Source organism: Phyllobates terribilis, unplaced genomic scaffold, assembly GCF_046119375.1.
Source record: "Phyllobates terribilis strain yellow unplaced genomic scaffold, ASM4611937v1 Scaffold_2__4_contigs__length_985480577, whole genome shotgun sequence".
NCBI lineage: Eukaryota > Metazoa > Chordata > Amphibia > Anura > Dendrobatidae > Phyllobates > Phyllobates terribilis.
Genome location: NW_027362762.1, coordinates 24,751,458 through 24,895,636, shown reverse-complemented (window position 1 = coordinate 24,895,636; position 144,179 = coordinate 24,751,458). Strand labels below are relative to the sequence as shown.

The 144,179-nt window shown below is 48.8% G+C and overlaps 1 protein-coding gene across 1 annotated transcript; it reads left to right on the top strand.

Moving 5' to 3' along the window:
* Positions 1–52,911: 52,911 nt before the first annotated feature.
* On the top strand, positions 52,912–113,658 carry TPP1 (tripeptidyl peptidase 1). The gene is made up of 13 exons (XM_073661204.1): positions 52,912–53,034; positions 55,439–55,519; positions 87,586–87,725; positions 101,575–101,725; positions 102,066–102,187; positions 103,239–103,417; positions 106,443–106,641; positions 106,740–106,928; positions 109,147–109,219; positions 109,298–109,418; positions 109,498–109,656; positions 110,628–110,756; positions 112,664–113,658. The coding sequence occupies exons 1-13, from the start codon at positions 53,024–53,026 to the stop codon at positions 112,796–112,798; spliced, it is 1,689 nt and encodes a 562-aa protein (XP_073517305.1). The 5' UTR covers positions 52,912–53,023; the 3' UTR covers positions 112,799–113,658.
* Positions 113,659–144,179: the final 30,521 nt, after the last annotated feature.

Below are 144,179 nucleotides of genomic sequence, written 5' to 3'. Positions count from 1 at the left end.
TATCCATCATTTATAGGAGTGTATCCATCATTTATAGGACTGTATCCATCATTTATAGGGTTGTATCCATCACTTATAGGGAGGATCCATCATTTATAGGGAGGATCCATCATTTATAGGGGTGTATCCATCATTTATAGGGGTGTATCCATCATTTATAGGGAGTGTATACATCATTTATAGGGGTGTATCCATCATTTATAGGGGGTGTATCCATCATTTATAGGGGTGTATCCATCATTTATAGGGGTGTATCCATCATTTATAGGGGTGTATTCATCATTTATAGGGAGTGTATCCATCATTTATAGGGGTGTATCCATCATTTATAGAGGGATCCATCATTTATAGGGGGTGTATCCATCATTTATTGGAGGTGTATCCATCATTTATAGGGAGGATCCATCATTTATAGGGGGTGTATTCATCATTTATAGAGGGATCCATCATTTATAGGAGGTGTATCCATCATTTATAGGAGGTGTATCAATCATTTATAGGGAGGATCCATCATTTATAGGAGGTGTATCAATCATTTATAGGGAGGATCCATCATTTATAGGGGGTGTATCCATCATTTAAAGGGGATCCATCATTTATAGGGGTGTATCCATCATTTATAGGGGGTGTATCCATCATTTATAGGGATATATCCATCATTTATAGGGGGTGTATCCATCATTTATAGGGGTGTATCCATCATTTATAGGGAGTGTATCCATCATTTATACGGGGTGTATCCAACATTTATCGGGGGATCCATTATTTATAGGAGGTGTATCCATCATTTATAGGGGGATCCATCATTTATAGGGGGTGTATCCATCATTAATAGGGGTGTATCCATCATTTATAGGAAGTGTATCCATCATTTATAGGGATGTATCCATCATTTATAGGGGGTGGATCCATCATTTATAGGGGTGGATCCATTATTTATAGGGAGTATATCCATCATTTATAGGGGTGTATCCGTCATTTATATGGAGTGTATCCATCATTTATAGGGGGTGTATCCATCATTTATAGGAGTGTATCCATCATTTAGAAGAGGTGTATCCATCATTTATAGGGGTGTATCCATCATTTATAAGGGGGATCGATCATTTATAGGAGCTGTATCCATCATTTATAGGGGGTGTATCCATCATTTATAGGGAGTGTATCCATCATTTATAGGGAGTGTATCCATCATTTATAGGGAGTGTATCCATCATTTATAACGGTGTATCCATAATTTATAGGGAGTGTATCCATCATTTATAGGGAGTGTATCCATCATTTATAGGGGGTGTATCCATCATTTATAGGGAGTGTATTCATCATTTATAGGGAGTGTATCCATCATTTATAGGGAGTGTATCCATCATTTATAACGGTGTATCCATCATTTATATGGAGTGTATCCATTATTTATAGGGGGTGTATCCATCATTTATAGGAGGTGTATCCATCATTTATAGGGGTGTATCCATCATTTATAGGGGTGCATCCATCATTTACAGGGAGTGTATCCATCATTTATAGGAAGTGTATACATCATTTATAGGGGGGTATCCATCATTTCTAAGGGGATCCATCATTTATAGGGGGATCCATCATTTATAGGGGGTATATCCATCATTTATAGGAGGTGTATCCATCATTTATACGGGGTGTATCCATCATTTACAGGGGGGTGTATCCATCATTTATAGGAGTGTATCCATCATTTATAGGAATGTATTCATCATTTATAGGGGTGTATCCATCATTTATAGGGGTGTATTCATCATTTAGAGGGAGTGTATCCATCATTTATAGGGATGTATCCATCATTTATAGGGAGGATCCATCATTTATAGGGAGGATCCATCATTTATAGGGGGATCCATCATTTATAGAGGGTGTATCCATCATTTATAGGGGTGTATCCATCATTTATAAGGGGATTCATCATTCATAGGGGGACCATCATTTATAGGGAGGATCCATCATTTATAGGAGTGTATCCATCATTTATAGGAATGTATCCATTGTTATGCACACGCCCGGGCTGAGCGGCGTGTGCGTGTGATTGTAGTGATTCCACTGGACCATGAACCGGAGAGTGCCTGGAGGGGCGTGACTAAGTATCTGGCCGATCCGACCAAGATGGCACGACGGCATACGACGCCAGTGCACCAGGGAGAAACCGGGCAGAGGAACCAGGTGCTACTCCAGGTCAAACTCCGGACACGGGGGTTGACCCACACAGGGATTACTGGATCAGGCTGGTACAGACTGGTGGATATAAGCAAACACGGCAGGTATGCAGATGGGTGGATACAGGCGAGTATGCAGGCAGGGAGGTACTGGCCGAAAGGACGGGCTGGAGCACAGAAAGGTTAAGACCCAGTACAGACTGGGTCACAGAACCGCAGATGCGGTAGACAACCACAGCAGAGAGGGAACGCCCGAAGCGGTGGGCAAGAACAGAGCAGGACGGGACTGCCGGAGCAGCGGGCAGAAGCAGGGCAGGACAGGACTGCCGGAGCAGCGGGCAGAAGCAGGGCAGGACAGGACTGCCGGAGCAGCGGGCAGAAGCAGGGCAGGACAGGACTGCCGGAGCAGCGGGCAGAAGCAGGGCAGGACAGGACTGCCGGAGCAGCGGGCAGAAGCAGGGCAGGACAGGACTGCCGGAGCAGCGGGCAGAAGCAGGGCAGGACAGGACTGCCGGAGCAGCGGGCAGAAGCAGGGCAGGACAGGACTGCCGAGCAGTGGGCCAAGGAGTCAGAGCAGGCTAGAAGCGCCGGAGCGGTGAGCAAGGCAGAGCAGGGGGGACAGGGCTCTGTTCACACGGAACAGACAGGAAGAGAAAGGCAGAGCCAGATACCAACAGGGTACTTGCAGTGAAGTAGCGAGTGGACCACAAACTCACAAACGGGAGTACAGAGACAACAAGCAGGAGTTAGGTACGAGTTCAGACTCTGCAGAAAAAGGAAGGGAACGGACATCGGACATAGAGGCAAAACAGGTAAAGGATAGGAGAGAGTTCAGACTGGAACTGAGTGTACGGAGGAGACCGACACTGCAGAGGGATACAGGAGCGGGTCTGGGAATACGGCCCCCAGAGAGGCGGGACGAACAGGCAAGGAGCGTGTTCAGACAGGACAGACAAGATACAGGAGCGGGTCTAGGTAATCGGCCCCTAGAAGGCGGGAGGAACAGGCTAGGAGCGTGTTCAGGCAGGACAGACAAGATACAGGAGCGGGTCTAGGTAATCGGCACCTAGAAGGCGGGAGGAACAGGCTAGGAGGGTGTTCAGACAGCCCTGGAAATACAGCCTCCAGGAAAGGCAGACAAGAGAACACAGAACGGGACCTGGCACCTTCAGAGTGCAAGCGCACACTGAAAGAAACACTATGCTCAGGCAGGAATAGATGGGAGCAGCTGAGCTATATACCAGGTGACAGACAGCAATAGGCTGAGGACGCACAAGGGGTGTGACCCACAGCAGGTACAAAAAGCAGGAAGTGATCGGGCGCCGCCCTTAAGCAGCAGAAACAGACACAAACAGACAACATGGAGGGAAGCCAGAGAGACATTCTGGACAGGAGATCAAGTGCGCGCTCTTGCACAGTGGGAGATGGACCACTATGCAAGGACGCCGCCAGGTATGTTACATCCATTATTTATAGGGGTGTATCCATTATTTATAGGGAGGATCCATCATTTATAGGGAGGATCCATCATTTATAGGCGTGTATCCATCATTTATAGGGGTGTATCCATCATTTATAAGGGGATCCATCATTTATAGGGGGACCATCATTTATAGGGAGTGTATCCATCATTTATAAGAGTGTATCCATTATTTATAGGACTGTATCCATTTATAGGTTGGATCCATCATTTATAGTGGTGTATCCATCATTTATAGGGGTGTATTCATTTATAGGGAGTGTATCCATCATTTATAGGGGTGTATCCATCATTTATAGGGGGTGTATCCATCATTTATAGGGGGTGTATCCATCATTTATAGGGTGTATTCATCATTTATAGGGAGTGTATCCATCATTTATAGGGGTTTATCCATCATTTATAGGAGGTGTATTCATCATTTATAGGGGTGTATCCATCATTTATAGGGGGTGTATCCATCATTTATAGGGGTGTATCCATCATTTATAGGAAGTGTATACATCATTTATAGGAGTGTAGCCATCATTTATAAGGGGATCCATCATTTATAGGGGGAGCCATCATTTATAGGGGTGTATCCATCATTTATAGGGGGTGTATCCATCATTTATAGGGATGTATCCATCATTTTTAGGGGGTGTATCCATCATTTATAGGGGTGTATCCATCATTTATAGGGAGTGTATCCATCATTTATAGGGGTGTATCCATCATTTATATGGAGTGTATCCATCATTTATAGGAGGGATCGATCATTTTTAGGGGGTGTATCCATCATTTATAGGAGTGTATCCATCATTTATAGGAGGTGTATCCATCATTTATAGGAGGGATCGATCATTTATAGGGGGTGTATCCATCATTTATAGGAGTGTATCCATCATTTATAGGAGGTGTATCCATCATTTATAGGGGTGTTGTCACGCTGTCTCTGTATACTGGAGGTAGGGGGCCTAAGCTGACCCTAAGCTGGGGCCCTGACTAATCCCTCAACCTGGAGGTACTGTTAAAGGTACAGAGGTCCAGGCCGCCAGCGTAACCCCTACCTCCTGAGGATCCCTGCACCTAAGTAATCTAGTCCTGAGAAGGACCCCGATCACAACAAAAGAGGACAAGTAATAATATGCCCACACACAGTACTTAGACGAACGAGACAGTACAAGGGAAAAACCAAAACCACCTTGCATACAAAAACTACACAACTACAACAGAGGGAACACCAACGGGAAAGGAGATAAATGATAAAGCGAGGAAGGGAAAAAACACTCCAAATACACTTATCTCAGAAACTCCAAATACCACGATCCGCTCTGTAAGTCTGTATGAAATGCTTTCACCGACACTTCCCAAACAGACCAGCAGGTATTTGAAGGAGACTCACTACAGCAGCATTGATTGCAGCTGGGCGAGGCTGGACCTCGTCTAGCACAGAGAGAGAGAGAATTAACTCCCTCACTGCCGAAAACACAAAGCACCAAAAAGTCAGCTGTGAGAAGTCAGGCTGTGTAATCGTGACGATCTTCGTGGCAACACACCCGTGACAGTACCCCCCCTTCTACGAGGGGCCTCCGGACCCTCAGGGCCAGGTTTATCCGGGTGAGTCGTGTGGAAGGCCCGAACTAATCGGTCTGCGTTAATATCCGACGCAGGAACCCACTTCCTCTCCTCAGGACCATACCCTTTCCAATGAACCAGGTACTGAAGGGACCGGCGATTAAAACGTGAATCGATGACCCTTGATACCTGGAACTCCAAGTTACCATTGACCACCACTGGAGGAGGAGGTAAAGGTGACGGTACCACCGGCGCCACATACCTCTTAAGCAACGATCTGTGGAACACGTTGTGAATTTTAAACGTAGGGGGGAGGTCAAGACGGAATGCCACCGGATTAATAATAGAACTGATTCTGTACGGCCCGATGAACCTGGGACCCAGTTTCCAGGAGGGAACCTTAAGTTTAATATTCCTGGTAGACAACCATACCCGATCGTTCACACTTAGGTCCGGACCAGACACTCTCCTCCTATCAGCCATACGTTTGTATCGGTTCCCCATAGTATTCAGATTCTTCAGCACCCCTCTCCATACTGAAGCGAGTGATGAGGAAAATCGTTCCTCCTCAGGAACCCCCGAAGAGCCCCCCTACTGAAAGTACAAAACTGGGGGTGAAAACCATATGCCCCAAAAAACGGGGACTTACCAGTGGACTCGCTCCGCCTATTATTAAGAGCAAACTCTGCCAGAGGTAAGAAAGAAGCCCAGTCCTCCTGGTTCTCTGACACAAAACACCGGAGATATGTCTCCAAGCTCTGGTTCATACGTTCCGTCTGACCATTGGTCTGAGGGTGAAAAGCCGATGAGAATGACAAATGCATCCCCCGCCGTGCACAAAACGCCTTCCAGAACTTGGACACAAACTGAGACCCCCGATCAGACACCACATCGGAGGGTACCCCGTGAAGCCTCACAATCTCCCCAATGAACACCTGCGCAAGAGTTTTAGCATTAGGGAGAGCCGGAAGAGCGATAAAATGTGCCATCTTGCTGAACCTGTCCACTACAACGAGTATGACCGTTTTACCCGTAGACGGAGGGAGGTCCGTAATAAAGTCCATAGACAGATGAGTCCAAGGACGCTCCGGGATCTTCAAAGGTAAGAGGGCCCCAGACGGACGGGTATGTGAGGTCTTAGAGCGCGCACAAACCCCACAGGACGCGACAAAAGTTACCACCTCCTTATGTAAGTTAGGCCACCAAAACCGACGCGAGAGGAGATCCACAGTTGCTTTACTCCCCGGGTGTCCTGCCAAAACTGAGTTATGGTGTGCCTCGATCACCTTTTGTCGCAACTGATCTGGAACAAACAGTCTCCCCGGAGGTCCAACAGGGGCGTCCCCCTGAGCCTCCAATACCTCCTCCTCCAGCTCAGAGCATACTGCCGAAACCACCACCCCCTCCTGAAGGATAGGAATCGGGTCGTCCGTATTCCCGGCCCCAGGGAAACTGCGAGATAAGGCATCCGCCTTTACATTTTTTGACCCAGGACGATATGTAACGACAAAATTAAACCTGGTAAAAAACAATGACCACCTAGCTTGTCTGGGATTCAGACGTTTCGCGGACTCCAGATATAGCAGGTTCTTGTGACGGTGACCGGATGGACTGCCCCCTCCAAAAAATGGCGCCACTCCTCAAAAGCTAACTTAATGGCCAAGAGTTCCCTATTGCCGACATCGTAATTCCTCTCAGCGGACGACAATTTTTTAGAGAAAAAGGCGCACGGATGCCACTTACCAGGGGACGAACCTTGTGACAATACTGCTCCCACCTCTTCCTCGGAAGCGTCTACCTCTACAATGAATGGCTGTGACGCATCAGGTTGAATGAGTATGGGTGCCGAGGCAAAACATTTTTTCAAGCAGGAGAATGCTTGACAAGCCTTGTCAGACCACCTAGAAAAATCCGTCCCCTTTTTAGTCATGTCTGTGAGAGGCTTAACCATGGACGAGAAATTACGAATGAACTTCCGGTAATAATTAGCAAACCCCAGGAATCGTTGTAGTGCCTTAAGATTCTCTGGCCGATCCCACTCAAGAACTGCCCGCACTTTCCCAGGGTCCATACGAAAACCGGACGCTGAAACCAGGAAGCCTAAAAACTGGAGTTCCTGTACGGCGAACACACACTTTTCCCATTTGGCATACAGTTTATTATCCCGCAAGATCTGTAACACCTGCCTAACGTGCTCCTGATGAGATACCAGATCCGGCGAGTAAATTAAGATATCATCCAGATATATGACAACAAACTGTCCCACCAGGCGGCGAAAAATGTCATTAACAAAGTGTTGGAACACCGCCGGGGCATTAGTCAGACCGAATGGCATGACAAGGTTCTCATAATGCCCCTCCGGAGTGTTAAACGCCGTCTTCCACTCATCCCCCTCCTTCATCCTAATCAGATTGTACGCCCCCCTGAGATCCAACTTAGAGAACCATTTGGCGCCCACGATCTGATTAAAGAGATCGGGAATAAGTGGGAGTGGATACGGATCTCGGACCGTAATCCGATTAAGTTCACGGAAATCCAGGCAAGGGCGTAGGCCTCCATCTTTCTTCTTAACAAAGAAGAACCCCGCAGCCACCGGTGAAGATGAAGGTCTAATATGCCCCTTAGCCAGACTTTCAGAAATATAATCCTTCATGGCCTGCCTCTCAGGACCAGAAAGGTTATACAACCTAGCTTTAGGTAACTTGGCCTCAGGGAGCAGTTTTACAGAACAGTCATACTCGCGATGAGGAGGTAGTTCCTGACACCCTTTCTCCGAGAATACATCCTCAAAGTCCGCCAGAAATGGAGGTAAGACCCAAGGAGTAACCGCACCGATGACCGTGTTCATGCAGTTTTTATTACAGAATTTACTCCATTGGCTTATCTCTCTGGTTTGCCAATTAATAACCGGGTTATGCTTAGTTAACCAAGGAAGGCCCAACACTATAGGAGTGGGAAGACCCTCCAACACGTAGCAAGACAACAGTTCTTTATGTATCGCCCCCACTTGAAGTTTTACGTCATGCACAGCTTGCAAAAAACTTCCCTGACCGAGAGGCCTGGCATCGATCGAGAATATGGGGATGGGTTTAGCCAACTCACTCAATCGCATACCTTGAACCCGGGCAAACCGAGCATCAACCAGATTAGCCCCGGCCCCACTATCCAGAAGAACAGATATCCTCTCAGTTCTCGTACCCACCACCACCTCCGCCGGTACGAGAAACTGAGACGAACCTAGGGACGAAATACCTACTCCCAGATTGCCGTCCACCACACAACCTGGGATCAACAGTTTTCCGACGACTCTTCACTCTGCAAGGGACGGGATGGACACCCCCCAATAAAATGTCCCTTTCTCCCGCAGAAGAAACACCTTCCTGTCTTATGGCGCACCACTGGTCCCCTCCCCCGAAATGATGTCCCTCCTAATTGCATAGGCTCCTCTGGACTGACCAGGGGAACAACCATATGAGGGGACCTTGTAGGAGGTGGAGTCATCACAGGGGGTAGAGTTATCCCGCACCTCTCCCGAAGCCGTCTGTCAACGCGAATAGCAAGGGCCATAGCGGCTTCCAGTGACGCGGGAGAGTCATACTGTGCCAACACATCCTGTAATTTGTCGGATAAACCTTGACAAAACTGGCTCCTAAGAGCCGGGTCATTCCACTGGGTGTCCGTGGCCCACCTACGGAACTCCGAACAGAATTCCTCCGCCGGACGATCTCCCTGCTGGATCCTACGTAACTTAGACTCAGCAAGGGAGATCCGATCTGGGTCATCATATACGAGTCCCAGAGCAGCGAAAAACCTATCCACTGACTGGAGAGCCGGGGAGCCCGGGGGAAGAGAGAACGCCCAAGATTGTGGGTCCCCTTGTAGGAGCGAGATGACAATTCCCACCCTTTGTTCTTCACTCCCCGATGACCGAGGCCGCAGCCGAAAGTACAACTTGCATGCCTCCCGGAAAACAAAAAACTTGTCCCGCCCCCCAGTCAACCTGTCAGGGAGAGCTACTTTAGGTACTGGTCCGGCTTGCTCCAGAGGATGCAAAACCTTGGACCTAACGTCCGCCAGCTCCATGGACAAACTCTGAAACTGCCGAGCTAGACCGGCTACTGGATCCATGGTAGCTGGAGAAAAACTAAGTGGGTCGGTGAAAATGTCACGCTGTCTCTGTATACTGGAGGTAGGGGGCCTAAGCTGACCCTAAGCTGGGGCCCTGACTAATCCCTCAACCTGGAGGTACTGTTAAAGGTACAGAGGTCCAGGCCGCCAGCGTAACCCCTACCTCCTGAGGATCCCTGCACCTAAGTAATCTAGTCCTGAGAAGGACCCCGATCACAACAAAAGAGGACAAGTAATAATATGCCCACACACAGTACTTAGACGAACGAGACAGTACAAGGGAAAAACCAAAACCACCTTGCATACAAAAACTACACAACTACAACAGAGGGAACACCAACGGGAAAGGAGATAAATGATAAAGCGAGGAAGGGAAAAAACACTCCAAATACACTTATCTCAGAAACTCCAAATACCACGATCCGCTCTGTAAGTCTGTATGAAATGCTTTCACCGACACTTCCCAAACAGACCAGCAGGTATTTGAAGGAGACTCACTACAGCAGCATTGATTGCAGCTGGGCGAGGCTGGACCTCGTCTAGCACAGAGAGAGAGAGAATTAACTCCCTCACTGCCGAAAACACAAAGCACCAAAAAGTCAGCTGTGAGAAGTCAGGCTGTGTAATCGTGACGATCTTCGTGGCGACACACCCGTGACAGGTGTATCCATCATTTATATGGAGTGTATCCATCATTTTTAGGGGGTGTATCCATCATTTATAGGAGGGATCGATCATTTATAGGAGGTGTATCCATCATTTATAGGGATGTATCCATCATTTATAGGGAGTGTATCCATTATTTATAGGGAGTGTATCCATCATTTATAGGGAGTGTATCCATCATTTATAGGGAGTGTATCCATCATTTATAGGAGGTGTATCCATCATTTATAGGGGTGTATCCATCATTTATATGGAGTGTATCCATCATTTTTAGGGGGTGTATCCATCATTTATAGGAGTGTATCCATCATTTATAGGAGGTGTATCCATCATTTATAGGGGTGTATCCATCATTTATAGGAGGGATCGATCATTTATAGGAGGTGTATCCATCATTTATAGGGATGTATCCATCATTTATAGGGAGTGTATCCATTATTTATAGGGAGTGTATCCATCATTTATAGGGAGTGTATCCATCATTTATAGGGAGTGTATCCATCATTTATAGGGGGTGTATCCATCATTTATAGGGATGTATCCATCATTTATAGGGGTGTATCCATCATTTATATGGAGTGTATCCATCATTTATAGGGGGTGTATCCATGATTTATAGGAGGTGTATCCATCATTTATAGGGATGTATCCATCATTTATAGGGATGGATCCATCATTTATAGGGGGTGAATCCATCATTTATAGGGGTGTATCCATCATTTATAGGGAGTGTATCCATCATTTATAGGGGTGTATCCGTCATTTATATGGAGTGTATCCATCATTTATAGGGGGTGTATCCATCCTTTATAGGAGTGTATCCATCATTTAGAAGAGGTGTATCCATCATTTATAGGGGTGTATCCATCATTTATAAGGGGGATCGATCGATTATAGGAGGTGTATCTATCATTTATAGGGATGTATCAATCATTTATAGGGAGTGTATCCATCATTTATAACGGTGTATCCATCATTTATATGGAGTGTATCCATCATTTCTAGGGGGTGTATCCATCATTTATACGAGGTGTATCCATCATTTATAGGGGTGTATCCATCATTTATAGGGGTGCATCCATCATTTATAGGGGTGTATCCATCATTTATAGGAAGTGTATACATCATTTATAGGGGGTGTATCCATTATTTCTAAGGGGATCCATCATTTATAGGGGGATCCATCATTTATAGGGGGTATATCCATCATTTATAGGAGGTGTATCCATCATTTACAGGGGGGTGTATCCATCATTTACAGCGGGGTGTATCCATCATTTATAGGAGTGTATCCATCATTTATAGGAATGTATTCATCATTTATAGGGGTCTATCCTTCATTTATAGGGAGGATCCATCATTTATAGGGAGGATCCATCATTTATAGGGGGATCCATCAATTATAGTGGGTGTATCCATCATTTATAGGGGTGTATCCATCATTTATAAGGGGATTCTCCATTCATAGGGGGACCATCATTTATAGGTTGGATCCATCATTTATAGTGGTGTATCCATCATTTATAGGGGTGTATTCATCATTTATAGGGAGTGTATCCATCATTTATAGGGGTGTATCCATCATTTATAGGGAGTGTATTCATCATTTATAGGGAGTGTATCCATCATTTATAGGGAGTGTATTCGTCATTTATAGGGAGTGTATCCATCATTTATAGGGGTGTATCCATCATTTATAGGGGGTGTATCCATCATTTATAGGGGTGTATTCATCATTTATAGGGAGTGTATCCATCATTTATAGGGTGTATCCATCATTTATAGGGGGTGTATCCATCATTTATAGGAGGTGTATTTATCATTTATAGGGGGTGTATCCATCATTTATAGGGGGTGTATCCATCATTTATAGGGGTGTATCCATCATTTATAGGAAGTGTATACATCATTTACAGGAGTGTAGCCATCATTTATAAGGGGATCCATCATTTATAGGGGAATCCATTATTTATAGGGGTGTATCCATCATTTATAGGGGGTGTATCCATCATTTATAGGGATGTATCCATCATTTTTAGGGGGTGTATCCATCATTTATAGGGGTGTATCCATCATTTAAAGGGAGTGTATCCATCATTTATAGGGGGTGAATCCATCATTTATAGGAGTGTATCCATCATTTATAGGAGTGTATCCATCATTTATAGGAGGTGTATCCATCATTTATAGGGGTGTATCCATCATTTATAGGGGGGATCGATCATTTATAGGAGGTGTATCCATCATTCATAGGGAGTGTATCCATTATTTATAGGGAGTGTATCCATCATTTATAGGGAGTGTATCCATCATTTATAGTGGTGTATCCATCATTTATAGGGGTGCATCCATCATTTATAGGGAGTGTATCCATCATTTATAGGAAGTGTATACATCATTTATAGGGGGTGTATCCATCATTTCTAAGGGGATCTGTGTCACCCTGGCCTGGATGCCACAAAATGTATTAAAGCTGTGTCTGAGAGCAACGGGGAGGTTCTCTAGTCAGGGGAACATTAGCATGCAATGCCTCCTGTCTCAGGCCAGTAGGGGGAGCTGACTGCCCCTATAAAAGCTGGTACTGGGGGCAGGGTTAGAGAGAACTTGAAGGCCTGTCTCAGGACTGAGACTTGTCCCAGAACAGAGCAGGGACAGACAGTCGTATTGCACCTAAGAGGAAGTGTGGCAGGAGGAGAGCCACAAGCCAGAGACAAGAGGCGAAGAGAGCCTGTCTTGGCAGATAAAAGACTTACTTTACCAGACTTTGGTGTCTGAGGCTGGAAGGATTCCACATCCCCCAGCAGAGAACCAGTCCGCAAGAGACTGTATATTCCTTGGCCTAAGAAGCCTGGAGGCCCTGCCACAACAGAAGGGACCAGTAAAGCCGTACAAGGCTGGGAGCAGAAAGGAACCCACGTCGCAGGCCATACAGGCGAGAATACACGGAAAGCTCGGAAACGTGGGCTGTTATCCTATCAGGAGGAGATAGCCAGAAGGAGCGCAGAAAGCACGGTAGGCCTACACCCTCACCCTGACCAGGGCCAATTTCCCCGTTGCTCTCAGACATCCAGGTCCCCTCCTAGCTGGGACTGTTTGTGGGTCAATTTACCTGTTCTAGTAAAGACCCTGGACTGCAACCTGTTGTCTGTGTGCTCCTTGCTCCTCCAGCACTATCAGCACTGGGACTCTCACTACCATCACTCCCACCATCCATTATACTGCCCTGGGGCCGCACTCTTCCCGTGGGGAGTCACACTACCCTAGCTGCACACCTCACCAGCCCCAGCGGTCTGCATGCAGCGGCGGTTCCTAATAACCGCAATCCACGGGTGGCGTAGTCGGACATTATCAGCAGAACATAGCAGACTACCATTGGCCTGACCACCCTGAGCCACGGAACCGGGTCGCCACTACTACCCCCATCGTCTCCCTATTGCCCGGATCCGAGTGCCCCACGGCCCAGGGGGCGAGTCAGTTTTGGCACAGTCGGCAGGATTGCAACTAACCCGCCACAAACGGGTATTGCGTGCCTGAAAGAGACTTTGCACTTACCTGAAAAGAGGTTTCCCGCCATCCGGAGCCGTTTCCCGCCATTTCCAGCCGTCTCCCGCCATCTTCCATCGGTTCCCGCCATCTTCAGCCGTTTTCCCACCATCGGACGCCATCTTCAGGACGCCGCGCGGGAAGAAGAGGGGCGTGGACGTCCAAACCGCGCGAGATCCGAAGCTCCGCCCCACGCACCGACGCTGCGCAAGGTCCTGGAAGGGAGAGAGAGCGACGCTGACGTCATCAGGACGCGACGCAAGGTCCTCGTCCAGAGCAGCACCAGCGGAGCCGCGGCCTACAGAAGAGGATCGTCGGAAGGTAGGCCACACTTAACTAGGGGGGAGGAAGATGTCGGACACAGAGGCCCCCACTACCACCAATGCAGCTGCAGCACCGGTGATGCCCTTTTCCCTGCCCTACATCCCTGGAGCGGCCTGGCTGCCCAAATACTCAGGGGAGCCCCATGCCCTAACTGACTTCAAGGAAAGGCTATACAGTTTGTTCCACGTTTACCCCCTGACAGAGGAACAGAAGGTCAGCATACTAACAGGGCAGTTAACTGGCGCAGCCCAGAGGGAGGTAAAATCATGGCCCACTGAGGAGAAAAGGACTGTGAAGGGTATTCTGGCCCGGCTGCAGGGTACCTTTGATACACGTGCCTCCGCTGAGATTAAAATGAGGTTCTATGGATGTAAGCAGCGGGCACAGGACAGCATCAGAGACTATGCCCTAAATCTGCAGGAAGCCTTGAGGGCTATTCAACAAACTGACCCTGGCAGTGTGCAGAAACGGATAAACTGCTAACAGAACAATTCATAGAAGGTCTGCTGTCTAGCGCCCACAGGGCGAAACTGCGCCTTATGTTCTTTCAGAACCCTGATCTGACCTTTGCCCAATTTAAGGACAGGGCCATAAGGGTGCTCCGTGAATCTGCAACCAGTGGCGCTATAAACCCCAGGCGCCCTGCTCTCACCTACCACCAGGAGGCGGCACCCTCCTCTATGGACCCCGTGGGGGCTGATGCACAGGCCCCGAACCAAGCCCCGTCGAAAGATCTGCACCACCAAGTCCAGGAGCTGACCAGGAGCGTTGCGGCGTTGACCAGGACCGTCTAGGCGTTGCAAGTGGACCCGTCAAGACCCATCGAGCTGGCTTCAAGTCCGGAGGATGTCCCGTGGCGTCGACAGAGGAGGATCCCGTCGTTCCGAGGGAGGCCCACAGACCGCTACGCAGAGGATGGACAGCCCATTTGCCGTCGATGCAACCAGCCCAGACACATTTCCAGGTACTGTAATTTAAACGGGTCCAACCTGGGGCAGAGGGCCAACCCCCAGGCATAAGATCACCAGGCCCTTACAATTGGCGTAATAAGTACGTTGGGGGGCGCCCGGTTTTACCCGTGGTGCTGGACGGTATCCCCATGAGCGACTTGCTGGATACCGGGTCACAAGTAACCACTATCCCTTATGTACTTTTTAAGCAGTATTGGACTGATGCTGATATCACACGGTATCCAGACAGTAACTTGAGCATCATCGCCAGTAATGGCTTACCCGTGCCGCAGATGGGGTTCAAGGAGATGACCATTAAAATTGGTAAAGTTGAACTACCGGCACAGGGAGTGATTATTGTGGACATTGACCGTCGTGAAAGTCACCCTAAAATAACTGTGGGTACTAACGTAATTGAAAATTGTCTTTCAGAGGTAATTGTAATTCTGCAACAGGTGGCAGTGAATGCTAGTTCCAGCCAACAGAGAGTCCTCAACAAGGAGATAAAAGCCCTGATGAGACGGCAGCAGGTAGAACTGTCTGGTGGTGAGATCGGTAGCGTAAGACTGAGTGACCCCATTCCCCATTTCCATGCCTCTCAAAAGTGAAATGATGATCTGGTGTCGGACTGCAATCGGGTTGAGAGGTAGAGACTACCAAGCCATGGTAGAACCCGTGTACTCGGACAGCAGGCCCACCATTTTGACAGCCCGGGGGGTGGTTGATGTCCGTCATGGGAGGGTGCCCGTCCGCATCCTCAACATTGGGGAGAGGGAAGTACACTTACCCAGGTACGCTACACTCGCCAAACTGTTTGTTGTCGAACACAAAGCTATCAGGGCCGTGGAACCCTTGCCTCCATCTCCTCAGGCGGAGGGTAATGGCTCCCAGAAACAAAAGGAGGACTGGTGCCAGAAACTCCATGTGGGTGCTGACTCCACTCCCCTGCACCAAAAACAAGGAGTCTACCGGGTGGTACAGGAGTACGAGAGAGTCTTTAGTAAGCACCCGCTAGACTTCGGCAGAGTAAAGGGGATAGAACACCACATCCCCACAGGGAGCCACCCACCAATAAAAGAGAGTCACAGACCTGTACCCCCTGCACATTATCAGAACGCAAAGGGCATGCTAAGAAAAATGAAAGAAGCTGGGGTCATTAGAGATAGCTGTAGCCCCTGGGCAGCCCCCTTGGTTTTGGTGAAAAAGAAAGACGGCACCATGAGAATGTGCGTGGACTATAGACAAATCAACCGTATCACCCACAAAGACGCATATCCGCTGCCTAGAATAGAGGAGTCTTTAGCCGCACTAAAATCAGCTAACTTCTTTTCTACTTTGGACCTTACTAGCGGGTACTGGCAGGTTCCCGTGGCAGAGGCTGACAAGGAGAAGACCGTCTTCACCACCCCGATGGAACTGAGTGAGTTCAACTGTATGCCTTTCGGACTCTGCAACGCACCAGGGACCTTCCAGCGGCTGATGGAATGCTGTCTAGGGCACCGAAACTTCGAGACGGTCCTCCTTTACCTGGACGACGTGATCGTCTATTCGAAAACCTACGAGGACCATCTAAAGCACCTGGCCGAGGTGTTCGAAGCCCTGGCAGGCTACGGCCTGAAGGTGTCACCTGCTGAAACCAAAGGTCCAGTACCTAGGGCACGTGGTAAGCGCGGGAGGAGTGGCCGCCGACCCTGACAAGGTCACGGCAATCAAGAGCTGGCCAAGCCCCTCGAACATCAAAGAGGTGAGACAGTTTCTCGGGTTGGTAGGCTACTACCGAAGGTTCATCCCCGGGTTCACTAAGATGGCAGCTCCTATGCAGGACCTCCTGATCGGACAGTCTAAGTCCAGGAGCCAAATCCGCCCTTCAAGTGGGATAAACCGGAAGAGGAGTCCTTCCGCCAGCTAAAGATGGCCCTCACAGGGGACGAGATCCTGGCCTACCCTGATTATGGCCAGCCTTTCATTCTCCAAACAGATGCCAGCAATGTGGGACTGGGAGCCGTACTGTCCCAAAACCAACAGGGCAGAGAAAGGGTGATCGCGTACGCCAGTCGGAAGCTGAGACCCACCGAGAGGAACCCGGAGAATTACAGCTCCTTCAAGCTAGAATTCTTGGCGGTGGTGTGGGCCGTGACGGAACGCTTCAAGCATTACCTGACCTCCGCAAAGTTCACCGTGTACACGGACAACAACCCGTTGACACACCTGGACAATGCAAGACTGGGTGCCCTAGAACAGCGGTGGATGGCCCGTCTCTCCAACTATGACTTTCTGATCAAGTACCGGGCTGGCAAAACCAATGCCAACGCTGACGCCCTATCGAGGATGCCTCACTTACCTGAGGGTGACGAAGACCCAGAAGAGTTGGAGGAGGTAGAACTCCCCGCGTTTCACCGGTATGGAGCCGCTCCATACTCCCACCGCGTGAAGGAGGAGGATCTAACAACCGTGATGATAAATCCCCTACCTCACCACAGCTGGGCCGAGACCCAAGATAGTGACCCTGCCATACGCCTGGTGAAAGATCTGCTGACCCAGGAAGATGCCCGCATAGATCTGGATGCTCCAGAGGAAGCCAAGCAGCTATGGAAAGAGAAGAGCAAGCTGTTCCTCTACGAAGGCAAGTTGTGCAGAAGGATTGTCAACCACCGGACGCACGAGCTGACCTGGCAAGTCGTGGTCCCAAGGCGGGATGCAGCTATGGTCCTGGGGGCCTACCATGACAGAGCGGGGCACTTCGGGTGGAAGAAACTGGAGTTCCTGCTAAGAGGAAGGTTCTTTTGGGTCGGCATGAGAGGAGCTGTAGAAAAATGGTGCAGAGACTGTGGCCCTTGTCACCTAAGGAGGAAGGACCGTGTCAGCCAGAAGACACCCTTGAGGCCCATCGTCACCACGCAGCCTCTTGAGCTGGTAGCTCTGGACCACGTCAAATTGTCTCCAAGCCGGTCTGGATACATCTATGCCCTGACAATCGTGGACCACTATTCCCGTTTTCTAGTGGTAGTCCCGGTAAAAGACTTGACAAACTTGACAACCCAAACAGCGGCCAGAGCCTTCCAGCAATATTTCTGCCGTCCACACGGGTATCCGGAACAGGTCCTGACAGACCAGGGTCCAGCGTTTGAGGCTGAAATCTTCCAGGAGTTCTGCAACCTCTATGGCTGTAAGAAGATTCGTACAACGCCTTACCACCCCCAAACCAACGGGATGTGTGAGAAAATGAACAATATAGTCATTGATCTCCTGAAGACGTTGCCCCTGGAGGAACGCAGCCTGTGGCCAGAAAAACTGCCGGACCTGATAGACCTATACAACAATATCCTGGTGAATGCTACAAACTGCACCCCGGCTTACCTGATGCGAGCTAGACCAGGTAAGCTGCCGGTAGACCTGGAGATGGGAGTCCTAACACCTGAGGACACCTCCCCGGATGCGGACTGGGATACGGAAGGGCAACTGCAGTACAAGAAGGTACAGGAGAGTGTGGAGAAGAGCCTGGCCCAGGTGAGAGAGAGGCAAGAAAGACTCTTCAACCAACACGCCCCTGCTGGTCCCCTAGAACCTGGTGAGCAGGTCCTGAAGCGGAAGAGAAGGCTACATAAGTTGGACGACCAGTGGGAAAGGGAACCCTACACCGTACTGCAGTCTGACCATGACAACCCAAAGGTGTGCGTAATCACCAAGGACGGAGGAGAAACCACTAGTGTCGTCTCCAGAGACCACCTCAAAAGATGCCCCGAGCAACTCCGTAGTGCAGAAGAAGATCAGAGTGACCTTGAACCCGCAGAGGACAAGGAAGAAATGATCAGCACCGTTCTCGGAGAGTTCCCTCAGTCCTGGACTCGCATAAATGATGCCATAGTGGTACCTGTCCTGCATTTCCTGCAACCGGCACAGCAAAAACCAACACCAGAGCCGGAAGGTGAAGAGGAGCAAGCGGTTCCAGAGGCAGAAGAGCCTGTACCAGCAGCCCAGGAGAGTCAACCCTCTGCTGACAGTGAGCCTGCCATGCCTGCGGTAAGCCAAAGGACCCGCAGGCAGCTGCCTGCCCTACCTGTACACCCAGCTGGTAGCTGTACCCCTAACGCTAGTGGGGAAAGCCAGGTTGGTCCACCACCAGACAGTGGGCTACGTAGGTCAACCAGGAGCACAAAGGGGTAGATACCCGCTCGCTGGAAAATATAGCGTGTACTAAAATTGTAAATAACCCTGTTGCCAAATGTTGAATTGTTTGCAAAGTTACATGCATGTTTGGTAACTCTGTGTTTCAGTTTCTTGCAGCTACTGTAAGGACTCACAGGTTATGGACTTTTTATAACCGGGACCTTTTATGGACTGCGTTCGGAGCCTAACCCAGGAATGAACTAAGACTGTAAAGGACTTGGGGTAGGACAGACCCCCACCTGGTTAAAGCTCCCCGTTGTATTGGTGATATGGACACCCGGTCACAGACCACACTGTGACCTTAAGAACTCAATCTGTGCGTCGTCTGTCTTTTAATGTTTTATGGTTATGCATATTGTCTTTGTTTATTGTTTAGTCCCGGAGTACTAAATTTCACTAGGGGGGAATGTGTCACCCTGGCCTGGATGCCACAAAATGTATTAAAGCTGTGTCTGAGAGCAAGGGGGAGGTTCTCTAGTCAGGGGAACATTAGCATGCAATGCCTCCTGTCTCAGGCCAGTAGGGGGAGCTGGCTGCCCCTATAAAAGCTGGAACTGGGGGCAGGGTTAGGAAGAACTTGAAGGCCTGTCTCAGGACTGAGACTTGTCCCAGAGCAGAGCAGGGACAGACAGTTGTATTGCACCTAAGAGGAAGTGTGGCAGGAGGAGAGCCACAAGCCAGAGACAAGAGGCGAAGAGAGCCTGTCTTGGCAGAGAAAAGACTTACTTTACCAGACTTTGGTGTCTGAGGCTGGGAGGATTCTACATCCTCCAACAGATAACCAGTCCGCAAGAGACTGTATATTCCTTGGCCTAAGAAGCCAGGAGGCCCTGCCACAACAGAAGGGACCAGCAAAGCCGTACAAGGCTGGGAGCAGAAAGGAACCCACGTCGCAGGCCATACAGGCGAGAATACACAGAAAGCTCGGAAACATGGGCTGTTACCCTATAACGAGGAGATAGCCAGAAGGAGCACAGAAAGCACGGTAGGCCTACACCCTCATCCTGACCAGGGCCAATTTCCCCGTTGCTCTCAGACATCCAGGTCCCCTCCTAGCTGGGACTGTTTGTGGGTCAATTTACCTGTTCAAGTAAAGACCCTGGACTGCAACCTGTTGTCTGTGTGCTCCTTGCTCCTCCAGCACTATCAGCACTGGGACTCTCACTACCATCACTCCCACCATCCATTATGCTGCCCTGGGGCCGCACTCTTCCCGTGGGGAGTCACACTACCCTAGCTGCACACCTCATTAGCCCCAGCGGTCTGCATGCAGCGGCGGTTCTTAATAACCGCAATCCACGGGTGGCGTAGTCGGACATTATCAGCAGAACATAGCAGACTACCATTGGCCTGACCACCCTGAGCCACGGAACCGGGACGCCACTACTACCCCCATCGTCTCCCTATTGCCCGGATCCGAGTGCCCCACGGCCCAGGGGGCGAGTCAGATCCATCATTTATAGGGTGATCCATCATTTATAGGGGGTATATCCATCATTTGTAGGAGGTGTATCCATCATTTATACGGGGTGTATCCATCATTTACAGGGGGGGGGTGTATCCATCATTTATAGGAATGTATTCATCATTTATAGGGGTGTATCCATCATTTATAGGGAGGATTCATCATTTATAGGGAGGATCCATCATTTATAGGGGGATCCATCATTTATAGTGGGAGTATCCATCATTTATAGGGGTGTATCCATCATTTATAAGGGGATCCATCATTCATAGTGGGACCATCATTTATAAGGAGTGTATCCATCATTTATATGGGTGTATCCATCATTTATAGGGAGGATCCATCATTTATAGGAGTGTATCCATCATTTATAGGACTGTATCCATTATTTATAGGGGTGTATCCATCATTTATAGGGAGGATCCATCATTTATAGGCGTGTATCCATCATTTATAGGGGTGTATCCATCATTTAGAGGGGTGTATTCATCATTTATAAGGGGATCCATCATTTATAGGGAGTGTATCCATCATTTATAGGGAGTGTATCCATCATTTATAGGGAGTGTATCCATCATTTATAGGGAGTGTATCCATCATTTATAGGAGTGCATCCATCATTTATAGGACAGTATCCATTATTTATAGGGGTGTATCGATCATTTATAGGTTGGATCCATCATTTATAGGGAGTGTATTCATCATTTATAGGGAGTGTATCCATCATTTATATGGGTGTATCCATCATTTATAGGGAGGATCCATCATTTATAGGAGTGTATCCATCATTTATAGGACTGTATCCATTATTTATAGGGGTGTATCCATCATTTATAGGGAGGATCCATCATTTATAGGCGTGTATCCATCATTTATAGGGGTGTATCCATCATTTAGAGGGGTGTATTCATCATTTATAAGGGGATCCATCATTTATAGGGAGTGTATCCATCATTTATAGGGAGTGTATCCATCATTTATAGGGAGTGTATCCATCATTTATAGGGAGTGTATCCATCATTTATAGGAGTGCATCCATCATTTATAGGACAGTATCCATTATTTATAGGGGTGTATCGATCATTTATAGGTTGGATCCATCATTTATAGGGAGTGTATTCATCATTTATAGGGAGTGTATCCATCATTTATAGGGGTGGATCCATCATTAATAGGGAGTGTATCCATCATTTATAGGGGTGTATCCATCATTTATAGGAGGTGTATCCATCATTTATAGTGGTGTATCCATCATTTGTAGGGGTGTATTCATCATTTATAGGGAGTGTATCCATCATTTATAGTGGTGTATCCATCATTTATAGGGGTGTATTCATCATTTATAGGGAGTGTATCCATCATTTATAGGGAGTGTATCCATCATTTATAGGAGTGCATCCATCATTTATAGGACAGTATCCATTATTTATAGGGGTGTATCGATCATTTATAGGTTGGATCCATCATTTATAGGGAGTGTATTCATCATTTATAGGGAGTGTATCCATCATTTATAGGGGTGGATCCATCATTAATAGGGAGTGTATCCATCATTTATAGGGGTGTATCCATCATTTATAGGAGGTGTATCCATCATTTATAGTGGTGTATCCATCATTTGTAGGGGTGTATTCATCATTTATAGGGAGTGTATCCATCATTTATAGTGGTGTATCCATCATTTATAGGGGTGTATTCATCATTTATAGGGAGTGTATCCATCATTTATAGGGCTGTATCCATCATTAATAGGGAGTGTATCCATCATTTATAGGGGTGTATCCATCATTTATAGGAGGTGTATCCATCATTTATAGTGGTGTATCCATCATTTGTAGGGGTGTATTCATCATTTATAGGGAGTGTATCCATCATTTATAGGGGTCTATCCATCATTTATAGGAGGTGTATCCATCATTTATAGGGGTGTATTCATCATTTATAGGAAGTGTATCCATCATTTATAGGGGTGTATCCATGATTTATAGGGGGATCCATCATTTATAGGGGGTGTATCCATCATTTATAGGAGGTGTATCAATCATTTATAGGGAGGATCCATCATTTATAGGGGGTGTATCCATCATTTATAGGAGTGTATCCATCGTTTATAGGAAGTGTATACATCATTTATAGGAGTGTAGCCATCATTTATAAGGGGATCCATCATTTATAGGGGGATCCAACATTTATAGGGGTGTATCCATCATTTATATGGAGTGTATCCATCATTTATAGGGGGTGTATCCATCATTTATACGGGGGATACATCATTTATAGGAGGTGTATCCATCATTTACAGGAGGTGTATCCATCATTTATAGGGGTGTATCCACCATTTATAGGGGGGATCCATCATTTCTAGGAGGTGTATCCATCATTTATAGTGATGTATCCATCATTTATAGGGAGTGTATCCATCAATTATAGGAGGAGTATCCAACATTTATAGGGAGTGTATCCATCATTTATAGGGGTGTATCCATCATTTATAGGGGTGTATCCATCATTTAAAGGGGGTGTATCCATCATTTATAGGAGGTGTATCCATCATTTATAGGGGGGATCCATCACTTATAGGAGGTGTATCCATCATTTATAGGTATGTATCCATCATTTATAGGAAGTGTATCCATCATTTATAGGTGGTGTATCCATCATTTATAGGGGGATCCATCATTTATAGGGAATGTATCCATCATTTATAGGTAGTATCTATCATTTATTGGGGTGTATCCATCATTTATAGAGAGTGTATCCATCATTTATAGGGGTGTATTCATCATTTATAGGGAGATCCATCATTTATTGGATGTGTATCCATCATTTATAGGGGGATCCATCATTTATAGGAGGTGTATCCATCATTTATAGGAGGTGTATCCATCATTTATAGGTGTATACATCATTGATAGGGAGTGTATCCATCATTTATAGGGGGGATCCATCACTTATAGGAGGTGTATGCATCATTTATAGGGATGTATCCATCATTTATAGGAAGTGTATCCATCATTTATAGGGGGTGTGTCCATCATTTATAGGTAGTATCTATCATTTATTGGGGTGTATCCATCATTTATAGAGAGTGTATCCATCATTTATAGGGGTGTATCCATCATTTATAGGGAGATCCATCATTTATAGGATGTGTATCCATCATTTATAGGGGGATCCATCATTTATAGGGGGTGTATCCATCATTTATAGGGGTGTATCCATCATTTATAGGAAGTGTATACATCATTTATAGGAGTGTAGCCATCATTTATAAGGGGATCCATCATTTATAGGGGTGTATCCATCATTTATAGGGGGTGTATCCATCATTTATAGCGATGTATACATCATTTATAGGGGTGTATCCATCAATTCATATGGAGTGTATACATCATTTATAGGAGAGTAGCTATCATTTATAAGGGGATCCATCATTTATAGGGGGATCCATCATTTATAGGGGTGTATCTATCATTTATAGCGGTGTATCCATCATTTATAGGGAGAGTATCCATCATTTATAGGGGTGTATCCATCATTTATATGGAGTGTATCCATCATTTATAGTGGGTGTATCCATCATTTATAGGAGTGTATCCATATTTTATAGGAGGTGTATCCATAATTTATAGGGGTGTATCCATCATTTATAGGGGGGATCCATCATTTATAGGAGGTGTATCCATCATTTATAGGGATGTATCCATCATTTATAGGGGTGTATCCATCATTTATAGGGGGGATCCATCATTTATAGGAGGTGTATCCATCATTTATAGGGATGTATCCATCATTTATAGGGGGTGTATCCATCATTTATAGGGAGTATACATCATTTATAGGGAGTGTATCCATCATTTATAGGGGTGTATCCATCATTTATATGGAGTGTATCCATAATTTATAGGGGGTGTATCCATCATTTATAGGAGGTGTATCCATCATTTATAGGGAGTGTATCCATCATTTTTAGGGGGGATCCATCATTTATAGGAGGTGTATCCATCATTTATAGGGATGCATCCATCATTTATAGGGAGTGTATCCATCATTTATAGGGGGTGTATCCATCATTTATAGGAGGTGTATCCATCATTTATAGGGGTGTTTCCATCATTTATAGGGGTGTATCCATCATTTATACGGAGTGTATCCATCATTTATAGGGAGGATCCATCATTTATTGAGCTGTATCCATCATTTATAGGGGGATCCATCATTTACAGGGGGTGTATCCATCATTTATAGGGCTGTATCCATCATTTATAGGGCTGTATCCATCATTTATAGGGGGTGTATCCATCATTTATAGGGCTGTATCCATCATTTATAGGGCTGTATCCATCATTTATAGGGGTGTATCCATAATTTATAGGGAGTGTATCCATCATTTATAGCGGTGTATCCATCATTTATAGGGAGTGTATCCATCATTTATAGGGGTGTATCCATCATTTATAGGGGTGTGTATCCATCATTTATAGGGAGTGTATCCATCATTTATAGGGGGGATCAATCATTTATAGGGGTGTATCCATCATTTATAGGGATGTATCCATCATTTATAGGGAGTGTATCCATCATATATAGGGGGTGTATCCATCATTTATAGGGGTGTATCCATCATTTATAGGGAGTGTATCCATCATTTATAGGGGGATCCATCATTTATAGGGGGTGTATCCATCATTTATAGGGAGTATCCATCATTTATTGGGGTGTATCCATCATTTATAGTGAGTGTATCGATCATTTATAGGGGTGTATCCATCATTTATAGGGGGTGTATCCATCATTTATAGGGTGATCCATCATTTTCAGGGGGTGTATCCATCATTTATAGGGGGATCCATCATTTATAGGGGGTGTATCCATCATTTATATGGAGGATCCATCATTTATAGGGCTGTAGACATCATTTATAGGGATGTATCCAACATTTATAGGGAGTGTATCCATCATTTATAGGGGGATCCATCATTTATAGGGGGTGTATCCATCATTTATAGGGGGATCCATCATTTATAGGGGGTGTATCCATCATTTATAGGAGGGATCCATCATTTATAGGGGGTGTATCCATCATTTATAGGAGTGTATCCATCATTTATAGGAAGTGTATCCATCATTTATAGGGGTGTATCCATGATTTATAGGGGGATCCATCATTTATAGGGGGTGTATCCATCATTTATAGGAGGTGTATCAATCATTTATAGGGAGGATCCATCATTTATAGGGGGTGTATCCATCATTTATAGGGGTGTATCCATCATTTATAGGAAGTGTATACAACATTTATAGGAGTGTAGCCATCATTTATAAGGGGATCCATCATTTATAGGGGGATCCATCATTTATAGGGGTGTATCCATCATTTATATGGAGTGTATCCATCATTTATAGGGGGTGTATCCATAATTTATACGGGGGATCCATCATTTATAGGAGGTGTATCCATCATTTACAGGAGGTGTATTCATCATTTATAGGGGTGTATCCATCATTTACAGGAGGTGTATCCATCATTTATAGGGGTGTATCCACCATTTATAGGGGGGATCCATCATTTCTAGGAGGTGTATCCATCATTTATAGTGATGTATCCATCATTTATAGGGAGTGTATCCATCAATTATAGGAGGTGTATCCAACATTTATAGGGAGTGTATCCATCATTTATAGGGGTGTATCCATCATTTATAGGGGTGTATCCATCATTTAAAGGTGGTGTATCCATCATTTATAGGAGGTGTATCCATCATTTATAGGGGGTGTATCCATCATTTATAGGTGTATACATCATTGATAGGGAGTGTATCCATCATTTATAGGGGGGATCCATCACTTATAGGAGGTGTATCCATCATTTATAGGGATGTATCCATCATTTATAGGAAGTGTATCCATCATTTATAGAGGTGTATCCATCATTTATAGGGGGTGTATCCATCATTTATAGGGGGATCCATCATTTATAGGTAGTGTATCCATCATTTATAGGAAGAATCCATCATTTATTGGGGTGTATCCATCATTTATAGGGAGTGTATCCATCATTTATAGGGGTGTATCCATCATTTATAGGGGATGTATTCATCATTTATAGGGGGATCCATCATTAATAGGAGGTGTATCTGACGCGCCCCTGGACCTGTGTCGCGCTGCGTTGCGCACGCGGGAGCTTACCCGGAGTCGGATCTGTTTAGGGTTGTAGTCTCGTGGCGGTGACCCGGTCCGTGCCCAGGGAGTCAAACTGGACGGCAGTCTGTTAGCGGTAGAAAATGGTTGATGACTACGCCACCCGTTGAATGCAGCCAGGGGGCTGCTGCTGCAGGGCAGACCGCTGAGGCCGGTGGAAGGATGGTGCAGCGTGATAGTATAACCCCCAACGGGAGGGGTATGGCCTCAGGGCAGCCGACGTGGATGATGGGGGTAGCAGGAACCACTCAGAGACGGTATGGTAGCGTTCAGGGTCTTTACTGGTAACAACGATAGACCCTCCCGGAGTACTTGCTAGCGAACGGGGCCTGGTCAGTCCTTGAGCAGATGGGATCTCCCCTGGCCAGGCGTAGTTGTAGGCCTCCCAAGCTGACTGTACTCTTCTGGCTACCTTGCTAGAAGCTGATGTAAGTAGCCCACGTCCCTGAGTGTACCGTGTGGTGCTCACCCATATGGCCGGTGACTCGGGGCCTTCTAATGGCTTCCGCTCCACGATGGCGGTGCTGGTCCCACGCGTGTGACCGGGCCTTCGGGCTTCTGGGCCAGGGGACCTGAAATCCCCTGCCTGACAGATTCTGCTGCTGGGTAGAAGTTAGTCCCCACAGCCTCGGACTCCGGGTCCGGTAAAGAATCTTCTTAGTCAGGGCGAGCTCTTTAGCTGCCAGCCCCTGACTCCTTGTGACTCTGCTGCTTCCTATGCTGCTCTTGTCTCTACTCTTCCTGGACTCACTCACCCTGCCTCAGCCCCGGGTTTATACAGGGGAAGTTCTTCCCCTCCCAAGGCTGGGCAGGAGGTGTGGCATGCACAGGATCCCTGACCAAAGGACCTCCCACCTGCTCTCAGACGTAATATCTCTATCACTGTGACAACCAGACCCCTGGGGTGTCACACTCCCCCCTAGTAAAATTTAGTACTCCGGGACTAAACACTTTTTAGAAAAATATAACAAGGTATATCAAAGAACAATAAAATACAATAAGGAAACACAATAAGATGGTCACGGATGTCCGCAACCGGGTGCAGTCTTTGAAGAAAAGCAAAGGTGTCCATTTCACCAACACAGGGAGACGTAACCAGGTAGGGGTCTGTCCTACCCCGAGTCCTTAACAGTCTCTAGTCCATCCTGGGTTACGCTCCAACTATATACAAAGGATTCCCGGTAAATCCACCAAGGTTTCCTAAAAATAACTAGAAACACAAAATTATACACAAGCAACAATAAACAGGTAAACATTGTAAAACAACTTAAACATTTAGATCCTCCAACGTGCGGGTAACTGGCCTCTAGTGGCCCTAGTGGACCTACGGAGCTGACTGTCTGGCCCTGAACTACAGGGTGTAGGAGCTGTCAAGGGTAAACTGGGCAGCTGTCTACCGGCTCTTTGTCTCACTAGGGGTACGGCAGGCTCACTATAAGCAGAGGGTGGATTCTCCTGTTCCGCTTGGGTGGAGTCTTCTGCCTCCTGGACCGGCTGCTCTTCCAGCTCTACCCGTTGCTCCGTAGGTTCTTGGGATGATGGTTGGAGGAAGGTGAGTACGGGTACCACAACTGCACCATTGACTTGAGTCCAAGACCGAGGGAAGTCCCCGAGCACGGTACTAACCATATCTTCCCTTTCTTCCACGGGTCGATGGTCTTCCTGTTCCTCCTCAGGGTTCCTCAGTTGTTCGGGGCACTTCTTCAGGTGGTCCCGGGATACAATGGCTGTGGTTTCCCCTCCGTCTTTACTGATGGTACAGACCTTCGGGTTCTCGTGGCTTGAGGGCAGTACGGTGTACGGGTCCTTCTCCCACTGGTCGTCCAACTTGTGGAGCCGTCTCTTCCTCTTCAAGACCTGCTCTCCGGGTACCAGGGGAACAGCGGGAGCATACTGGTTGTAAGTCTTCTCTTGTCTTTCCCTAGCCTGACAGAGACTTCGCTCCACGCTCTCCTGTACTTTCCGGTACTGCTGCTGCCTCTCTGTGTCCCAGTCTGTTTCTGGTGAAGTGTCCTCGGGCGTCAGGACTCCCATTTCCAGGTCAACAGGTAACTTACCAGGTCTTGCCCTCATTAGGTAAGCCGGGGTACAGTTGGTGGAACCTACCGGGATGTGGTTGTATAGGTCCACCAGATCGGGCAACTTCTCAGGCCACAGACTGCGTTCTTCCAGGGGCAACGTTTTTAGAAGATCCATTACCACCTGGTTCATTTTCTCACAAAGTCCATTAGTTTGCGGATGGTAGGGTGTCGTCCTTATCTTCCGGCAGCCATACAGATTGCAGAATTCCTGGAAGACCTCCGCTTCAAAGGCAGGTCCCTGGTCCGTCAGCACTTGGTCCGGGTACCCGTGTGGACGGCAAAAGTGCTGCTGGAAGGCTCTAGCTGCTGTTCGAGCCGTTAAGTCCTTGACGGGGACGACAACCAGAAACCGGGAGTAATGATCCACGATGGTTAACGCGTAGACGTAGCCACTTCTGCTGGGGGTCAGTTTTACATGATCCAAGGCTACCAGTTCCAACGGTTGCCGGGTGACGATGGACTGCAGGGGAGTCTTCTGGCTGGCCCGGTCCTTCCTTCTCAGATTGCACGGGCCACAGTCTCTGCACCACTTCTCGATGGTTCCCCTCATGCCTACCCAGTGGAACCGCTCGCGCAGCAGGAACTCCAGCTTTTTCCACCCGAAGTGTCCAGCTCCGTCGTGGTATGCCTCCATCACCATGGCTGCGTCTCTTCGTGGCACCACTACTTGCCAGAGTAGTTCATGCGTCCTGGAGTTAACCATTCTGCGGCACAACTTCCCCTTGTAAAGGAACAGTCGACTCTTCTCTGCCCATAGTTGTTTGGCTTCCTCTGGAGCGTCTGATTCCAGGCTAGCCTCCGGGCGAGTCAGCATCTCCTTCACCAGTCGGACGGCAGGGTCGCTGTCTTGCGTTTCCGCCCAGTTGTAGTGAGGTAAGGGGTTCAACGTAGCAGCCTGCTTACTCCTTACCCGGTGGGAATACTGGATAGTCCCATGACGGTGGAACGCAGGGAGTTCAACTTCTTCCAGTCCCTCCGGATCTTCTCCTCCGTCCGGAAGGTTGGGCATCCTGGACAGGGCGTCCGCGTTGGTATTGGAGCGCCCTGCCCGGTATTTAATTGTGAACTCGTAGTTGGACAGACGGGCCATCCACCTCTGCTCCAGGGCACCGAGTCTTGCCGTGTCCAGGTGTGTCAGCGGGTTGTTATCCGTGTATACGGTGAACCGGGAAGAAGCGAGGTAATGCTTAAAGCGCTCGGTGACTGCCCATACCACGGCCAGGAACTCTAGCTTAAATGAGCTATAATTCTCGGGATTCCTTTCGGTGGGTCGCAGTTTTCGGCTGGCATAGGCGATTACTCGCTCTTTCCCCTGCTGAATCTGGGACAGTACGGCTCCTAGCCCGACGTTACTGGCGTCGGTGTAGAGGATGAAGGGCTGGCTATAGTCCGGATACGCCAAGATTTCATCCCCCGTGAGGGCCATCTTCAGCTGGCGGAAGGACTCTTCCTCTAGCTCTTCCCATTTGAAGGGCGGCTTCTGGTTCTTGGCCTTCCGGGACTGGCCTATCAGGAGGTCCTGCATAGGCGCCGCCTTTTTGGTGAAACCGGGAATAAACCTTCGGTAGTAGCCTACCAACCCTAGGAACTGCCGCACTTCTTTTACGCTGGAAGGGCTTGGCCATCCTTTGATTGCGGTGATCTTATCGGGGTCGGGAGCCACTCCGTCAGCGCTCACCACGTGTCCCAGGTATTGCACCTTTGGTTTCAGGAGGTGACACTTGGAGGGTTTCACCTTTAGGCCGTAACTCGCCAGAGCTTCGAACACCTCCGCCAGGTGTTTCAGGTGGTCCTCATAAGTTTTGGAGTATACGATGACATCGTCCAGGTACAACAGGACCGTCTCGAAGTTTCTGTGGCCCAGACAGCACTCCATTAATCGTTGGAAGGTTCCTGGGGCGTTGCAGAGTCCGAACGGCATGCAGGTGAACTCGCTAAGTCCCATCGGGGTGGTGAATGCGGTCTTCTCCCGGTCCGCCTCTGCTACAGGAACCTGCCAGTACCCGCTAGTGAGATCCAAGGTAGAGAAGAAGTTAGCAGATCTTAAAGCAGCCAATGACTCCTCTATCCTTGGTAAGGGGTACGCATCCTTGTGTGTGATACGGTTGATTTTCCGGTAATCTACACACATCCTCATGGTGTTGTCTTTCTTTTTGACTAAAACTAGTGGGGCTGCCCAGGGGCTACAGCTATCCCGGATTACCCCAGCCTCCTTCATGTCTCTAAGCATCCCCTTGGCGTGTTGGTAATGTGCAGGGGGTACGGGTCGATACCTCTCTTTTATGGGAGGATGATCTCCCGTGGGGATGCGGTGTTCTACCCCCTTGACTCGCCCGAAGTCTAACGGGTGTTTACTAAACACTCTCTCATACTCTTGAACCACCCGATAGACTCCTTGTTTCTGGTGTGAGGGAGTGGAGTCAGTACCCAGATGTAGTTGCTGACACCAGTCCTCCATGTCTTTCTTAGAGCCGTTACCTTCCTCCGGGTGAGATGGAGGCAAGGGTTCCACAGATTGTATAGAATTTTGATTAGTGGTATATAATTTGGCTAGCGTGGCATACCGGGGCAGGTACACTTCCCTCTCCCCGATATTTATTATGCGAACGGGCACCCTCCCATGGCGTACATTGACCACCCCCCGTGCTGTCAAAATGGTGGGCCTACTGTCTGAGTAAACTGGTTCTACCATTGCCTGGTAATCTCTACCTCTCAGACCAATAGCTGCCCGGCACCAAATCATCATTTCACTTTTTGGGGGCATGGCAATAGGAAAAGGGTCACACATTCTTACGCTACCAATCTCACCGCCGGAGAGTTCCACTTGTTGCCGTTGCATCAGTGCCCGGATCTCTTTCTGGAGCACCCGCTGCTCGCCGGAGCTGGCATTCTTGGCAACCTGCTGTAAAAGGAAAATCACCTCTGCAAGACAATTTTCAATTACATTAGTTCCTAGAGTTATTTTTGGGTGACTCTCATGTTTGTCAATATCTACAATGATCAGTCCCTGTGCGGCCAGTTCGACTCTACCAATTTTGATGGTCACCTCTTTAAATCCGATCTGTGGCACGGGCTGACCATTGCTGGCGATGATACTCAAGTCGTCGTCAGGGTAGCGGGTAATATCCGAGTCATTCCAGTACTGCTTGAAGAGCACGTACGGGATGGTGGTGACCTGTGACCCGGTGTCCAGTAGGGCACTCATGGGAATGCCATCCAGTACCACAGGCAAGACTGGACGTCCTCCCACATATCTGTCGCGCCAGTTCGATGGGCCTGGTGATCTTTTTCCTGGGGGTTGGCCCTCTACCCCAGGTTGTGCCCGTTTAAAGAACAGTACCTTTCCATATGTCCGGGTTGATTGCAGCGGCGGCAGATGGGTCGTCCGTCCTCGCTGTATCGGTCACTGGGTCTTCCTCTGGCCGGTGGGGTCCTCCTTGGTCGACGCCACGGGATGTCCTCCGGTCCGGATGCCAGCTGGATCTTCCCTGGAGTGGAAACCTGTAAAGACTGCACAGTTCGGGTTAGCGCAGCAACGCTTTTAGCTAGCTCTTGGACCTGATGGTGTAGGTCTGGAGCCGGGTCATTGTCCAAAGCCTGCGCATCAGCTCCCACAGGCCCTGCTGACAAGGGCGCCGCCTCCTGGTAGTAAGTGGTAGTGGGGCGTCTGTGGGTCACAACGCCACCTGGTGCCGGTTCTCGGAGCACCCGGATGGCTCTGTCCTTGAACTGTGCAAATTCTAGATGAGGGTCCTGTAAGGCCATTGCCCGCAACTGGGTGCGGTGGGCATTGCAATATAAACCCTCTATAAATTGTTCGGTCAACAGCCTGTCCTCGTTTCCCACTCCATTAGGGTCGGTCTGCTTAATGGCCCTCAGGGCCTCTTGTAGGTTGAGTGCATAGTCCCTTATACTCTCATGCGCTCGCTGCTTGCACCCGTAGAATCTAAGTTTAATCTCGGCTGAGGTGCGGGTATCAAAAGTGTCCTTCAGCCGGGTTAGTATCCCTGCGACAGTCTTCCTCCCAGGTGGCCAGGATTTTACTTCCCTTTTGGCTGCCCCAGTTAGTTGGGCCACCAGGATGCTCACTTTTTGCTCTTCTGTGAGGGGGTACACCTGGAAGAGGCTATCCAGCTTTTCTCTAAAGTCATGCAGGGTATGTGACTCCCCTGAGTACTGGGGTAGCCAAGCTGCTCCCGGGATATAGGGCATGGTGAAGGGCATAACTGCAACAGCGGTAGCGCTGGCGGGGGTTGAGGCAGTGGAGCTCTCCTCCGTATCCGACATCTTCCTCCCCCCTAGTGGACCGTGGCCTACCTTGCGATGATCCTGTTCCGTAGGCCGCGGCTCCGCAGTGGATCGTCAGGGTTGAGGACCTTCCGTCGCGCTCCTGTGACGTCGGCGTCTGCTGGGCTCCTTCCAGGACCTTACGCAACGTCCGGACGTGAGGCGGGGCTTCAGTTCTCGCGCGCTTTCGGAGTCCACGCCCCTCTTCTTCCCGCGCGGCGTCCTCAAGATGGCGTCCAATGGCGGGAAAACTCCACGGATGGCGGGAAGAAGGCTGAAGATGGCGCCGGATGGCGGGAAACTTCACCGATGGCGGGAAGAAGGCTGAAGATGGCGCCGGATGGCGGGAATCTTCACCGATGGCGGGAATATTCACCACTGGTAAGTTTGAACAGTCTTTGCTTTTCAGGCACGCAGTACCCGGTGGTTGCGGGCACGTGATCCTGCCGACTACGCCAAAGTTGACGCGCCCCTGGGCCTGTGTCGCGCTGCGTTGCGCACGCGGGAGCTTACCCGGAGCCGGATCTGTTTAGGGTTGTAGTCTCGTGGCGGTGACCCGGTCCGTGCCCAGGGAGTCAAACTGGACGGCAGTCTGTTAGCGGTAGAAAATGGTTGATGACTACGCCACCCGTTGAATGCAGCCAGGGGGCTGCTGCTGCAGGGCAGACCGCTGAGGCCGGTGGAAGGATGGTGCAGCGTGATAGTATAACCCCCAACGGGAGGGGTATGGCCTCAGGGCAGCCGATGTGGATGATGGGGGTAGCAGGAACCACTCAGAGACGGTATGGTAGCGTTCAGGGTCTTTACTGGTAACAACGATAGACCCTCCCGGAGTACTTGCTAGCGAACGGGGCCTGGTCAGTCCTTGAGCAGATGGGATCTCCCCTGGCCAGGCGTAGTTGTAGGCCTCCCAAGCTGACTGTACTCTTCTGGCTACCTTGCTAGAAGCTGATGTAAGTAGCCCACGTCCCTGAGTGTACCGTGTGGTGCTCACCCGTATGGCCGGTGACTCGGGGCCTTCTAATGGCTTCCGCTCCACGATGGCGGTGCTGGTCCCACGCGTGTGACCGGGCCTTCGGGCTTCTGGGCCAGGGGACCTGAAATCCCCTGCCTGACAGATTCTGCTGCTGGGTAGAAGTTAGTCCCCACAGCCTCGGACTCCGGGTCCGGTAAAGAATCTTCTTAGTCAGGGCGAGCTCTTTAGCTGCCAGCCCCTGACTCCTTGTGACTCTGCTGCTTCCTATGCTGCTCTTGTCTCTACTCTTCCTGGACTCACTCACCCTGCCTCAGCCCCGGGTTTATACAGGGGAAGTTCTTCCCCTCCCAAGGCTGGGCAGGAGGTGTGGCATGCACAGGATCCCTGACCAAAGGACCTCCCACCTGCTCTCAGACGTAATATCTCTATCACTGTGACAACCAGACCCCTGGGGTGTCACATATCCATCATTTATAGGGGGATCCATCATTTATAGGGGGTGTATCCATCATTTATATGGAGTGTATCTATCATTTATAGGGGGATGTATCCATCATTTATAGGGGGTGTATCCATCATTTATAGGGAGTATACATCATTTATAGGGAGTGTATCCATCATTTATAGGGGTGTATCCATCATTTATATGGAGTGTATCCATAATTTATAGGGGGTGTATCCATCATTTATAGGAGGTGTATCCATCATTTATAGGGAGTGTATCCATCATTTTTAGGGGGGATCCATCATTTATAGGAGGTGTATCCATCATTTATAGGGATGCATCCATCATTTATAGGGAGTGTATCCATCATTTATAGGGGGTGTATCCATCATTTATAGGAGGTGTATCCATCATTTATAGGGGTGTTTCCATCATTTATATGGGTGTATCCATCATTTATAGGGGGTGTATCCATCATTTATAGGGAGGATCCATCATTTATTGAGCTGTATCCATCATTTATAGGGGGATCCATCATTTATAGGGGGTGTATCCATCATTTATAGTGGGATCCATCATTTATAGGGGGTGTATGCATCATTTATAGGAGTTGTATCCATCATTTATAGGGGGTGTATCCATCATTTATAGGAGTGTATCCATCATTTATAGGGGTGTGTAATCATCATTTATAGGGCTGTATCCATCATTTATATGGATGTATCCATCATTAATAGGGGGTGTATCCATCATTTATAGGGGGTGCATCCATCATTTACAGGGGGTGTATCCATCATTTATAGGGGGATCCATCATTTATAGGGGGTGTATCCATCATTTATAGGGAGGATCCATCATTTATTGGGTTGTATCCATCATTTATAGGGATGTATCCATCATTTATAGGAGGTGTATCAATCATTTGTAGGGGGATCCATCATTTATAGGGGGTGTATCCATCATTTATAGGGGGATCCATCATTTACAGGGGGTGTATCCATCATTTATAGAGCTATATCCATCATTTATAGGGCTGTACTCATCATTTATAGGGGGTGTATCCATCATTTATAGGGCTGTATCCATCATTTATAGGGGTGTATCCATAATTTATAGGGAGTGTATCCATCATTTATAGCGGTATATCCATCATTTATAGGGAGTGTATCCATCATTTATAGGGGTGTATCCATCATTTATAGGGGTGTGTATCCATCATTTATAGGGAGTGTATCCATCATTTATAGGGGGGATCAATCATTTATAGGGGTGTATCCATCATTTAAAGGGGTGTATCCATCATTTATAGGAGGTGTATCCATCATTTATAGGGCTGTATCCATCATTTAGAGGGGTGTATCCATCATTTATAGGGATGTATCCACCATTTATAGGGGTGTATCCATCATTTATAGGGCTGTATCCATCATTTATAGGGGGTGTATCCATCATTTATAGGGATGTATCCATCATTTATAGGGGTGTATCCATCATTTATAGGGATGTATCCATCATTTATAGGGAGTGTATCCATCATTTATAGGGAGGATCCATCATTTATAGGTAGTGTATCCATCATTTATAGGGGTGTATCCATCATTTGTAGGGAGTGTATCCATCATTTATAGGAGGTGTATCCATTATTTATAGGGCTGTATCCATCATTTATAGGAGGTGTATCCATCATTTATAGGGAGTGTATCCATTTTTTATAGGGAGTGTATACATCATTTATAGGGATGTATCCATCATTTATAGGGAGTGTATCCATCATTCATAGGGAGGATCCATCATTTATAGGTAGTGTATCCATCATTTATAGAGAGTGTATCCATCATTTATAGTGATGTATCCATCATTTATAGGGAGTGTATCCATCATTTATAGGGATGTATCCATCATTTATAGGGAGTGTATCCATCATTTATATGGAGGATCCATCATTTATAGGGGTGTATTCATCATTTATAGGGGGAATATCCATCATTTATAGGGATGTATCCATCATTTATAGGGTTGTATCCATCATTTATAGGGATGCATCCATCATTTATAGGGAGTGTATCCATCATTTATAGGGAGGATCCATCATTTATAGGGGTGTATTCATCATTTATAGGGGGAATATCCATCATTTACAGGGGTGTATCCATCATTTATATGGGTGTATCCATCATTTATAGGGTTGTATCCATCATTTATAGGGCTGTATCCATCATTTATAGGGGGTGTATCCATCATTTATAGGGGGTGTATCCATCATTTATAGTGGGTGTATCCATCATTTATAGGGAGTGTATCCATCATTTAGAGGCAGTGTATCCATCATTTATAGGGGGTCTATCCATCATTTATAGGGGGTGTATCCATCATTTATAGGGGGGGATCCATCATTTATAGGGGGTGTAGCCATCATTTATAGGGAGTGTATCCATCATTTATAGGGAGGATCCATCATTTATAGGGAGTGTATCCATCATTTATAGGGGGTGTATCCATCATTTATAGGGGGTGTATCTATCATTTATAGGAAGTGTATACATCATTTATAGGAGTGTAGCCATCATTTATAAGGGGATCCATCATTTATAGGGGGATCCATCATTTATAGGGGTGTATCCATCATTTATATGGAGTGTATCCATCATTTATAGGGGGTGTATCCATAATTTATAAGGGGGATCCATCATTTATAGGAGGTGTATCCATCATTTACAGGAGGTGTATTCATCATTTATAGGGGTGTATCCATCATTTACAGGAGGTGTATCCATCATTTATAGGGGTGTATCAACCATTTATAGGGGGGATCCATCATTTCTAGGAGGTGTATCCATCATTTATAGTGATGTATCCATCATTTATAGGGAGTGTATCCATCAATTATAGGAGGTGTATCCAACATTTATAGGGAGTGTATCCATCATTTATAGGGGTGTATCCATCATTTATAGGGGTGTATCCATCATTTAAAGGGGGTGTATCCATCATTTATAGGAGGTGTATCCATCATTTATAGGGGGTGTATCCATCATTTATACGTGTATACATCATTGATAGGGAGTGTATCCATCATTTATAGGGGGGATCCATCACTTATAGGAGGTGTATCCATCATTTATAGGGATGTATCCATCATTTATAGGAAGTGTATCCATCATTTATAGGGGGTGTATCCATCATTTATAGGGGGATCCATCATTTATAGGGAGTGTATCCATCATTTATAGGTAGTATCTATCATTTATTGGGGTGTATCCATCATTTATAGAGAGTGTATCCATCATTTATAGGGGTGTATCCATCATTTATAGGGAGATCCATCATTTATAGGATGTGTATCCATCATTTATAGGGGGATCCATCATTTATAGGGGGATCCATCATTTATAGGGAGTGTATCCATCATTTATAGGGGTGTATCCATCATTTATAGGAAGTGTATACATCATTTATAGGAGTGTAGCCATCATTTATAAGGGGAACCATCATTTATAGGGGTGTATCCATCATTTATAGGGGGTGTATCCATCATTTATAGCGATGTATACATCATTTATAGGGGTGTATCCATCATTCATATGGAGTGTATACATCATTTATAGGAGAGTAGCTATCATTTATAAGGGGATCCATCATTTATAGGGGGTCCATCATTTATAGGGGTGTATCTATCATTTATAGCGGTGTATCCATCATTTATAGGGAGTGTATCCATCATTTATAGGGGTGTATCCATCATTTATATGGAGCGTATCCATCATTTACAGGGGGTGTATCCATCATTTATAGGAGTGTATCCATCTTTTATAGGAGGTGTATCCATAATTTATAGGGGTGTATCCATCATTTATAGGGGCGATCCATCATTTATAGGAGGTGTATCCATCATTTATAGGGATGTATCCATCATTTATAGGGAGTGTATCCATCTTATATAGGGGTGTATCCATCATTTATATGGAGTGTATCCATCATTTATAGGGGAGTATACATTATTTATACGGGTGTATATATCATTTATAGGGAGTGTATCCATCATTTATAGGGAGTGTATCCATCATTTATAGGGGTGTATCCATCATTTATAGGGGGGATCCATCATTTATAGGAGGTGTATCCATCATTTATTGGGATGTATCCATCATTTATAGGGAGTGTATCCATCATTTATAAGGGGTGTATCCATCATTTATGGGAGGTGTATCCATCATTTATAGAGGTGTATCCATCATTTATAGGGGGTGTATCCATCATTTATAGGGGGATCCATCATTTATAGGTAGTGTATCCATCATTTATAGGAAGAATCCATCATTTATTTGGGTGTATCCATCATTTATAGGGAGTGTATTCATCATTTATAGGGGGATCCATCATTTATAGGAGGTGTATCCATCATTTATAGGGGGATCCATCATTTATAGGGGGTGTATCCATCATTTATATGGAGTGTATCTATCATTTATAGGGGGATGTATCCATCATTTATAGGGGGTGTATCCATCATTTATAGGGGTGTATCCATCATTTATAGGGAGTATACATCATTTATAGGGAGTGTATCCATCATTTATAGGGGTGTATCCATCATTTATATGGAGTGTATCCATAATTTATAGGGGGTGTATCCATCATTTATAGGAGGTGTATCCATCATTTATAGGGAGTGTATCCATCATTTATAGGGGGGATCCATCATTTATAGGAGGTGTATCCATCATTTATAGGGATGCATCCATCATTTATAGGGAGTGTATCCATCATTTATAGGGGGTGTATCCATCATTTATAGGGGGTGTATCCATCATTTATAGTGGGATCCATCATTTATAGGGGGTGTATGCATCATTTATAGGGGGTGTATCCATCATTTATAGTGGGATCCATCATTTATAGGGGGTGTATGCATCATTTATAGGGGTTGTATCCATCATTTATAAGGGGTGTATCCATCATTTATAGGAGTGTATCCATCATTTATAGGGGTGTGTAATCATCATTTATAGGGCTGTATCCATCATTTATATGGATGTATCCATCATTAATAGGGGGTGTATCCATCATTTATAGGGATGTATCCATCATTTATAGGAGGTGTATCAATCATTTGTAGGGGGATCCATAATTTATAGGGGGTGTATCCATCATTTATAGGGGGATCCATCATTTACAGGGGGTGTATCCATCATTTATAGGGCTGTATCCATCATTTATAGGGGGTGTATCCATCATTTATAGGGCTGTATCCATCATTTATAGGGCTGTATCCATCATTTATAGGGGGTGTATCCATCATTTATAGGGGTGTATCCATAATTTATAGGGAGTGTATCCATCATTTATAGCGGTGTATCCATCATTTATAGGGAGTGTATCCATCATTTATTGGGGTGTATCCATCATTTATAGGGGTGTGTATCCATCATTTATAGGGAGTGTATCCATCATTTATAGGGGGGATCAATCATTTATAGGGGTGTATCCATCATTTATAGGGGTATATTCATCATTTATAGGAGGTGTATCCATCATTTATAGGGCTGTATCCATCATTTATAGGGGTGTATCCATCATTTATAGGAATGTATCCATCATTTATAGGGGTGTATCCATCATTTATAGGGCTGTATCCATCATTTATAGGGCTGTATCCATCATTTATAGGGGGTGTATCCATCATTTATAGCGGTGTATCCATCATTTATAGGGATGTATCCATCATTTATAGGGGTGTATCCATCATTTATAGGGATGTATCCATCATTTATAGGGAGTGTATCCACCATTTATAGGGAGGATCCATCATTTATAGGTAGTGTATCCATCATTTATAGGGGTGTATCCATCATTTGTAGGGAGTGTATCCATCATTTATAGGAGGTTTATCCATTATTTATAGGGCTGTATCCATCATTTATAGGAGGTGTATCCATCATTTATAGGGAGTGTATCCATTATTTATAGGGAGTGTATCCATCATTTATAGGGATGTATCCATCATTTATAGGGAGTGTATCCATCATTTATAGGGAGGATCCATCATTTATAGGTAGTGTATCCATCATTTATAGAGAGTGTATCCATCATTTATAGGGATGTATCCATCATTTATAGGGAGTGTATCCATCATTTATAGGGATGTATCCATCATTTATAGGGAGTGTATCCATCATTTATATGGAGGATCCATCATTTATAGGGGTGTATTCATCATTTATAGGGGGAATATCCATCATTTATAGGGATGTATCCATCATTTATAGGGTTGTATCCATCATTTATAGGGATGCATCCATCATTTATAGGGAGTGTATCCATCATTTATAGGGAGGATCCATCATTTATAGGGGTGTATTCATCATTTATAGGGGGAATATCCATCATTTATAGTGGTGTATCCATCATTTATATGGGTGTATCCATCATTTATAGGGCTGTATCCATCATTTATAGGGGGTGTATCCATCATTTATAGGGGGTGTATCCATCATTTATAGTGGGTGTATCCATCATTTATAGGGAGTGTATCCATCATTTAGAGGCAGTGTATCCATCATTTAAAGGGGGTCTATCCATCATTTATAGGGGGTGTATCCATCATTTATAGGGGGGGATCCATCATTTATAGGGGGTGTAGCCATCATTTATAGGGAGTGTATCCATCAATTATAGGGAGGATCCATCATTTATAGGGAGTGTATCCATCATTTATAGGGGGTGTATCCATCATTTATAGGGGGTGTATCCATCATTTATAGGGAGTGTATCCATCATTTATAGGGGGGATCAATCATTTATAGGGGTGTATCCATCATTTATAGGGGGATCCATCATTTATAGGCAGTGTATCCATCATTTATAGGGAGTGTATCCATCATTTATAGGGAGTGTATCCATCATTTATAGGGGGAGTATCCATCATTTATAGGGAGTGTAGCCATCATTTATAGGGAGGATCCATCATTTATAGGGAGGATCCATCATTTATAGGGGGTGTATCCATCATTTATAGGGGGTGTATCCATCATTTATAGGAGGAGTATCCATCATTTATAGGGGGAATATCAATCATTTATAGGGGTGTATCCATCATTTATATGGGTGTAGCCATCATTTATAGGGTTGTATCCATCATTTATAGGGCTGTATCCATCATTTATAGGGCTGTATCCATCATTTATAGGGGGTGTATCCATCATTTATAGGGGGTGTATCCATCATTTATAGTGGGTGTATCCATCATTTATAGGGAGTGTATCCATCATTTAGAGGCAGTGTATCCATCATTTATAGGGGTCTATTCATCATTTATAGGGGGTGTATCCATCATTTATAGGGGGGGATCCATCATTTATAGGGAGTGTATCCATCATTTATAGGGGGTGTAGCCATCATTTATAGGGAGTGTATCCATCATTTATAGGGAGGATCCATCATTTATAGGGAGTGTATCCATCATTTATAGGGGGTGTATCCATCATTTATAGGGGGTGTATCCATCATTTATAGGGGGTGTATCCATCATTTATAGGGGGAGTATCCATCATTTATAGAAAGTGTATCTATCATTTATAGGGGGTGTGTCCATCATTTATAGGTAGTGTATCCATCATTTATAGGAGTGTATCCATCATTTATAGGTAGTGTATCCATCATTTATAGGGAGTGTATTCATCATTTATAGGGGGTGTATCCATTATTTACAGGGAGGATCCATCATTTATAGGGAGGATCCATCATTTATATGGGGTGTATCCATCATTTATAGGGTGTGTATCCATCATTTATAGGGGGAGTATCCATCATTTATAGGAAGTGTATCCATCATTTATAGGGGGTGTATCCATCATTTATAGGTAGTGTATCCATCATTTATAGGAGTGTATCCATCATTTATAGGGGTGTATCCATCATTTATAGGGAGTGTATCCATCATTTATAGGGGGTGTATCCATCATTTATAGGGGGTGTATCCATCATTTATAGGGGGTGTATCCATCATTTATAGGGAGTGTATCCATCATTTATAGGGATTGTATTCATCATTTATAGGGGGTGTATCCATCATTTATAGGGGGTGTATCCATCATTTATAGGGAGGATCCATCATTTATAGGGGGTGTTATCCATCATTTATAGGGGGGATCCATCATTTATAGGGAGGATCCATCATTTATAGGGGGTGTTATCCATCATTTATAGGGGGTGTATCCATCATTTATAGGGAGTGTATCCATCATTTATAGGAGTGTATCCATCATTTATAGGGAGGATCCATCATTTATAGGATGTGTATCCATCATTTATAGGGGGTGTATCCATCATTTATAGGGAGGATCCATCATTTATAGGGAGTGTATCCATCATTTATAGGGGGGGATCCATCATTTATAGGGGGTGTATCCATCATTTATAGGGAGGATCCATCATTTATAGGGAGTGTATCCATCATTTATAGGGGGGGATCCATCATTTATAGGGAGTGTATCCATCATTTATAGGGGGGGATCCATCATTTATAGGGGGGGATCCATCATTTATAGGGATTGTATCTATCATTTATAGGGGGGGATTCATCATTTATAGGGAGGATCCATCATTTATAGGGAGTGTATCCATCATTTATAGGGGTGTATCCATCATTTATAGGGGGTGTATCCATCATTTATAGGGGGTGTATCCATCATTTATAGGGAGTGTATCCATCATTTATAGGGATTGTATTCATCATTTATAGGGGGTGTATCCATCATTTATAGGGGGTGTATCCATCATTTATAGGGAGGATCCATCATTTATAGGGAGTGTATCCATCATTTATAGGGGGTGTTATCCATCATTTATAGGGGGGATCCATCATTTATAGGGAGGATCCATCATTTATAGGGGGTGTTATCCATCATTTATAGGGGGAGATCCATCATTTAAACGGAGGATCCATCATTTATAGGGAGTGTATCCATCATTTATAGGGAGTGTATCCATCATTTATAGGGAGTGTATCCATCATTTATAGGGGGTGTGTCCATCATTTATAGGGAGTGTATCCATCATTTATAGGAGTGTATCCATCATTTATAGGGAGGATCCATCATTTATAGGATGTGTATCCATCATTTATAGGGGGTGTATCCATCATTTATAGGGAGGATCCATCATTTATAGGGAGTGTATCCATCATTTATAGGGGGGGATCCATCATTTATAGGGGGTGTATCCATCATTTATAGGGAGGATCCATCATTTATAGGGAGTGTATCCATCATTTATAGGGGGGGATCCATCATTTATAGGGAGTGTATCCATCATTTATAGGGGGGGATCCATCATTTATAGGGGGGGATCCATCATTTATAGGGATTGTATCTATCATTTATAGGGGGGGATTCATCATTTATAGGGAGGATCCATCATTTATAGGGAGTGTATCCATCATTTATAGGGAGTGTATCCATCATTTATAGGGAGTGTATCCATCATTTATACGAGTGTATCCATCATTTATAGGGAGAATCCATCATTTATAGGAGGTGTATCCATCATTTATAGGGGGTGTATCCATCATTTATAGGGGGAGTATCCATCATTTATAGGGAGTGTATCCATCATTTATAGGGAGGATCCATCATTTATAGGGAGTGTATCCATCGTTTATAGGGAGGATCCATCATTTATTGGGAGTGTATCCATCATTTATAGGGGGGGATCCATCATTTATAGGGGGTGTATCCATCATTTATAGGGGGAGTATCCATCATTTATAGGAAGTGTATCCATCATTTATAGGGGGTGTATCCATCATTTATAGGTAGTGTATCCATCATTTATAGGAGTGTATCCATCATTTATTGGGAGTGTATCCATCATTTATAGGGGGGGATCCATCATTTATAGGGGGTGTATCCATCATTTATAGGGGGGATCCATCATTTATAGGGGGGGATCCATCATTTATAGCGAGTGTATCCATCATTTATAGGGGGGGATCCATCATTTATAGGGGGGGATCCATCATTTATAGGGGGTGTATCCATCATTTATATTGAGGATCCATCATTTATAGGAGTGTATCCATCATTTATAGGAGTGTATCCATCATTTATAGGGGTGTATCCATCATTTATAGGGAGTGTATCCATCATTTATAGGCAGTGTATCCATCATTTATAGGGGGTGTATCCATCATTTATAGGGGGTGTATCCATCATTTATAGGGAGTGTATCTGACGCACCCCCTGGGCCATATTCTTTAGGGGGAATACCCGGAGCCGGATCAGATGGGAGTTGTAGTCGCCGAGTGGCTGTGACCCGGTCCGTGCCCAGGGTGTCAAGCTCAGTTGTATGTGGCAGTCCTACAGATGTTATTAAGTTCTTTATTGTCGACTACGCCACCCGTTGTATTGCGGTCACTATGGCCGCCGCTGCAGCAGGGTCCACTGAGGCTGATGGTGTTGGTGCAGCTTTTGGTAGTATAACCCCCAACGGGTGGGGTATAGCCTCAGGGGGTCAGGTGCAGAGGATGGGGGTTGTGGTGGTGCAGCGTAGATGTTAAGTGAAGACAGAGTCGGGTTGTGCAGTTTAGGGTATTTACTCACTGCTGATGTTCCGGTCACTCCAGCTTCAAGTGACCACCCGAGCCGTGCTGCGTCCACCAGGTCCTGGATTCAGCAAACCCCCAAACAAGTCCGGAGCGTGACCCTGAGCTCTCCTTCTGTCCTTTCCTCTGGCCGTCCCCACTAGTGATCCACCTAGGTCCAGCTCCCTCGGGCCTTCTGTTGGGAGACCCTTGGCCTTGGGTTCCCTGACCCTCCACGTGGTTTGCCTTCGGGGTGGATGTGGTGGGTGGCCGTAGCAGACGCTGCCCACGGCCTCCGGTCTCTGGCTAGGGTGTGCTTTTGCCCCCACCAGTTTGGGATCCGGTACCCTATTGCCGACTCTTCACCCGGGGATTGAATTTGGGTTCTCAGAGTCCTTTCTTTTTCCCTCTCTGGGTCTTTCCTTCTCTGCTCCACTCTCTCTCTGCAGGCTCATCTGGACCTCTGCTTCTTACTGACTCTGACAGACTGACCCTGATCTTAGATGGTGCCCACCTTATATACTCCCTCTATGTGTGAGCTCAGGTGACCAGCACCCAATGAGCTCCTAACTTTACCCAGGCTGCTCCCCCTATCTGCCCCTACACTACTTGGGATGTTCCACCCCCCTCCCACTCCAGCCAGGAACAGACTCGGTCGTACCTGCACATTTCTAAGTGGGAGTACCGTCGGCCTGCCCCTCGGAAATGGGATGTGTGTAGTGCATGCAGCCTACCGAGCTCAGTTCCACACTCCATCCTTACCCGGGAGTGGAATATCACACCTCTGGGTTGAGGTGCAATACCCCTGTAGCAGCCGAATCCTCAGGGTGCTACATTCCCCCCTGGTAAATCACAGCACGTCCTCGGGCTGTAAGAACAAAACACCACAAAACATACAAATTTTTTTTCATATAAACAACATAGTAAAAACATATAAAATATCATATATATATCAGAAAACTTTTCATATAAATAACATTCTCGTCGCCTCTGCTCCTCCTCCGGTCACTGTGCAACGTGTGACCGGGTAAAGTGCGACAGTCTTTTCTTGAAAAAACTCGTGGCTTTCCTGTAAAACCAGTAGGGAGCGCTTTAGGACGCGCAACTATATACAGGGGATATGGCCGCTCTCAGTCCTCGGTCAGTGGGATTTAAGGGATAAACGGGTAAACAGTTCACACATGCTGGTCCCAACGGGGACTATATTATCAGCAACAGTTTCTTTGGTACCCCGACGGGTAACTATGTACAGCCTCTACTCTGCCGTACTCAACGACGACGTCCTCCTGCTCTTTCTTTGTGGTTACCTTTAGCTTCAGACCCGTCCGGGTCCTCTTGTTCTTCCTCCTCACACCGCAGCTCTTCCTCCGTCAGGCGATGCACATGGAGGGCGTAGGGTCCTTTGGCACACTTGTGCCGGGTAAAGGTGACCTCGTCCCCGATGTAAAGGTCACGACCTCTGTGTCCCTCCGGTAGGTGGGACTCAACGTCTCTCCTGGTCACGAAGACGTCGCCTGGGGTGCGGTGGTCTCGGATGAAGCCCCACCCATGCTGCATGTTAAACTTGATCACAGTCCCGGTGGTGCGGGGACTATGCGCTGCACGGGGGTCTCTCCTGGCCCGGCTCTTCTGCTCCGCGCTCCTTATTTGAGCTTGCTGTTCCCGGACCCGCCTCTCTCTCCGCTCCCTCTCAAAGACCTCGAGTTGTTGGCGGCAGCACTCAGCACGCTCCGCTGCAGCTGCCCGAGTCTCCTGAGTGAACCCCATGAAATCTTCTCCGGTGGGGTCCCACTCAAATTGGGCCTCTTCTAGCGGGGGCGAGATCCTCTTTACGGGCTTTGGAGCCGGGATCAGGGGTGCACACATGGCCCCAGCCTTCCTCTGCCGTTCCAGTTCATGATATTCCTGGGGCCAGATGAAAGGCTGCCCATCCGGGCACGTGTGTTGGGTAAACAGGTCCTCTCCCAGATGCGGCACTCTTGGTCTTATGGGCGCGGTGGTGTTAGCGCCCGGGTTGCCCGGGCCTTGCGGCCAGGCCTGGGGTATCTGGAAGGTGAAGGGCACCGTAAGGATGGCGGCGCCCTGGGCTACTTGGCCCTGCGACCAGGCCGGTGGCTCCGCGGAGGTAGGGGGCGCTGTTGGTGTTGCGGCGCCCGGGGGTACTAGGCCTTGCGACCAGGCCGATGGTACTTCCTGCTTGGTCACGCTCGGGGTCGAGGCGTGTGACGTCACAGGGGTCGCGGCTCCCGTTTGAGGCCTAGTCTGCGGCGGTGACGTTGCAGCGACGGGCACGGCAGGGGATACTTCGGGCTCTGCGACGGGGAGCTGGGGCAGGTACGCGGTTTCCCGGTTTGGGGTATAGACGTCCCCTGTACCTGCCTCCACTCGTTCGGCTCCCTTCTCGGCGCCGTCTCCGGCCTTCAGTCCTCCCGCGCCATCCTCAGAGGCGGTCTGTCTCCTCGTCTCGGGTGGCGTGCTCCGCTGACAGGTCTCGGTCTGCTGGGCCATCTCACGGCTCCACGCCGCCAACGTCTCTCGCTGCACCCGGGCCATCCTCCTTGCGAGGCCCTCCAGAGCGGTCTGTGCACACTCCCGGTCTCGGGGGAGCTGTGCTAGGACCTCCACTAGGCCTAGTGGGGTCGTTGCTTCCAGCAGGCTCCTGACCAACGGGTCGGTGCTGCTCTGCTCTCCTTCCACTGTTTCCAGCAGGCTCCTGGCCAGCGGGCCGGTGCTGCTCTGCTCTCCCTCCTCTGTCTCTAGCAGGCTCCTGGCCAACGGGCCGGTGCTGCTCTGCTTTCTCGCCATCTCCGGGTAAGCTCCTCCGATACTCTTCTCCAGGCTTCTTGCCTCCGGGTGCGCTCTCTCCAGACTGCTCCAGGCGGCACCCATCTTTGTTCTCTCCTTTCGTCTCCTCCCACCTCGAGGGCGGTCCCGGGGCAACTTGGTGACTGTCAGCTCCAGGGGCTGTTCTTTCACGCTGACCGACACCTCTAGCATCACAGTCTCTGTTGGTGGGGGCGGTTTCCACTTTTGGCGCCATTTTCGGTCCTGGCCCACGATGGGAGGTGGCCTCTTGCCACCCTCTGGCACGCCCATAATGGCGTCCGCTCTTCCAAGGCGGGAAACCTTTGGAAATGGCGGGAATCGCTTCCCAGTGGCGGGAAACTCTGCAGATGGCGGGAAAACGCTGTTAATGGCGGACAACCGGCGGGAATCGACCTGTGATGGAGTCCGATGGCGGGGACCCTCCGGGACCGGCGGGAGACTTCTTTTTGAGGTAAACTTGTTCTTTTCTTCAGGCACGCAGTACCCGGTTGTTGCGGGCACGTAATCCTGCCGACTACGCCAAAGTTGACGCACCCCCTGGGCCATATTCTTTAGGGGGAATACCCGGAGCCGGATCAGATGGGAGTTGTAGTCGCCGAGTGGCTGTGACCCGGTCCGTGCCCAGGGTGTCAAGCTCAGTTGTATGTGGCAGTCCTACAGATGTTATTAAGTTCTTTATTGTCGACTACGCCACCCGTTGTATTGCGGTCACTATGGCCGCCGCTGCAGCAGGGTCCGCTGAGGCTGATGGTGTTGGTGCAGCTTTTGGTAGTATAACCCCCAACGGGTGGGGTATAGCCTCAGGGGGTCAGGTGCAGAGGATGGGGGTTGTGGTGGTGCAGCGTAGATGTTAAGTGAAGACAGAGTCGGGTTGTGCAGTTTAGGGTATTTACTCACTGCTGATGTTCCGGTCACTCCAGCTTCAAGTGACCACCCGAGCCGTGCTGCGTCCACCAGGTCCTGGATTCAGCAAACCCCCAAACAAGTCCGGAGCGTGACCCTGAGCTCTCCTTCTGTCCTTTCCTCTGGCCGTCCCCACTAGTGATCCACCTAGGTCCAGCTCCCTCGGGCCTTCTGTTGGGAGACCCTTGGCCTTGGGTTCCCTGACCCTCCACGTGGTTTGCCTTCGGGGTGGATGTGGTGGGTGGCCGTGGCAGACGCTGCCCACGGCCTCCGGTCTCTGGCTAGGGTGTGCTTTTGCCCCCACCAGTTTGGGATCCGGTACCCTATTGCCGACTCTTCACCCGGGGATTGAATTTGGGTTCTCAGAGTCCTTTCTTTTTCCCTCTCTGGGTCTTTCCTTCTCTGCTCCACTCTCTCTCTGCAGGCTCATCTGGACCTCTGCTTCTTACTGACTCTGACAGACTGACCCTGATCTTAGATGGTGCCCACCTTATATACTCCCTCTATGTGTGAGCTCAGGTGACCAGCACCCAATGAGCTCCTAACTTTACCCAGGCTGCTCCCCCTATCTGCCCCTACACTACTTGGGATGTTCCACCCCCCTCCCACTCCAGCCAGGAACAGACTCGGTCGTACCTGCACATTTCTAAGTGGGAGTACCGTCGGCCTGCCCCTCGGAAATGGGATGTGTGTAGTGCATGCAGCCTACCGAGCTCAGTTCCACACTCCATCCTTACCCGGGAGTGGAATATCACACCTCTGGGTTGAGGTGCAATACCCCTGTAGCAGCCGAATCCTCAGGGTGCTACATATCCATCATTTATAGGGGTGTATCCATCATTTATAGGGAGTGTATCCATCATTTATAGGGGGTGTATCCATCATTTATAGGGGGATCCATCATTTCTAGGAAGTGTATCCATCATTTATAGGGGGTGTATCCATCATTTATAGGGCTGTATCCATCATTTATAGGAAGTGTATCCATCATTTATAGGGAGTGTATCCATCATTTATAGGGGGTGTATCCATCATTTATAGGGGGATCCATCATTTATAGGAAGTGTATCCATCATTTATAGGGGGTGTATCCATCATTTATAGGGCTGTATCCATCATTTATAGGAAGTGTATCCATCATTTATAGGGAGTGTATCCATCATTTATAGGGGGTGTATCCATCATTTATAGGGGGATCCATCATTATAGGAAGTGTATCCATCATTTATAGGGAGTGTATCCATCATTTATAGGGGGTGTATCCATCATTTATAGGGGTGTATCCATCATTTATAGGGAGTGTATCCATCATTTATAGGGGTGTATCCATCATTTATAGGGAGTGGATCCATCATTTATAGGGCGATCCATCATTTATAGGGGGGCTTATCCATCATTTATAGGGGGGCTTACCCATCATTTATAGGAAGTGTATCCATCATTTATAGGGGGTGTATCCATCATTTATAGGGGTGTATCCATCATTTATAGGGAGTGTATCCATCATTTATAGGGGTGTATCCATCATTTATAGGGAGGATCCATCATTTATAGGGGGATCCATCATTTATAGGGGGATCCATCATTTATAGGGAGTGTATCCATCATTTATAGGGGGACCATCATTTATAGGGGTGTATCCATCATTTATAGGGAGGATCCATCATTTATAGGGAGTGTATCCATCATTTATAGGGGGGATCCATCATTTATAGGGAGTGTATCCATCATTTATAGGGGTGTATCCATCATTTATAGGGGGGGATCCATCATTTATAGGGAGTGTATCCATCATTTATAGGAAGTGTATCCATCATTTATAGGGGGTGTATCCATCATTTATATGGAGTGTATCCATCATTTATAGGGGGTGTATCCATCATTTATAGGGAGTGTATCCATCATTTATAGGGGGTGTATCCATCATTTATATGGAGGATCCATCATTTATAGGGGTGTATCCATCATTTATAGGGATGTATCCATCATTTATAGGGAGTGTATCCATCATTTATAGGGGGTGTATCCATCATTTATAGGAGTGTATCCATCATTTATAGTCGGTGTATCCATCATTTATAGGCAGTGTATCCATCATTTATAGGGGTGTATCCATCATTTATAGGCAGTGTATCCATCATTTATAGGGATGTATCCATCATTTATAGGGGTGTATTCATCATTTATAGGGAGTGTATCCATCATTTATAGGGAGTGTATCCATCATTTATAGGGAGGATCCATCATTTATAGGGAGTGTATCCATCATTTATAGGGAGTGTATCCATCATTTATAGGGAGGATCCATCATTTATAGGAGGTGTATCCATCATTTATAGGGAGTGTATCCATCATTTATAGGGAGTGTATCCATCATTTATAGGCAGTGTATCCATCATTTATAGGGATGTATCCATCATTTATAGGGGTGTATTCATCATTTATAGGGAGTGTATCCATCATTTATAGGGAGTGTATCCATCATTTATAGGCAGTGTATCCATCATTTATAGGGATGTATCCATCATTTATAGGGGTGTATTCATCATTTATAGGGAGTGTATCCATCATTTATAGGGAGTGTATCCATCATTTATAGGGAGGATCCATCATTTATAGGGAGTGTATCCATCATTTATAGGGAGTGTATCCATCATTTATAGGCAGTGTATCCATCATTTATAGGGATGTATCCATCATTTATAGGGGTGTATTCATCATTTATAGGGAGTGTATCCATCATTTATAGGGAGTGTATCCATCATTTATAGGGAGGATCCATCATTTATAGGGAGTGTATCCATCATTTATAGGGAGTGTATCCATCATTTATAGGAGGTGTATCCATCATTTATAGGGAGTGTATCCATCATTTATAGGGAGGATCCATCATTTATAGGAGGTGTATCCATCATTTATAGGAGGTGTATCCATCATTTATAGGGAGTGTATCCATCATTTATAGGGGTGTATCCATCATTTATAGGGAGGATCCATCATTTATAGGAGGTGTATCCATCATTTATAGGAGGTGTATCCATCATTTATAGGGAGTGTATCCATCATTTATAGGGAGGATCCATCATTTATAGGAGGTGTATCCATCATTTATAGGGAGTGTATCCATCATTTATAGGGAGGATCCATCATTTATAGGGAGGATCCATCATTTATAGGGAGGATCCATCATTTATAGGGGGTGTATCCATCATTTATAGGGGGAGTATCCATCATTTATAGGGAGTGTATACATCATTTATAGGGAGGATCCATCATTTATAGGGGTGTATCCATCATTTATAGGGAGGATCCATCATTTATAGGAGTGTATCCATCATTTATAGGGAGGATCCATCATTTATAGGGGGTGTATCCATCATTTATAGGGGGTGTATCCATCATTTATAGGGGGTGTATCCATCATTTATAGGAGTGTATCCATCATTTATAGGGGGTGTATCCATCATTTATAGGGGGTGTATCCATCATTTATAGGAGGTGTATCCATCATTTATAGGGGGTGTATCCATCATTTATAGGGGGTGTATCCATCATTTATAGGAGGTGTATCCATCATTTATAGGAGTGTATCCATCATTTATAGGGAGGATCCATCATTTATAGGGGGTGTAGCCATCATTTATAGGGGGTGTAGCCATCATTTATAGGGAGTGTATCCATCATTTATAGGGAGTGTATCCATCATTTATAGGGGGTGTATCCATCATTTATAGGGGGTGTATCCATCATTCATAGGGGGTGTATCCATCATTTATAGGGGGGGATCCATCATTTATAGGGGGTGTATCCATCATTTATAGGGAGTGTATCCATCATTTATAGGGAGTGTATCCATCATTTATAGGGAGTGTATCCATCATTTATAGGGGTGTATCCATCATTTATAGGGAGGATCCATCATTTATAGGGAGGATCCATCATTTATACGGGGATCCATCATTTATAGGGGGATCCATCATTTATAGGGGGGATCCATCATTTATAGGGGGGATCCACCTATACTTTTCGGGTTCGGTATTCGGTCTGATGCAGGGAGCTGGTCGGGTGATTTATCTCCGGCTCGCTGGGGGTTAACAGCAAAACGTAAATTAGACACCACGTGATCCTTGGCTATTATCATCCCATCACGTGCTCGCTAGGGGCGGGGCGTCATGTGACTGTCACATGTTTCCCACCCAGCAAGGAGGAGACAGTGGAGGACACGCCCCCGATAGCATGTGACAGTCAGTGAGCGCAGCGACATGGAGCAGAGGTGACAGCAGCGGGGACCGGGGTGATGGGAGGAGGAGGAGGATGTGTGTGGCCCCCGGTATAGCTGTCCCCCGGGAGGAGGGGGAGGAGGTGTGTGGCCCCCCGGTATCGCTGTCCCCCGGGAGGAGGAGGAGGGGGAGGAGGTGTGTGGCCCCCCGGTATCGCTGTCCCCCGGGAGGAGGAGGAGGTGTGTGTGGTCCCTGTTATCGCTGTCCCCCGGGAGGAGGAGGAGGAGGTGTGTGTGGTCCCTGTTATCGCTGTCCCCCGGGAGGAGGAGGAGGTGTGTGGCCCCCCGGTATCGCTGTCCCCCGGGAGGAGGAGGAGGAGGTGTGTGTGGTCCCTGTTATCGCTGTCCCCCGGGAGGAGGAGGAGGAGGTGTGTGGCCCCCCGGTATCGCTGTCCCCCGGGAGGAGGAGGAGGAGGAGGAGGTGTGTGTGGCCCCTGTTATCGCTGTCCCCCGGGAGGAGGAGGAGGAGGTGTGTGTGGTCCCTGTTATCGCTGTCCCCCGGGAGGAGGAGGAGGAGGTGTGTGCCCCCCCCCCCTGGTATCGCTGTCCCCCGGGAGGAGGAGGAGGAGTGTGTGGCCCCCGGTATCGCTGTCCCCCGGGAGGAGGAGGAGGAGGTGTGTGTGGCCCCCGGTATCGCTGTCCCCCGGGAGGAGGAGGAGGAGGTGTGTGTGGTCCCTGTTATCGCTGTCCCCCGGGAGGAGGAGGAGGTGTGTGCCCCCCCCCCCCCCTGGTATCGCTGTCCCCCGGGAGGAGGTGTGTGTGGTCCCTGTTATCGCTGTCCCCCGGGAGGAGGAGGAGGTGTGTGTGGCCCCCCGGTATCGCTGTCCCCTGGGAGGAGGAGGAGGAGGTGTGTGGCCCCCCGGTATCGCTGTCCCCCGGGAGGAGGAGGAGGAGGTGTGTGTGGCCCCCCGGTATCGCTGTCCCCCGGGAGGAGGAGGAGGAGGAGGTGTGTGTGGTCCCTGTTATCGCTGTCCCCCGGGAGGAGGAGGAGGAGGTGTGTGCCCCCCCCCCCCCCCTGGTATCGCTGTCCCCCGGGAGGAGGTGTGTGTGGTCCCTGTTATCGCTGTCCCCCGGGAGGAGGAGGAGGAGGTGTGTGTGGTCCCTGTTATCGCTGTCCCCCGGGAGGAGGAGGAGGTGTGTGTGGCCCCCCCCCCCCCCCCCCCCCGGTATGGCTGTCCCCCAGGAGGAGGAGGAGGAGGTGTGTGGCCCCCCCCCCCCGGTATCGCTGTCCCCCGGGAGGAGGTGTGTGTGGTCCCTGTTATCGCTGTCCCCCGGGAGGAGGAGGAGGTGTGTGTGGCCCCCCCCCCTGGTATCGCTGTCCCCCGGGAGGAGGAGGAGGAGGTGTGTGGCCCCCCCCCCGGTATCGCTGTCCCCCGGGAGGAGGTGTGTGTGGTCCCTGTTATCGCTGTCCCCCGGGAGGAGGAGGAGGTGTGTGTGGCCCCCGCCCCCGGTATCGCTGTCCCCCGGGAGGAGGAGGAGGAGGTGTGTGGCCCCCCCCCCCCGGTATCGCTGTCCCCCGGGAGGAGGTGTGTGTGGTCCCTGTTATCGCTGTCCCCCGGGAGGAGGAGGAGGTGTGTGTGGCCCCCGGTATTGCTGTCCCCTGGGAGGAGGTGTGTGTGGCCCCCCGGTATCGCTGTCCCCCGGGAGGAGGAGGAGGAGGTGTGTGTGGTCCCCCCGGTATCGCTGTCCCCCGGGAGGAGGAGGAGGAGGAGGAGGTGTGTGGCCCCCCGGTATCGCTGTCCCCCGGGAGGAGGTGTGTGTGGCCCCCCGGTATCGCTGTCCCCCGGGAGGAGGAGGTGTGTAGTCCCCCCCGGTATCGCTGTCCCCCGGGAGGAGGTGTGTGTGGCCCCCCGGTATTGCTGTCCCCCGGGAGGAGGAGGTGTGTGTGTGGCCCCCCGGTATCGCTGTTCCCCGGGAGGAGGCGGAGGAGGTGTGTGTGTGGCCCCCCGGTATCACTGTCCCCCGGGAGGAGGCGGAGGAGGTGTGTGTGTGGCCCCCCGGTATCGCTGTCCCCCGGGAGGAAGCGGAGGAGGTGTGTGTGTGGCCCCCCGGTATCGCTGTCCCCCGGGAGGAGGCGGAGGAGGAGGTGTGTGGCCCCCCCGGTATTGCTGTCCCCCGGGAGGAGGTGTGTGTGGCCCCCCGGTATCGCTGTCCCCCAGGAGGAGGAGGAGGAGGTGTGTGGCCCCCCGGTATCGCTGTCCCCCGGGAGGAGGAGGTGTGTGGCCCCCCGGTATCGCTGTCCCCCGGGAGGAGGCGGAGGAGTTGTGTGTGGCCCCCTGGTATCGCTGTCCCCCGGGAGTAGGTGTGTGTGGCCCCCCGGTATCGCTGTCCCCCAGGAGGAGAAGGAGGTGTGTGTGGCCCCCGGTATCGGATGTTGATCGCTCTTTCTCCTTTGCAGATTCTGCTTCTTCTTTCTGTTCTGCTTCCAACTGACGATCACTGACTGCAGGATCGTCCCCGAGCCGGACCAGAGTCTGAGGTCAGTGCGGCCCCCCAGGGTCTGCTCCGATACTGGGGGACATAAGGGTTAGATCCACGTCCTGTACACCCGGCTATCCCCCAGATATCAGCACATAATAGTGTATTATATATACACAGCCAGGACTATCCTGCAGAAGATCCACGTCCTGTACACCCGGCTATCCTCCAGATATCAGCACATAATAGTGTATTATATATACACAGCCAGGACTATCCTGCAGGAGATCCACGTCCTGTACACCCGGCTATCCTCCAGATATCCGCACATAATAGTATATTATATATACGCAGCCAGGACTATCCTGCAGGAGATCCACGTCCTGTACACCCGGCTATCCTCCAGATATCAGCACACAATAGTATATTATATATATACAGCCAGGACTATCCTGCAGGAGATCCACGTCCTGTACGCCCGGCTATCCTCCAGATATCAGCACACAATAGTATATTATATATACAGCCAGGACTATCCTGCAGGAGATCAACGTCCTGTACACCCGGCTATCCCCCAGATATCAGCACATAATAGTGTATTATATATACACAGCCAGGACTGTCCTGCAGGAGATCCACGTCCTGTACACCCGGCTATCCCCCAGATATCAGCACATAATAGTATATTATATATACACAGCCAGGACTGTCCTGCAGGAGATCCACGTCCTGTACACCCGGCTATCCCCCAGATATCAGCACATAATAGTGTATTATATATACACAGCCAGGACTATCCTGCAGGAGATCCACGTCCTGTACACCTGGCTATCCTCCAGATATCAGCACATAATAGTATATTATATATACAGCCAGGACTATCCTGCAGGAGATCCACGTCCTGTACACCCGGCTATCCCCCAGATATCAGCACATAATAGTGTATTATATATACACAGCCAGGACTATCCTGCAGGAGATCCACGTCCTGTACACCTGGCTATCCTCCAGATATCAGCACATAATAGTGTATTATATATACACAGCCAGGACTATCCTGCAGGAGATCCACGTCCTGTACACCTGGCTATCCTCCAGATATCAGCACATAATAGTGTATTATATATACACAGCCAGGACTATCCTGCAGGAGATCCACGTCCTGTACACCTGGCTATCCTCCAGATATCCGCACATAATAGTATATTATATATATATACAGACAGGACTGTCCTGCAGGAGATCCACGTCCTGTACACCCGGCTATCCCCCAGATATCAGCACATAATAGTATATTATATATACAGCCAGGACTATCCTGCAGGAGATCCACGTCCTGTACACCCGGCTATCCCCCAGATATCAGCACATAATAGTATATTATATATACACAGCCAGGACTATCCTGCAGGAGATCCACGTCCTGTACACCCGGCTATCCTCCAGATATCAGCACATAATAGTATATTATATATACACAGCCAGGACTATCCTGCAGGAGATCCACGTCCTGTACACCCGGCTATCCCCCAGATATCAGCACATAATAGTGTATTATATATACACAGCCAGGACTATCCTGCAGAAGATCCACGTCCTGTACACCCGGCTATCCTCCAGATATCAGCACATAATAGTATATTATATATACACAGCCAGGACTATCCTGCAGGAGATCCACGTCCTGTACACCCGGCTATCCCCCAGATATCAGCACATAATAGTATATTATATATACACAGCCAGGACTATCCTGCAGGAGATCCACGTCCTGTACACCCGGCTATCCTCCAGATATCAGCACATAATAGTATATTATATATACAGCCAAGACTATCCTGCAGGAGATCCACGTCCTGTACACCCGGCTATCCTCCAGATATCAGCACATAATAGTATATTATATATATATACAGCCAGGACTATCCTGCAGGAGATCCACGTCCTGCACACCCGGCTATCCCCCAGATATCAGCACATAATAGTATATTATATATATACAGCCAGGACTAACCTGCAGGAGATCCATGTCCTGTACACCCGGCTATCCCCCAGATATCAGCACATAATAGTATATTATATATATATATACAGCCAGGACTATCCTGCAGGAGATCCACGTCCTGTACACCCGGCTATCCCCCAGATATCAGCACATAATAGTATATTATATATATATACAGCCAGGACTGTCCTGCAGGAGATCCTCGTCCTGTACACCCGGCTATCCCCCAGATATCAGCACATAATAGTGTATTATATATACACAGCCAGGACTGTCCTGCAGGAGATCCACGTCCTGTACACCCGGCTATCCTCCAGATATCCGCACATAATAGTATATTATATATATATATACAGCCAGGACTATCCTGCAGGAGATCCACGTCCTGTACACCCGGCTATCCCCCAGATATCAGCACATAATAGTATATTATATATATATACAGCCAGGACTGTCCTGCAGGAGATCCTCGTCCTGTACACCCGGCTATCCCCCAGATATCAGCACATAATAGTGTATTATATATACACAGCCAGGACTGTCCTGCAGGAGATCCACGTCCTGTACACCCGGCTATCCTCCAGATATCAGCACATAATAGTGTATTATATATACACAGCCAGGACTATCCTGCAGGAGATCCACGTCCTGTACACCCGGCTATCCTCCAGATATCAGCACATAATAGTGTATTATATATACACAGCCAGGACTATCCTGCAGGAGATCCACGTCCTGTACACCCGGCTATCCTCCAGATATCCGCACATAATAGTGTATTATATATACACAGCCAGGACTATCCTGCAGGAGATCCACGTCCTGTACACCCGGCTATCCCCCAGATATCAGCACATAATAGTATATTATATATACACAGCCAGGACTATCCTGCAGGAGATCCACGTCCTGTACACCCGGCTATCCCCCAGATATCAGCACATAATAGTGTATTATATATACACAGCCAGGACTATCCTGCAGGAGATCCACGTCCTGTACACCCGGCTATCCTCCAGATATCCGCACATAATAGTATATTATATACACAGCCAGGACTGTCCTGCAGGAGATCCATGTCCTGTACACCCGGCTATCCCCCAGATATCAGCACATAATAGTGTATTATATATACACAGCCAGGACTATCCTGCAGGAGATCCACGTCCTGTACACCCGGCTATCCCCCAGATATCAGCACATAATAGTGTATTATATATACACAGCCAGGACTGTCCGGCAGGAGATCCACGTCCTGTACACCCGGCTATCCTCCAGATATCAGCACATAATAGTGTATTATATATACACAGCCAGGACTGTCCTGCAGGAGATCCATGTCCTGTACACCCGGCTATCCCCCAGATATCCGCACATAATAGTATATTATATATATACAGCCAGGACTATCCTGCAGGAGATCCACGTCCTGTACACCCGGCTATCCTCCAGATATCAGCACATAATAGTGGATTATATATACACAGCCAGGATTATCCTGCAAGAGATCCACGTCCTGTACACCCGGCTATCCTCCAGATATCAGCACATAATAGTGTATTATATATACACAGCCAGGACTATCCTGCAGGAGATCCACGTCCTGTACACCCGGCTATCCTCCAGATATCGGCACATAATAGTATATTATATATACACAGCCAGGACTATCCTGCAGGAGATCTATGTCCTGTACACCCGGCTATCCTCCAGATATCAGCACATAATAGTATATTATATATATATACAGACAGGACTATCCTGCAGGAGATCCACGTCCTGTACACCCGGCTATCCTCCAGATATCCGCACATAATAGTATATTATATACACAGCCAGGACTGTCCTGCAGGAGATCCACGTCCTGTACACCCGGCTATCCCCCAGATATCAGCACATAATAGTATATTATATATACACAGCCAGGACTATCCTGCAGGAGATCCACGTCCTGTACACCCGGCTATCCTCCAGATATCCGCACATAATAGTATATTATATATACACAGCCATGACTATCCTGCAGGAGATCCACGTCCTGTACACCCGGCTATCCCCCAGATATCAGCACATAATAGTGTATTATATATACACAGCCAGGACTATCCTACAGGAGATCCACGTCCTGTACACCCGGCTATCTTCCAGATATCCGCACATAATAGTATATTATATATACACAGCCATGACTATCCTGCAGGAGATCCACGTCCTGTACACCCGGCTATCCCCCAGATATCAGCACATAATAGTATATTATATATATACAGCGAGCACTGTCCTGCAGGAGATCCACGTCCTGTACACCCGGCTATCCTCCAGATATCAGCACATAATAGTATATTATATATATACAGACAGGACTGTCCTGCAGTAGATCCACGTCCTGTACGCCCGGCTATCCTCCAGATATCAGCACATAATAGTATATTATATATACACAGCCAGGACTATCCTGCAGGAGATCCACGTCCTGTACACCCGGCTATCCTCCAGATATCCGCACATAATAGTATATTATATACACAGCCAGGACTATCCTGCAGGAGATCCACGTCCTGTACACTCGGCTATCCTCCAGATATCCGCACATAATAGTATATTATATACACAGCCAGGACTGTCCTGCAGGAGATCCACGTCCTGTACACCCGGCTATCCTCCAGATATCCGCACATAATAGTATATTATATACACAGCCAGGACTATCCTGCAGGAGATCCACGTCCTGTACACCCGGCTATCCCCCAGATATCAGCACATAATAGTGTATTATATATACACAGCCAGGACTATCCTGCAGGAGATCCACGTCCTGTACACCCGGCTATCCTCCAGATATCAGCACATAATAGTGTATTATATATACACAGGCAGGACTATCCTGCAGGAGATCCACGTCCTGTACACCCGGCTATCCTCCAGATATCCGCACATAATAGTATATTATATACACAGCCAGGACTGTCCTGCAGGAGATCCACGTCCTGTACGCCCGGCTATCCTCCAGATATCAGCACATAATAGTATATTATATATATATACAGCCAGGACTATCCTGCATGAGATCCACATCCTGTACACCCGGCTATCCCCCAGATATCAGCACATAATAGTGTATTATATATACACAGCCAGGATTGTCCTGCAGGAGATCCACGTCCTGTACACCCGGCTATCCTCCAGATATCAGCACATAATAGTATATTATATATACACAGCCAGGACTATCCTGCAGGAGATCCACGTCCTGTACACCCGGCTATCCTCCAGATATCAGCACATAATAGTGTATTATATATACACAGCCAGGACTGTCCGGCAGGAGATCCACGTCCTGTACACCCGGCTATCCTCCAGATATCAGCACATAATAGTGTATTATATATACACAGCCAGGACTGTCCGGCAGGAGATCCACGTCCTGTACACCCGGCTATCCTCCAGATATCAGCACATAATAGTGTATTATATATACACAGCCAGGACTATCCTGCAGGAGATCCACGTCCTGTACACTCGGCTATCCTCCAGATATCCGCACATAATAGTATATTATATACACAGCCAGGACTATCCTGCAGGAGATCCACGTCCTGTACACCCGGCTATCCTCCAGATATCCGCACATAATAGTATATTATATATACAGCCTGGACTGTCCTGCAGGAGATCCACGTCCTGTACACCCGGCTATCCTCCAGATATCAGCACATAATAGTGTATTATATATACACAGCCAGGACTATCCTGCATGAGATCCACATCCTGTACACCCGGCTATCCCCCAGATATCAGCACATAATAGTGTATTATATATACACAGCCAGGACTATCCTGCAGGAGATCCACGTCCTGTACACCCGGCTATCCTCCAGATATCAGCACATAATAGTGTATTATATATACACAGCCAGGACTATCCTGCATGAGATCCACATCCTGTACACCCGGCTATCCCCCAGATATCAGCACATAATAGTATATTATATATACACAGCCAGGACTATCCTGCAGGAGATCCATGTCCTGTACACCCGGCTATCCTCCAGATATCAGCACATAATAGTATATTATATATATACAGACAGGACTATCCTGCAGGAGATCCACGTCCTGTACACCCGGCTATCCTCCAGATATCCGCACATAATAGTATATTATATACACAGCCAGGACTGTCCTGCAGGAGATCCACGTCCTGTACACCCGGCTATCCCCCAGATATCAGCACATAATAGTATATTATATATACACAGCCAGGACTATCCTGCAGGAGATCCACGTCCTGTACACCCGGCTATCCTCCAGATATCAGCACATAATAGTATATTATATATACACAGCCAGGACTATCCTGCAGGAGATCCACGTCCTGTACACCCGGCTATCCTCCAGATATCCGCACATAATAGTATATTATATATACACAGCCATGACTATCCTGCAGGAGATCCACGTCCTGTACACCCGGCTATCCCCCAGATATCAGCACATAATAGTGTATTATATATACACAGCCAGGACTATCCTACAGGAGATCCACGTCCTGTACACCCGGCTATCCTCCAGATATCCGCACATAATAGTATATTATATATTCACAGCCAGGACTATCCTGCAGGAGATCCACGTCCTGTACACCCGGCTATCCCCCAGATATCAGCACATAATAGTGTATTATATATACACAGCCAGGACTATCCTGCAGGAGATCCACGTCCTGTACACCCGGCTATCCTCCAGATATCAGCACATAATAGTGTATTATATATACACAGCCAGGACTGTCCGGCAGGAGATCCACGTCCTGTACACCCGGCTATCCTCCAGATATCAGCACATAATAGTGTATTATATATACACAGCCAGGACTATCCTGCAGGAGATCCACGTCCTGTACACTCGGCTATCCTCCAGATATCCGCACATAATAGTATATTATATACACAGCCTGGACTGTCCTGCAGGAGATCCACGTCCTGTACACCCGGCTATCCTCCAGATATCAGCACATAATAGTGTATTATATATACACAGCCAGGACTATCCTGCATGAGATCCACATCCTGTACACCCGGCTATCCCCCAGATATCAGCACATAATAGTGTATTATATATACACAGCCAGGACTATCCTGCATGAGATCCACATCCTGTACACCCGGCTATCCCCCAGATATCAGCACATAATAGTGTATTATATATACACAGCCAGGACTGTCCTGCAGGAGATCCATGTCCTGTACACCCGGATATCCCGCAGATATCCGCACATAATAGTATATTATATATACAGTTATATGAAAAAGTTTGGGCACCCCTATTAATCTTAAGCTTAATGTTTTATAAAAATTGGTGTTTTTGCAGCAGCTCTTTCAGTTTGATCTATGTAATAACTGTTGGACACAGTAATGTTTCTGCCTTGAAATGAGGTTTATTGTACTAACAGAAAATGTGCAATCTGCATTCAAACAAAATTTGACAGGTGCATAAGTATGGGCACCCTTATCATTTTCTTGTTTTAAATACTCCTACCTACTTTTTACTGACTTACTAAAGCACTTTTTTTGGTTTCGTAACCTCATTGAGCTTTGAACTTCATAGCCAGGTGTATGCAATCATGAGAAAAGCTACTTAAAGTGGCCACTTGCAAGTTGTTCTCCTGTTTGAATCTCCTCTGAAGAGTGGCATCATGGGCTCGTCAAAACAACTGTCAAATGATCTGAAAACAAAGATTATTCAACATAGTTGTTCAGGGGAAGGATACAAAAAGCTGTCTCAGAGATTTAACCTGTCAGTTTCCACTGTGAGGAACATAGTAAGGAAATGGAAGAACACAGGGACAGTTCTTGTTAAGGCCAGAAGTGGCAGGCCAAGAAAAACAAAAGAAAGGCAGAGAAGAAGAATGGTGAGATCAGTCAAGGACAATCCTCAGACCACCTCCAGAGAGCTGCAGCATCAACTTGCTGCAGATCCTGTCACTGTGCATCGGTCAACTATACAACGCACTTTGCACAAGGAGAAGCTGTATGGGAGAGTGATGCGAAAGAAGCCGTTTCTGCAAGCACGCCACAAACAGAGTCGGCTGAGGTATGCAAAAGCACATTTGGAGAAGCCAATTTCCTTTTGGAAGAAGGTCCTGTGGACTGATGAAACCAAGATTGAGTTGTTTGGTCATACAAAAAGGCGTTATGCATGGCGGCAAAAAAACACAGCATTCCAAGAAAAACACTTGCTACCCACAGTAAAATTTGGTGGAGGTTCCATCATGCTTTGGGGCTGTGTGGCCAATGCCGGCATCGGGAATCTTGTTAAAGTTGAGGGACGCATGGATTCCACTCAGTATCAGCAGATTCTTGACAATAATGTTCAAGAATCAGTGACAAAGTTGAAGTTACGCAGGGGATGGATCTTTCAGCAAGACAATGATCCAAAACACCGCTCCAAATCTACTCAGGCATTCATGCAGAGGAACAATTACAATGTTCTGGAATGGCCATCCCAGTCCCCAGACCTGAATATCATTGAACATCTGTGGGATCATTTGAAGAGGGCTGTCCATGCTCGGGGGCGACCATCAAACTTAACTGAACTGGAATTGTTTTGTAAAGAGGAATGGTCAAAAATACCTTCATCCAGGATCCAGAAACTCATTAAAAGCTACAGGAAGCGACTAGAGGCTGTTATTTTTGCAAAAGGAGGATCTACTAAATATTAATGTCACTTTTCTGGTGAGGTGCCCATACTTATGCACCTGTCAAATTTTGTTTGAATGCAGATTGCACATTTTCTGTTAGTACAATAAACCTCATTTCAAGGCAGAAACATTACTGTATCCAACAGTTATTACATAGATCAAACTGAAATAGCTGTTGCAAAAACACCAATTTTTATAAAACATTAAGCTTAAGATTAATAGGGGTGCCCAAACTTTTTCATATAACTGTATACACCCAGGACTATCCTGCAGGAGATCCACGTCCTGTACACCCGGCTATCCCCCAGATATCAGCACATAATAGTGTATTATATATACACAGCCAGGACTGTCCTGCAGGAGATCCACGTCCTGTACACCCGGCTATCCTCCAGATATCCGCACATAATAGTATATTATATATATACAGACAGGACTATCCTGCAGAAGATCCACGTCCTGTACACCCAGCTATCCTCCAGATATCAGCACATAATAGTATATTATATACACAGCCAGGACTATCCTGCAGGAGATCCATGTCCTGTACACCCGGCTATCCTCCAGATATCGGCACATAATAGTATATTATATATACACAGCCAGGACTATCCTGCAGGAGATCCATGTCCTGTACACCCGGCTATCCTCCAGATATCAGCACATAATAGTATATTATATATATACAGACAGGACTATCCTGCAGGAGATCCACGTCCTGTACACCCGGCTATCCCCCAGATATCAGCACATAATAGTGTATTATATATACACAGCCAGGACTATCCTGCAGGAGATCCACGTCCTGTACACCCGGCTATCCTCCAGATATCAGCACATAATAGTATATTATATATATACAGACAGGACTATCCTGCAGGAGATCCACGTCCTGTACACCCGGCTATCCCCCAGATATCAGCACATAATAGTGTATTATATATACACAGCCAGGACTATCCTACAGGAGATCCACGTCCTGTACACCCGGCTATCCTCCAGATATCCGCACATAATAGTATATTATATATACACAGCCATGACTATCCTGCAGGAGATCCACGTCCTGTACACCCGGCTATCCCCCAGATATCAGCACATAATAGTTTATTATATATACACAGCCAGGACTATCCTACAGGAGATCCACGTCCTGTACACCCGGCTATCCTCCAGATATCCGCACATAATAGTATATTATATATACACAGCCATGACTATCCTGCAGGAGATCCACGTCCTGTACACCCGGCTATCCCCCAGATATCAGCACATAATAGTATATTATATATATACAGCCAGCACTGTCCTGCAGGAGATCCACGTCCTGTACACCCGGCTATCCTCCAGATATCAGCACATAATAGTATATTATATATACACAGCCAGGACTATCCTGCAGGAGATCCACGTCCTGTACACCCGGCTATCCCCCAGATATCAGCACATAATAGTGTATTATATATACACAGCCAGGACTATCCTGCAGGAGATCCACGTCCTGTACACCCGGCTATCCTCCAGATATCAGCACATAATAGTGTATTATATATACACAGCCAGGACTATCCTGCAGGAGATCCACGTCCTGTACACCCGGCTATCCTCCAGATATCCGCACATAATAGTATATTATATACACAGCCAGGACTGTCCTGCAGGAGATCCACGTCCTGTACACCTGGCTATCCTCCAGATATCAGCACATAATAGTATATTATATATATATACAGCCAGGACTATCCTGCATGAGATCCACATCCTGTACACCCGGCTATCCCCCAGATATCAGCACATAATAGTGTATTATATATACACAGCCAGGATTGTACTGCAGGAGATCCACGTCCTGTACACCCGGCTATCCCCCAGATATCAGCACATAATAGTGTATTATATATACACAGCCAGGACTATCCTACAGGAGATCCACGTCCTGTACACCCGGCTATCCTCCAGATATCCGCACATAATAGTATATTATATATACACAGCCATGACTATCCTGCAGGAGATCCACGTCCTGTACACCCGGCTATCCCCCAGATATCAGCACATAATAGTATATTATATATATACAGCCAGGACTATCCTGCAGGAGATCCACGTCCTGTACACCCGGCTATCCCCCAGATATCAGCACATAATAGTGTATTATATATACACAGCCAGCACTGTCCTGCAGGAGATCCACGTCCTGTACACCCGGCTATCCTCCAGATATCAGCACATAATAGTATATTATATATACACAGCCAGGACTATCCTGCAGGAGATCCACGTCCTGTACACCCGGCTATCCCCCAGATATCAGCACATAATAGTGTATTATATATACACAGCCAGGACTATCCTGCAGGAGATCCACGTCCTGTACACCCGGCTATCCTCCAGATATCAGCACATAATAGTGTATTATATATACACAGCCAGGACTATCCTGCAGGAGATCCACGTCCTGTACACCCGGCTATCCTCCAGATATCCGCACATAATAGTATATTATATACACAGCCAGGACTGTCCTGCAGGAGATCCACGTCCTGTACACCCGGCTATCCTCCAGATATCAGCACATAATAGTATATTATATATATATACAGCCAGGACTATCCTGCATGAGATCCACATCCTGTACACCCGGCTATCCCCCAGATATCAGCACATAATAGTGTATTATATATACACAGCCAGGATTGTCCTGCAGGAGATCCACGTCCTGTACACCCGGCTATCCTCCAGATATCAGCACATAATAGTGTATTATATATACACAGCCAGGACTGTCCGGCAGGAGATCCACGTCCTGTACACCCGGCTATCCTCCAGATATCAGCACATAATAGTGTATTATATATACACAGCCAGGACTGTCCGGCAGGAGATCCACGTCCTGTACACCCGGCTATCCTCCAGATATCAGCACATAATAGTGTATTATATATACACAGCCAGGACTGTCCGGCAGGAGATCCACGTCCTGTACACCCGGCTATCCTCCAGATATCAGCACATAATAGAATATTATATATACACAGCCAGGACTATCCTGCAGGAGATCCACGTCCTGTACACCCGGCTATCCTCCAGATATCAGCACATAATAGTGTATTATATATACACAGCCAGGACTGTCCGGCAGGAGATCCACGTCCTGTACACCCGGCTATCCTCCAGATATCAGCACATAATAGTGTATTATATATACACAGCCAGGACTGTCCGGCAGGAGATCCACGTCCTGTACACCCGGCTATCCTCCAGATATCAGCACATAATAGTGTATTATATATACACAGCCAGGACTATCCTGCAGGAGATCCACGTCCTGTACACTCGGCTATCCTCCAGATATCCGCACATAATAGTATATTATATACACAGCCAGGACTGTCCTGCAGGAGATCCACGTCCTGTACACCCGGCTATCCTCCAGATATCAGCACATAATAGTATATTATATATACACAGCCAGGACTATCCTGCAGGAGATCCACGTCCTGTACACCCGGCTATCCCCCAGATATCAGCACATAATAGTGTATTATATATACACAGCCAGGACTATCCTGCAGGAGATCCACGTCCTGTACACCCGGCTATCCTCCAGATATCAGCACATAATAGTGTATTATATATACACAGCCAGGACTATCCTGCAGGAGATCCACGTCCTGTACACCCGGCTATCCTCCAGATATCCGCACATAATAGTATATTATATACACAGCCAGGACTGTCCTGCAGGAGATCCACGTCCTGTACACCCGGCTATCCTCCAGATATCAGCACATAATAGTATATTATATATATATACAGCCAGGACTATCCTGCATGAGATCCACATCCTGTACACCCGGCTATCCTCCAGATATCAGCACATAATAGTGTATTATATATACACAGCCAGGACTGTCCGGCAGGAGATCCACGTCCTGTACACCCGGCTATCCTCCAGATATCAGCACATAATAGTGTATTATATATACACAGCCAGGACTGTCCGGCAGGAGATCCACGTCCTGTACACCCGGCTATCCTCCAGATATCAGCACATAATAGTGTATTATATATATACAGACAGGACTATCCTGCAGGAGATCCACGTCCTGTACACCCAGCTATCCTCCAGATATCGGCACATAATAGTATATTATATATACACAGCCAGGACTATCCTGCAGGAGATCCATGTCCTGTACACCCGGCTATCCTCCAGATATCAGCACATAATAGTATATTATATATATACAGACAGGACTATCCTGCAGGAGATCCACGTCCTGTACACCCGGCTATCCCCCAGATATCAGCACATAATAGTGTATTATATATACACAGCCAGGACTATCCTGCAGGAGATCCACGTCCTGTACACCCGGCTATCCTCCAGATATCAGCACATAATAGTATATTATATATATACAGACAGGACTGTCCTGCAGGAGATCCACGTCCTGTACACCCGGCTATCCCCCAGATATCAGCACATAATAGTGTATTATATATACACAGCCAGGACTATCCTACAGGAGATCCACGTCCTGTACACCCGGCTATCCTCCAGATATCCGCACATAATAGTATATTATATATACACAGCCATGACTATCCTGCAGGAGATCCACGTCCTGTACACCCGGCTATCCCCCAGATATCAGCACATAATAGTATATTATATATATACAGCCAGCACTGTCCTGCAGGAGATCCACGTCCTGTACACCCGGCTATCCTCCAGATATCAGCACATAATAGTATATTATATATACACAGCCAGGACTATCCTGCAGGAGATCCACGTCCTGTACACCCGGCTATCCCCCAGATATCAGCACATAATAGTGTATTATATATACACAGCCAGGACTATCCTGCAGGAGATCCACGTCCTGTACACCCGGCTATCCTCCAGATATCAGCACATAATAGTGTATTATATATACACAGCCAGGACTATCCTGCAGGAGATCCACGTCCTGTACACCCGGCTATCCTCCAGATATCCGCACATAATAGTATATTATATACACAGCCAGGACTGTCCTGCAGGAGATCCACGTCCTGTACACCCGGCTATCCTCCAGATATCAGCACATAATAGTATATTATATATATATACAGCCAGGACTATCCTGCATGAGATCCACATCCTGTACACCCGGCTATCCCCCAGATATCAGCACATAATAGTGTATTATATATACACAGCCAGGATTGTACTGCAGGAGATCCACGTCCTGTAAACCCGGCTATCCCCCAGATATCAGCACATAATAGTGTATTATATATACACAGCCAGGACTATCCTACAGGAGATCCACGTCCTGTACACCCGGCTATCCTCCAGATATCCGCACATAATAGTATATTATATATACACAGCCATGACTATCCTGCAGGAGATCCACGTCCTGTACACCCGGCTATCCCCCAGATATCAGCACATAATAGTATATTATATATATACAGCCAGGACTATCCTGCAGGAGATCCACGTCCTGTACACCCGGCTATCCCCCAGATATCAGCACATAATAGTGTATTATATATACACAGCCAGCACTGTGCTGCAGGAGATCCACGTCCTGTACACCCGGCTATCCTCCAGATATCAGCACATAATAGTATATTATATATACACAGCCAGGACTATCCTGCAGGAGATCCACGTCCTGTACACCCGGCTATCCCCCAGATATCAGCACATAATAGTGTATTATATATACACAGCCAGGACTATCCTGCAGGAGATCCACGTCCTGTACACCCGGCTATCCTCCAGATATCAGCACATAATAGTGTATTATATATACACAGCCAGGACTATCCTGCAGGAGATCCACGTCTTGTACACCCGGCTATCCTCCAGATATCCGCACATAATAGTATATTATATACACAGCCAGGACTGTCCTGCAGGAGATCCACGTCCTGTACACCCGGCTATCCTCCAGATATCAGCACATAATAGTATATTATATATATATATACAGCCAGGACTATCCTGCATGAGATCCACATCCTGTACACCCGGCTATCCCCCAGATATCAGCACATAATAGTGTATTATATATACACAGCCAGGATTGTCCTGCAGGAGATCCACGTCCTGTACACCCGGCTATCCTCCAGATATCAGCACATAATAGAATATTATATATACACAGCCAGGACTATCCTGCAGGAGATCCACGTCCTGTACACCCGGCTATCCTCCAGATATCAGCACATAATAGTGTATTATATATACACAGCCAGGACTGTCCGGCAGGAGATCCACGTCCTGTACACCCGGCTATCCTCCAGATATCAGCACATAATAGTGTATTATATATACACAGCCAGGACTGTCCGGCAGGAGATCCACGTCCTGTACACCCGGCTATCCTCCAGATATCAGCACATAATAGTGTATTATATATACACAGCCAGGACTATCCTGCAGGAGATCCACGTCCTGTACACTCGGCTATCCTCCAGATATCCGCACATAATAGTATATTATATACACAGCCAGGACTGTCCTGCAGGAGATCCACGTCCTGTACACCCGGCTATCCTCCAGATATCAGCACATAATAGTATATTATATATACACAGCCAGGACTATCCTGCAGGAGATCCACGTCCTGTACACCCGGCTATCCCCCAGATATCAGCACATAATAGTGTATTATATATACACAGCCAGGACTATCCTGCAGGAGATCCACGTCCTGTACACCCGGCTATCCTCCAGATATCAGCACATAATAGTGTATTATATATACACAGCCAGGACTATCCTGCAGGAGATCCACGTCCTGTACACCCGGCTATCCTCCAGATATCCGCACATAATAGTATATTATATACACAGCCAGGACTGTCCTGCAGGAGATCCACGTCCTGTACACCCGGCTATCCTCCAGATATCAGCACATAATAGTATATTATATATATATACAGCCAGGACTATCCTGCATGAGATCCACATCCTGTACACCCGGCTATCCCCCAGATATCAGCACATAATAGTGTATTATATATACACAGCCAGGATTGTCCTGCAGGAGATCCACGTCCTGTACACCCGGCTATCCTCCAGATATCAGCACATAATAGAATATTATATATACACAGCCAGGACTATCCTGCAGGAGATCCACGTCCTGTACACCCGGCTATCCTCCAGATATCAGCACATAATAGTGTATTATATATACACAGCCAGGACTGTCCGGCAGGAGATCCACGTCCTGTACACCCGGCTATCCTCCAGATATCAGCACATAATAGTGTATTATATATACACAGCCAGGACTGTCCGGCAGGAGATCCACGTCCTGTACACCCGGCTATCCTCCAGATATCAGCACATAATAGTGTATTATATATACACAGCCAGGACTGTCCTGCAGGAGATCCACGTCCTGTACACTCGGCTATCCTCCAGATATCCGCACATAATAGTATATTATATACACAGCCAGGACTGTCCTGCAGGAGATCCACGTCCTGTACACCCGGCTATCCTCCAGATATCAGCACATAATAGTGTATTATATATACACAGCCAGGACTATCCTGCATGAGATCCACATCCTGTACACCCGGCTATCCCCCAGATATCAGCACATAATAGTGTATTATATATACACAGCCAGGACTATCCTGCAGGAGATCCACGTCCTGTACACTCGGCTATCCTCCAGATATCCGCACATAATAGTATATTATATACACAGCCAGGACTGTCCTGCAGGAGATCCACGTCCTGTACACCCGGCTATCCTCCAGATATCAGCACATAATAGTGTATTATATATACACAGCCAGGACTGTCCGGCAGGAGATCCACGTCCTGTACACCCGGCTATCCTCCAGATATCAGCACATAATAGTGTATTATATATACACAGCCAGGACTGTCCTGCAGGAGATCCACGTCCTGTACACCCGGCTATCCCCCAGATATCCGCACATAATAGTGTATTATATATACACAGCCAGGACTGTCCTGCAGGAGATCCATGTCCTGTACACCCGGATATCCCCCAGATATCCGCACATAATAGTTTATTATATATACAGTTATATGAAAAAGTTTGTGCACCCCTATTAATCTTAAGCTTAATGTTTTATAAAAATTGGCGTTTTTGCAGCAGCTCTTTCAGTTTGATCTATGTAATAACTGTTGGACACAGTAATGTTTCTGCCTTGAAATGAGGTTTATTGTACTAACAGAAAATGTGCAATCTGCATTCAAACAAAATTTGACAGGTGCATAAGTATGGGCACCCTTATCATTTTCTTGTTTTAAATACTCCTACCTACTTTTTACTGACTTACTAAAGCACTTTTTTTGGTTTCGTAACCTCATTGAGCTTTGAACTTCATAGCCAGGTATATGCAATCATGAGAAAAGCTACTTAAAGTGGCCACTTGCAAGTTGTTCTCCTGTTTGAATCTCCTCTGAAGAGTGGCATCATGGGCTCGTCAAAACAACTGTCAAATGATCTGAAAACAAAGATTATTCAACATAGTTGTTCAGGGGAAGGATACAAAAAGCTGTCTCAGAGATTTAACCTGTCAGTTTCCACTGTGAGGAACATAGTAAGGAAATGGAAGAACACAGGGACAGTTCTTGTTAAGGCCAGAAGTGGCAGGCCAAGAAAAACATCAGAAAGGCAGAGAAGAAGAATGGTGAGATCAGTCAAGGACAATCCTCAGACCACCTCCAGAGAGCTGCAGCATCAACTTGCTGCAGATGGTGTCACTGTGCATCGGTCAACTATACAACGCACTTTGCACAAGGAGAAGCTGTATGGGAGAGTGATGCGAAAGAAGCCGTTTCTGCAAGCACGCCACAAACAGAGTCGGCTGAGGTATGCAAAAGCACATTTGGAGAAGCCAATTTCCTTTTGGAAGAAGGTCCTGTGGACTGATGAAACCAAGATTGAGTTGTTTGGTCATACAAAAAGGCGTTATGCATGGCGGCAAAAAAACACAGCATTCCAAGAAAAACACTTGCTACCCACAGTAAAATTTGGTGGAGGTTCCATCATGCTTTGGGGCTGTGTGGCCAATGCCGGCATCGGGAATCTTGTTAAAGTTGAGGGACGCATGGATTCCACTCAGTATCAGCAGATTCTTGACAATAATGTTCAAGAATCAGTGACAAAGTTGAAGTTACGCAGGGGATGGATCTTTCAGCAAGACAATGATCCAAAACACCGCTCCAAATCTACTCAGGCATTCATGCAGAGGAACAATTACAATGTTCTGGAATGGCCATCCCAGTCCCCAGACCTGAATATCATTGAACATCTGTGGGATCATTTGAAGAGGGCTGTCCATGCTCGGGGGCGACCATCAAACTTAACTGAACTGGAATTGTTTTGTAAAGAGGAATGGTCAAAAATACCTTCATCCAGGATCCAGAAACTCATTAAAAGCTACAGGAAGCGACTAGAGGCTGTTATTTTTGCAAAAGGAGGATCTACTAAATATTAATGTCACTTTTCTGGTGAGGTGCCCATACTTATGCACCTGTCAAATTTTGTTTGAATGCAGATTGCACATTTTCTGTTAGTACAATAAACCTCATTTCAAGGCAGAAACATTACTGTATCCAACAGTTATTACATAGATCAAACTGAAATAGCTGTTGCAAAAACACCAATTTTTATAAAACATTAAGCTTAAGATTAATAGGGGTGCCCAAACTTTTTCATATAACTGTATACACCCAGGACTATCCTGCAGGAGATCCACGTCCTGTACACCCGGCTATCCCCCAGATATCAGCACATAATAGTGTATTATATATACAGCCAGGACTATCCTGCAGGAGATCCACGTCCTGTACACCCGGCTATCCTCCAGATATCAGCACATAATAGTATATTATATATATACAGCCAGGACTATCCTGCAGGAGATCCACGTCCTGTACACCCGGCTATCCTCCAGATATCAGCACATAATAGTGGATTATATATACACAGCCAGGACTATCCTGCAGGAGATCCACGTCCTGTACACCCGGCTATCCTCCAGATATCAGCACATAATAGTATATTATATATATACAGCCAGGACTATCCTGCAGGAGATCCACGTCCTGTACACCCGGCTATCCTCCAGATATCAGCACATAATAGTGGATTATATATACACAGCCAGGACTATCCTGCAGGAGATCCACGTCCTGTACACCCGGCTATCCCCCAGATATCAGCACATAATAGTGGATTATATATACACAGCCAGGACTATCCTGCAGGAGATCCACGTCCTGTACACCCGGCTATCCCCCAGATATCAGCACATAATAGTGGATTATATATACACAGCCAGGACTATCCTGCAGGAGATCCACGTCCTGTACACCCGGCTATCCCCCAGATATCAGCACATAATAGTGTATTATATATACAGCCAGGACTATCCTGCAGGAGATCCACGTCCTGTACACCCGGCTATCCCCCAGATATCAGCACATAATAGTGTATTATATATACAGCCAGGACTATCCTGCAGGAGATCCACGTCCTGTACACCTGGCTATCCTCCAGATATCAGCACATAATGGTATATTATATATATACAGCCAGGACTATCCTGCAGGAGATCCACGTCCTGTACACCCGGCTATCCTCCAGATATCAGCACATAATAGTATATTATATATATATACAGCCAGGACTATCCTGCAGGAGATCCACGTCCTGTACACCCGGCTATCCTCCAGATATCAGCACATAATAGTGTATTATATATACACAGCCAGGACTATCCTGCAGAAGATCCACGTCCTGTACACCCAGCTATCCTCCAGATATCAGCACATAATAGTATATTATATATACACAGCCAGGACTATCCTGCAGGAGATCCACGTCCTGTACACCCGGCTATCCCCCAGATATCAGCACATAATAGTATATTATATATGCACAGCCAGGACTATCCTGCAGGAGATCCACGTCCTGTACACCCGGCTATCCCCCAGATATCAGCACATAATAGTATATTATATATACACAGCCAGGACTATCCTGCAGGAGATCCACATCCTGTACACTCGGCTATCCCCCAGATATCAGCACATAATAGTATATTATATATGCACAGCCAGGACTATCCTGCAGGAGATCCACGTCCTGTACACCCGGCTATCCTCCAGATATCAGCACATAATAGTGTATTATATATACACAGCCAGGACTATCCTGCAGGAGATCCACGTCCTGTACACTCGGCTATCCTCCAGATATCCGCACATAATAGTATATTATATATATACACAGCCAGGACTGTCCTGCAGGAGATCCACGTCCTGTACACCCGGCTATCCTCCAGATATCAGCACATAATAGTGTATTATATATACACAGCCAGGACTATCCTGCATGAGATCCACATCCTGTACACCCGGCTATCCCCCAGATATCAGCACATAATAGTGTATTATATATACACAGCCAGGACTATCCTGCATGAGATCCACGTCCTGTACACCCGGCTATCCTCCAGATATCAGTACATAATAATATATTATATATATACAGCCAGGACTATCCTGCAGGAGATCCACGTCCTGTACACCTGGCTATCCTCCAGATATCAGCACATAATAGTATATTATATATATACAGCCAGGACTATCCTGCAGAAGATCCACGTCCTGTACACCCGGCTATCCTCCAGATATCAGTACATAATAGTATATTATATATATACAGCCAGGACTATCCTGCATGAGATCCACGTCCTGTACACCCGGCTATCCTCCAGATATCCGCACATAATAGTGTATTATATATACACAGCCAGGACTGTCCGGCAGGAGATCCACGTCCTGTACACCCGGCTATCCTCCAGATATCCGCACATAATAGTATATTATATAGTTACATAGTTTATAAGGCCGAAAAAAGACAAGCGTCCATCCAGTTTAGCCTATTTCTTGTGCACTGCAGCTATTCCGCAGCGTTGATCCAGGGGAAGGCAACAAAAAACCATGCGGTATAGGCCAATTTACATCATTGAGGAAAAATTCACTTCCCGACACCAATCTGGCAGTCAGATGTAATCCCTGGATTAATTAACTAAGCATAAGATGTAATTTTATTGTTCTCCAGAAAGGCGTCCAGGCCTCTCTTGAACTCATTAAGTGAGTTTTACATCACCACTTCCTCTCCCAGAGAGTTCCAGAGTCTCACGGCTCTGACCGTAAAGAATCCCCTTCTATGCTGGTGCAGGAACCTCCTTTCCTCCAGACGCATAGTGTGCCCCCTCGTCTTTGTCACCATCCTTGGTATCAACAGGTCATGGGAGAGATCTCTGTACTGCCCCCTGATGTATTTATACATGTTTATGAGGTCTCCCCTAAGCCTTCTCTTTTCCAACGTAAATAGGCCTAATTTTGACAACCTCTCTGGGTATTCTAGTCCCTCCATTCCCTTTATTACCTTAGTCGCCCTCCTTTGTACCCTCTCTAGCTCCAATATGTCTTTCCTGAGCCCCGGAGCCCAGAACTGTGCACAATATTCTAAGTGCGGCCTTACCAGCGCTTTATACAGAGGAAGAACAATGTTCTCATCATATGCCCCTATTCCTCTTCTGATGCATGCCATGACTCTATTTGCCTTCGCAGCTGCTGCCTGACACTGGGCACTCCAATTTAATTTGCTGTTAACCAAGACGCCCAGGTCCTTCTCCATGTCAGATTTCCCCAACAGTTTCCCATTTAATATGTATGGGTGACTGCTGTTTTTCTTTCCCATGTGCATGACCTTACATTTATCGGCATTGAACCACATTTGCCATTTTTTGGCCCAACTCCCCAATTTATCTAAATCCTCCTGTAGCTGTGCCCTATCCTCATCTGTATTAACTACTTTACAAAGTTTAGTATCATCTGCAAATATTGCTATTTTACTATGCAACCCTTCCACTAGATCTTTAATAAATATATTAAATAATATAGGGCCCAAGACAGACCCTTGAGGCCCCCCGCTAGTAACCCTGACACCCCCTGAGCTTACTCCATTGATAACCACCCTCTGCTTTCTATCACTCAGCCAGCTATTTACCCACTTGCACACATTATCCCCCAGACCAAGCATTCTCATTTTATAGACCAACCTTTTGTGTGGCACGGTATCAAACGCTTTGGAGAAGTCAAGGTCTACAACATCCACTGACTCTCCCAGGTCCAGCTGTGAGCTCACCTCCTCGTAGAAGGCCATCAGGAGCGATCCCTCATGAATCCATGTTGATATGGAGTTAGACAGTTATTATCATTAAGATATTCTACAATAGCATCTCTAAGAAATCCTTCAAACAATTTACCCACAACAGACGTTAAGCTGACTGCTCTATAGTTCCCAGGGTCACTTTTAGACCCCTTTTTGAATATTGGTACCACATTTGCTTGGCGCCAGTCTAGTGGGACAGTCCCTGCCCATAAAGAGTGCTGGAATATAAGATACAGCGGTCTGTCTATCACATTACTTAATTCTTTTAGTACCCGGGGGTGTATGCCATCTGGGCCTGGTGACTTGTCTATTTTGATATTATAAAGGCGTTTCTGAGCTTCCTCCTGGGTTAGGTGGGTGATATTTAGCGGAGGGTTTACTTTATCACTCTGCATTTCCTCCGATAAATTGTTTTCTTTTGTGAGAACAGTGGAGAAGAAGCTATTGAGTAGGTTTGCTTTACCCTCATCGCCCTCTATGATTTTACCCAGGTTATTTTTCAATGGGCCAACTCCATCAGTTTTAATCCTTTTACTGTTTATATAGTTAAAGAACAGTTTGGGATTGGTTTTACTTTTCTTAGCAATTAGTCTCTCTGTCTCCTCTTTTGCTATTCTTATTTGTTTCTTACAGATTTTGTTTTTTTCCCTATAAGATATTAGCGCTTCCTCGCTGCCTTCTTCTTTAAGTTTACCGAAAGCCCTTTTTTTGTTTTTCATTGCCCTCTTGACTTCCTTATTTAGCCACATTGGCTTCCTCCTATTCCTAGCCCTTTTATTCCCATAAGGTATGGACCTTCTACAGTGACTATGTAGGACTGTTTTGAACATTTCCCATTTTCTATCCGTGCTCCTATTACTGAAGATCCTATCCCAGTCTATAAGGTGAAGGGCATCTCTTAGCTGAAGTTCAGTGTTTTTGTGACCCCCTTGCTGGGCACCTACTGAAGCACATGTGGAATTGTATCATGTTGGGGTCACTATTTCCCAGGTGCCCCCCGACCTGCACCTCAGTTATTCTGTCTGGCCTGTTAGTTAATATTAAGTCTAAAAGGGCCGTCCCTCTAGTTGGTTCCTGCACAAGTTGTGACAAATAATTGTCTTTGATAATTGACAGAAACCTGTTTCCTTTCTGAGATCTACAGCTTTCGGTTTCCCAGTCTATATCGGGGTAGTTGAAGTCCCCCATAATAATCACCTGGTTATTTTTTGCTACTTCGTCTATTTGTCTCATTAATAGACTTTCCGTGGCTTCTACTATATTTGGTGGTTTATAACAGACTCCTGTGATAATTTTATTCTTGTTTTTTGCCCCATGTATCTCCACCCATAAGGACTCGACCTCCTCATGTCCCTCCCATACATCCTCCCGTATTGTAGGCTTTAGACACGTCTTTACATATAGACACACTCCACCCCCTTTCCGACTTATTCGATCCCTTCTAAACAGACTGTAACCCTGTAAGTTACCTGCCCAGTCATAGCTTTCATCTAACCATGTCTCGGTTATTCCCACTATGTCATAGTTACCTGGAGATATTTCTGCTTCCAGTTCATCCATCTTGTTTGTCAGGCTCCTGGCATTTGCTAGCACGCAGTTTACACGATTTTGTTTTGTTCCAATCTTCTCCCTGTGGATTGTATTAGAAATTTTCTTACCTCCCTTCCAAGTATCTTCTCTTGGACCTTCTTTGTCGCACTTCATATCTTTCATTAGTATGTTCTCTGGTTTCATGTTCGTGTTCTGCGTTTTTCTTCCCATCCCCTCTTCTTCTAGTTTAACGCCCTCCTGATGAGTGTTGCGAGTCTCCTGGCGAATGTGTGTTTCCCGGGTTTGTTGAGGTGTAGTCCGTCTCTGGCAAGGAGTCCGTCATAGAGGTAATTCACACCGTGGTCCAGGAATCCAAATCCTTGTTGTCTGCACCATCGTCTCAGCCAGTTGTTCACATCAAGGATCCTGTTCCATCTCCTGACGCCATGCCCGTCTACTGGAAGGATAGAAGAAAAAACTACCTGCGCATCCAGTTCTTTTACTTTCTTCCCCAATGCTTCAAAGTCCTTGCAGATTGTCGGTAGGTCCTTCTTTGCCGTGTCATTGGTGCCAACATGTATCAGAAGAAATGGGTGGACATCCTTGGAACTGATGAGCTTCGGTATCCTATCGGTAACATCCTTGATCTTCGCCCCTGGGGGGCAGCATACTTCTCTTGTGGTTATGTCCGGTCTGCAGATAGCTGCTTCTGTTCTTCTCAGTAGTGAGTCTCCCACCACCACCACTCTTCTTCCCTTCTTGGCTGTCCTTTTTCTTGTCGCTTCTGGGTGTTTCTGTGTGCTCTTTTCTTTTTTGCTTGCTGGTAGTTCCTCATCCTTAGGTGTGCCATCTTCATCCTCCACTAGTCCTTGGAATCTGTTTCTCAGTTGTGTGGTTGGTGGTGTCTCCATGGTCTTCTTGCTTCTTTTGGTCACTTGCCTCCACTTGTCTGCCTCTGGAGGTTCTCTGATGCTTCCTTGACTTTCCGTGACCAGTAGTGACGCTTCTGTTCTGTCCAGGAAGTCTTCATTTTCCTTGATGAGTTTTAATGTCGCAATTCTTTCTTCCAGTCCCCGCAACTTTTCTTCTAAAAGAGCCAGTAGTCTACACTTCTGGCAGGTGAAGTTGGTTTCAGCTTCTGGTCGATCTGTGAACATGTAGCACATGTTGCAGCTCACCATGTAGGTTGTCACATCTGCCATGCTGCTCCTTGTCCCTGCTGACTTGATGTCTGTCTTCTTTCTTGTGATACCCTAGGACAAACAAATTAAACAAATTCGGCGCGCGGTTTGGCGATGCTTTCCAAGCAGCTGGTCCCGGCTGTACCCAACGATCTTCTAGCTGAAGGAGACTCTTCGCTTTTCCCAGAAGGCACCTGGAATATGCAAATTGTCCTCTTCAAGCTTCAATCCCTGGTTTGACAGACAGGACTATCCTGCAGGAGATCCACGTCCTGTACACCCGGCTATCCTCCAGATATCCTCACATAATAGTGTATTATATATACACAGCCATGACTATCCTGCAGGAGATCCACGTCCTGTACACCCGGCTATCCCCCAGATATCAGCACATAATAGTATATTATATATATACAGACAGGACTATCCTGCAGGAGATCCACGTCCTGTACACCCGGCTATCCTCCAGATATCAGCACATAATAGTATATTATATATACAGTCATTCTCTGCTCTTGTATTAGTTGGTGGACACAGATCTCCTGCACTCTGTTATTGGATATTCTCCCCTTTCCCTAACGCTAAGGGCGCTCTTGCTTGCCCTGTTCCCCTGATTTCTTCTGAAGGTGAAGACCCTGGGGCCACGTACCTTGTCGGAGCTCCTCAGTCTGCCCTCAATCTGTTCCCTTCCCCCACCCAGGGAAGAGGGGAGTAGTAGTGTATGGCAGTACACCACCCAGACTAACAAGGTAATACAAACAGGGCTAAAGGAAAATACCAAGCATACAAATATATGCACACAGACAGAGGTCAACACAGGGGAGTGGAGAATGGTGAAAAACCAAAATAGGAGAAGAAAAGGATTACACACATCCAAAACCACAGAACAGTCTAAGCTGACATCCACCAAACGCCTTCTCAAGTAACACCTCTCCACCACACTCCTAGCACCCTGCAGCGTAAGCTAGCTCTGGCAATGACTCCAAGCCAAAGCCCAGTATATACACTGCTCAAAAAAATAAAGGAAACACTTAAACCACAGAATATAACTCCAAGTAAATGAAACTTCAGTGAAATCAAACTGTCCACTTAGGAAGCAACACTGATTGACATCAATCTCACATGCCGCTGTGCAAATGGAATAGACAATAGATGGAAATTATTGGCAATTATCAAGACACCCTCAATAAAGGAGTGGTTCTGCAGGTGGGGACCACAGACCACATCTCAGTACCAATGCTTTCTGGCTGATGTTTTGGTCACTTTTGAATGTTGGTTGTGCTTTCACACTCGTGGTAGCATGAGACGGACTCTACAACCCACAGAAGTTGCTCAGGTAGTGCAGCTCATCCAGGATGGCACATCAATGCGAGCTGTGGCAAGAAGGTTTGCAGTGTCTGTCAGCGTAGTGTCCAGAGGATGGAGGCGCTACCAGGAGACAGGCCAGTACACTAGGAGACGTAGAGGGGGCCGTAAGAGGGCAACAACCCAGCTTTGTGCAAGGAGGAACAGGAGGAGCACTGCCAGAGCCCTGCAAAATGACCTCCAGCAGCCCACAAATGTGCATGTATATGCACAAACGGTTAGAAATCGACTCCATGAGGGCCCAACGTCCACAGATGGGGGTTGTGCTCACAGCCCAACACCGTGCAGGATGCTTGGCAATGTGCCACAGAACACCAGGATTGGCAAAGTGGCCACTGGCGCCCTGTGCTCTTCACAGATGAAAGCAGGTTCACACTGAGCACATGTGACAGACGTGACAGAGTCTGGAGACGCCGTGGAGAGCGATCTGCTGCCTGCAACATCCTTCAGCATGACCGGTTTGGCAGTGGGTCAGTAATGGTGTGGGGTGGCATTTCTTTGGAGGGCTGCACAGCCCTCCATTTGCTCGCCAGAGGTAGCCTGACTGCCATTAGGTACCGAGATGAGATCCTCAGACCCCTTGTGAGACCATATGCTGGTGCGGTTGGCCCTGGGTTCTTCCTAATGCAGGACAATGCCAGACCTCATGTGGCTGGAGTGTGTCAGCAGTTCCTGCAAGATGAAGGCATTGAAGCTATGGACTGGCCGCCCGTTCCCCAGACCTGAATCCGATTGAGCACATCTGGGACATCATGTCTCGCTCCATCCACCAACGTCACGTTGCACCACAGACTGTCCAGGAGTTGGCGGATGCTTTAGTCCAGGTCTGAGAGGAGATCCCACAGGAGACCATCCGCAACCTCATCAGGAGCATGCCCAGGCGTTGTAGGGAGGTCATACAGGCACGTGGAGGCCACACACAATACTCAGCCTCATCAGGAGCATGCCGAGGCGTTGTAGGGAGGTCATACAGGCACGTGGAGGCCACACACAATACTCAGCCTCATCAGGAGCATGCCCAGGCGTTGTAGGGAGGTCATACAGGCACGTGGAGGCCACACACAATACTCAGCCTCATCAGGAGCATGCCCAGGCATTGTAGGGAGGTCATACAGGCACGTGGAGGCCACACACAATACTCAGCCTCATCAGGAGCATGCCCAGGCATTGTAGGGAGGTCATACAGGCACGTGGAGGCCACACACAATACTCAGCCTCATCAGGAGCATGCCCAGGCATTGTAGGGAGGTCATACAGGCACGTGGAGGCCACACACAATACTCGGCCTCATCAGGAGCATGCCCAGGCATTGTAGGGAGGCCACACACAATACTCAGCCTCATCAGGAGCATGCCCAGGCATTGTAGGGAGGTCATACAGACACGTGGAGGCCGCACACAATATTCAGCCTCATCAGGAGCATGCCCAGGCGTTGTAGGGAGGTCATACAGACACGTGGAGGCAACACACAATACTGAGACTCATCAGGAGCATGCCCAGGCGTTGTAGGGAGGTCATACAGGCACGTGGAGGCCACACACAATACTCAGCCTCATCAGGAGCATGCCGAGGCGTTGTAGGGAGGTCATACAGGCACGTGGAGGCCACACACAATACTCAGCCTCATCAGGAGCATGCCCAGGCATTGTAGGGAGGTCATGCAGACACGTGGAGGCCACACACAATATTCAGCCTCATCAGGAGCATGTCCAGGCGTTGTAGGCAGGTCATACAGGCACGTGGAGGACACACACAATACTCAGCCTCATCAGGAGCATGCCCAGGCGTTGTAGGGAGGTCATACAGGCACGTGGAGGCCACACACAATACTCAGCCTCATCAGGAGCATGCCCAGGCATTGTAGGGAGGTCATACAGGCACGTGGAGGCCACACACAATACTCGGCCTCATCAGGAGCATGCCCAGGCATTGTAGGGAGGTCATACAGGCACGTGGAGGCCACACACAATACTCAGCCTCATCAGGAGCATGCCCAGGCATTGTAGGGAGGTCATACAGGCACGTGGAGGCCACACACAATACTCAGCCTCATCAGGAGCATGTCCAGGCGTTGTAGGCAGGTCATACAGGCACGTGGAGGCCACACACAATACTCAGCCTCATCAGGAGCATGCCCAGGCATTGTAGGGAGGTCATACAGGCACGTGGAGGCCACACACAATACTCAGCCTCATCAGGAGCATGCCCAGGCATTGTAGGGAGGTCATACAGGCACGTGGAGGCCACACACAATACTCAGCCTCATCAGGAGCATGCCCAGGCATTGTAGGGAGGTCATACAGGCACGTGGAGGCCACACACAATACTCGGCCTCATCAGGAGCATGCCCAGGCATTGTAGGGAGGCCACACACAATACTCAGCCTCATCAGGAGCATGCCCAGGCATTGTAGGGAGGTCATACAGACACGTGGAGGCCGCACACAATATTCAGCCTCATCAGGAGCATGCCCAGGCGTTGTAGGGAGGTCATACAGACACGTGGAGGCAACACACAATACTGAGACTCATCAGGAGCATGCCCAGGCGTTGTAGGGAGGTCATACAGGCACGTGGAGGCCACACACAATACTCAGCCTCATCAGGAGCATGCCGAGGCGTTGTAGGGAGGTCATACAGGCACGTGGAGGCCACACACAATACTCAGCCTCATCAGGAGCATGCCCAGGCATTGTAGGGAGGTCATGCAGACACGTGGAGGCCACACACAATATTCAGCCTCATCAGGAGCATGCCCAGGCGTTGTAGGCAGGTCATACAGGCACGTGGAGGCCACACACAATACTCAGCCTCATCAGGAGCATGTCCAGGCGTTGTAGGCAGGTCATACAGGCACGTGGAGGCCACACACAATACTCAGCCTCATCAGGAGCATGCCGAGGCGTTGTAGGGAGGTCATACAGGCACGTGGAGGCCACACACAATACTCAGCCTCATCAGGAGCATGCCCAGGCGTTGTAGGGAGGTCATACAGGCACGTGGAGGCCACACACAATACTCAGCCTCATCAGGAGCACGCCCAGGCGTTGTAGGGAGGTCATACAGGCACGTGGAGGCCACACACAATACTCAGCCTCATCAGGAGCACGCCCAGGCATTGTAGGGAGGTCATACAGGCACGTGGAGGCCACACACAATACTCAGCCTCATCAGGAGCATGCCCAGGCATTGTAGGGAGGTCATACAGGCACGTGGAGGCCACACACAATACTCAGCCTCATCAGGAGCATGCCCAGGCATTGTAGGGAGGTCATACAGGCACGTGGAGGCCACACACAATACTCGGCCTCATCAGGAGCATGCCCAGGCATTGTAGGGAGGCCACACACAATACTCAGCCTCATCAGGAGCATGCCCAGGCGTTGTAGGGAGGTCATACAGGCACGTGGAGGCCACACACAATACTCAGCCTCATCAGGAGCATTCCCAGGCGTTATAGGGAGGTCATACAGACACGTGGAGGCCACACACAATACTCAGCCTCATCAGGAGCATGCCCAGGCGTTGTAGGGAGGTCATACAGGCAAGTGGAGGCCACACACAATACTCAGCCTCATCAGGAGCATGCCCAGGCGTTGTAGGGAGGTCATACAGGCACGTGGAGGCCACACACAATACTCAGCCTCATCAGGAGCATGCTCAGGCGTTGTAGGGAGGTCATACAGGCACGTGGAGGCCACACACAATACTCAGCCTCATCAGGAGCACGCCCAGGCGTTGTAGGGAGGTCATACAGGCACGTGGAGGCCACACACAATACTCAGCCTCATCAGGAGCATGCTCAGGCGTTGTAGGGAGGTCATACAGACACGTGGAGGCCACACACAATACTCAGCCTCAACAGGAGCATGCCCAGGCGTTGTAGGCAGGTCATACAGACACGTGGAGGCCACACACAATACTCAGCCTCATCAAGAGCGTGCCCAGGCGTTGTAGGGAGATCATACAGGCACGTGGAGGCCACACACAATACTCAGCCTCATCAGGAGCATGCCCAGGCGTTGTAGGGAGGTCATACAGGTACGTGGAGGCCACACACAATACTCAGCCTCATCAGGAGCACGCCCAGGCGTTGTAGGGAGGTCATACAGGCACGTGGAGGCCACACACAATACTCAGCCTCATCAGGAGCATGCCCAGGCGTTGTAGGGAGGTCATACAGGTACGTGGAGGCCACACACAATACTCAGCCTCATCAGGAGCATGCTCAGGCGTTGTAGGGAGGTCATACAGGCACGTGGAGGCCACACACAATACTCAGCCTCATCAGGAGCATTCCCAGGCGTTATAGGGAGGTCATACAGACACGTGGAGGCCACACACAATACTCAGCCTCATCAGGAGCATGCCCAGGCATTGTAGGGAGGTCATACAGGCACGTGGAGGCCACACACAATACTCAGCCTCAACAGGAGCATGCCCAGGCGTTGTAGGGAGGTCATACAGACACGTGGAGGCCACACACAATACTCAGCCTCATCAAGAGCATGCCCAGGCGTTGTAGGGAGGTCATACAGGTACGTGGAGGCCACACACAATACTCAGCCTCATCAGGAGCATGCCCAGGCGTTGTAGGGAGGTCATACAGGTACGTGGAGGCCACACACAATACTCAGCCTCATCAGGAGCATGCCCAGGCGTTGTAGGGAGGTCATACAGGTACGTGGAGGCCACACACAATACTCAGCCTCATCAGGAGCATGTCCAGGCGTTGTAGGGAGGTCATACAGGTACGTGGAGGCCACACACAATACTCAGCCTCACCAGGAGCATGCCCAGGCGTTGTAGGGAGGTCATACAGGCACGTGGAGGCCACACACAATACTCAGCCTCATCAGGAGCATGCCCAGGCGTTGTAGGGAGGTCATACAGGCACGTGGAGGCCACACACAATACTCAGCCTCATCAGGAGCATGCCCAGGCGTTGTAGGGAGGTCATACAGGCACGTGGAGGCCACACACAATACTCAGCCTCATCAGGAGCATGCCCAGGCGTTGTAGGGAAGTCATACAGGCACGTGGAGGCCACACACAATACTCAGCCTCATCAGGAGCATGCCCAGGCGATGTAGGGAGGTCATGCAGGCACGTGGAGGCCACACACAATACTCAGCCTCATCAGGAGCATGCCCAGGCGTTGTAGGGAGGTCATACAGGCACGTGGAGGCCACACACAATACTCAGCCTCATCAGGAGCATGCCCAGGCGATGTAGGGAGGTCATGCAGGCACGTGGAGGCCACACACAATACTGAGTCTCATCAGGAGCATGCCCAGGCGTTGTAGGGAGGTCATACAGGCACGTGGAGGCCACACACAATACTGAGCCTCATCAGGAGCATGCCCAGGTGTTGTAGGGAGGTCATACAGGCACGTGGAGGCCACACACAATACTCAGCCTCATTGTGACTTGTTTTAAGGACATTACATCAAAGTTGGATCAGCCTGTAGTGTGTCTTTCCACTTTAATTTTGGGGGTGACTCCACATCCAGGCCCCCATTGGTTAATAAATGTGATTTCCATTGATGATTTTTGGGTGATTTTGTTGTCAGCACATTCAGTTTCTACAGAACAAAGTCTTCAATGAGAAGATTTCATTCATTCAGATCTAGGAGGGGGGATTTCAGGGGTCCCTTTAGTTTTTTGAGCGGTGTATATTAGCGGGGAGTGGTAACACTGGACATCTGAGCACCTAATCACAGTAAGCTTCCAGGAGCTCACAACTGAGCAGATTAAGCCCTGCACCAATTAATATGAAGGCTTCTAATGAGTGCAGGAGTGGGAGGAATCAGACGCTGTGGTCCTCTGGTTCCTCTGTCGTGGTAAACCCGTGACAGCGCCTCAATATATCGTGTAGCGTCGTCTCCTTCCTTCTCAGCAGGAAGACCCTGCACAACCTGTCTTGACATCCTGAAAGGTAATGAGTGTGGAGCCCCCAAGCAGCATGTGCCATAGTGGAAGGATGCCGGCCCCTGTCAGGTGGGAGGGGGGACGCCGGCCCATGTCAGATGAAGGGGCGGCTGTGACAGGTGTGTGACAGAGCAGGAAGGTGTGATAATCTGCGTCTTCTTTCCAGTGTTCCCCAGGGATGGCTTCCTGCAGAGCGTCTCGCGTACAATGACCCGGTCGTGCTGACATTCGCTCTGAAGCAGCAGAATGTGGAGAAGTTGGAAGCGCTGGTGAGACTCGTGTCCGACCCCGACTCCCCTGATTATGGTAAATGCTTAATTTCTCTATTACCGGTCGTCATCACGTAAGTTCGGCCCCGTGTGTCCCGGAGACCTCCGCTTCAGAGGAGCAATGTGCCCCCATCATGAACGCAGCGGGGGTGCGGGTTGGGGCACTGTGTACATATGGAGATTTATGTGACTGTACACACCTACCTACGTCATACACGTCGGTGTTGCCCGTCTTGTACACTCTTTACTGAGATTACTGCACCGAGGAGGAGAAGAGCTGGATGATGGAGACGTCACCGATCTGCAAATGATGGAAGCAGGTAAATCACAACCTCTGGAGTCTGCAGAACATGCGGCCTGCGGGGGGCGTTGTTCATGTGTCTCCATCCTGTGCTTTCTGTAATGTGCACGCTTGTTGTAATGTTAGTGACAATCACTTCCATCCCCGGAGGAGGACATGGACTTCTCACAGAGGTTCTGGACTTCTCACAGAGGTTTTGGCCTTCTATAGATAAAACGCAAAATGGCGCCCCCACTCCACAGTGGCCATCCCTATTATACCCCAACCAAGAGACTGTCAGGAATATGCAGGTGGTTTCTAATATCACTCTATGTCCGATATATATACGGCACTTCATGTGGACTGGTCAGTAGAGATGAGCGAACCTCTCAAGGTTCGATTTGGTTCAGATCGGTGAACTTCTCAATGTTTTCTGAACAATTCGTTGAACATATCCTAATCCCAATGGATTCAATGGAAGGCAAAACCAAACGCATGCACAACACCTTCAAAGGGGCCCAAAAGCTGCCAAAACAGCTCATTAAGGGCAGACACCAGGAAGAGTGGCATCAATTGACCCAGAGTGCAAATGGTATAATTATTATTTATTATTATAGCGCCATTTATTCCATGGCGCTTTACATGTGATTGGGGTATACATCATAAAAACACTTACAATACACCTAGACAATAGAAGTCGCTGACTGGTCCAGGAGGAGAGAGGACCAGAGGGTAGAGCTGGTCGTGCAGCCGTATGGTGGAGCGGTGGTTACTGCAGGTTGTTGGCTTGTCGGAAGAGATGGGTCTTCAGATTTCTTTTGAAGGTTTCCATGGTCGGCGTGAGTCTGATATGTTGGGGTAGAGAGTTCCACAGTAGGGGGGAAGCACGGGAGAAATCTTGTATACGATTGTGGGAAGAGGAGATAAGAGGGGAGTAGAGAAGGAGATCTTGTGAGGGTCGGAGGTTGCGTGCAGGTATGTACTGGGAGACTAGGTCACAGATGTATGGAGGAGACAGGTTGTGGATGGCTTTGTATGCCAGGTTTAGGGTTTTGAACTTGAGTCTCTGGGTAATGGGAAGCCAGTGAAGGGATTGACAGAGAGGAGAGGCCGGGGAATAGCGGGGGGACAGGTGGATTAGTCAGGCAGCAGAGTTTAGGATAGATTGGAGAGGAGGCCACAGAGCAGGAGGTTGCAGTAGTCGAGGCGGGAGATGATGTGGGCGTGCACTAGTGTTTTTGCAGATTCATGGTTGAGGAATGTGCGGATCCGGGAAATATTTTGGAGTCGGCAGGAAGTGGAAAGGGCTTGGATCTGACGTTTGAAGGAGAGATCAGAGTCAAGCTTGCAGGAATGGGGAGAGCAGGCCTCCGTTGACTTTGATGGATAGGTCAGTTGGGGGTGTTGAATGAGATGGTGGAAAGATGATGAATTCAGTGATAGTGATGAGACTCTGATACTTGAGGCGCACGCGGACTGTACTATACTGTCGGGGCAGGAAGAGGAGGAGGGTGACTCTCAGGGCGAGGAGTTGGAGAACAGAGGATGATGATGAGGTTATAGATCCCACTTGGTGTGAACCCAGAGGCACAGCTGAGTAGCTCGGTAGAGGAGGAGGAACATGAGGAGGTTGCCTAGTCTGGGTCTTTTTGGAGACGCCAAAGGACGACACCACTCACATTATCTGCCAACTTTGTTAAAAACGACTGAGTAGAGGCAAAAATTTGACTACTACATGCATGAACTGGCACATGGGCGCTCTACATTCGTTAGACTGGGAATCTTACTGCACTAAAATGCAGTCTAGCGAGCTTCATCAACCACCGGCCGTCCCATCAACCGCAACTGCTGCTGCTTCTTCCTCCTCCGTCACCGTGGCAAGTGTTCTCACACAGATCTCTGGCCGCAGAACCTCCACTTATTTACCCGCTACAGTTGGGGTGAGTATAATTATACTAACAGGCGGACATGCCTGCTGTGTTTGTATCACCGAGCACACCACATCTTTCTCACATCACTCACGGACCAGCAGTTTGTCCAGTTCACCGTACTCCGTCCTCTCTCAGCACTGCAGCCAGCCCTCGGTCCCGCAGTTGTGGTCACGTAAAAGATTGTTTCCTCCCACACATGACAAAGCTAAGAGGTTGAACTCCACCATCTCCAATCTGTCGGCCATGGAAACGCTGCCTGTCCGCCTGGTAGATACAGACAGTTTCTGAAAGCTGATGGCCGTCGTAGTCCCCCAGTACCAGTTGCCCAGTCGCCATTACTTCTCTAAGAAAGATGTGCCTGCTCTACACCAGCATGTCGCAGACAACATCACCCGTTCCTTGAAAAAAATCTATATCTGACAGGGTGCATTTCACCACAGACACCTGGACGAGTAAGCATGGTCAGGGGCATTACAGCTCGCTGATTGGACATGGTGGTTGTGGGGGCAGGAGTGGAAGGGGCTGCTCCACAAGTCTTGGAATCTCCAAGGCTTGCAGGGAGCTTGGGGTTGGAGAACTAAACCACTAGACACCAAGTGTTGGAATCCCCAAGGCTTGCGGGACAAACCTCTGTATCTATCACTTCCTCGACTGCTTCTGCCTCCACCTCTAGGGCCTCCACCTGCGCCCTCAACCTCTGCCTTACTGAGACACACGTTCCAACAGTGCAGAGAGAATCCCCCCCCCACCTCCGTACTGCACAGCCAGGGCTCCCCAAAATCAGGCAGTGTTTAAATGAATATGCCTTGGAGATCGCAGTCATACAGCTGGAGAGTTGTGGACAGCTCTCCAGGCCGAATTTGAGCAATGGCGGTCTCCACCTAGTTCACGATGTCATTTTTCATAGCTTGGGCCAACGCAGTATGGACCTGGTGCAAATCACACTTGCAGAGTGGATACAGATGAAGGACCTCCTTCTACACATTTTTGAAATGGCTACTTAGATGGTTAGCGCTGACTATGCCATCATAAGCACCACTATTCCAGTCATCTATATGCTGGAGCACACTTTGAATAATCTGCGGGAGGAGGTGGTGGTCCCAGGAGAAGAGGAGGAGGTTGCCGAAGGATAACAATATCTCTAAGTTCCAGACTGTTGTCGCACAGGCGGTTATCGCCGAGCAGGACACCTAAGCCCTAGCAGACCCTAAGGCTAGCCTGCCTAGGGTTGAGACGCTTAGCAGACTGGAGATATCACAGGTTCTTAAGGGCTGTGATAACAGTACCAGGATGGACAGCCCCCTCCAACCAATGTCGCCATTCCTCGAAAGCCAATTTAATTGCCAAAAGCTCCCACGTCCTAATTTCTCTCGGCCGAAGACAGCTTGTTGGAAAGCGCATGGACGCCATTTACCAGGAGACGGACCCTGAGACAACACAGCCCCAACCCCCACCTCCGACGCATCAGCTTCTACAACGAAAGGTTGAGAAGCATCGGGTTGACGGAGTATAGGTGCAGTGGCAAAGCATCTCTTTAAAGAGGTAAAAGCCTGGATGGAGGCATCCAACCATTTAAAGAAATCCGACCCCATTTTTGTCATGTCAGGGTTTCACTGTACAGCGCTGTAAAACCTTCAGGTTCCCAGGAGGATCCCAATCAAGTATAGCACAGATCTTCTCTGGATCCATCCGAAAACCCGCCAGTGAAAACAGCTACCCCAAAAATTGCACCTCATGAACAGCGAAAACACATTTCTCTAGTTTTGCATGAAGTTTTATCTCTTAAAGGAGTTGTCCGGTACTTTTTTTTAAGTTGCCCAATGTATTCAGCATGTGGACATAAGTATCTCTGTAAATACCTTGTGTTGCAGATAATGCCTGTGAGGGGCGCTATCACTGGCCGCTCACAGACCTCACGTGACCCCGGCTGCAGCCGGCGCTGACATCACGACGAGTTGCAGCCGGGGGTCCCTCTTCTGCGTTCCCCCGGTGGCTGCTGGGTTGTGGGTGGGGTTATCCCTGCGCGTCACACCGGGCATCCACCGCGCGCTCTCTCATTCAATGGGTGTGACGCGCAGGGAATAACCCCGCCCACAACCCAGCAGCCACCGCGGGGACCCCAGCTCTGAGTCACGCCTCACTTGTCGTGACGTCAGCTCGGGGTCACGTGATGCCTGTGAGCGGCCACCGATAGCGCCTCCCACAGGCATTATCAGCAACACAACGTATTTACAAATATACTTATGTCCACATGCTGGATACATTGGGCAACTTAAAAAAAAGTACCGAACTTCTTTAACCCCTTTACAGCCTGTACCGTATTAGTACGGACCAGGCTGTCGCCCCCTGTTCAGCGCGGGCTCCGGCGGGTGCACATGTCAGCTGATTCTTACAGCTAACGTGTGCCCACAACAGCCGCGGGTGGAATCGCGATTCACCGACGGCTGTTAACATGTTAAATGCCACTGTCAATCTCTGACAGCAGCATTTAACATCGCCGTGCTGGAAGCACGTCACTTACCCCGCCCATCGATGACCCCGTCACGTGATCGCGGGTCACTGATGGGTGGTCATAACAACCCGGGGTCTGCAGCAGACCCCAGTGGTTGTCATGTACTGATTGCTATGAGTGCCACCTAGTGGTCGGCGCTCATAGCACAGGAGCATTTCTGCTGCATACAGGGGATCTGCTGATCCCCTCTATGTAGCAGAGGCGATCAGACAAGTGCTGCTTCCAGTCTCCTATGGAAACTATAGAAGCAAGCAAAAATATTAAAAAAAATATAAAAGTTTAAATCACTTCCCTTTTGCCCCATTTGAAATAAAAACAACTCCTACACATATTTGGTATCGCTGTGTTCAGAATCGCCCGATCTATCAATTAAAAAAAGAATTAATCCGATCGGTAAACGGCGTAAAGAGAAAAAAATTCTAAATGCTAGAATTACATTTTTTGGTCGCCGCAACATTGCAATAAAATGCAATAACAGGCGATCAAAACATCGGATCTACCCCAAAATGGTATCAATAAAAACGTCAGCCCGGCGCGCAAAAAATAAGCCCTCAGCCAGCCCCACATCCCGAAAAATAGAGACACTACTTGTCTCGGAAAATGGCGCCATTTTTTTTTATTTTTTTTACCAAAGTTTGGAAAAAAATTTCACCACTTAAATAAAAAAGAACCTATACATGTTTGGTGTCTACGAACTCGTAATGTCCTGGAGAATAATGATGGCAGCTCAGTTTTAGCATTCAGTGAACGTGGTAAAAAAAAATTAAAAAAAAATCTGTGGTATTGCACTTTTTTGCAATTTCACAGCACTTGGAATTTTTTTTCCGTACACAATATGGTAAAACTAGTAAAGGCGTTGAAAAGTACAACTTGTCCCGCAAAAAATAAGCCCTCACACGGCGTTATTGACCAAAAAATAAAAAGGCTATGGCTCTGGGAACAAGGGGAGCAAAAAACGAAAAATGTAAAAAGCGGAAAATCCCAGGGTTGCGAAGGGGTTAAAATCCATAGCACCTGTTTAACATGACCCTGCTGTGTCTCTAAATCAGGTGAGTAAATCAAAATATCATCCAGATAGACCACCACAAACCACCCCACCAAATGGTGGAAAATATCATTTATGAAATGCTGGAATACCACAGGTGCATTGGTCAAACCAAAAGGCATAACCAGACTCTCAAAATGTCCTTCCAGGGTATTGAACGCTGTCTTCCATTCATTCCCTTCTCTGATTCCAGGTTGTAGGCTCCTCTTTAATCCATCTTGGAGAATACCTTAGCTCCTACAACCTGGCTGAACAGATCAGGAATCAGAGGAAGAGAGTATGGATCACGGATGGTAATTTGATTAAATTCCCGGAAATCTAAACAGGGACGTAGACCGCCATCTTTTTTCTTAACGAAGAAGAGCCCTGCCACCACGGGCGAAGATGAGGGTCTGATATGTCCCTTCTCCAGACTTTCCGCATTGAAATCCTTCATGGCTTGTCTCTCAGGGCCAGAAAGATTATACAGTCTGGACTTCAGTAGTTTAGCTCCGGGGGTCAGGTTAATAGGACAGTCATAAGCACGATGAGGAGGCAAATCCTGACACCCTTACATCTTCAAAACCAGACAGAAATGCAGGTAAGGTCTCCGTAGAGACTGTAGAAAGAGAAGTGCTTAAGCCGTTTTCTTGACAGCAATCTCCCCATTCCACAATTTCCCTGGATTGCCAATCCACTACCGGATTATGTTTCACCAACCAGGGTAGACTCAGTACAACAGGAGCGGGAAGACCCTCCAGGACATAACAAGGAATTACTTCATAATGAAGGGGCCCCACTCTCAGTCTTATATCATGTACAATCTGTGTCAGACATCTCTGAGCAAGTGGCTCTGAGTCGATGGCATTAATGGGGATGGGATAATTATTGTGCGGCAAGCAAACCAATCAGTTTTCACAATCCCAGCATCCACCATGCTGACTCCATCTCCACTGTCCAAAAACACAGAAATTTTCTCAGTCCTGCTCTCTAGCACCACCTCTGCCGTCAGGACAAACTGAGAGTTGCATGTATAAGACAAACACACCCCCTGATTATCCAACCGCACACTACCAAGGGTCAATAGAGTTCCAGATGTTCCTTTTTCTTAGGAACCAAGGGACAGACCCCAATAAAATGTCCCTTTTTACCTAAAAAAAAAACACAACCCCTTTCTCTTGCGGATTTCAGAGGAAATATGTGACGCAGTAGCTCCCCCTAACTCCATGGGCTCCTCCAAATCCAAGAGTACAGGTTCACTCCTAAACCGCCCACCCAGCAATGAGGGGCTCCGGAGAAGGTGGTCTCACCCTTCTATCTCAAAGGCATCTATGTACGCGTATAGCCAACGACATGGCAGCCTCCAAGGACCTAGGGGTTTCGTAAACTGCCAAGGCATCCTTAAACTTTTCTGAAAGACCCTGACAAAATCGGCTTCTAAGAGCCGGGTCATTTCACTTGGTATCGGTCGCCCATCTACGAAATTCAGAACTATAAGTCTCCACTGACCAATTTCCCCCTGCTGAAGGCGACGCAGCCTGGATTCAGCCAAGGAGATTCGGTCAGGATCATCATAGATGAGGGCCAGAGCCCCAAAAAATCCTTCAACCGATCAGAGGCAAGCAGAGCCTTGTGGCAAACAGAGCCCAGAATTGAGGATCTCCTTGTAACAGTGAGATCACAATTCCCACTCGCTGCTCCTCATTTTCAGAAGAGTAGGGTCGAAGCTTAAAGTATAATTTACAAGCTTCTTTAAAAACTAAAAATTTGTCATTTGTTTCTACCTCCTGAAAACCTGTCTGGGAGGGCAATCGTGGGCTCAAGCTGGACCGGCCTACCCGCAGAGTCCTCAACCTTAGGAGTCTGCGACCGCTGCTGTTGCTGCTGAACAGCTGATTGAAGGTCAGCTACCTCCAGTGACAAATTCTGAAGCCGCTCCGCCAGCACCGAAACGGGATCCATAACAACACAAAAAAAAATCTAAGTCAGTTTTGTTTTTCTTTTCAACGGGTTGGTGATAATGTCAGGCTAAGAATGGCGAGAACCCAGCGTATAACGACGGGAAAAGGGGAGGGAGCCCTAAAACTAGGGAAAGGGAGAGTGAAGACCCCTAAACAGATCTAACGACAAATCCTGACTCCCCTATAGACCCTAAATAGGTTCTGCACCTATCGCCGAGCAGGATACTTAGCACTAGCTGACCCTAAGGCTAGGCCCTAGGAAAGGAGCGGGAGGGGTGATCACTAAGTCAGCCCCACTAAAAATTAAAGAACACACAGGGGAAACAAACAGGAGAATACACTTAGCTCCAGGGTGACACTGGAGAAAGTACAGCAACAATCCACGAAGGAACTCCAAGTTAATTCTAGTCAACTACCAGAATCTCAAGCCTGAATAGGTATAACACGCTATCACCAGCAACTCTCTGAGGATCTGAGGGTATTTACTGACACAGCAAGGAAGTGCTGATTAACAGCAGAAAGGTGAGGATCATCGCTGGGTCCTAAAGAGAAAGGTATAATCCCCAAGCAAGGTGAGGATCACCGCTGGGTCCTAAAGAGAAAGGTTTAATAAAAGGATCAGGGAGATGTTTGTAAGGCCAAACGCAGCAACCTTCTAAAGCTGGACACCGTATGACTGTCTGTCAACCCTGACACACCCGTGACACCATGGTACTAGACAAACTGTTGGTGAAGGTGCAGGAGCCGAGCAACAAATGGAGGAGGAAGAGGTGATTGCTGTTCAACAATTGGGAGATGAAGAGGATAATGATCCCCTCTTTGTCCGTGGTTGGTGGGAGGGAAACAAGCAAGCTTGAGTGTTATCCCACCACCAACACACTATGGACCTCATGGAAGAGACCAACCCATGAGCGCCGCCTTGTGCGCTATCTGCAATATGATTGTTGCCCGTATTGTTAGGATTAGAAATGGTGCTGACTACTGGGTTGCCTCGCTGTTCGATCCAGATGCTCCCCCCCCCCTGGAAAGGGACGCGCCCTTTCTAGAGTATCAAAACATGCTTCAAAACAATCTTGAAAGTGGTTTTCCCCAAGACAGCAGTGAGGCACACAGTGTTCATCGCAGTTATAGATTTCCAACCCCGGGAACGTCGAGTCGTCAACGTAAAAGCATTAACAGCAGTAGCAGTGTAAATGGCAGAAGCAATTTTTGTTAGTTGTTTCACAATTTTTTTTTGTCCAACTCGTGCACCAGCAGAGTGTAGTGTAGACAGCCTAACTTTCATCAAAATGAACAAGTCCTGGATCTCTAATGACTTTTGCACCCCAGTCACAGACTGAGCGATGATGTAGTTTTTAGTGTGCTGCATTGATCTCGCATTATTGCAGTCGGTGACACCTTTGTTGTGACTTCTGTACCTGCTGTTGCTGGTTGGTTGCCTTAGTGGAAGAGGTGTCAGAGCCCCATTATACTATTTCTACTCCGGGGAAATTGATAATGTCGATAAAGTGCTGTGGAATTAATGGCGCTATATAAGTGAGTAAAATAAATAAAAATTTATGACACTTTAGTGGTATCTTCCCATAATTCTTGGAAATGTTTGGTCTCCTTCATGTGTGTTGCCTGAATTTGACAGAGCTCTCAGAGCACCAGGCCTACACTTGTCACTCATCCACCAGTTACTGACCAAAGTTTAAGTTAGAAATGCTCCACACCCTATCCAGTGCTGAAATGTGGCCTGGTTTCTGGACCACGTTATGAGCACAACTAATTTAGATTGTGAAATATGGACTCCTGGCTGGAGCACAATACTAGCACAAAATATTTATATGCTGAAATGTGGCCTGGTTTCTGTAGCATGGTAGTACCAGAAAAAAATAGATTTTCTAATGTGAAACCCTGGATAGAGCAAAATATTAGCATAAAACAATTACAAGCTCAGATGTGGCCTGGTTTATGTAGCATGGTAGTAGCAGCAAAAATTCCATTGTGAACTCCTTTATGGAGCAGAATATCAGCACCAAAGAATTTAAAAGCTGAAACGTGGCCTGGTTTGTGTAGCACAGTAGTAAGACAACAAAGTTAGATTTTGTCATGTGAACCCCTGTACAATATCAGCACCAAAAAATTACAAGCTGAGATGTGGCCTGCTGTATGTAGCATAGTAGTAGCAGAAAAAAATAGATTTTTTTTTCTGTGGACGAGGCCTCTATACAGCAGAATATATGTGGCAAAAAATTACAAGCTGAGATGTGGCCTGCTGTATCACTTTAGTAACAGAAGAAATTAGATTTATTTTTTTCCTGTGGACGTGCTCTGGATACAGCTGAATTTCACCGCCAGAAAATTACAAGCTGAGAGGTGACCTGGTGTATGTAGCACGTTAGTAACAGAAGAAATTAGAATTTCAAAGGTGTATGCCTGCATGCAGCACAATATCAGCACAACAGAGTTATATGCTGAAATGTGGCCTGGTATCTCTGTCTGGACCACACTAATAGCAAAAACAATTGATCTGCTGGAAGGTCGATTTCACAGCCACACAGGATCCTATCTATCTAAGCTATCTGAAATCTCTCAGTATCCAGGAGCAGCGTCGGGAGCAGTATCAGGAGCAGCCTCTCTGACCTGTTACACTGACAAAATGGCCTAAAACATGTGTGCTCTTTAGATGGAGAGGGACTTGTGACTTCAGCAGCCAATGACAGAAGCTCCCCTGAGCTTGCCTCACCCCCTGCCCTCATCAAACACGTCCGTCCCCCCCCCCCCCCCCCCCCCCCCCCGCTCATCATTCAGCACCACTATCCTAGCCAAAGTCCTAAAAAATACACTAGTGGAAACACAATAATTTCCCACACTTTTACCGAATTTTGCCGATTTTCAGTAAAAACACTCGTGTGTCCAATCACGAATCTGAATGTTCATGCCAAACTTGAAATTGGCGATCATTTTTCGAACATGTTTGCTCATCTCTACTGGTGAGTATTATTAATCCCTCCATGTGGACTGGTGAGTATTATATTCTGCCCGTATAGTCTGGTTTATGGACCTTTGGATGTTATGGGCACATGCTGTATTGATGAGATGTTATTAGGGTGTACTTATCTTGTAATCCTTCTATAACCTTCTGGGCAGTCCTGGACCATGTATGTGGATGTTGTGGCTGGAGCTGCGCGCGCTGTATGGGTGACGCGCGCGCTGTATGGGTGACGCGCGCGCTGTATGGGTGACGCGCGCGCTGTATGGGTAACGCTCCCGTTCCCTCAGTATATCGGGTATAGAGGACAAAGAGCTGAGCGCAGTAATTCATTGTCACCCTGTGGATGTGATGAACTTGCCCGCAGTGGTTGCACTGGACACAACTCTGGCAGAAGCTGTAGAGGAGGACTGGAGCTTCTCCTCCGGTCTGCTGCTCCTCTGGTGCTGTGGTGCTTTTCCTGGCCCTCCACGTGGAGGAATACAAGGAGAGAAGAATTTGGGATGGCGCTTCCATGTGGATGCGGAGATCAGACCGTCCATAGATCCAGATTACATTTATGGGGTTTTAAAAACAGATTTTACTGTCACCACATTCACCATAAAAAACTTTTAAAAACACAACGCGTTTCAACCTCTGAGTCTTCATCAGGTGTAAAAGAAATGGTGACATAGAAACTTTTATACCTTCTACTTAATTAGTTGTGGGTGGAGTGATCCCCCCTCACAGATCCCAACCAGTATCTAAAATGGCATCAGACACAAGGAACCAGGTATATGTATGTGTGTGTGTGTGTGTGTGTATATATATATATATATATATATATATATATATATATATATATATATATATATATATATATATATATATATATATACACACTCCCCAGACAATGTTATTAATCCAGAACCATACTGCTACAAATATAAAATGCATAAATACATGAATCAAAAACAAAAAAACATTAAAAGACATTTTTTTTCCTTAAAAAAGCTTCCCATGTTGGATTCTCCATTTGAGTATTAAAAATCTAAATACCACGAGCATTTCACAATGACAGAGACCTGCGGTGACAGCTCCGTTATTAAACACGGAACCTCTGATAAATTTAAAAAAAATAGTGATAAATAATTTCTTTTCCTTTTCCCCTCCTTTGTTTTCCTGCTGTTTGTTACCTGCTCTCCTCGGTGAGGGGTATGGTCTGGCAATGGATTTCCTTCAATGTTCGTCTTGTGTAGGAGACCCTCTTACCTTCCATCTCACGTTCACATCGGGTGCGGCTCAGGGAAAAAGAGTCTCATCGAAGCAAGATGAATGTGAACGGAGGGGAATGGAGTCCAAGGAGTTCTCCGATGGATTCTAACACCTCATCGGAGGTAAACTGCCCAAACGAGAGGTCCAATAGGACTCTGGTATCAAGAAGTGATCTCCTATGGATGCCTATTCACTTTATTCACTTTTCCCGTTAGTTTTATTAGAATTTTTTGAATGGAAACAGACATTTTGACTCAAAAGAAGATTGCGCTCAAACACGGATTGTACAAGTTTCCTGGGCTTCCCCTTCTCATTAGTCTGGATAGCAGTATTTATATATATATATATATATATATATATATATATATATATAATTTATTTATTCTGTCACAGACGTACAATGTCGCCTGATTCAGCGAAATTGTCCGGGCGGAATATTCTTTTTCCATTTAGGATAGGGAGCCCTTTTATAATCCAAATAACCATTTGTATCTACCGGTTTGACGTGTGTTTTACTTACTATACAATGTTGCTCAATAAGAATTTCTAGATCGAGAAACACTATTTTTTTTCTGCGGAGTTATTTGCCGTGAATGTTATTCCCCAGTCATTTTTATTTAATTAGTTTACAAATATCTTTGCCCCGTTTTTTGTACCCTTCCATATGATAAGTCGTCTATATAACGACGGTAAAAAACCACTTGATCAGCATATTTGTCGGACAGGATTGGCGACAGGGACTCAAATTTCCCCATGAACAAATTTACAAAACATGGGGTGACCCAAGTCCCCATCGCGGTCCCAAACCGCTGTAAGTACAGCTTGTCTTGAAAGGAAAACACATTATGTTCAAGGATGAATTTCAAACCCCTCAAAAGAAATAATTTCTGATCCGGTAGTATATTTGGATCTTCAGAAAATATTCATAAATGTATAGAAGTGGCAAAAGTTGCTACTTCAATATGTGATCAATGTATAGAGGAACTTGAACAATCCACCTCTGTCGGCTTATAAAGAAATTAGCTCAGAGGTTCAAATCCGATTAAAAAAGTTTGAAAAGGCTTTAGTGGAGAGAAAAGCACAATTTAAGTGGGCTGAATCCCTTTCCACACAAAATGTAGGGTCTTTCTCCAAAAATAAACCCAAACAGAAATCTGGAGTTTACTATTCCTGTAATACTCCTAGATGGAACCAAAAACATAGAACGCATTATGGGGGACCTCATCGTCCCCTGCCACCAAAAACAGGAATACCAATTCTGTTTCCAAAGAATCACAATCCCTCACTTTCTACCGATTCTCCGCCCCCTTATTCTCCGCACTCCCGCCCCCTTGTTCTCCGCACTCCCGCCCCCTTGTTCTCCGCACTCCCGCCCCCTTGTTCTCCGCACTCCCGCCCCCTTGTTCTCCGCACTCCCGCCCCCTTGTTCTCCGCACTCCCGCCCCCTTGTTCTCCGCACTCCCGTCCCCTTGTTCTCCGCACTCCCGTCCCCTTGTTCTCCGCACTCCCGTCCCCTTGTTCTCCGCACTCCCGCCCCCTTGTTCTCCGCACTCCCGCCCTTCCCCCACAGCTGGATTTCAGCTTCTGGGCAGATCCTGAATGATGGCCGCCCATTCTCACTTTTGCCTTGTGACCTGGCGCCATCACGGGGAAAAAGCATCATCATCACATTGTCCTAGATGATGGGAGAAGTTGTTCTTGGAGGAGGATTAGATACTTTTCTTTATTCCTGGATGTGGTATTAGGTTTTTGTTGCCCCGGGCTGCCTCCATTTACTGGGCGTTGTGAAGTCTCCATCATGACTATTAGGCAGCCTGAGAGGGTCAGGTCTGCTGCAGGAGCCCCCGGGCTCATCGTCCTTCTCCCAGGCCCCATTGTGTGATGGATGGTCTTACTTTGGTCTGGAGACCGGCCACTCAGTGATGTCTCCTCTGGTGTCTTCTGCAGGTCTGTTCCTGTCCCTGGAGGAGCTCCGGGCCCTCGTGCAGCCATCTGATGTCACTCTGAGGACAGTGAGGACCTGGCTGCAGAAACATGGGGTCCTGAGTTGTGATACGATCGTGACAGGAGACTTCTTACAGTGCCAGATGTACACCAGGTCAGCCGCGTGCCGCGGTCACCAGCCTATGGGCAGGGCGTCATAGAAGAAGCCCTGGGGTCAATCCATCCAGTGGTTGTCCGTGGCGGAAAATAGACAACCAGGGGTGGGAGGAGCCAATCCCAGGAAAGGGGACGAACCAGAGCAGGCCAGCTACTTGCGGACCCTTCTCTGTGACCCCCACGTACATGATTGTTGTGCTGGAGTCAGAGGGGAAATTCTGAGACCGTTACTAAGAAGCTCCTGAAAATGGTGTAATCTGTCCCCAAATTGCGCTTCCCCTGTCGGTGGCCTGCCGCATCATGAGGATCCTCCTAATCCTCCCCACCTCGTGTTACAGGACGGCGGAGGAGCTGCTGCCCGGAGCCCACTTTGTCCGTTATGTGAAGGGAGATGAACACATCATCAGATCTAGCTCCCCGTACTCTCTGGATCCGGACATCGCACCGCACATCAACTTTGGTGAGCTACCAGTGAGATGAGGTTAGACAGTCGCCGGCCACTGTGCAGCGCAGGGGTAGGCTGTCGCCAGCCGCAGCGCAGGAGTGACGGGTAGGCTGTCGCCAGCCACAGCGCAGGGGTGACGGGTAGGTTGTCGCCAGCCGCAGCGCAGGAGTGACGGGTAGGCTGTCGCCAGCCGCAGTACAGGGGTGACGGGTAGGTTGTCGCCAGCCGCAGCGCAGGAGTGACAGGTAGGCTGTCGCCAGCCGCAGCGCAGGAGTGACGGGTAGGCTGTCGCCAGCCGCAGTACAGGAGTGACAGGTAGGCTGTCGCCAGCCGCAGCGCAGGAGTGACTGGTAGGCTGTCGCCAGCCGCAGTACAGGGGTGACGGGTAGGTTGTCGCCAGCCGCAGCGCAGGAGTGACGGGTAGGTTGTCGCCAGCCGCAGCGCAGGGGTGACGGGTAGGTTGTCGCCAGCTGCAGGAGTGACGGGTAGGCTGTCGCCAGCCGCAGCACAGGGGTGACAGGTAGGCTGTCGCCAGCCGCAGCCCAGGAGTGACGGGTAGGCTGTCGCCAGCCACATCTCAGGGGTGACAGGTAGGTTGTCGCCAGCGCAGCGCAGGAGTGACGGGTAGGCTGTCGCCAGCCGCAGCACAGGGGTGACAGGTAGGTTGTCGCCAGCCGCAGCCCAGGAGTGACGGGTAGGCTGTCGCCAGCCACAGCGCAGGGGTGACGGGTAGGTTGTCGCCAGCCGCAGCGCAGGGGTGACGGGTAGGTTGTCGCCAGCCGCAGGGGTGACGGGTAGTTTGTCGCCAGCCGTAGCGCAGGGGTAGGTTGTCGCCAACCGCAGCGCAGGAGTGACGGGTAGGCTGTCGCCAGCCGCAGGGGTGACGGGTAGGCTGTCGCCAGCCGCAGCGCAGGGGTGACGGGTAGGCTGTCGCCAGCCGCAGTTCAGGGGTAGGCTGTATCGCCCGCCGCAGTGCAGAATGGCAGGGTGCAAAGATTTATGCAGACTGCACTGCCACGTGCTTGGCGGTGTCCCCATCTTGCTCACACCCTCTTTCTCTCTTCAGTCGGAGGACTTCACCGGTTTCCAAAGGAACGGAAAGTACAGAGGCGTGGGAAAGGGGCAGAAGATAACGTGACTGCGGAGTTCCACCTGGGCGTCACCCCAGCCATCCTGCGACAGAGATACAACCTGTCCGCAAGTGACGTCGGGACATATCCAAACAACAGCCAGGCCTGTGCTCAGGTAGCGACCCCCTCCTCGCGTGCTCTCCAGCCCGGGTCCAGATATATACCCCTCACCCGCAGGCGCTGTGGCCATGGTCAAGCTACGGCCATCAGTCTGCAGCTTCCCACCCTGTGCATCACTGAATCCGCAACACACAATGTATATACCTCTCCGCTCCCAGGAGAGGGGGCCGCACGGGCCATATATATACCTCTCCGCTCCCAGGAGAGGGGGCCGCACGGGCCATATATATACCTCTCCTCTCCCAGGAGAGGGGGCCGCACGGGCCATATTTATACCCCTCCGCTCCCAGGAGTGGGGTACGCAAGGGCTGGGTATATACTCCTCCGCTCCCAGGAGAGAGAGCCACACTGGCTGGATATATACCCTTCCGCTCCCAGGAGAGAGTGCCACACCGGCTGGATATATACCCCTCCGTTCCCAGGAGAGAGGGTCGGCTGGATATATACCCCTCCGCTCCCAGGAGTGGGGTACGCAAGGGCTGGGTATATACTCCTCCGCTCCCAGGAGAGAGAGCCACACTGGCTGGATATATACCCTTCCGCTCCCAGGAGAGAGTGCCACACCGGCTGGATATATACCCCTCCGTTCCCAGGAGAGAGGGTCGGCTGGATATATACCCCTCCGCTCCCAGGAGATAGGGTCGGCTGGATAAATACCCCTTCGTTCCCAGGAGAGAGGGCCACACGGGCTGGATATATACCCCTCCGCTCCCAGGAGAGAGACCAGATATATAGCCCTCTGCTCCCAGGAGTGGGTTCTGCACGGGCTGGATATATATACAGGATGATGGGGAAGGAGTAGAGAAGATACTGGATATTCAGGAGAAGTCTTGTAGGTGATTGTATAAGAAACGTACCATTGTGGAGGAGAGAAGGAGGTCTTGGGAGGACCGGAGATTACGTGGTGGGAGATTTGTTCAGAGCTCCATGGGGGAGACCGATTATGGATGGCTTTATAGGTCAGTGTTCGTAGCTTTAAAGTCGATACATTGTGGAATTGGGAGACAATGAAGGGATTTGCGGAGGGGAGAAACAGAGGAGTAGCGAGGCGAGAGATGAGTTAGTCGGGCAGCAGAGTTAAGGATGGACTGGAGGGGGGCGAGAGTGTTAGCAGGTAGGCCAGAGAGGAGGAGGATGTTGCAGTAGTCGAGGTGGGAGATGATGAGGGCATGCACAAGCAGTTTAGTAGGTTGAGGGTTGATGAAAGGACGGATTCTGGAAATATTTTTGAGTTGGAGGTGGCGAGAGCTTGGATGTGGGGTTTGAAGGAAAAGGCTGAGTCAAGGGTTACTCCGAGGCAGCGGATGTCCGGTACTGAGGAAAGCGTGATGTCATTTATTGTGATAGACAGATCAGGTGGGGAAGATACTCGAGATGGGGGAAAGATGATGAGTTCAGTTTTGTCTACGTTGAGCTTTCAGAAGTGAGAGGAGGAGGATATGGCTGATAGACACTCCGGGATTCTGGACAGCAAGAGGTGACTTCAGCATATGGGTGGTACTGGAAGCCATGGGACATTGAGTTGTCCCAGGCCAAAGTTATAGATGGAAAAAAGTAGGGGTCCTAGGACAGAGCCTTGAGGGACTCTTAAAGAGAGAGGTTGGGATGAAGAGGTAGTGTGGGAGTGGGAGACGCTGAATGTGCGATTAGAGATGTATGAGGAGATCCAGGAGAGGACAAGGTGTGTGATACCTAGAGAAGACAGATCTGTAGTACAAGGGAGTGGTCAACTGTGTCGAAGGCAGAGGACAGATCTAGAAAGGCTATAGAGAATTGTCTGTTAACTTTGCATTAAGTCATCGGTAATTTTGGTTAGAGCAGTTTCGGTGGAATGGTAGGGGCAGAAGCAAGATTGAAGGTTGTCAAAGAGCAGGTTACATAAGAGGTGGGAGGAAAGTACAGTGTGGATGTGGTTTTCGAGGAGTTTGGAGGCGAACGGGAGCAGTGATATTGGCTGGATGTAGAGATCAGGTCGAGGGACGACTTCTTCAGGATAGATGTAATTGTGGCATGTTTGCAAGCAGAGGGGAAGGTACCAGAAGTTAATGATACGTTGAAGAGATGGGTTAGGGCTGGGGTAAGTGTGGTTGTGAAGTTGGGAAGGAGGTGTGATGGAAAGGGGTCAAGGGCACAGGTGGTGAGGTGTGATTTGGAGAGGAGATGGGTAAGCTCTCCTTCAGTGATGGTGGGGACGAAGGTTACTGGGGAGGGCAGTGGTCTGGTATACATAGGGGTTGTGGTAGTTGAGCTGTAAAGACTTTCCTGATTTGGTCGATCTTGTTGTAGTGTACGGCAAAGTCTTCAGCAGAGATGAGTGAGGTCGGAAGGGGCAGTGGTGGGTGAGCGGAGGAGGGAGTTAAGTGTTGAATAGCTGCTTGAGGTTGTGGGATAAAGCAGATACGAGGTTTGGCAGAGGTGATGGACAACTTGAATCTGAACATTTTTTGAATGTGGTGAAGTCTTCCTGTGAATGTGTTTTTTTTCTAGCACTGCCCTGCAACCCTGAACGCTCGCCGAAGCTTTTTAGTGATGTTGGTGCCCGGGTTGTCTATTGATTCGTCGCACTCTGCCATGCACGAGAGGGGCGACCGTGTCAATAGCTGATGTGAGTGTAGCATTGTAGAAAACGGTGACACTGTCTGTGATAACATATAGGTCCGTGCGCCGTGGACTAGTGGAACACATGTCGTATTGTATGTCCCTGTGAGGACTAAGACCAGATGGTTTCCTAGAATCCTGCACAATGGTGGTAGGAGGCTGTGAGCGTCCAACCCGGTGATCTCGTGTCTTTCGGGTTTAGGTCGATGTCCCTTGGGATAACCCTCTGTCAGGAATCTCGAGATTCCTGTGCAAGTAGAAGATGATTTTCTATTGTGTTCACACATGGCAAAGAGACTGTCAAGACCAGTCTATCACGTCAAGGAGATCATCGTCAAATGTACCCAATAAATGTCCTGGGGGCGACGACCAGAGCGGAGGAGTAGCGGACGCCTTCTTACACATCCGTGGTTTCTTCTCAGTTTCTGGAGCAGTATTTCAGTCCTGCCGACCTCTCAGAGTTTATGAGCCTCTTTGGAAGAAGTTTTGAGCATCGCCGTGAGGTGGATCAGGTGGTCGGGCAGCAGGGCGGAGGCCGGGCTGGAATAGAGGCCAGCTTGGATGTGGAGTACATCATGAGTATGGGCGCCAACATCTCCACCTGGGTGTTCAGTAACCCCGGTAAGTTGTAGATTTGGGTGCCTTTATCACAGGTCCTCTCAAGGTTTTGGGCGTCCCTGCACTGTACGTGGGCTTACCAGTGTGACTCCTCTCCTCAGGCCGCCACGAGTCCCAGGAGCCATTCCTAGACTGGTTGTTACTGCTGAGTAACATGTCCTCTCTCCCCTGGGTCCACACCATCAGCTACGGTGATGATGAAGACAGTCTTTCCCTGGCTTTTATGCAGAGAATCAACGTGGAGTTCATGAAGGCGGCCGCCCGGGGCCTTTCCATCCTGTTTGCTTCAGGTAACCGTATACAAGTAGGGATCCCAAATCTCATCATCTCTGTGGCTTCACGGATTGTCCTGGACAATGGACTGTCCATAGACACGGACAGAGAGCGGTAACGAGCCCTGATGTAAGGACTTGTGCTCATACACTGCACTAATCAGGGCTTCTCTTTGCGATTCCTTCCTCACATCCCCCGTACGCTGACGCCAATTTATAGGGCGATAAATGAAAAAATTCACGTCCTCATTAATGGGACGTTGATCCAGGGAACTTGTCTGATGCTTCCCCTACTGTGGCTTAATTGGTTCCTGCTCCCACCATGGTTTGTGCAGTATTCTCATTGATTATCACAGGACATGTACTTACGATAACTGTGATATCCACACTTCACCTTCCCTTAGTATTCTCATGTGATATCCGCACTTCACCTTCCCTTAGTATTCTCCTGCGATATCCGCACTTCACCTTCCCTTAGTATTCTCCTGCGATATCCGCACTTCACCTTCCCTTAGTATTCTCCTGCGATATCCGCACTTCACCTTCCCTTAGTATTCTCCTGCGATATCCGCACTTCACCTTCCCTTCGTATTCTCCTGCGATATCTGCACTTCACCTTCCCTTAGTGTTCTCCTGCGATATCCGCACTTCACCTTCCCTTAGTATTCTCCTGCCATATCCGCACTTCACCTTCCCTTAGTATTCTCCTGCGATATCCGCACTTCACATTCCCTTAGTATTCTCCTGCCATATCCGCACTTCACCTTCCCTTCGTATTCTCCTGCCATATCCGCACTTCACCTTCCCTTAGTATTCTCCTGCGATATCCGCACTTCACCTTCCCTTAGTATTCTCCTCCCATATCCGCACTTCACCTTCCCTTAGTATTCTCCTGCGATATCCGCACTTCACCTTCTCTTAGTATTCTCCTGCGATATCCGCACTTCACCTTCCCTTAGTATTCTCCTGCGATATCCGCACTTCACCTTCCCTTAGTATTCTCCTGCGATATCCGCACTTCACCTTCCCTTAGTATTCTCCTGCGATATCCGCACTTCTCCTTCCCTTAGTATTCTCCTGCGATATCCGCACTTCACCTTCCCTTAGTATTCTCCTGCGATATCCGCACTTCACCTTCCCTTAGTATTCTCCTGCGATATCCGCACTTCACATTCCCTTAGTATTCTCCTCCCATATCCGCACTTCACCTTCCCTTAGTATTCTCCTGCGATATCCGCACTTCACCTTCTCTTAGTATTCTCCTGCGATATCCGCACTTCACCTTCCCTTAGTATTCTCCTGCGATATCTGCACTTCACCTTCCCTTAGTGTTCTCCTGCGATATCTGCACTTCACCTTCCCTTAGTGTTCTCCTGCGATATCTGCACTTCACCTTCCCTTAGTATTCTCCTGCCATATCCGCACTTCACCTTCCCTTAGTATTCTCCTGCCATATCCGCACTTCACCTTCCCTTAGTATTCTCCTGCCATATCCGCACTTCACCTTCCCTTAGTATTCTCCTGCCATATCCGCACTTCACCTTCCCTTCGTATTCTCCTGTGATATCCGCACTTCACCTTCCCTTAGTATTCTCCTCCCATATCCGCACTTCACCTTCCCTTAGTATTCTCCTGTGATATCCGCACTTCACCTTCTCTTAGTATTCTCCTGCGATATCCGCACTTCACCTTCTCTTAGTATTCTCCTGCGATATCCGCACTTCACCTTCCCTTCGTATTCTCCTGTGATATCCGCACTTCACCTTCCCTTAGTATTCTCCTGTGATATCCGCACTTCACCTTCCCTTAGTATTCTCCTGTGATATCCGCACTTCCCCTTCCCTTAGTATTCTCCTGCGATATCCGCACTTCCCCTTCCCTTAGTATTCTCCTGCGATATCTGCACTTCACCTTCCCTTAGTATTCTCCTGCGATATCCGCACTTCCCCTTTCCTTAGTATTCTCCTGCGATATCCGCACTTCCCCTTCCCTTAGTATTCTCCTGCGATATCCGCACTTCACCTTCCCTTAGTATTCTCCTGCGATATCTGCACTTCACCTTCCCTTCGTATTCTCCTGTGAAATCAGTCTGGTTTCTTACCTTGTATAAATTGACCTTTCACCAAAATACCTTTTCCCGTGTATGCTTTTTCTGAAGGACATTATTCTGCCGCCATTTTGTGTCCAGTAAATCTCCTTCAGTGACTAAAACTCATCTTTGCTGCTGATTTTCCAGGTGATGATGGCGCCGGATGCAGACAAGTGTCTAAAGACAAAAACGTGTTCCGTCCGAGCTTCCCAGCCTCCAGGTGATAGGCCACATGTGCCACGGAGCTGGGGGTCCATGCACTGGACCATGGGAGCCTCACACCTGTGTCTTTCCACAGCCCCTATGTGACCACTGTGGGGGGAACGTCTTTTAAGAATCCATTCCAGGTGACTTATGAGGTGACGGATTACATCAGCGGGGGAGGGTTCAGCAATTTCTTCCCAATGCCTGACTACCAGGTAAGATGCCGTGATGTCCCAGTACCTCCTGCTCCGGACGGAGGAGCTCTGTGGGTCACCCTCCTCCTATATCCCCAAGGTCTCCGCAGTATCAAAGTATTTCACGTCCTCGGTGAAGATGCCACCAGAAAGTTACTACAACCGCAGCGGCCGGGCATACCCCGATGTGGCAGCTCTGTCTGACAACTACTGGGTGGTGATGAATCGGGTCCCAGTCCCATGGGTGTCAGGAACCTCTGTAAGTATCCAAAAACAATCTTTCTGTCTATGTTGTGGTCATACATTTGTGATGTGCAGAAAATATAGTCTAGAAGTAGACAGAACAGCAAAAAATGGCCGCCGTCCTCGGTCAACCCATCCAGACTTCCAGCCTACTTAGTCTAATTCTTTGCCTTCTCTCCTCCCTTGGTCTCTTTCCGCCTCTTCCCTCCTCTCCCCCGGGGCCTCTTCCCTCCTCCCCCGGGGCCTCTTCCCTCCTCTCCCCCGGGGCCTCTTCCCTCCTCTCCCCCGGGGCCTCTTCCCTCCTCTCCCCCGGGGCCTCTTTCCTCCTCTCCCCCGGGGCCTCTTTCCTCCTCTCCCCCGGGGCCTCTTTCCTCCTCTCCCCCGGGGCCTCTTTCCTCCTCTCCCCCGGGGCCTCTTTCCTCCTCTCCCCCGGGGCCTCTTTCCTCCTCTCCCCCGGGGCCTCTTTCCTCCTCTCCCCCGGGGCCTCTTTCCTCCTCTCCCCCGGGGCCTCTTTCCTCCTCTCCCCCGGGGCCTCTTCCCTCCTCTCCCCCGGGGCCTCTTGCCTCTTCCCTCCTCCCCCCGGGGCCTCTTCCCTCCTCTCCCCCGGGGCCTCTTGCCTCTTCCCTCCTCCCCCCGGGGCCTCTTCCCTCCTCTCCCCCGGGGCCTCTTCCCTCCTCTCCCCCGGGGCCTCTTGCCTCTTCCCTCCTCCCCCCGGGGCCTCTTCCCTCCTCTCCCCCGGGGCCTCTTCCCTCCTCTCCCCCGGGGCCTCTTCCTTCCTCTCCCCCGGGGCCTCTTGCCTCTTCCCTCCTCCCCCCGGGGCCTCTTCCCTCCTCTCCTCTGGTCTTTTCTCTCCCCCTCCTCCGTTTCTCCTTTTTCTGGGAAGTTCCTGAATGCCATGCGGTAGGTTTAGACCTGAGCTCCATCCATCACAGCATTCAGTGCGCAGTCTCATCGCAGTCATCCCTGTCCCCGTATGTCATGTTGCAGGCCTCCACTCCGGTGTTCGGTGGGATTCTGGCCCTAATTAATGACCAGCGGATACAGAGAGGTCTCTCCCCGTTGGGTTTCCTGAATCCGGCGCTCTATCGTCTACGCGGGAACGATGCCTTGTATGATGTAAGTTGCATTTGTGGACCACGTGGCACCAACATCTCATTCAGCAGGGAATTGCATTTATGATGAGACATTGAGGTTTGAAGTGTGATGATGACCGCAGCCTGGATGCGACAAGCGAGATCAGCCCCTGCTGCCCCTGTACAGTGCAGGGTCGTCCATTACCACGTAATTGCTGGGTAGACTGGTGACTCTCCAAGACCCACATGTGGCAGCAATACTGGTGCGGGAACAAATGTTAGATGACCATTTTTACTTCATAATTTACCTCAAATCCCAGTTGTTTATCTCGGTGGATCCCAAATAAATGTCTCCAAGTAGACCTCTTTTCGGGTGTCCTAGTCTACCCCGTCCCCTCCGGCACCCCTTCCTAATAATCCCAGGTGTCCTAGTCTACCCTCGACCCCTCCTCCCAATGATCCCAGGTGTCCTAGTGTAACCCCGACCCCTCCGGCACCCCTCCTCCCAATGATCCCAGGTGTCCTAGTGTAACCCCAACCCCTCCGGCACCCCTCCTCCAAATTATCTTGAGTGTCCTTGTCTAACCCCTACTCCTCCTTCTAATGATCCCAGGTGTCCTAGTCTAAACCCAACCCCTCTGGTACGCCTCCTCCTAATGATCCAAGGTGTCCTAGTCTAACCCCGACCCCTCTGGTACCCCTCCTCCTAATGATCCCAGGTGTCCTAGTCTAACCCCGACCCCTCTGGTACCCCTCCTCCTAATGATCTCAGGTGTCCTAGTGTAACCCCGACCCCTCTGGTACCCCTCCTCCTAATGATCCCAGGTGTCCTAGTCTAACCCCGACCCCTCTGGCACCCCTCCTCCTAATGATCTCAGGTGTCCTAGTGTAACCCCGACCCCTCCGGCTCCCCTCCTCCCAATGATCTCAGGTGTCCTAGTCTACCCCCGACCCCTCCGGCACCCCTCCTCCTAATGATCCCAGGTGTCCTAGTCTAACCCCGACCCCTCTGGTACCCCTCCTCCTAATGATCTCAGGTGTCCTAGTGTAACCCTGACCCCTCTGGTACCCCTCCTCCTAATGATCCCAGGTGTCCTAGTCTAACCCCGACCCCTCTGGTACCCCTCCTCCTAATGATACCAGGTGTCCTAGTCTAACCCCGACCCCTCTGGTACCCCTCCTCCTAATGATCTCAGGTGTCCTAGTGTAACCCCGACCCCTCCGGCACCCCTCCTCCCAATGATTTCAGGTGTCCTATTCTACCCCCGACCCCTCCGGCACCCCTCCTCCTAATGATCTCCGGTGTCCTATTCTACCCCCGGCACCCCTCCTCCTAATGATCTCAGGTGTTCTAGTCTACCCCCGACCCCTCCGGCACCCCTCCTCCTAATGATCTCAGGTGTCCTAGTGTAACCCCGACCCCTCCGGCTCCCCTCCTCCCAATGATCTCAGGTGTCCTAGTCTACCACCGACCCCTCCGGCACCCCTCCTCCTAATGATCTCCGATGTCCTATTCTACCCCCGGCACCCCTCCCTAATGATCTCAGGTGTCCTAGTGTAACCCCGACCCCTCCGGCTCCCCTCCTCCCAATGATCTCAGGTGTCCTAGTCTACCCCCGACCCCTCCGGCACCCCTCTTCCTAATGATCTCCGATGTCCTATTCTACCTCCGGCCCCTCCGGCACCCCTCCTCCTAATGATCCCAGGTGTCCTAGTGTAACCCCGACCCCTCCGGCACCCCTCCTCCTAATGATCCCAGGTGTCCTATTCTACCCCTGGCCCCTCCGGCACCCCTCCTCCTAATGATCTCAGGTGTCCTATTCTACCCCTGGCCCCTCCGGCACCCCTCCTCCTAATGATCTCAGGTGTCCTATTCTACCCCCGGCATTCCATCTTGACCTCCAGCACCCGTCTGAATTATCACCTGACACTTTTTCCTCTCACCCGCAGGTCACAGAAGGATGTCACCTCTCTTGTTTTGATGACCAGGTTCTGGCACAAGGATTTTGTGCTGCTCCCAGTTGGGACCCTGTGACTGGTTGGGGGACACCAAACTACCCCGAACTTCTGAAATCATTACTGTGAAGGTCACTTCCAAAGCTGAATCCTCCAGGTGCATCCTCAAGATAAAGTGGATCAAAAAAAGTAAAAAATGAAGTCCTAAATGATGGTTGATAATCGTGAGGGTGGCAAAACAAGGATCTGTAGATACAAGAAGAGTGAAAACTGCCCCAATCACCTTTATATTATACTGCAGGATATATCCCTGGCCGGAGCCAGGACAAGTCCCATCAGATTATTCCCATCCCCTCCGGTGACATCACTACCCATCCTGTCCTTCACCCCGGTGACATTATCGCCTCCCTTGTGTGCCTCACCCCCTTTGGGCTTCGTTCAGGCGAATGTTGTTTGGACTGGGTCCACATCGCATATTGGGTATCACCAGGGCATGTTCTGTGTCTTGTCCATTGTACCCAACGTTGGTCTGAACGAGGCCTGATAACACGTCTGCCACTTCGCTCTGGTGACCCCTCCCCCACATTGGGTACAGGCTGAACCTCATACATCTGGATTTTCTGGAGAGCTCAGGATTCAAGTTGACGCTTTTTGATCTCAGGGAGTGCAGATTTGCACATTATTATTGGAGTCTTTTAGGTCTGATTGTAATTTAGAGATTTTCCTTTCCACGTCTCCATCCTTGGCTGATTCAGGTTCCTGGAGGGCCAAGGTGCAGACATAGGTAAAAGCCACAAGTAGGACGAGGCCAGCTGTGCTTCATTACTCCAGATCTGTAGGTATGGGCTCCCAGTATGGCCGTGGCATCGGGTCCCGGTACACCACTGCTTGGCCAGTGCCGCCATCCTCTCAGAAATGTCTCGGCTGCTGTGACTTTTCTTTTGCTGTTTTGGTTTGATTTTAATAAATGATTGATTTCTTTCATGGTACGGCAGATTCTCCTGTAGTTAATGTATCATCAGTGAGTGGCTGACGAGGCGCGAGAGCGAGCGGACCAACAAGGCGGGGGAGCGAACAGTCCGACAAGGCTAGGGAGCGAGCAGCTGATGAGGCGGGAGAGCGAGCAGTCCGACAAGGCAAGGGAGCGAGCAGCAGCTGATGAGGCGGGAGAGCGAGCAGTACGACAAGGCAAGGGAGCGAGCAGCTGATGAGGCGGGAGAGCGAGCAGTCCGACAAGGCAAGGGAGCGAGCAGCTGATGAGGTGGGAGAGCGAGCAGTCCGACAAGGCAAGTGAGCGAGCAGCTGATGAGGCATAAGAGCGAGCAGTCCGACAAGGCAAGGGAGCGAGCAGCAGCTGATGAGGTGGGAGAGCGAGCGGGCCAACAAGGCGGGAGAACGAGCAGCTGATGAGGCGGGAGAGCGAGCAGTCCAACAAGGCAAGGGAGCGAGCAGCTGATGAGGCGGGAGAGTGAGCGGGCCAACAAGGCAAGGGAGCGAGCAGCTGATGAGGCGGGAGAGCGATCAGTCAGACAAGGCAAGGAAGCGAGCAGCTGATGAGACGGGGGAGCAAGCAGTCCGACAAGGCAAGGAAGCGAGCAGCTGATGAGGCGGGAGAGCGAGCGGGCCAACAAGGCAAGGGAGCGAGCAGCTGATGAGGCGGGGGAGCAAGCAGTCCAACAAGGCAAGGAAGCGAGCAGCTGATGAGACGGGAGAGCGAGAACTCCGACAAGGCAAGGGAGCGAGCAGCTGATGAGGCATAAGAGCGAGCAGTCCGACAAGGCAAGGGAGCGAGCAGCTGATGAGGCGGGAGAGCGAGCGGGCCAACAAGGCGGGAGAGCGAGCAGCTGATGAGACGGGAGAGCGAGAAGTTCGACAAGGCAAGGGAGCGAGCAGCTGATGAGGCGGGAGAGCGGGCCAACAAGGCAAGGAAGCGAGCAGCTGATGAGGCGGGAGAGTGAGCGGGCCAACAAGGCAAGGGAGCGAGCAGCTGATGAGGCGGGAGAGCGGGCCAACAAGGCAAGGGAGCGAGCAGCTGATGAGGCGGGAGAGTGAGCGGGCCAACAAGGCAAGGGAGCGAGCAGCTGATGAGGCGGGAGAGCGAGCAGCTGATGAGATGGGGAATCAGCGGCCAATAAGACCGGGAAACCGCTGAAGAGGCAGGAGAATGAACAGCTGACAAGGCGCGGAGAGCGAGCGGCGGACAAAGCGGGAGACAGAGTGGTCCGACAAGGTGGGGGAGCGAACGGCCGAGGAGGCGGGAGACCAAGTGTCCGACGAGACTGGGGAACAACCGACCAAGCAGAAGAGCAAGCGGCCTGACAAGACGTGGGACCAGCTGACGAGGTGGGGGAGCAGGTGCTTCGCCTTCATTATGTGGCGTCAGGACTGCATACTACACTCAGCTCTGCGCCTTGTTGTTTCTTACGTTTATCAGCAGATAACAGTCACAGCGATGGTCATGGAGATCATGGTCACTGTGACTTAAAGGGAATCTGTCAGCAGTTTTTTTGCTATGTCATCTGAGAGCAGCGTGATGGACGGGCTGAGACGTGTCACTTATTGGGCTGCTTGGGGCAATTTTATCAGCAGGTTATCAGTATTTGACTAGTAAACCTGCTGCCATGTACAATAGTGTTCAGAATACCAGCAGTCCAGTATGACTGACCAGATTAATCCCTGTTTTTGGTATAAATTATATAACCACATGTCAGACAATTTCCCAGCCGGTGCAGTAGATTGTAAGAAACCCCCAGACTCCGCATTCATGATCTGCAGGTTTTTCAGTCTGTGTATTTGAATAATTAATTGCAATTGTTTAAAATAATATCAGTGCGGTCAATCATTCTGTGAAGAAACTGCTGTGAATCAGGTGGCCCTTATTTATGGGTGAAGTCAAAACTTCTAAAGTGCAGACAATGATCGGCTGTTCAGCTAAAATGATCTCCAATGCTTCATAATGAAAAGCAAAACCAGAGAGACGTGGAAGAAAACGGAAGACTACCATCCGAATGGATGGAAGAATAGCCAGAATGGCAAAGGCTCAGCCAATGATCAGCTCCAGGATGATCAGACAGTCTCCAGTTACCTGTGAGGACTGTGACAGTTAGAAGACGCCTGTGTGAAGCTAATCTCTTAGCAAGAAGTCCCCACAAAGTCCCACTGTTTAAAAAAAAAAAGACATGTACTGAAGCGGATACAATTAACTAGCCTAAAGAGAAACGGAGAAACATTTTGTGGACTGATGAAAGTAAAATTATTCATTTTGGGTCCATGAGCCGCAGACAGTTCGTCAGACAACCCCCAAACTCTGCATTCAAGCCACAGCACACCCTGAAGACAGTGATGCACGGTTGTGCAAGCATCATAATATGGGCATGTTCCTTTTACTATGGTGCCGGACCTATTTACCGCATACCAGACCAGGTGTGACAGAGTCACTGGTGTTATATACGAGGGGAGGTATGTTTCACTACGGCTACTAGCCTTAGTGAACTGAACTTCCAACTATTCTCCAGCATGTTATATGTTGGGGGTTTAACTCACCACTGTGAAGGGTGTGATTTGGTGTGAATGACATAGAGACGGGAGGGAGGTCATTCACCCTACCTCCCTTCAGGGTGTGGCTGAGCAAGTGTAAATGTCCTGTTTTTTTTTCTGTTGGTGAGTCTGGAGAGACAAGTCTCCAGGCTGTGTAACGTCAGCTCAGGAGGAGTTGAAGGTGCTGCAAATTGGTGCAGGCGAACCCGCACACATATGAACTGTGTTACCATTTGTCTTTTACTTTTATGCCAGCAAGGCTGAGTTTATTTTTGCTGAAGTCTGCAGTGCTTTATGCTGACATAATAAACCTGAAGACGAAACCGTTCCGGTGTCTACTTCCGACTGCTGCCGAGTGAGTCGTCTTGCCACAGTTGGTGTGAGAGGGTGAGCGAGATTCCAGGAACACGTGTACCTGCCACATAGATCGGTGGATGTCCTGGGTAAAGGCTGGCAGCCGGCCAGAGATGTCCGGCAACATGGAGGAGCTCTTCAAACACTTGCTTCATAGCCAACATCAATAGCACTTGTTGAGCCAACAGAACATGCTGCAGCAGCGGAGCCAGCAAGTACAGCAAGAGACCAATAAAATCCTCATGCAGCAGATCCAACAGCAGCAACGGCAGATGGAGATCCTAGCAGGGGAGATCCACAGCAGGGAAACCGCCCCTCCCCCAAGTCCAAGTGGTGTTTCATATGTCCAGAAGGCGATAAGGCATGCAATGCAAAAGATGACCCAAAGGGGATGATGTTGAGGCATTTTTGACTGTATTCGAAAGGGTAGCAGAGAGGGTAAAACTGCCACCAGAGCAGTGGGCAGAGGTGCTAGCCCCCTATTTAACAGGTGAACCCCAAAAGGCCTACTATCACCTGGCCCTACAGGATGCACAATAGTATGCAAAATTCAAAACCGAGATATTGGCACGCTCGAGTGACTGTCAAAGTGCAAAGGGTCCACCACTGGGCGTATGCTTGCGACAAACCTCCTCGCTCACAGATGTTTGACTTGCTACATCTAGTCCAGAAGTGGCTGCAGCCAGAGTCTTCCACTCCTGCCCAGATGGTTGAGCGTGTGGTGATGGACAGGTTCATCCATTCCCCACCCAGGCCGGTGCAGACCTGGATTGCCTAGGACGCCCCTCGGAACACGGACGACCTTGTGGGCCTGATAGAGAGGTACCAAGTGGTTGAAAATCCCTCGGGAAACCGGACATAGTCACTTCCCCATACTGGAGTACCCATACGAGGTGGGCTCACCATGTAAGGGGTCTAGAGTCACAAACTGGGGTCGTCCCAATCCCACTGAGGGCCCGGCAAAGACTGCTGTGAAGGATGTGCTATATTGGCGGTGTCATAATCCTGGACACACAGCCGCCCGGTGCCATATGTCCCCTGAACCAATGGACTGCAGCCTAGGCCGGATATGCTCTTATTATGCCTATCTGGCCTGTAGCGTGGATGGTCAATCTGGTGAGGGGCCGCAGTCGTGGGCCGTGTCCATTAATGGAGTGATGGTGCTTGGACTATTGGACTCAGGGAGTCTGGTGACCCTAACCAGTGGCACGCTTCCCCACCAGCTGATCCCTGCCAAAACTGGGCATTCACTGTATACATGGGGACGCCAAGGACTACCCTGTTGCCAGAGTGACAGTGGGAACAGACTATTGTGCCCAATCCCATGAGGTCGGGGTGGTCAAGGACCTGATACATCCCATCATATAGGGGCACGATTTTTCTCTGTTCTGGGACTTGTGGGGGAAGAGAACCGGACTGCCTCCCATGGGCAAAAGCCAGGTCACTAGGGAAATACCACCGTCAAAATCTGAAGGGGATGAGTTCCCATTGTGTGTCCTTGCCGGCGACGAGGACGCGACTGTGACTGAGAAGGCCGACCTCTCTGAGTTAGAGGTGCCCGGAGAGAACTTTGGGTCAGCTCAAATTCAGTACTTGACCTTGAAGGGGGTGTGGGACAATGTTACTGTCTGTAATGGGGTTGCTCAAGAGCCGGGGGCTGACACCAGGTACTCACACTTCGCAGTTCAGGGGGAGTTAATATATCGGGTGACCAAGCCCAATGAGATGATAGAGCAGCTGTTAGTTCCAGGGCCATACCAACCGAGGGTGTTAGAGATGGCCCATTCACATGTTCTGGGGGTCAAGAAGACTCAAGATAGGATATTAAGGAGGTCTTATTGGCCAGGGTGTTACAGGGAGATCCTAAACTTTTGTAGATCCTGCCCCACCTGCCAGATAACCGCCCCCTCTTTCCACTTCCGTGGTCCTTTAATCCCACTACCTGTGATAGAAATCCCCTTTGAGAGGATTGCCATGGGGCCCTTAGTTAAATCAGCATGGGGCCATCAATACCTCCTGGTGGTCATGGATTATGCGACCTGGTACCCGGAAGCAGTACGACTAAGGAACTCGTCGATTAGGAGCATATCCCAGGAACTTGTCCATATATTTGCCAGGACCGGACTGCCAAAGGAGATACTAACAGACCAGGGAACCCCATTCATGAGCAAAGTAATTAAGGAGCTGTGTAAAGTACTCTGGATTACCTAGCTGCGAACCTCCGTTTACCATCCACAGATAGATGGCCTGCTGGAGCGCTTTAATAAAACCTTAAAAGCAATGCTCAAAAAGGTCATAGAAAAGGATGGTCGTGACTGGGACTACCAGCTACCATTCCTGCTCTTCTCGTTGAGGGAGGTTCCGCAAGCCTCTACTAGTTTCTCCCCGTTTGAACTACTGTATGGATGACATCCGCGAGGGCTCCTGGATATTGCCAAGGAAACCTGGGAAGCCGAGGCTACCCCCTACCGGAGCATCATAGAACATGTCACCCAAATGCAGGAGAGAATGGCGAAGGTGATGCCTATCATGAAGGCGCATCTCCTCCAGGCACAAGAGGCCCAGGCAGGGGATCTGTAACCGATCAACGAGGTTGAGGCAGTTCCAGCCTGGGACTCGCGTTCTGGTGCTTATCCCCACTGTCGAGAGCAAGGTCGAGAGCAAGTTCCTGGCCAAGTGGCAAGGCCCGTATGAGGTGGTGGAAAAACTCAGCGAAGTGAACTACAAAGTCCACTAGCCTGGCCGAAGAAAGCCGCACCAAGTGTAACATGTGAACTTGCTCAAGCCATGGCGAGATTGGGAAACTTCGGGGGCTTCTTGTTTGAGAGCCAGTCCCAAAGCCATGGTCGAGGACATCACGATAGCAGAGACTCTATCGCCGGCCCAGAAGCAACAGTGTAGAGAGCTGCTACAACGGAACCGTGACCTGTTCTCGGAGTTGCCGGGGCGTACACAGGTGGTCGAGCATGATGTGCTGACGGAAGCGCATGTTAGGGTAAACCTTAAGCCCTATAGGATTCTGGAAGCCTGCCGTGAGGTGATCTTAACCAAGGTGAAGAGGATGCTGGACCTCGGTGTGATAGAGGAATCAAAGAGCGGATGGTCAAGTCCCATTATTCTCGTGCCAAAACCCGATTGGGAGTGGAGATTTTGTAACGACTACCACAAGTTAAATGAGGTATCCAAGTGTGACGCATACCCGATGCCCCGTGTCGATGAACTCATCGAGAGGCTTGGACCTGCGCGGTATATTACCACCCTCGACCTGACTGTCACGGGTGTGTCAGAAGTGACAGACAGTCGCTCTGCAGTGGGTTGCAGGAGATCTCTACGTTTGGCATTGCAGACACCTTCTTAGAGGCTGTCTCTAGGACCCAGCGGCTACCGACCGTGGCTAATTAACACCCTGGCCTGGGTGTATAAATACCTGCTGTGTTCCAGAGGGAGTTGCCGGTGATATTCATTACTCCTTGTGATGGCTTTAGCAAGAGCAGTACTTCTTCCTCTCTGGTGCTTGAGGACGTGTGCGCATTAGTCTGGAGTCGTCTAAAGCTAAGCAATTTCCCCTTGTTGTTCTTAGTGTTCAGTGGGGATTAACTAGTGCTCATCTCCTCCCTTCCCTAGCCTTAGCAAAGCGCCAGGGAAAGACAGGGCGAGGAAAGCGTGCGGCTATTGGTGAAGAGCCAATATAGGGACGGTAGGGGAGACAGGGTGATATTCTATGGGCCAGGAGGTCTCCACTCCCCCCTTTCCCTAGAGTCTGGGCTTCCTTTCCCTCTTCCCTTTGTGTTGCACGAAGTCTCCCACACCTTGCGTGACATTTGACGAAGGGCTACTGGCAAATCCCCATATCCCAGAGGGCCAAGGAGAAAACATCTTTCTCAACACCTGATTGGGTGCTCCCAGCACACCCAAATGCCTTTCTGACTGCAGGGGGCCCCAAACACCCTCCAGAGGGCCATGGATCGGATCCTCGGCCCACATAACAAGTATGCCTCAGCCTACCTTGATGACATTGTCGTCTTTAGCCCAGACTGAGCGAGTCATCTGCCAAAGGTACAAGCGATTCTGGATGCTTTAAAGCAGTGGTCCCCAACCTTTTTTGCACCAGGGACCGGCTTGAAGCAAGATCATTTTTCCATGGCCCAGCAAGGAGGGGGTGGGGTGGGCGGGGCTTTGGTCATATGGGGGCGGGGTAATGGAGGGATTTGGAGTTTAGTGCATACTTATCATATAGTGTAGACCAGGTCCCCGCCAGGAGCCCCACATAATGTGCTGTGCCAGGAGCCGCATCACTGAGGCCCCATCACGCCCTGCAGCAGGACAGGGCAGCTGTCCTGACAGCTGCTGTTCAGCTGCATTTACTTCATCCCAGGGGCGGACACAGACTGTAGTGGGCCCCTGTGCAAGAAATTTTTGGGGGCCCCCCCCGCCCTTCATAAGGCAAAGTTATGTAAACATAACCCCCCCATGTGCATCTCTCACCCCCCCATGTGCAGCTCACCCCCGTGCATCTCTCATCCCCCTCCGTGCATCTCTCATCCACCCCCGTGCATCTCTCATCCCCCCCCCGTGCATCTCTCATCCACCCCCCGTGCATCTCTCATCCACCCCCCGTGCATCTCTCATCCACCCCCCGTGCATCTCTCATCTCTCCCCTCCCCCCCATGTGCATCTCTCATCTCTCCCCTCCCCCCCATGTGCATCTCTCATCTCTCCCCTCCCCCCATGTGCATCTCTCATCTCTCCCCTCCCCCCCATGTGGATCTCTCATCTCTCCCCTCCCCCATGTGCATCTCTCATCTCTCCCCTCCCCCCATGTGCATCTCCCATTCCCCCCACTCCTAGTTAATTGTATTTAAAAAAAAATAAAACTTGTTATACTTACCCCCATGCGATCCCTGCAGAATCCTGGCGCTCGTCCAAATCGCTGACACCAGGTTGTCCTGACTTCCGGCCATGTGACGGCGCCGTCACATGACCGGAAGTCAGGGGAATCATGAAGGTGCTGCCGCAGCAGCGCAGCGCTAAGATGTCCCGGACCCGGCGCTTAGCATGCGGCCGGGGGCCCCATGAGGAGAGAGACGCACAAGAGGGGGGCTCCGAGGGGGCTCCTACCGGCCGGGCCCCATACTGGAGTCAGGGCAGTCATGCCCTGATGGCGGCCCTGCTGGAGGCTGGAGGGGCCCCCTCTCCCCGCGGACCGGCTGAAAAACCCCAACGGCCCGGTCCTGGTCCGCGGACCGGCGGTTGGGGACCTCTGCTTTAAAGAAGGCGGGATTTACTATAAATCTGAACAGATGTGCCATTGGACAGAAGGAGGCCATGTACTTAGGCTATGTCATCAGGAGAGGTGAAATTAAGTCACAGGTCAAGAAGATCGAGGCAATTCAGTTCTGGCTGCAATCGCTCTCCAAGAAGCCGGTGAGAGCTTTTCTTGGAATCGTGGGATATTACTGGTGGTTTATCCCAAATTTTGCCATTATTGCCGAACAACTGACGGACCTTCTGAAAGGCACCAAATCAATAATGGCGAAATGGACGGTTGAAACTGAGATGGCGTTCCACCAGCTGAAGCTGGCACTCTGTAAGCAGCCGGTCCTGGTCGCACCAGACTTTACTAAAGAACTTGTGGTCCAGACAGACGCCTCAGAAGTTGGCCTAGGAGCCGAAGATAATTGGGGGGATAAATGGAGAAAAGCATCCCATCTTGTATATGAGCCTGAAGCTCTCGGCCTGCAAGAAAAATCATTCCATTTTGGAGAAAGAATGCTTAGCCATAAAATGGGCATAGACACGCGAAGATATTACCTGCTTGGCCGGAAGTTTAAATTGGTGTCAGACCATACCCCTTTGAGATGGTTGAGGGAAAAGAAGGGTAAGAATGCCCGGATAACTAGATGGTTCTTGGGTCTCCAAGGCTTTAATTTTCACATGGAGCATAGACCCGGGAAGTTACATGCTAATGCTGATGCCCTCTCCAGAATTCCCTTTTTGGTGTCCGAAGATGCCTGTACTGTCCTGACACAGGCAATCTGCTTTCTTGAAATTTAAGACATGTTATTACAAGTTCTTATGCGTTGAACACTGTTTATATTGTTCGGTAACAGCACCATCTGCTGGTAATTTACTGTGTGCATTCAAGTTTAAGTTTCTCCTGTTGCATCTTGGTCTTATTATTGCACTGAGGGAAAACCAGCAGCCATTTTCCTGCATTCTTCTGAGGAAGAAACAACCTTACTTATTGCTTTGTCTTATGCTTCTTGTAAACAGTTTGTTCAAGCATAGTTGGTGAAGCATAGTTGGTGACTAATTGCCTATGTGTTTTAGTGCTGTGTTGTTAGAAACATGTTCATGTATTATATAGGTTGTATTATTACCTCATGTAATACTGTGTAATTGCAGATTACCTGTATCTGTTTGTATAGATATATGTTCTGGAATACCCCTGTTATTACACCCTATAGTTTCACCCTTTTCTCTCCATCTACAAGCAAATAAAGAAAGTTATAAGTTCACAGCCTCTTTTTCTTAAAGAAGACGGGGAGTTTAGCTACATGTCTCACTGCACATCGTGCTATCCTGTGAGGACAGTATAGTGAAACAACTGCTAAGAACAAGCTCTGAGATCTGACTATAGGAAGCCGCCATTGTCCACGCCGATATCACAGCAGCCTCCTAGCGGTCGCACTGAATTGTCGTACCATACGGAGCTCGCCATTAGCCACGCAGAGCCCGCATACTGATATTGCAGCGGTCTCCTAACGGTCACATCATGTCTGAAGCACGGGCATCCTCCATCAAGACGACATCACGAGTTGGTTCCTCAAAGCATCATCTGTCAGCAATGCCGCCGCCATAGCCCACGCAGAAGCAGCGAAAGCACCAGCCGCCTTTGCTGAGGAAGAGATCCAACTGAAATTACAACAAGCATCCCTGGATGCAGAGAAAGCACACCAAAAAGTGTCCCTCAATGTAGAAAAGGCATGCTTAGAAGCAACATTGTAGTAGCTTGCTATAGAAAAATAAACAGCAGCAGCCATAGCGGAAGCAGACGCATTAGATTCTGCCATATTTTTTGACAGTGAACTCAGCAGAGGCAGCCATTTACTAGGCCTACAGCAAGCTCCCCACGACTCACAGCAGCGCACTTCAGAGTACGTCCATCAACATTCCAAATCAGATGACCACCCAGACCTACAGCCGGAGCCAGAACATTTTGTCAACAAGCCAACCAGATTATTCGGACCACCGGAAAGCCAGCTATCACTTGCCCTGCCGTGGACAAGAGAGTACACATTGGGGTAAGACTGACTACAATAATCTTTCTCCAGAACAGAGGATCCGGAACCGGACCCTACTTTGAGAGACTCTCTTCGCTTCAGAAAGGTACTACACTAGTTGGACTAAACCATAGATATCTGACAGATATGACCACACACCACACATGTACTCTGGCAACACACCATCAGCTGGAATCAGCGCCAATCAAGCTACAATGGACTTTGCCAAGTTCCTTGCTCGACAAGAGTTGGTCGCTAAGGGACTTGTAAAGTTCAGTGATAGCGCCGAAAACTACAGAGCTTGGCGAGCCTCCTTCTGAAATGCTATCAGAGACATAGGTGTATCATGTAGTGAAGAAGTGGATTTCCTAGTAAAATGGCTTGGAAGTGAGTCTGCCAAGCACGCAGAGAGAATCAGCGACATTAATGTAAATTGTCCAGATGTCGGTCTCAAAAGAATTTGGAATAGACTTGATGAATGCTACGGCTCAGTAGAGGTTACAGAAAGTGTCTTGTTTAAGAGAATAGATGACCTTCCTAAAATAGCAAACAAGGACTATTCAAAGCTCAGAGAGTTAACTGGCTTGTTAATGGAGTTGTCTGTAGCGAAAACAGAAGGGGATCATGTGGGGTTGACATATCTTGACACTACTAGAGGTGTGAACCCCATAGCTCAAAAGCTCCCATCCAACCTGCAAGACAAGTGGCTTATACACGGTTCTAGGTATGAACAGATTTACAATGTACCATTTCCTCCATTCAATGTGTTTGTAGACTTTGTCTCTGAACAGGCAAGAATTAAAAATGATCCTAGCTTTGATTTCACGCTGTCATGTGCCAATACCTCTGAGAGCAACTATAGAGGTCCACAAAACTAACGTTTCCTCCACCACAGGTTCAGTTCACAAATAATTCAGCTCCCGTTGAGGAGAAGACAACTTTAAGGATCCAAGCAGACAGTGTCCCTTACACAAGAAGCCACATTCCTTACTTAAGTGCAGAGCTTTCAGAGAAAAGCCACTGGAGAAAAGGAAGGCCTTCCTGAAAGAGAACCACATCTGCTACAAATGCTTCTCTTCAACGTCCCACGTCGCCAGGGATTGTGAAGTTAGTGCCAAATGTGACAGCACTGATCATAACACAGCTTTACACCCTTGACCACCAACGGGGACTCTGCCACAAGTCCAAGAGCATAACGGGGAGCTAAAGGAAACAAATACTCATGGTCCAGCAATTACTTCTAAGTGTACAGAAGTTTGTGGAAACCTCATGGGAGCTCTACCCTGCAAACCAAAAACACCGAGCCATCAAAGTATACGTGACTTTAGACAGAGTAACAAATCGTTAGCAAAGTCTGCCTTTTTTCGATAGCCATGACGTCAGAGGACCTAGCGCCCCCTACTCTCTAAGAACTTGTGCCGGTATCGTAGAGACAGCTGGTAGGAGAGCAACAGGCTACATAGTAGAGTCAATAGATGGCAAAATGTGTCTACCCTTACCAACCCTACTGGAATGTAATCAGATTCCTGACAATAGGTCAGAGATACAGTACAGACCAAAAGTTTGGACACACCTCATTTAAAGATTTTTCTGTATTTTCCTGACTATGAAAATTCTACATTCACACTGAAGGCATCAAAACTATGAATTAACACATGTGGAATTATATACTTAAAAAGTGTGAAACAACTGAAAATACAGTTAGGTCCATATATATTTGGACAGAGACAACATTTTTCTAATTTTGGTTCTAGACATTACCACAATGAATTTCAAACAACACAATTCAGATGCAGTTGAAGTTCAGACTTTCCGCTTTCATTTGAGGGTAGCTACATTAAAATTGGATGAAGGGTTTAGGAGTTTCAGCTCCTTAACATGTGCCACCCTGTTTTTAAAGGGACCAAAAGTAATTGGACAATTGACTCCAAGGCTATTTCATGGACAGGTGTGGGCAATCCCTTTGTTATGTCATTTTCAATTAAGCAGATAAAAGGCCTGGAGTTGATTTGAGGTGTGGTGCTTGTATTTGGAAGGTTTTGCTGTGAAGTAAACATGCGGTTAAAGGAGCTCTCCATGCAGGTGAAAGAAGCCATTCTTAAGCTGCAAAAACAGAAAAAACCCATCCGAGAAATTGCTGCAATATTAGGAGTGGCAAAATCTACAGTTTGGTACATCCTGAGAAAGAAAGAAAGCACTGGTGAACTCATCAATGCAAAAAGACCTGGGCGCCCACGGAAGACAACAGTGGTGGATGATCGCAGAATAATCTCCATGGTGAAGAGAAACCCCTTCACAATAGCCAACCAAGTGAACAACACTCTCTAGGAGGTAGGCGTATCAATATCCAAATCTACCACAAAGAGAAGGCTGCATGAAAGTAAATACAGAGGGTTCACTGCACGGTGCAAGCCACTCATAAGCATCAAGAATAAAAAGGCTAGACTGGACTTTGCTAAAACCATCTAAAAAAGCCAGCACAGTTCTGGAAGAACATTCTTTGGACAGATGAAACCAAGATCAACGTCTACTAGAATGATGGAAAGAGAACAGTATGGCGAAGGCGTGGTACAGCTCATGATCCAAAGCATACCACATCATCTGTAAAACACGGCGGAGACAGTGTGATGGCTTGGGCATGCATGGCTGCCAGTGGCACTGGGTCACTAGTGTTTATTGATGATGTGACACAGGACAGAAGCAGCCGAATGAATTCTGATGTATTCAGAGCCATACTGTGTGCTCAGATCCAGCCAAATGCAGCCAAATTGATTGGTCGTCGTTTCATACTACAGATGGACAATGACCCAAAACATAAAGCCAAATCAACCCAGGAGTTTATTAAAGCAAAGAAGTGGAATATTCTTGAATGGCCAAGTCAGTCACCTGATCTCAACCCAATTGAGCATGCATTTCACTTGTTAAAGACTAAACTTCAGACAGAAAGGCCCACAAACAAACAGCAACTGAAAACCACCGCAGTGAAGGCCTGGCAGAGCATCAAAAAGGAGGAAAAACAGCGTCTGGTGATGTCCATGAGTTCAAGACTTCAGGCAGTCATTGCCAACAAAGGGTTTTCAACCAAGTACTAGAAATGAACATTTTATTTACAATTATTTCATCTGTCCAATTACTTTTGGTCCCTTTAAAAACAGGGTGGCACATGTTAAGGAGCTGAAACTCCTAAACCCTTCATCCAATTTTAATGTGGCTACCCTCAAATGAAAGCTGAACTTCAACTGCATCTGAATTATTTTGTTTAAAATTCATTGTGGTAATGTCTAGAAGCAAAATTAGAAAAATGTTGTCTCTGTCCAAATATATATGGACCTAACGATATGTCTTATATTCTAGGTTCTTCAAAGTAGCCACTTTTTGCTTTGATGACTGCTTTGCACACTCTTGGCATTCTCTTGATGAGCTTCAAGAGGTAGTCACCGGAAATGGTCTTCCAACAGTCTTGAAGGAGTTCCCAGAGATGCTTAGCACTTGTTGGCCCTTTTGCCTTCACTCTGTGGTCCACCTCACCCCAAACCATCTCGATTGGGTTCAGGGCTGTGGAGGCCAGGTCATCTGGCATAGCACCCCATCACCCTCCTTCTTGGTCAAATAGCCCTTACACAGCCTGGAGGTGTGTTTGGGGTCATTATCCTGTTGAAAAATAAATGATGGTCCAACTAAACGCAAACCGGATGGAATAGCATGCCGCTGCAAGATGCTGTGGTAGCCATGCTGGTTCAGTATGCCTTCAGTTTTGAATAAATCCCCAATAGTGTCACCAGCAAAGCCCCCCCACACCATCACACCTCCTCCTCCATGCTTCACGGTGGGAACCAGGCATGCAGAGTCCATCCGTTCACCTGTTCTGCGTCGCACAAAGACATAGTGGTTGGAACCAAAGATCTCAAATTTGGACTCACAGACCAAAGCACAGATTTCCACTGGTCTAATGTCCATTCCTTGGGTTCTTTAGCCCAAACAAGTCTCTTCTGCTTGTTGACTGTCCTTAGCAGTGGTTTCCTAGCAGCTATTTTACCATGAAGGCCTGCTGCACAAAGTCTCCTTTTAACAGTTGTTGTAGAGATGTGTCTGCTGCTAGAACTCTGTGTGGCATTGACCTGGTCTCTAATCTGAGCTGCTGTTAACCTGCGATTTCTGAGGCTGGTGACTCGGATAAACTTATCCTTAGAAGCAGAGGTGACTCTTGGTCTTCCTTTCCTGGGGCGGTCCTCATGTGAGCCAGTTTCTTTGTAGCGCTTGATGGTTTTTGCAACTGCACTTGGGGACACTTTCAAAGTTTGCCCAATTTTTCGGACTGACTGACTGACCTTCATTTCTTAAAGTAATGATGGCCACTCGTTTTTCTTTACTTGGCTGATTTTTTCTTGCCATAATACAAATTCTAACAGTCTATTCAGTAGGACTATCAGCTGTGTATCCACCTGACTTCTGCACAACACAACTGATGGTCCCAACCCCATTTATAAGGCAAGAAATCCCACTTATTAAACCTGACAGGGCACACCTGTGAAGTGAAAAACATTTCCGGTGACTACCTCTTGAAGCTCATCAAGAGAATGACAAGAGTGTGCAAAGCAGTCATCACAGCAAAAGGTGGCTACTGTGAAGAACCTAGAATATAAGACATATTTTCTTACACTTTTTTGTTAAGTATATAATTCCACATGTGTTAATTCATAGTTTTGATGCCTTCAGTGTGAATGTACAATTTTCAAAGTCATGAAAATACAGAAAAATCTTTAAATGAGGTGTGTCCAATCCTTTGGTCTGTACTGTACCTACACCTCAAGTAGCATCGCATCATCCTCACCTGAAGCGTATACAATGCCTGATCCCCAACTTTGATCCAGAGGCTCAGATAGTCTTGCTCCTTGGGAGAGAGATATCCTACAAGTCCACAAGCAGATCAATGGCCCTTACAACGCTCCATATACCCAGAAACTTGACCTCGGATGGGTCATTGTAGGAGAAGTCTGCTTAAGAAGTGCACGCAAGACAACAAAGGTCAACAGCATGCTTACCAGTACGCTTGAGAATGGACGCCCATCTCTCCTTAGACTGTGTGAAAATCGCTTCTTCATAAAAGAATTGCCACACAGTACTTCTGTACCAAGTATCTTAGAGAGTTGTGCCTACGATAATTGCATCTGGGATAGCGACCACGATCACCTTGGGTGTACAGTCTTCCACAAGACAAAAGAAGACAATCGTACAGCAATGTCATTTGAAGATAGGCTGTTCCTAGATGTGATGGAGCAAGGGATGGTGCAGGACAAAACAAAGAGCTGGATCGCACCTCTACCCTTCAAGTCTCAAAGACCACGCTTGCCTAACAACAGAGAACAAGTTTATAAACAATTTGTCACTCTCAGGCACAATAAACCAGACATGAGAGATCATTTCTTTACCTTCATGGAGAAGATAGTTAAGAACTGTCAAAGTAGCACCTACACCTCAAGACTCTCAAGAGGGCTGGTACCTGCCTCTGTTTGGAGTGTATCACCCGAAGAAGGCAGGTCAGATCAGGGTAGTATTTGATTCAAGTGCCAAGTACGAAGGCGTCTCATTGAATGATGTGTTGCTATCAGGCCCAGATCTAAACAACAACCTCTTAGGAGCGCTTCTCCGCTTTCGTAAAGACTCTATCGCATTCACAGCAGACATCCAACAGATGTTCCATTGCTTCTTCGTTAAAGAAGAACACAGAAATTTCTTGAGGTTCATGTGGTTCCAAGATAACGATCCTTCCAAAGAGGTCACAGAATATCGAATGAAAGTACATATTTTCGGTAATATTCCTTCTCCTGCAGTAGCCATCTACGCATTGAGACGTGCAGCTCAAGAGGTTGAAGCGAAGTACGGGACAGATGCCAGACTCTTTGTAGAGAAGGATTTCTATGTGGACAAATGTTTGAAATCATGCCCACAAATGAGACCGCGATTAGTCTTCTTAGAGCGAGCATGTCCTGAGCTCTTTTATGTAACCTGAGGATAAACAAGATCGCTTCTAACAGCAAAGAATTTATAGAAGCCTTTCCTCCAGAGGATCATTCAAATGACTTGAAGAATTTAGATCTAGGCATAGACTCCCCACCAATGCAGCGGAGCCTCGGTCTACTATGGGACATAAAAGCTAATACCTTCACCTTCCAGGTTAGCAGTGAAGATAAACCCTTCACTCTCAGAGGAGTGCTGTTGACCAAAAGCAGTCTATATGACCCACTGGGGTTTGCAGCTCTTGTAATCATCGAGGGCAAGGCTATGTTAAGAGACCTTACCAAAGAGGTGTCAAACTGGGATACTCCTCTTCCCACAAAAGAGAGAACCAAGTGGATGGCTTGGAGAAATTCCCTCACAGCCTTATCAAGTCTTCACATAACATGCTCGTATGTATCTGTACCTACTACCAAGATAGACACACAAACCCTTTGTGTGTTTTCTGAAGCTTCAATCAAGGCAATTGCTGCGGTAGCTTATCTGAAGACGATAGACACCAGTGGACGATGCCATGTAGGGTTCGTCATGAGCAAAACAAAACTAACACCGCTCCGTGAACACACCGTACCACGCCTGGAACTTTGTGCCGCCGTGTTAGCAGTCGAGTTGGCCAAACTCGTCACTATGGAGATGAAACTGGAGATTAAAGATGTTGAGTTCTACACTGACAGCAAGATAGTGTTAGGGTACATCCATAATGAAGTGATACGCTTCTATGTCTACGTCAGCAACAGAATGCTCAGAATCAGAAGGTCTACCTCACCTGAACAATGGAAATATGTACCTACACATCTCAACCCTGCGGACCAGGCAACCAGATTCGTTGCTGCTAATCGCCTCAAAGACACAATTTGGTTTACAGGCCCTGAGTTTTTGTACAGACCATTGCCCAGCATGTCAGAAACAGCCTTGTTTGAACTAGTAGATCCACATGTTGATGTAGAAATACACCCTCGAGTGTCTGCCTCACATACGGAGACTTTGAACCGTCATCTGGGATCCCAGCGATTCAGTAGGTTCTTTACTTGGAATTCGCTTGTCCATACCATCGCGTGCCTGACCCATATAGCTCAGTCGTACAAGACAACCTCATCAGCCAAGGGAAACTGCTCAGGCTGGCACTATTGTAAACTTGTCCACACTCTTGATCTAGAAAATTCAAAAAATGTAATTATCAGAGCTGTACAGCATGAAAACTACGCCAAAGAAATCGACTGTGTACACAACCAAAGACTAATGCCAAAAGACAGTGTTCTGAGGAAACTCAACCCAGTCATTGACTGTGATGGTCTCTTGAGAATAGGAGGACGGATTAAAGAAGCCAAAATAGATTCTGCAGAGAAACATCCTGTGATAATTCCTGGACAGCACCACATAGCTGCTCTGCTTGTTCAACATTACCATGAGCAGACGAAGCACCAAGGTCTTATGTTCACAGAAGGAGCCCTACGAGCAGCTGGACTGTGGATAGTTGGAGCTAAGAGATGTGTATGCAGATTCATCTTTAATAGTGTTGAGCGAACATGCTCGACACTGCTCGGTACTCGCCTGAGCATCACGCTACTCGGGATGTTCGGTGAGCACCGAGCATTTACTGGTTACTCGGGCGGGAGCTCGGGTCTCCGCCCTGCATGTTTGGCGCTCTTTACAGAGCCAATGAACATGCAGGGATTGCCAGCCAGTCACTGTAATGCCGCAGCCATGTTGGTTGTGGGCATTACATTGATTGGCTGGCCGCACAGCGTCACCTCGAGTATTTAAAACCGGGCGCCGCCATCTTGGACACAGTCGCTCCGGATTAGATAGTGTAGTGACAGCGCTGCTGATTAAGGGAGAGATATATACTGCGAAATAGTTAGTGTAGGGTCTGTAAAGGCTGCCAGATCAAACAAACAGTCCTTCTCAGGACTAATTTCCATCTCAGATACCAGGCAGGCAGGCAGTATAGGAGACGCAGTGGTTATACCAGCAAACGCTGCATTACAGTCCTGTGTGCTCCTGTTGCTGAAATTGCTGGACTTAGCTCCAGGTCTCGGGGGCCAGGAAAAATCCTTTTTTTTTTTCATCTAAATCCTCTTTTTTTCCTCCTTCACACTGTACAAATACCTGTCTTATTAACCTTTTGGTGTCGTCCACCCCCCCCCCCCAAAAGAAAAGTGTGTCTGTGACAGTTCAGACACAAATATATCTGTTGAAAATATTCTGGTGTAGGCCAGAGAAACAGAAGTGTGGTTTTGCAGTTCCACGGTTCAAACCTCTGTATTATCCACTTTTGGGCCATTTGTATCTAAAAAAAAAACTGTTTGAGTGGGTCGCTCACTGTTCAGCCGCAAATATATAGATTTAAAAAAGTCTGGTATACCCCAGTAAACAATAACTGTGGTTTTGCTGTTCCACGGTAAAAAATCTCTATTATCCTGCTTTTGGCATTTTTTGCCGTAAAAAAAAAAACTAATAGTGTCTCCTGATTGTTCAGACACAAATATATCTGTTGAAAATAGTCTGGTGTAGGCCAGAGAAATAGAAGTGTGGTTTTGCCGTTCCACGGGTCAAATCTCTGTATTATCCTGCTTTTGGCGTTTTTTGCCATAAAGAAAAACAGTAATAGTGTCTCCTGATTGTTCAGACACCAATGTATCAGTTTAAAAGAGTCTGGTATACACCAGTAAATTATAACTGTGGTTTTGCCATCCCACAGTAAAAAATCTCTATCCTGCTTTAGGTATTTTTTCCGTAAAAAAAAACAGTAATAGTGTCTCCCTGATTGTTCAGATTGTTTAAAAGAGTCGAGTGTAGGCCAGAGAAATAGAAGTGTGGTTTTCCTCTTCCACGGTTCTAATCTACTTTACCCTTTTTCCATTGATAGTGCGAGTGTAAGCTATTTTACTTCCTTTACAATGGGCAAGGCGCGTGGCAAGGGACGTGGAAGTGGACGTTCTGGTGATGGTGCATGCAGAGGACGGGGCCGTGGCCAAGGTGAAAATGTGCTACAACCAACAGCCACATCTTCTCGCTCCCACTTCTTGACTGAATTACTAGGGAAGCACAGAACAACACCAGTATTGAGAACTGATCAGTGTGAACAGGTTATTAATTGGATAGCAGATAATACTTCCAGTTACCTGGGCACCACCACTTCCGGTCTGTCTTCCACACGGTCAAATCTTAGTAGCCGTGAGTCTCGACCGCATGCTCCTCCTCACCCTGATGCTCCTTCCTCCCACCATGCCGAGTGTCGTCAGACAGCAACTGATCCCACACTTGGACACTCTGAAGAGCTGTTCACTGGTCCATTTCCATATTTGTGCCCCTCGCCTGCTCCGCTTGAAGTGGTGGAAGAGGAGATCCCATGTAGCGATGCCCAAATATTTGAATAGCCACGGCTACAGGAAGTCGATGCTGGCAATTTGTCACAAGAGGTGGACGATGACGAGACACAATTGCCAGGAAGTGAGGAGGAGGATCGTGGTGCGGAAGAGGAGGAGGTGGTGGGTGATCTAGTAACTGACCCAACGTGGCAGGAGGACATGCAGAGCGAGGCCAGCAGCACACAGGGTGAGGGAGGCAGAGTACCCCAACAGGCAGGAAGAAGCAGTGTGGTGGCCGCACACAGAAGGCGGGCAACAGTTCTCCGTAACACCAACACGAGGGACGTTGCCAGTACAACCTGTAGGTTAAAGACTCTGCTGATAACCCCAAAAAGGCCATTTGTACCACCTGCCATGACAGCATCAGCAGGGGTGACAAAACTACCAGCCTGACCACCACCAGCATGATCAGGCACATAGAATCAAAGCACCCGACTTTGTGGGGCGAACCCCAGGGTCCACGACCAGTGTCAGCGGGTGTCACCACTGCTTTTTCCCGCTGTTGTGCGTGTAAGAGAACCCCCTGTTGTGTGTGGAAGGCAATCCCCTGTCCATACTGCATGCAAAGATGACCCCTCCTCTCAGTCTTCACTTGTTATGGCAGTTTCTCAAGAAACAGCATCCACGTCCCACCGCTGCGTTCAATTGTCCATATCCCAGACCTTTGAACGAAAGCGGAAATTCGCAGCTAACGCCCCACAGGCCACAGTCCTAAATTCGCACATTTCACGACTGCTTGCGTTGGAAATGCTGTCTTTTAGGCTGGTGGAGACGGAATCCTTCCGCAACCTTATGGCGGTGGCCGTCCCTCGGTACTCGGTCCCCAGCCGACACTATTTTGCCCGGTGTGCCATCCCCGCACTACACAAGCACGTGTCCCAAAGCATCTGCCGTGCCCTCAACAACGCAGCTACTGGGAGAGTCCACCTGATAACGGACACGTGGACAAGTGCTTGTGGCCAGGGACGGTACATCTCCATCACGGCACACTGGTTAAGCATAGTGGAAGCAGGGACCCAGTCGGACCTTGGGTCGGAACACATCCTCCCCACACAGAGGATTGCGGGCCCTATGTCAGTCCGAGTTGCCCCCACATTGTACAGCTCCTGCGCATCATCCTCCTCATGTTCAGCCTCCATCTCAGATATCACCACATCAGTTACAAGCTGGAAGCACTGCAGTACTGCCTCCGCCAAGCGGCAACAGGCTGTGCTGAAACTCGTAAGCTTAGGTGATAAACCTCACACTGCTTGTGAGTTGTGGACAGCTGTGAAAGAGCAGGCAGATCTGTGGCTGAGACCGCTGAACCTACATCCAGGCATGGTCGTGTGTGACAATGGCCGTAACCTGGTGGCGGCTCTGATGCGAGGCGAGATCACACACGTACCATGCCTGGCTCATGTGCTTAACCTCGTGGTTCAGTGGTTTCTTAAATCGTACCCCGAGTTGCCAGATCTGCTCGTCAAAGTATGCCGCCTGTCAGCTCATTTTCGCAAGTCGGCTACAGCTTCCGCCGCCCTTGCTGTGTTACAGCAGCGTTTGCAGCCTCCATCACACCGACTGGTGTGTGATGTCCCCACACATTGGAACTCTACCCTCCACATGTTGCAAAGGATTTGTGAGCAGAAGAGAGCAGTTGTGGAGTACCAGCTGCAACAAGGCCGTTGATATTTCGGTCAGACTCCACACATAAGACCTCAGGAGTGGACCTGGATGTCTGACATATGTACCATCTTGACAAACTATGAGGAGTCCACCAAGATGGTGAGTGGCGATGACGCCATCATTAGCGTCAGCATTCCACTTGTCTGTCTTTTGCAATGCTCTCTGCAGAGAATTAAAGAAGAGGCATTGCAGCCAGAGTATGATGAGATGGATCAAGAAGCCGTAGCGGGCGATTACACACAGCCCAGCCTCATCTCATCCCAACGTGCATTGGGGGACAATGAGAGAGAGGAGGAGGAGGAAGAACAGGAGCTGGTATCATGCGCTGTAGACGGTAGTACCTGTACAACTGTCATAACGTCGGTTCAGCGTGGGTGGCCTGAGGACAGGGGGGAGGAGGAGAGCATTGACAGACGTCATCTTGGTGAGGACACGGAAGTCTTGCCCATTACCAGTCTGGCACGCATGGCTGACTTTGTTACGCTGCCTTAACCGTGACCCTCGCGTTGTCAAAATGTTGGGTGACAGTCATTACTGATTGGTGACACTTTTAGACCCCCTCTACAAGGAGAACTTTTACTCTCTTATGCCTGAGGTGGAGAGGTCTACAAAAATGGGGCAGTACCAGAAGGCCCTTGATGCAGAACTGTTAAAAAAATTCCCATCTGAACACACTAGCGGCAGAGGTCACAGTTCGTTGCCCAACCAAGGCATACATGTGAGAGACACAACTCCAATCCAGCAGAGGCAGGGGAACACTGTCAACGTTCTGGGACAGTTTTCTCAGACCCTCCCTTCGGACAGACCCTGAGGCGTGGGGTACTCTCACAAGGAGTGGAAAGTTTCAAAAGATGGTGAGGGAGTACCTTGCCGACCGTAACAGCGTCCTCCGTGATTCCTCTGTGCCTTTTAATTATTGGGTATCCAAGCTGGACACTTGGAATGAACTCGCTCTGTACGCCTTGCAGGTCCTGGCCTGGCCTGCCCTGCCGCTAGCGTGTTATCGGAGCGTCTTTTTAGTGCCGCTGGGGTAATTATAACTGATAAGCGCACTCGCCTGTCAACTGACAAGCTGACCCTTATCAAAATGAACAAGGGCTGGATTGGGCCAGACTTCTCATCACCATCAAATGACAGCAGAGTAACATAAAGTCAAATCCACTGTGTTATTTCGGGAGGTGTATTCACATGCACCGCTTCACACCCACACATGGGTATACGCTTCCTCATTTCAGCTGTTTTATGATGTTCTCCTTATCCTCAGCCTCCACCACCACTATACCACCAGGGTGACCGTGGTCCGTGTTGCCAGCATTGCAAGTTCCTCCGTCCTTATTTTTGTCAGCTTTTGCTTGGAAGGCATAAGCAAAGACTGTGGGAGACCCACTCCCCAATAATGGGAATAATATTTTTAAGATGCTGTACTGTATGGCTCTTGTAAGGGGCATTAAAACAGTCTTGTTAAGCTACTATGACCTCCACCACTTTTCCAAGGGGCATTAAAACCGTCTTGTTAAGCTACTGGGACCTTCACGTCTCTTTCAAGGGGCATTCAAACCATCTTGTTAAGCTACTGCGACCTCCACCACTTTTCCAAGGGGCATTCAAACCATCTTGTTAAGCTTCTGGGACCTCCATGTCTCTTCCAAGGGGCATTCAAACCGTCTTGTTAAACCACTCTGAACTCCACAGCTCTTCCAAGGGGCATTGAAATGTTGTTTTTAATTAACTCTAACCTCCACGATTCTTCGAACGGGCATTGCATTTCCTCCTAATTTTTGGCAGCTTTTGCTTGGAAGGCATAGGCAAAGACTATGGGAGACCCACTCCCCAATAATGGGAATAATGTTTTTAAGATGCTGTACTGCATGGCTCTTGTAAGGGGCATTAAAACGGTCTTGTTAAGCTACTGGGACCTCCACGTCTCTTCCGAGGGGGATTCAAACAGTTTTGTTAAGCTACTGTGACCTCCACCACTTTTCCAAGGGGCATTAAAACCGTCTTGTTAAGCTACTGGGACCTCCACGTCTCTTCTGAGGGGCATTAAAAGCGTCTTGTTAAACCACTCTGAACTCCACAGCTCTTCCAAGCGGCATTGAAATGTTGTTTTTAATTACCTCTAACCTCCACGACTCTTCCAACGGTCATTGCATTTCCTCCTAATTTTAGTCAGCTTTTGCTTTTCAATGTATAGGCGAACACTAAGGGAGACCCACTCCCCAATAATGGGTAGAAGGTTTTTAGTACGCTGTAATCCACGTCTGTTTCAAGGGGCATTGCAGTTCCTCATAATTTTTGGAAAGCCTTCCATTCACTGCTTAGGCCAACAGTGCACAGGAGACCCAGTTGCTATAAATGGAAAAAACGGTTTAGTTAAGGCCCTCTAACCTCCATGTCACTTCCAAGGGGCATTGGAGTGCCTCAAAATTTTTGGTAGGCATTGCACTCACTGTATGCCCTATAACTGTGTAACCGAACCGCTCCTTTTGTTACAGAAACATATCCTACAAGACATATGTGGTTGACTGGCCTGATATTGATGTGAATGGTCCCTGTTCCTCCTGCTCTTTCTCCTTTGCCACCACCTCATCCATCATTTATCACCTGAAGCTTTGTTTTAACGGGAGTCTTAGAACTTGGATAGTAGCAGGAAAACATCCAGCAATCCTCGGAGGAGGTAGGATATGCGCCAAAACGCTGACCACCTCAGGCCTAGCCGCTACTACATACATGCGCTTGCATTCCAAGAGAACAAAGCAGATGCTAACTTCTATCATCATCATCATGCTCCTCACCTTGGCACTCTCAACTCCCCTGATGGAGAAGCCAGGGCCCACCGGAGGAGTCTGGTTCTCTGGTGGGTTCGTCCAATGCTGCCCAAAAGCAAGCCGGGCTAAGAAAAGTGTGTGGGGGGAAGTTGACAGGAGAAATAGGGGCGGCTGGGGACCGTTTATGGACACTCGGCCGCCCTCAGAAAGCTGGGGAACGTGTGTAGACACCCGGCCGCCGGGGGGCTGGGGACTGAGTATGGATACCTCGCTGCCGCACAGACAGACAGAGCGCAGCTCCCACCACTCACCGCGGGCAGACCCCGCGCAGGCAGAGTGCAGCTCCCACCACTCAGCGCAGACAGACCCCGCGCAGGCAGAGCGCAGCTCCCACCACTCAGCGCAGACAGACCCCGCGCAGGCAGAGCGCAGCTCCCACCACTCAGCGCAGGCAGAGCGCAGCTCCCACCACTCAGCGCAGGCAGACCCCGCACAGACAGACCCCGCCTCCCACCACTCATAGCAAGACAGACCCAGCACAGAGAGCGCAGCTCCCACCACTCACCATGGACAGACCCCACAGAGACAGAGCGCAGCTCCCACCACTCACCATGGACAGACCCCACAGAGACAGAGCGCAGCTCCCACCACTCACCATGGACAGACCCCACAGAGACAGAGCGCAGCTCCCACCACTCACCATGGACAGACCCCACAGAGACAGAGCGCAGCTCCCACCACTCACCATGGACAGACCCCACAGAGACAGAGCGCAGCTCCCACCACTCACCATGGACAGACCCCACAGAGACAGAGCGCAGCTCCCACCACTCACCATGGACAGACCCCACAGAGACAGAGCGCAGCTCCCACCACTCACCATGGACAGACCCCACAGAGACAGAGCGCAGCTCCCACCACTCACCATGGACAGACCCCACAGAGACAGAGCGCAGCTCCCACCACTCACCATGGACAGACCCCACAGAGACAGAGCGCAGCTCCCACCACTCAGTACGAGCAGACCCCACAGAGACAGAGCTCAGCTCCCACCGCTCAGTACGGGCAGACCCCACAGAGAGAGCACAGCTCCCGCCACTCACCATGGACAGACCCCACAGAGACAGAGCGCAGCTCCCACCACTCAGCATGGACAGAGCGCAGCTCCCACCGCTCAGTACGGGCAGACCCCACAGAGACAGAGCGCAGCTCCCGCCACTCACCATGGACAGACCCCACAGAGACAGAGCGCAGCTCCCACCACTCACCATGGACAGACCCGACAGAGACAGAGCGCAGCTCCCACCACTCACCATGGACAGACCCGACAGAGACAGAGCGCAGCTCCCACCACTCACCATGGACAGACCCGACAGAGACAGAGCGCAGCTCCCACCACTCACCATGGACAGACCCGACAGAGACAGAGCGCAGCTCCCACCACTCACCATGGACAGACCCGACAGAGACAGAGCGCAGCTCCCACCACTCACCATGGACAGACCCGACAGACAGAGCGCAGCTCCCACCACTCACCATGGACAGACCCCACAGAGACAGAGCGCAGCTCCCACCACTCACCATGGACAGACCCCACAGAGACAGAGCGCAGCTCCCACCACTCACCATGGACAGACCCCACAGAGACAGAGCACAGCTCCCTCCACTCAGCACAGACAGACCCAGCGCAGGCAGAGCGCAGCTCCCACCACTCAGCATGGACAGAGCGCAGCTCCCACCGCTCAGTACGGGCAGACCCCACAGAGACAGAGCGCAGCTCCCGCCACTCACCATGGACAGACCCCACAGAGACAGAGCGCAGCTCCCACCACTCACCATGGACAGACCCCACAGAGACAGAGCGCAGCTCCCACCACTCACCATGGACAGACCCGACAGAGACAGAGCGCAGCTCCCACCACTCACCATGGACAGACCCGACAGAGACAGAGCGCAGCTCCCACCACTCACCATGGACAGACCCGACAGAGACAGAGCGCAGCTCCCACCACTCACCATGGACAGACCCGACAGACAGAGCGCAGCTCCCACCACTCACCATGGACAGACCCCACAGAGACAGAGCGCAGCTCCCACCACTCACCATGGACAGACCCCACAGAGACAGAGCGCAGCTCCCACCACTCACCATGGACAGACCCCACAGAGACAGAGCACAGCTCCCTCCACTCAGCACAGACAGACCCAGCGCAGGCAGAGCGCAGCTCCCACCACTCAGCGCAGACAGACCCAGCGCAGACAGACCCCGCACAGGCAGAGCGCAGCTCCCACCACTCAGCACAGACAGACCCCGCACAGGCAGAGCGCAGCTCCCACCACTCAGCACAGACAGACCCCGCACAGGCAGAGCGCAGCTCCCACCACTCAGCACAGACAGACCCCGCACAGGCAGAGCGCAGCTCCCACCACTCAGCACAGACAGACCCCGCACAGGCAGAGCGCAGCTCCCACCACTCAGCACAGACAGACCCCGCACAGGCAGAGCGCAGCTCCCACCACTCAGCACAGACAGACCCCGCACAGGCAGAGCGCAGCTCCCACCACTCAGTACGGGCAGACCCCGCACAGAGAGCGCAGCTCCCACCACTCAGCACAGACAGACCCCGCACAGGCAGAGCGCAGCTCCCACGACCCCGCACAGACAGACCCAGCGCAGACACACCCCGCACAGGCAGAGCGCAGCTCCCACGACCCCGCACAGACAGACCCAGCGCAGACACACCCCGCACAGGCAGAGCGCAGCTCCCACCACTCAGCGCAGACAGACGCCGCACAGACAGAGCACAGCTCCCACCACTCATAGCAAGACAGACCCCGCACAGAGAGCGCAACTACCACCACTCAGCACAGACAGACCCCGCACAGGCAGAGCACAGCTCCCACCACTCAGCACAGACAGACCCCGCACAGGCAGAGCGCAGCTCCCACGACCCCGCACAGACAGACCCAGCGCAGACAGACCGCGCACAGGCAGAGCGCAGCTCCCACCACTCACCGCAGACAGACGCCGCACAGACAGAGCACAGCTCCCACCACTCACCATGGACAGACCCCACAGAGAGAGCACAGCTCCCACCACTCACCATGGACAGACCCCACAGAGACAGAGCGCAACTCCCACCACTCAGAACGAGCAGACCCCACAGAGACAGAGCGCAACTCCCACCACTCAGAACGAGCAGACCCCACAGAGACAGAGCGCAGCTCCCACCACTCAGTACGGGCAGACCCCACAGAGAGAGCGCAGCTCCCACCACTCACCATGGGCAGACCCCGCACAGACAGAGCGCAGCTCCCACCACTCACCATGGACAGACCCCACAGAGAGAGCACAGCTCCCACCACTCACCATGGACAGACCCCACAGAGACAGAGCGCAACTCCCACCACTCAGAACGAGCAGACCCCACAGAGACAGAGCGCAACTCCCACCACTCAGAACGAGCAGACCCCACAGAGACAGAGCGCAACTCCCACCACTCAGAACGAGCAGACCCCACAGAGACAGAGCGCAGCTCCCACCACTCAGTACGGGCAGACCCCACAGAGAGAGCGCAGCTCCCACCACTCACCATGGGCAGACCCCGCACAGACAGAGCGCAGCTCCCACCACTCACCATGGACAGACCCCACAGAGACAGAGCGCAGCTCCCACCACTCACCATGGACAGACCCCACAGAGACAGAGCGCAGCTCCCACCACTCACCATGGACAGACCCGACAGACAGAGCGCAGCTCCCACCACTCACCATGGACAGACCCCACAGAGACAGAGCGCAGCTCCCACCACTCACCATGGACAGACCCCACAGAGACAGAGCGCAGCTCCCACCACTCAGTACGAGCAGACCCCACAGAGACAGAGCTCAGCTCCCACCACTCAGTACGGGCAGACCCCACAGAGAGAGCGCAGCTCCCGCCACTCACCATGGACAGACCCCGCACAGAGCGCAGCTCCCACCACTCAGCATGGACAGACCCCACAGAGACAGAGCGCAGCTCCCACCACTCAGTACGGGCAGACCCCACAGAGACAGAGCACAGCTCCCACCATGGACAGACCCCACAGCCAGAGCGCAGCTCCCACCACTCAGTACAGGCAGACCCCGCACAGACAGAGCACAGCTCCCACCGCTCAGTACGGGCAGACCAGACAGACAGAGCGCAGCTCCCACCGCTCACCATGGACAGACCCCACAGAGACAGAGCGCAGCTCCCACCACTCACCATGGACAGACCCCACAGAGACAGAGCGCAGCTCCCACCACTCACCATGGACAGACCCCACAGAGACAGAGCGCAGCTCCAACCACTCAGTACAAGCAGACCCCACAGAGACAGAGCTCAGCTCCCACCACTCAGTACGGGCAGACCCCACAGAGAGAGCGCAGCTCCCGCCACTCACCATGGACAGACCCCGCACAGAGCGCAGCTCCCACCACTCAGCATGGACAGACCCCACAGAGACAGAGCGCAGCTCCCACCACTCAGTACGGGCAGACCCCACAGAGACAGAGCGCAGCTCCCACCATGGACAGACCCCACAGCCAGAGCGCAGCTCCCACCACTCAGTACAGGCAGACCCCGCACAGACAGAGCACAGCTCCCACCGCTCAGTACGGGCAGACCCGACAGAGACAGAGCGCAGCTCCCACCGCTCACCATGGACAGACCCCACAGAGACAGAGCGCAGCTCCCACCGCTCACCATGGACAGACCCCACAGAGACAGAGCGCACCTCCCACCACTCACCATGGACAGACCCCACAGAGACAGAGCGCACCTCCCACCACTCACCATGGACAGACCCCACAGAGACAGAGCGCAGCTCCCACCACTCACCATGGACAGACCCCACAGAGAGAGCGCAGCTCCCACCGCTCACCATGGACAGACCCCACAGAGACAGAGCGCAGCTCCCACCGCTCACCATGGACAGACCCCACAGAGACAGAGCGCAGCTCCCACCACTCAGCATGGACAGACCCCACAGAGACAGAGCGCAGCTCCCACCACTCAGCATGGACAGACCCCACAGAGACAGAGCGCAGCTCCCACCACTCAGTACGGGCAGACCCCACAGAGACAGAGCGCAGCTCCCACCATGGACAGACCCCACAGCCAGAGCGCAGCTCCCACCACTCAGTACAGGCAGACCCCGCACAGACAGAGCACAGCTCCCACCGCTCAGTACGGGCAGACCCAACAGAGACAGAGCGCAGCTCCCACCGCTCACCATGGACAGACCCCACAGAGACAGAGCGCAGCTCCCACCACTCAGTATGGGCAGACCCCACAGAGACAGAGCGCAGCTCCCACCACTCACCATGGACAGACCCCACAGAGACAGAGCGCAGCTCCCACCACTCACCATGGACAGACCCCGCACAGACAGAGCACAGCTCCCTCCACTCACCATGGACAGACCCCACAGAGACAGAGCGCAGCTCCCACCACTCACCATGGACAGACCCCACAGAGAGCGCAGCTCCCACCGCTCACCATGGACAGACCCCGAACAGACAGAGCACAGCTCCCAACACTCACCACAGACAGAGCACAGCTCCCATCACGTACCGCACACTGGGCGCACAGACTGCAGAGCGCAGCTCCCATCACGTACCGCACACTGGGCGCACAGACTGCAGGGCGCAGCTCCCATCACGTACCGCACACTGGACGCACAGACTGCAGAGCGCAGCTCCCATCACGTACCGCACACTGGACGCACAGACTGCAGAGCGCAGCTCCCATCACGTACCGCACACTGGACGCACAGACTGCAGAGCGCAGCTCCCATCACGTACCGCACACTGGGCGCACAGACTGCAGAGCGCAGCTCCCATCACGTACCGCACACTGGGCGCACAGACTGCAGAGCGCAGCTCCCATCACGTACCGCACACTGGGCGCACAGACTGCAGAGCGCAGCTCCCATCACATACCGCACACTGGGAGCACAGACTGCAGAGCGCAGCTCCCATCACGTACCGCACGCTGGGCGCACAGACTGCAGGGCAAATAACAGTGGTGGGATCGGCGCCACCCCCCGGGTGTTATCCGTGACACACGTGTGCAGACATGTTCGAGCGTCTTAAACTTACAAAAGCAGTTATAAGAAGGGAGGGACTGCGGCTCCTCCAGCGACTCTAAGAAGGGAGGGACTGCGGCTCCTCCAGCGACTCTAAGAAGGGAGGGACTGCGGCTCCTCCAGCGACTCTAAGAAGGGAGGGACTGCGGCTCCTCCAGCGACTCTAAGAAGGGAGGGACTGCGGCTCCTCCAGCGACTCTAAGAAGGGAGGGACTGCGGCTCCTCCAGCGACTCTAAGAAGGGAGGGACTGCGGCTCCTCCAGCGACTCTAAGAAGGGAGGGACTGCGGCTCCTCCAGCGACTCTAAGAAGGGAGGGACTGCGGCTCCTCCAGCGACTCTAAGAAGGGAGGGACTGCGGCTCCTCCAGCGACTCTAAGAAGGGAGGGACTGCGGCTCCTCCAGC

What these genes read in the sequence shown, in the direction of transcription:
- TPP1 (XM_073661204.1), top strand. An exon ending in GAGCCGGACCAGAGTCTGAG is followed by an intron (nt 55,520 to 87,585) that starts GTCAGTGCGGCC and finishes TCTTCTTTCCAG; the next exon opens with TGTTCCCCAGGGATGGCTTC. An exon ending in CCGAGCTTCCCAGCCTCCAG is followed by an intron (nt 109,220 to 109,297) that starts GTGATAGGCCAC and finishes GTCTTTCCACAG; the next exon opens with CCCCTATGTGACCACTGTGG.